Source organism: Mustela putorius, unplaced genomic scaffold (assembly GCF_011764305.1).
Source record: "Mustela putorius furo isolate JIRA1106 unplaced genomic scaffold, ASM1176430v1.1 tig00003858_pilon_pilon_pilon, whole genome shotgun sequence".
NCBI classification, from domain to species: Eukaryota; Metazoa; Chordata; class Mammalia; order Carnivora; family Mustelidae; genus Mustela; species Mustela putorius.
Window position 1 is genome coordinate 36,486,426 of NW_025422010.1, and position 144,179 is coordinate 36,630,604.

General features: G+C 38.4%; 1 long non-coding RNA gene across 2 annotated transcripts; it reads left to right on the plus strand.

Moving 5' to 3' along the window:
* Positions 1-46,191: 46,191 nt before the first annotated feature.
* LOC101679351 lies at positions 46,192-118,427 on the plus strand. Of its 2 annotated transcripts, none has more exons than XR_006602101.1 (3): positions 46,192-46,335; positions 102,620-102,709; positions 118,005-118,427. It is a non-coding gene; the product is annotated as an uncharacterized LOC101679351 (long non-coding RNA). The 2 variants fall into 2 exon arrangements; XR_006602102.1 differs by lacking the exon at positions 118,005-118,427 and adding an exon at positions 109,744-109,960.
* Positions 118,428-144,179: the final 25,752 nt, after the last annotated feature.

Sequence of the window (144,179 nt, forward strand, 5' to 3'; positions counted from 1 at the left end):
GTAAAAGAAAAACCTTTGCTTCATACAAGCGGGTCGACCTTACAAGGTCTTCACAGATGGAGGATTTGCTCCTAGGAAGCTGGGGACCATGCATAGCGTGTCCCTTGCAAACACACACACGCCCTGCAGCTCCCCTCTGCTCCTCCAGCAGGCATCAGCCCACCTGTCTTTATTTACAGTTTCGGAAATGGCACATGTCACCCACGACAGTGCCATCACTGCTGCCCTCCTAGAAAGGACCTAGGCTGAAGGGAGACAAGTATGTACATACTGCTTCTATAGTTAGAATTCTGTCTTCCTCACACTTCAATATACTCAAAACACACAGAGGTTTATCTTTGTCTCTGTAGAGCATACTATACTTTACAACTGTTTTTACATATAGCCCCTCATTTCATCTTTTAACTGTCTTGTCCTGTAGGTCAAACAGAATTTATTTTGCAATTTGTGAATGTGCCCGGAGAGTTCCAGGAGCTGGCCAAAGGCCACATAGCTGTAGAACAAGTCTTCGAATAGAAACCTGTTTCCAACACAATTGTTTGGTATTTTTACCATTTTAAAATGCTTAGCAACCATCTCCTCTTACATTTTATGCATATCCGAAGACGTTAACATTTTTTAAAAAAGACTTTCTTAAAAGAGAGCATGAATGTTTTACGGGTAAAGGACAGCACTGAACATCCTCCCTTGTGAGGAATGCCAAGAATGCACTTGGTCAGGGTTGGGGGAGGGGAAGAAAAAAAGGAAAGGTAGAACCCCAGCCTGGAGGGTTGCAACCCAATCTTAGATTTTCATCCTGGGTGTCTAGTTTAGAACCTGAGGCACAGGGAATGTTGACCATATTTTTGTTGTTCAAGTGAATGCATAAACATATGGATAAGTTTTCTAATCTAACAATTCGTTGTGGTAGGCAAATGCAATCCAAGCATGTGGGGTGCATACCCAAGAAAAATAAGGTGCTACTTAAAATAGGGCAGACACCCTTCTCTAAGAAAACAAAGGTCTCCAAGCAGCGATATCAATCTAACCAGCCTCTCTACCTCACACTGTCTCCCCAGCATCAGCAACCTGTCAAAATGCCATTTCTGTGGTCAGTGGTGACCACTCTGTTTTTGGGCAGGGGGGTTCCTTCATCCTCCTCTTCAGCCCCGTTGCTACCACTGGAGTTCATGAGACACGTGTTTGTGGGGGCGAGCCTTCCCCACACAGCTGGCTGGAGCTTGGGTACAGCTGGTCGCAGCGGTGAATATTGTGCTTTAGTGTCTGTTCGGCAGGAATGACGACATAGCATTTTTGCCTACTCTGGACCCTTTGGCAAGATGCTGTTCAGTCTACAGACGATGCTCTGCTGCATTTGCTGATCCTCCTCAGTGATCCTGAGCCCAGCAGAATTAGCAGGTGTGAGAGTGAGCCCAAATGCCCTGATGCCAGCTCAGTCCCCACCATTTACTAGACATTGCTCTGTGTGCAGCCAGTGAGCCTCTCAGGGTGAACGTAAGGAAATCTTTTTTTTTTTTCCCCTTAAATGTAAAACTGTTTCAATGCAAAATAAAAGCTACTATATGTTGAAGGCCTATGTATATGGCAATTTTAGTTTTTAAATCTACAATCCTTACAAAATCCTAAAATGAGGGGCTTCCATTTTAAAGATGAAGAAACAGAGGGTTCTTGTAAAGGGCTTTCCCAGTTCTGGAATGTGAGGCTCTAAGGATCATGGTTTTTCATTTACTGAAAATATGACTCAACTCAGAAACACCAGTATTTCTCCACAGAGTAGGCTGATTGAAGCCAAATTGTTCGGATTGGCATTCCAGACCCTCCTCAATGGTCAAAAGCTTCCATGCCTAACTTCTGAGCATTTTGTGACTAACTTTTTCCGAGCTATCTAATCTGTATTCCTGGCTCTGCCTACTCCAATTTCTTTATTGTGCCTTCCTCTTCCCAGCTAAATCCAAATATTTTCTAAGCCTCTGCCTACAACTTACCTTCTTCCTTAAACCTACGCAGAGTAACACCTAGTCTGGTCTCTTACAACAAAGGTGCCAAGAGAACTCAGCTTATTCCCACTAACATCCTGTTGTTTAAGTTGTTTCTCAGAATTGCCCTCTGTTTATGTGTTTCTTCACAGTTTCCAAACTAAACTCTAAACTCTGACGAGCCGGGGAGGTAACTTTTAAAAAAAGCTTCCTCTACACTTAGCAGAAAACTCCCAATTTTAGGCAGCCTTACTGAATAAATTATTATTATTATTATTTTAAAGACTTTATTTATTTACTTGACAGAGAGAGAGATCACAAGTAGGCAGAGAGACAGGTGGAGAGAGAGGGGGATGCAGGCTCCCCGCCGAGCAGAGAGCTGGATACGGGGCTGGATCCCAGGACTCTGAGATCATGACCTGAGCCCAAGGCAGAGACCTCAACCCACTGAGCCACCCAGGCACCCCCTGAATAAATTATTTATCTGAACATATCTTGATGGATTTTTCTCAGAAAGTTACCATCTTTAACTCTTCTTTGGTGACACATAATTGCTCCCTAAAGCTATTTAATAGTAATACTCTGTATAAAATTGTTTATGCCATTGCTTAACTCAGGCTCACAATCAACCCAGAAGACATCTACTATTATCTCTGTTTTGCAGATAAAAAGTCTAGTGGCTAAATGGAGTGGCCAGGGTTAAGCAGATTTAAGGAGAAAATCAGAACTGGAACAGAAGATTTCTGATGTCCAGTCTAGACTGTTCCTGACCCTCCATGACACCTTCCTGCCTTTCACTGTATTATACCTCGTGTGAAGCTCTAGTACTCGTCCTTTTACAATAGTGTTCTATAAAGATAGCCATCATTGTATGCATATCAGCATAATAAAAAAGTGATTTACAGTGACTTACCAGATGCTACAAAGGTCTTAGTGAGAAAGGCCTAGTGAATCTGAGATTTATACTTTTGAGAAGTGAAACTCTTCTTTTTTTTTTAATTATTTTATTCCCATTTTTTAAAAAATTTCTTTTCAACGTAACAGTATTCATTGTTTTTGCGTCACACCCAGTGCTCCATGCAATACGTGCCCTCCTTAATACCCACCACCTGGCTCCCCCAACCTGCCAGCCCCTGCCCCTTTAAACCCTCAGGTTGTTTTTCAGAGTCCATAGTCTCTCATGGTTCACCTCCCCTTCCAATTTCCCTCAACTCCCTTCTCCTCTTCATCTCCCCATGTCCTCCATGTTATTTGTTATGCTCCACAAATAAGTGAAACCATATGATAATTGACTCTCTCTGCTTGACTTATTTCACTCAGCATAATCTCTTCCAGTCCCGTCCATGTTGCTACAAAAGTTGGGTATTCGTCCTTTCTGATGGAGGCATAATACTCCATAGTGTATATGGACCACATCTTCCTTATCCATTCGTCTGTTAAAGGGCATCTTGGTTCTTTCCACAGTTTGGCGACCGTGGCCAGTGCTGTTATAAACATTGGGGTACAGATGGCCCTTCTTTGAGAAGTGAAACCCTTCTACTTTTTTGTATTGGACAGGGTTACAAGAAATGTTTTCTGACAAGCTTGGTAGGGCATGGTAACCCAGGAAAGCTCATATGTCATCTGCCAGTTATGACTTTGAGACCTGAAGCCATCCTTTTGTGTCCTGGTCCCTTTTCCCTTCCTTTATTAAGGTGCAGCTCACATGTGGGGCTGCACTATCATTCCTTCGAGCCCATCTCTTAGCTCACTGAGGTGCAAAGGCTCTTCGTACTCCGATGTAGTATATTCAGCGAACCACTAGGAAATTATAGGACTCAATAAAACCCACATGTCCCTGAAGTCAGCCGATGGTCTACAGTTTTCAGTTTGCCTCACCCATTATTTCTTACAGGTGTGCTCAGGGTTATGCAATTTGATCACCTTATACATTTAAAATTTTCTCACTGACCCTATCCTTATTAGATATGCCAGAGATACAATGTTTCCAAGTGCCATTTAGTATTAATGACATCTGAGAAGTAGTAAAAGGGGTGTGTGTGTGTGTGTGTGTTCAAAGGGTTTTTTTTGTTTTTTTGTGGGCTCTTTATGGAGGTGAGTCAGTAAAGTGGAATATACCACAATACCATTCCAGATCATTTTCTGAGTTAATCAGGTTAGGATTTCAGAAATTCAGTTTGAACCAAGTTTTTGTCAAATGCAACTAAGCAAATGATATGAATCAATAAAATACAACATAAAAGGTAAATATGTTAATTTGTTAAAAAAAATTTCCTTGGGTCACTGTCAACCAGTGGGAATAGAATGTGAGCCAAGTCACATACCCATTTACATTTTCGAAAACCACATTTTAAAAAGGAAGTAACTGTAATTTTAATAATATAGTTTATTTCCCTCCATGTATCTAAAATATTATTTCAGTGTATCTAATATAAAACTATTAGGATATTTTACATTCTTTTTCTCTTTACTGTCTTAAAAATAGAGTGTGCATTTCCACTTAAAAACACATCTTGGGGTGCCTGGGTGGCTCAGTGGGTTAAGCCTCTGCTTTTGGCTCAGGTCATGATCTCAGGGTCCTGGGATCAAGTCCCACATAGTGCTCTTTGCTCAGCAGGGAGCCTGCTTCCCCCCCTCTCTCTCTGCCTGTCTCCTCTCTGCCTACTTGTGATTTCTCTCTCTGTCAAAATAAATAAGTGAAATCTTTAAAAAAAAAAATCTCAATTTGGACTGGCTACCTCAGTGGTTTGCTAGAGCTAGCTTGCACTGGACTGCCAGAGCCAATTGTTAAACTTTCAGGATTTCATGACCTGGTTGATTCGCAGATTAAAATTGGGCACTGGGGGAATATTCATTCCACAGATAACATCAACCATTGCAGTTTGTTCTAAGTGTGGTGACAGAATGGCACTTCTCACAATAGACACCACTTGGAGAAACACCAGAAGAGAGAAAGGACAAAAACAGGGACTAAGAACCTATTAGTTTTGACACCCTATAGCATAACTGCCCTCTCTTCCATACATTTCCACATCGGCTTGCGGTTGGGGAAAGGCTTGCTTCTTCTGGACTTAAGAATGGGTCTAGTTAGGAATGCTGGTATTGATGAGGAGAGGACTTGGAAAAGGAATTAACGTAAAAACATGAGTTTTCTTTTTAGATAGGAATCCCAATTTTGTTTTATGATAAAAGAGAGTTTATATTAAGATATTAGTTTATATATTTAAGCCTCATTAAGGATTATTAAATGTTATCTATTAAAAAGCCCATAATTCCTTTGGTTTTTAAGATTACCTACTGTACTTCTAATACATTAAATTTAAGTAATTAAATCTAATTTTAGTGGAGCAGGATCATGGGGTAGGCATTCTAGGATGTTTTATTATAAAAGTCCCTGATATCTATAAGAAATATATACACTTCCATAAAAACCATAATAGCTTGCTTTTATTGGGTATGTAACTATATGCCAGGCATTTTAAATATTTATTTCAATTGATTTACACAGTGATCCTCAATGGTGGATATTATACAGATTTTAAAGAGTAGGAAACTGAAGCTCAGAAAAGTTAGTGGGTTCAGAGTCAGCCATCTGGTAAGTGGTGGACCTAAACAACAAACTAAGGTCTTGCATATTTCAAAAACTCTGGCTTTCCTCTGGGTCAGACTAACTTCTTTAGAACTTCAAGTTCACTCCATATTTTTTCTTAGTGGGGAGATGGGACTAAAGCCAGGCTGGAATTATCATGACCTAGAAAGCCTCTTTGGTTTAAATGGTGAGGAATGGTAGGGAACTGAGGCAAGTAACAAGCTCAGATATGTCTATCAGAATATAAGCTTTATTGTGTTCACTTGGCTAATGGTAGTACATGTGCCAGAGCTAATATACTATGTATACTAAATACATATAGGTAGTACGCTTGCATAGAAGAACAGCAACAAAAACCCCAGTTACACCAAAACCTTTATTCTCTAGGAGTAATAATGCAAGGTGACATTTTCTGAGCACTTGCCACAGACTAGGCCCTGTTCTAGGTGCTTCCTTGTATTTGCTCATGCATTCTTCACATGAATTGTATGAAGTACGTACAATTAATATTTTCACTTTACAGATAGGGAAAGCTGAGGCACATAAAAAATAAGACACTTTTCATGTTACGAATAAATAGCTGAAGGGAGATGTAAACCCAGGCAAGTCGGGTCTGGGAGATGTAAACCCAGGCAAGTCGGGTCTACAGTGCATACTCCAGCTACCACAGCATGTCTCTCTCATTGATTAGATGGCAGATGTGTCACAGACATTTCAAATTATAATAAATTATGAACATAATGCTCTAGAGTGACTTTAAAAAAAAGATCTATCTAATACCATGCATCAGTTCAGTATGAACTTGCCAAATTAGAAATAAAAAAGTCTAATAAAACCCTGAATTCAGGGATACAGAGAACAGATTGGTAGTTGCCTGAGGTGGAGGAGGGAGGTGCGTGTAGGGGTGAAGAGGGTGAAGAGGTAAAAATTTCCATTTATAAAACGAATAAGTCATGGGGATATAATGTACATAAGAAAAATAAATTACCGTGGAAGGAGAAATCACTTCTTACTCTCAAAATATGGAAGATGGTGGCGTTGGAATTTTAAACAAGCCTTTAAAGGAAAAGTGAGATTTGCACACACAAGGTACCTTGAAAGCATTTTCTAGCTAAAGAACATAGTATGAGCAAAGACTTGAGAAACACATTTAAGTCAATATATGGGACTAATAATTTTGAAAATTGCAAATGGTCAACAGCCGTGGGAAGGTAGTTACCAGTGAGAGCAGGCTTAAGTCTGTCTCCTGCGTAGTGGGGACTTCAGTTATCCACAGGGGATTCCTGTTCATGGAACCTCCATCACAGACACCATGAGAATATTAATACTTTCCCTGAGGCATTAAATTCCTAATTTAATCTTGCTAGAAGACCGCTAACTCTAACATATTGTAGGGGAAGATGAGTAACTGATCCAGCCAAGCATCATGGAGGGAAAGAAGAGGATACGGCTGTTGAAGGGTAGGACGTGTGGTGTCTTCTCCTGAGGACTATAGGAAAGGCTTCATAGGTTACATTGTGTTTGAGAACTGCATTCACGTTGTTGAGAGCATCATAAATTAGGTGAGGAAGAACAGTGGAAGGTCAGATTTGTAAGGCCAGTTGAGGTCGTGTTGTAGAGAATATCGCAGGCTTTTTTTCAGTAGGCAGCCTTGAGGAGTTCTGCGTTCCAGAGTGAAAATTTTCACTTTTTCACTTCAGGAAAATACATCTGACAGTTGCAAGTGGGGTAAAGTTTAGTAGAGGGTTCTGTGGGCTGGGCTTCACATTGGTGGTTATGGTATATGATTGAGGTAGACATGATGACGTCCAGAAATAGGATAGTGTCAATAGATGTGGAAGGAAGAGGCTGTGTGAAAGTGCTTTGGTGCTAAAAGAAAATGCTGAGTATAATGAGGAAAACCCCCAAGCTTGAGAGCAGGGAAATGGCAAGATCAAAATCAAATGACTTACCAATTCTCTTGTTCTCACTTATATCCATGGATAGGTGCTGAGATTCAGAGAAAACAGGAATGGTGAAAGTTTAGGAGTTTAGAGAGAGCTGATAGTACTTGTTAGATGACCTTTCTTTCGAGTGGGTGGAAAGAAATTTGATGATATGTGACATGGAGGTGGGGACAGAGAAAGGCATTCTCCCAGCATATACTGTGGGAATAAATTAAACTTTTCACTTCCTAAAAGGTGATATCACTCTACAGACTAGCAGAAATACTACAGAAAATAAGATTCATTTTTCCCCCCTCAGCCTAATGTAGATATCCAGGTATTTCTAAGTGTAAACCTCATATATAGATAAGTGAGGTATCAGTATTTCTCAAATTAGCTCTGGTGAGGACCTCTTTCATTAAAAAAAATTCCTCTCATCAGTGCTCTAAATTCCTATAGAAATAAAAAGAATTTAAAAACATATACAGGACATATTCAACTTGATAGAGGTACTCATTATCTCTACAGTAGCAATCATAATACAATATATAAATGTATCAAATTAACCTGGTATGCACCTTAAATGTACATAATGTTGTATGTCATATATTTTTCAATGAAGACTGGCATATCAATACAGACCCTTGTTTTAAAATTTTATTCAACAAATGTAAGATTACTGTATCAAACTGATAGAATAGTATCTTTTTTTTTTTTAAAGATTCTATTTATTTGGAGAGAGAGGGCATGAGCAGGGGGAGGGGCAGAAGGAGAGAGAATTTCCAGCAGACTCCCTCTGAGGGTGGAGTCCAATGCAGGGCTTGATCTCAGGACCCTGAGATCATGACCTGAGCAAAAATCAAGATTTGGTTGGGTAAGCCTGGTGGTGGTTATTATGGAGGGCAAGGATGTGGTACATAAACAATAAATTCTAGAATACTGAAAAGAAATAAAATAAAATGAAAAAAAAAAAAAAAGCAAAACAAGAAAAAAAAAATCAAGATTCGAACCCTCACTGATTGAGCCACCCAGGTGCTGTAGCTTGTCTCGTACCAGTAACAAACAGCTCATGCACCATCATTGTCTATACTGCTGTTGCATCAAGAAATTGATCTGGGTGATCATTTCTATGATATGATTTCAAAGATTTCAGGAAGTCTCAGAAATCCTCTTTTCTTTCTTGGAAATTCTCTAGGGTTTTTTTGCCCATTTCCTGCATATTTGGCATATGAGTGGGCTGTAGCTAAGATTTTTTTATTATCTGTATTTTTTGATAATTAAGTGAAAAAATCAGAGACTTTTGCAATGGCCTGTGCTACCTTTATATATACCTTCCTGAGAAGTGAACCAGTAGACCAAATGGAAAGCAAGTCAGTGCCACCACTCTGTATAAAAACACTACCTAAACCTGTGCTGCTTGTTCACCATCCTCTAAATTCTCTTTTGGTCTTTTCCTTCTTAGGCCAATTTCATTTAGCAAGGTCTTCCTCCTTCCCCACTTAATGGAATTGTATCCTTCGATTCCAAAATCCAGTCCTGGCTCCTTCAGTAATCTGTCCCTGACCATTGGAGCCCATACACTCCATCCTCCTCTGACATTTTTGGATTCATTGACTGTACTCTAATTTGGTATTATTTGTAACTTATTGCCGAGTGTCTTTTCTTGCTGGGATGTTTTTTTCTCTATTTTAAAATGTTTTATTATGTTACTTAAGTGTATTTGTCTCACTTTCTTTTTCCATAAATCCATATGGACAGAGAAACAGCATGAAGGATGAAACAAGAACCTTTATAACAACCCCTAGGTAAGAAAAAAACCACAGACAGTACCCAGGAAGCCCCCTGTGTGCTTCCCTAAGCGCCTCCTCCTACTTCTACTCCAGGGATAACTGTTACCCTGACCTTTGTGATGATTATTCTTTGCTTTTCTGGGATAGCTTTTTTACCTGGGAAAATATGTACAAATGAATTCATACACAAGCACACACACACACACACACACACACATATGCACTTAAGTATTATGTATATATTTACACATGCATATATATCCCTGATACTTTTATACACATGCATATATATACACATGCATATATATACACATGCATATATATCCCTGATACTTTTATACACACCTATATATATATATATATATATATACACACACCTATATATATATAGGTGTGTGTATGTATGTATATATAGTACAGTTTTGCCTGTTACAAAGTTAATAGAAATGAAATTATGCTATATTGTTTATTTCCTCAACATTATATTTACTATATTTACTCATGTTGATTTGAGTGGTTTCCATCATTCATTTTCAATACTTTATAGAATCTCTTTGCATGAATACTTTTACAGTTTGTTACCTGTTAGATTGTGGATGGATTTTTGATTATTCCTAAAAGTTTGTTTTTGTGAACAAGGATTCTGTAGACCCATGAGCAATTTCTCCAGATACACATGTCGTGTATACTGATAATGACCGAAGTATATACCCAGGGGCAGGATTGTGGGATTGCAAAGAAGTGGCATGTTCCCTTTACTAGCCAACATCAAACTTTGGCCACATTGGTTTTGCCAATATATACCTCTTCTAGCAGCGTGTGACAGTTGCCACTGATGCATGTGCAAGCCATCACTTGATTTTAGAGAAATTATTAGTGCCTGTCAGGATTTTTGCTTCATTTCTTTCTTGACGAACAATAAAGCTGATTACACTTCCTCACCTCTTTTAAGGTAGCCAAAATCAAATGACTTAGTTTGGCTTTGCTTTGGACAATAAGGTTCATTTCTGGGTGGAAGAATTTCCGTCCTTTTAGGTAATTTTCCACGTCCCTTCCCTGCTGTAGCAATTCCAGATGGCAGTGTTATAAAATGGTGAGACTTCTTTTAGCCTCATCCCCAAGTTATTATGTGCACAATCTCCTGTCAACCTCTTGTGTTGGCCTTACCTTGTGATTGAGAAATCATCTTTTATTGTTTGAAGCCAGAGGATTAAAAAAAAAAAAATTACTGCTTATCCTAGCCCATCCTAGTTTGATACTTACTTGTTGTCAGACTTTACAATTTTTGACAGCCTGGTGATTGTGTAATTGTATTCACTGAGGGTTTAATGTGCGTTTTCCCAAATATTGTGAGCTGATTTTTTTTTCATATGTTAATGTTTCTTTGGAGTTCTTCTTTTGTAAATTGTCTCAACAACTTTGCTTCTATTTATCCATTAGCTTGTTTACCTTTTCCTTATTGATTCATAAAATGTCTTTATATGTTACAGATACTGTCCTTTGTCAGTTAGATGCTTTTTTTTCTTTCCCCCTTAGTCTGTGGTGTCTGTTGAAATATAGAGAATCTTAACTTTGATTCTTATGACTTAATCAATTTTTGCCTTTATGGTCATTGCATTTTGTCTTGTGTAATGAACATCTAAACCCCACGATAATGAAGATATTCTCCTCCATTCTCTTCTAAAGTCTTTGGAGTTTTGTCTTTTAAGTTGAAATCTTCCTTTTCTAATTGAATGTTATGTATTGTGGGAAGAAAAGATCTAAATGTATTTTATTCCACGAGGTAACCAATTGTCCCAGCACCATTTATTATGTACTCTACACTTTCTCTATGTATCTGCATCACGCCCTCTGTCATATAGCCCATCAATGTCCATATTTTAATCATCCTGTTTATGGACACTGTGTATTGTTCCATTGATCTACTTGTCTGTCCATCAGTTCCACACTGCCTTATTTACTACTGCTTTATAATAAGTCTTGATGTGTAATGAGATGAGTCTTCCATCTTCGATCTATCTCTTCACAATGTTTTGGCTATTCTTTAACTTTGTCCTTGCAAACACAGAATCCGCCTGTGTAGTCCCAACAGTAAAATCTGTTGGCATTTAGATTGAGGTTACCTTGAACATATCTACCAGCTTGAGGAAGGACTGACATCTTTATCATACTTAGTTTCCTAATCCTGAATCCAAGAACATAGAATCTCCTTTCCCGGCCTTTTTTAGTATCTCTCAGTCATGTTTCATAATATTCTCCATATAGGATTTGCAAACTATTTTGTAGATCTGTATCTAGGTACTTCCTATTTTTGAAGCTATTATAAACATTGGCTTTGAGATTTTGGTTTTCATTTTTTTAGCTATTTGTTTTTGTTGTATAGCAGTTTAATTTATTGTCTCGTAGAATAATTTAGTGTACAGCAATCTTGTTAAACTTTCCTACCACTGCCAATATTTTATTTATGGTTTCTTTTGGATTTGGTATGATTTTTTTTCCTGTCCTTTCCAAATTTCATGCCTTTTAATTTTGTACCCCTGGGGATAAAAATATATGTTTATAAAAAATAAAAAATTAAAATTGGAAAAAAAAAAAAAAAAAAAAAAAAAAAAAATAAATGCATCACTATGCTAACAAAGTAGAGGTGGTAATAAAAGGCATATGGAACTTTCCTGAAAGGAAATATTTTAAACACAGAAACTTTAATTGTTATATTTGCTTCAAGATTATTTTTTATTTAGTTATTTTTTTTTTATTTTCTTAAAGCTGCCTATGTTGTGGGGGACAAAATTTCCTTCATTTTATAGTTAATCAGTATTTTTTTTCATCAAGAGTGTATTTTGAATTTTATTAAATGTTCTCCTAATCTTTAGTAATATGATCCTATGATTATATTTCTTTAATTGTATATGCAGTGATTCATATTAATTTCTGATGTTGAATCTTTAGTTATTATGATAATCCAATGGGGTCATAATTTTTATCTCTTTTATATGTTGTCTTCAGTTTAATAACATGACATTTTAAATAATTGTAGCTATGTTTGTGAGTCATATTGGACTCTAATTTTTAATTCACATACCTCCTTACCAGGTATCAAGAAAATTATAGATCAGTACTTCTTAACTGAGATTGATGTTTTCTTCCCAAGGACCATTTGGAAATATCTAGAGAAATTTTTGATTGTCACAATTGGTAGGGGGATGCTATTGATATCTGGTGGGTAAAAGTCAGGGTACTGCTAATTATTCTCAAATGCACAGGACAGCACACCACAACAAAGGATTATTTGGCTAAAAATGTTAATAGTGCTGAAGTTTAAAAATTCTTTGCCTTATAAGCTTGTATAATATCTCTAAAATTAGAATGATCTGTTCCTTAATGTATGGTAGAGCTTGTGGTTGAAGATATCTGGGCTCCAGGTTTTCTTTGTGGGAATACTTTTGACCTTAGGTTTCTTTAATGATCATAGAATTAGGTTTTCTAATTCTTTGGCAGGGGGCAATATCTAGTTTTAGTAAATAATGCTTTCTGATAATGTATTTCATCTAATATTTAAAATTTACTGACTATAAAGTTTTTCATAACATACAAACTTTTTTAAAATTTATTTTTATTTTTTAAGGATTTTATTTTTTATTTGAGAGAGAGCGAGAGCAAGAGAGGGAGAGAGAGAGAGATCACAGCAGGGGGGAGGTGTAGACGGAGAAGTAGACAACCCTCACCCCCTGCCTACTCTAGCAGGGAGCCTGATGTGGGACTAGATCCCAGGACCCTGGGATCATGTCCTGAGCTGAAGGCAGATGCTTAAGACTGAGCCATCCGGTGCCCATAACTTACAAACTTTTCAGTGTCTACAATATCTGTGAATCTCTCCTTTTTTTTAAATTTCCTGAATTCTTTTATGTTTTGTGTTCCCTTTGCCAGTTTCTCTGAGATTTTCCTGTTCTATGATTTTTTTTTTTTTTCAAAGAACCAGCTTTGGCTTTGTTGATTCTTTCTGTTGTGTACCTATTTTCCATTTTATTAATTTTGATATTTAACATTTATTATTTTCTTTCTACTGCTCTTCTCAGGTTTACTTTGCTGTTTTTTTTCTTAAGTACGTTGTTCATTAAATGTAGTTTTTTTCTATTTCTAGTACAAGCATTTAAGGCTATAAATAACCCTGAAATTTTGTTATAATTGCATACTCTTAGTATTTGTAAATGTTCCTTGTGCACTTGGAAATAATTCTATGGAATATTCTATATATAAGTAGGCTAAATGTGTTAATCATATTGTGGAAGTCTTCTGGTATCTTCTGGTATATTCTTAATTCTGTTTGTACTAGCTTAACTGAGGGATGTCTTATAATTTCTCAGTATGATAATGAATTGTCTTTTTCTTCTTGAAGATATGTCAATTTTATCCACATATTTTGAGGCTAGTTTCTTGATTAGTTTCTTATTAAGTTTAAAATTTCTTTATTTATTGGTGATTCTAGACTTTTATTTTTATGAATTAAAATTTGTAGGTAGTGAAGTTTTTTGAAAAAATCATAATTCGTCTAGTGTTAATATAACTATATTGCATTTATCTTGGTAGGGGAAAGCATCTCATCTTTTTACCATCATTGTCTGTATCATGTGTTTTATATGTATTACAAACCTCAAGTTTGGCAAATGCCCTTAAGATAAAAGGAGATTTCAGTAGTCTCTTTAATTCCTTGAGATCTTGGTTCTTTTCTATTCTTTTCTTTTCTTTCATTTATTGCCTAAGAATTCCTTCTCTCTTGTGGTATCTTGGAAGCATTTAAGAAACAGTATGCATTTACATTTAAATGTATAATTTAGGATTTTTGTTATTTTAGTAGCAGTTCCAATGCAAATCGCTTGCCCATTTTATTATCAGTATTTTGTCTTTTCTACTAAAACAGTTTTCTAAAGGAGTGAGTCTCATGTTTTTTAAATATTTATTTATACTGTCTCTTATAATATCTTATATGTCATTGACAGTATACTTCTTAAAATAAATGGACTATTTTTATTTCCTCTCCTTATAAAGAGTAAAATGTGCCTTCAGTAGGAAAATTTTATGACTTATGGATAACCTATTCTCATCTCTTTGATGCTTGAATGACCTCTATACCATTTGTCCCTTGTGGTCTTACAACTTCTTCTTCTGTTTGTGATTAACTTCAGTGATTGTCACTCTTTCCATCTCTGGAGGTCTAATTTTATTTTTGGTTAGTTCTGTTTGTTGAGAAACTCTACCTTATGTTGATTTGAAGAACCTTAGTAAGAAAGGTGTGATAGGCATACCTATCTGAACTTGAAAGCAATGCATGTGTAGGTGGTAAGGGAAGACGTGAGTGCTGAGGCCAGAGAAAGTCCATCCTGGTTGGGATGATTAACAAAGAAGCATGGAGTTTGTTTCTGAAAGATGGAAATACTTCAGGGACAAGAGAGCTGCAGGAAGGGAGAATCGATGAGAGAAAACAAGTAAGCATGGTTGTAGAAAAAGCATGGTAATGTGTTATTTGTGTTTGGAAAATTATAAGTAGTGTGAACAGTCTTGTGTGAGGTAAGTTGGAAGGGTTGTTTAACAAACCTCTTGGGGGATCTTGAAAGTTTCCATTTTATTTTGGTTCTTTTTATCGTAGAGAGGGCTGATTTAGGAATATTAATTACCTATTGGTGTATAAAATAGATTAGATCATCAAGAGTCTGAAAGTGGGAAAATAGCTTGGGAAACAGTTATAAAAATCCAAGCTGGATATGGTTAGGAACCCGTTCGAGGCATTTGTAAAGAGAACATAAATAAAGGAAAGGATTCAAGACAATGTGAATGGAGGACATGTCTTGAGTCCTGATCAGATGTGAAAAGGATAAAGAAAAAAGTAACAAAATTAAACTCTGAAATTTTTTGAATAAACTAGTTACATGTTTCAGAACTAGAGAGCAGAAACTTGGAAATACTTCCAGCATGGTGATGATGAATTAAATTTAGATACGCTGAGTTCATGACACATTGATGACAATTCCATTTTTTCTGTAATTGGACTTATGAAACTGGAATCCATGAAAGAGTTGAGATTAAAAGGAAATGCTTGAGAATCTTCTACCTGGGCATGACAGTAGATGAAGCCAGAAGAACAGTCAGACCATCCATGTGCAGTTATTTCACATTAAAAAAATGTGTATTTTGGTAGTATGTCCAATGGTGTCTGGAAATTCTGAAGAGCAGAAATTTCTTTATGGATTTCTTTGACTCTCCCCTGGTCAGTTGGAAGCCTTTGATGTGTGGAGTTGTGCTGCTCAGTATTTGGAAGCAAACGGTGTACTAAGGATTCCTAAGATCATTAGACTTTCAAGTGTGGGCTCAATGAGATCTGTTCAATATAGTCTTCTGCTGGCATAGTTGGTTTTCTGAGCACTTACTGCATCCAGGTGCACACTTTAGCACTTCTCTAGCAAGGCTCTGATTTCCTTTGGGGCTTTCTTGCCTTGAGACTCTGTGGAAAGAACTAAAAATTCGACAACGTCGGTTCCTTTTCCGTAAGGCCAAGACCAGAGCCAGACCAGGACACCCAGCTTCAGTGGTTCTCCCTGATTCACTAAACCCTTACGAGGAGGAAATGGCTTTCAAAGTCCAGCCCCATTCTACCTCTTTGAAGAAGGAGGGGAAAGCAGGAAGGCATCAAGGAGGAAAACAACCTTGAGACTTTCATTTTTTTTCCTCACCAGAGGATCATATCTTCCAGGAGAGTAACCTGATTGTGTGTTTTTCATGGCTTTGTTCTTGACAAATAGTAAGTTCCTGGGCTCCTGGAAGTGAAAATAATTGGCGATAGAATTGATACAATGAGAGTGAGTGAGTGTGTGAGAAAGAGGGAGAGGAAAAGAAGGGGCGAAACAGGCTGAGTATGTTTTGAGGTGAGAGCAGTGTTGAAGAGGTGTTTGTTCATGCTACCGATCAGTAGTTTACAGAATTGTCTGCCCATTCAAATAATTTGCATTGCTCTTAACTGATAAGCACATGGACCACTTTTCTAGAAGAGTCTAACTCAATAGGTCTGCATATGTTTAAAATATATACAGAATAAAAATATACACAGCTTCCCAAGGGATTCTGATGGACAGGGCTCTTTCTAAATTTTAGGTTGTCTTTGTAAAATTGGGAAGAAAATACTGTCCCCCCCCTTATCCCCAGCCAGGGCAGACCCAACTTATTGCCAAGTTGCAGGACTGAGTAAATACAGTGTTGACTGGATTTCATGCCCCACCCACTCCTCCTTGACTAAATACCTTTGTACATTACACACTATAAAGCCAAGGGTATCAACTATTCCACTTGGGGGGCGGGGAGTTAAGATGGCAGAGGAGCAGGGGGACACTAAGCTGACCTTGTCCCTTAAACATAGCTAGATAAATTGAACACCCAAGAAGTCAATCTGAGGACTTAGAAAACAAAACTCCATGTTTCTAAGTACAAAAATGATTACCTCATGGAAGATAGGAGCTGTGAAAAGTAGACCTGGATGGGGGATAAGACCTGTGGGTGCCGTGAGGGGACGGAGTCCTGCTTACTGAGATTACCACAAAGTATTATAAGCAATAGAAGGCAAAATCTGAAGTTTGAGAAGTCTTTGACTGGCCAGCTTAGCAGAGCTCCTGTGGGGAAGGAGGGTGGAGACCCAGGAGCGGTGTGCTCTGAGATCTCCGGGTCTCTCTTGGATAGTTGTCCTGCTTGGAGTGCATTCAGGACTGGCGGCATGGCAGAACTGGTAGTGCCTCCATTCTGCCCTGTTCCCAAGTCTGGGAATGGGGACCTGGCTGAGGGCAGTGAGCCTGGGTGCTGGCTTTCTTCTGCGCTTTCCCATAAACTGAGAATTGCTGCATGGTCATGCAACCACTTTCTGGGGAAACACCAGCAAATGTAAAAGTGCAGTGAGATCCTTTCTTAGAGGATTAGTGTGGGTCTATGCCATGTGAGTCCCTAAAATTCAGAGTTTTGAAACTCAGCCTGAGGTAAAACAGGAGTACTGTGCTGCCTGGTAGGCGGGCAGCTTGGGTATAATCTGGGTGAGGGCAGGGATCTGATAGAAAATGGGGACACAAGAGGGGTGATGGTTCACTCTTCTCTGAGGGCTTTCTGAATAGTGACTGCCGGAAGTCTCTACTCCAGGGAGGAAAAAGCAGGGCAAAGCCATTTTGCTCTGCCCATCAGTACTGACTGACCTCAGCTAAACAGTGCCATCAAGGGAAGACCAGAGCCACTTTCACAAAGCACCCCCTCCCCCAACCCCTTGCAGGTTCATCTCCACTAAGGCAAGTTGGTCCTGAGCATCAGTGGAACAGTCCACTGCCCCAGAAGACCAGCACAAGCCCTTCTCACACACCAAGTCTACTGATCATACCGTGCTGCAAAGCTTCTACTCCTGAAAGCCGTATTATACTGTATATTAACTAACTAGAATTTAAATAAAATTTTTAAGAAAAAAAAAGGTATATCAACACTGTTCATGGGATACTTAAGGCTGGATCTGGTTATGTAGGACCTCAGAATGTTGAGGTTTCAAATATAAAGACTTCCGTTGTCTTCCCAAATACCTTTCACAGCCTCTGGGACTGGATTCTCACTACTAGTAGAAAAATCCCTCTTCTGTGTCACTGTGCACCATTTCACCTAATCTGTCTTCATCTCTTCTCATGAACTATCTCATGCGGTACTCTGACTACTCAGCTGCTGGTCTGTAGCTCGTGGTCTCCTCGGTTGCCACCCGGGAATGCTCTCTCATCCTACACCATTTATCCTGAGATAAACTTCTCTCCAGAGATAAAGAGGAATTCATTGGCCTTATTTAAGTGGACTTACAAAGTCAACTTATCATATTTTGTTTCATTTGTAGGATATCATCAGTGGACTTACAACATTATATTGTCCCATTACCTTGTAAAGTACATGCAGGCTCAGCAGGAATTACATTCTAAGTAATTTACTAACACTGCCAGGATGAAACCAAAGGAGGAGGAGAGTGGGCACTTTTGCCAATTTCAGCAGTGATACGCTGCTCTGCCTAAAGGAGATAAAGGTGGCGTGTATACCAGTCAGGTAGTTGTGTTGGTAAGTCGTGGATTTTTTTAGGTAGTTTATAGAAAAAGAGTTCTCTTATATTTGAAAATAAATCGTAGTGCATACACTTGCTCGTAATCAAGACTGCCCTTTTCTGTGACAGAATATGGAGCATATGGAGACCTGTGTCATGTCATGAGACTTGAGTATTTCCAACCCCACCCATATTTTTCTCTGTTGAGCCTGGAATTCTGCCTTCTTTATTCATGAATCATAAACAATCCCTAGATCATTTTCTATGTGAGAAAACTCCGTTTCGGAAGAGTGAAGCTGCCAAAGGCCACATGGCTATTTGTTCACAAAGTTAAGGGCAGAACTTGTGAATTCTAGTTTTCTGTGCTTTTCTCATGTCGTGTTGCCTTTGGGTTAACATTGCTCTTGCCAATATTCTATTTCACCATCAGGAAGTTTTAGGAGAGACCACGCAGTAAGTTCTTAACACTTTACTATGAACGAGTTATACGCTGCGAGACAGAGGAAACCAGAATTAAATATTGTGGGATCCTAAGAAAAGGAGAGAAACAGAACATTGTAAAGGGAAAGGAATTTTGAGGAAAGAGGTTGAAAGAGAAGCCTTAGGGTGGCAGAGGGAATTTTGACCAGCTTCATTTTGGTTCTGCCTTGGGTCAGGATGATTTTGTGAAATAGAAGGTGGTGTTTCTTTAATGGTTTTATCCCAAGACCAGTGTGTTTTCACTGTGCATATATCTGTGAAGCTTTGTGTTACCAGTTCTTTGTATTCCTGTTCCTTTTATCATGAAGGACACAAACAATTGTGCTGTCATCTAAGTAGGCAGCACCATCTGCAAAAGTGCGCTGCTCCCATAAGTAGGGTGTTGGTGCTCTATTTAGAAGACTTTTAAATCAGAAGAGACGACCACCCTTCACAAAGAGAAATTCCTGATCTCCTTGGTCCCCTGCTACCTTTTCTAACATGCCACTGCAGTCCTCATATTGCTGAAGGAAGTCAGGCATGAAATGGTGTTCTATTTAGTTTAATGGTTAACAGACAGCTCCAACGGCTGCATTCAGCACATTAGCCCCGTGCTGAAAGACTTGATAATTTTTAATAAGGTGAAAAGCTATTTGCTGTCTAACACTGTATGGCAGAAGTATCCTTGACCCTCTTTTTCTCTTCATTGTCACAAAATGTATTGGAGAGTGGGGCTCCGTAATCGTGCTTTTCCAGCTTGCACTAACACAAAGTAAGCAGTTCTTCGCCTTATGGAGTTCAAAAAGAGAATTAAAAGGGCGGAATTTCCCAGAGATTTTGAGAAGATCGTAGTAGTCCTCTAGTCCAAGTCTTTTCATTTGTTAGTCAAAGAAATCAAGTGCAAGGAAGTTGAGGGACTCCAGTATCTTGGTTTTTTCTTTCCCTCCTTTCCCCTTATTTTTCTCCCTCCCTTCTTCCTTCCTTCCCTTCTTTTTCTTTTTCTTTTTTTTTTTTAAAGATTTTATTTATTTATTTGACAGAGAGAGATCACAAGTAGATGGAGAGGCAGGCAAGAGAGAGAGAGAGAGAAGCAGGCTCCCTGCTGAGCAGAGAGCCCGATGTGGGACTCGATCCCAGGACCCTGAGATCATGACCTGAGCCGAAGGCAGCGGCCCAACCTACTGAGCCACCCAGGCACCCTCCCTTATTTTTCCCTTCATTTTTTTCTTCTTTCTTTCTCCCCTCTTTCCTTCCCATGAATATTCTTAATGTCTGAAATTATTTTTGATATCTCTCTTGTTCAGTCCCAAACGTAGAACAAAAATAATTTTTATTCAGTATAAAAGACTACCTCTCCCACACCCACACATTGGGTATTTTCCTGATCAATGAATGTCCTTTTCCTGGAAAAAAGAAAGTGTCTCCTCTCACTTTATAATTATTACATTTCCTAGCCCCAATAATCCTAAACTTCTAAGTATTCTGTGCAACTTATGTCTTATTTTAGTACTCATTAATTTACTAGATGAAGGAATAGATTTATCTAAAAATCATATTAAAACTTCATCTTCCATCTATAGGGTTAGGGATTAAAGACTTCAAGGAGGATCATAGTAATTATTGATCATTTTCACTAAAACATTAAATATTTTGCAAACAAAGATAATTATACTTATTTTTCAGAGCTGTCTCATGTTATCATCCTGTGTGAGCCTTACAATTACCCTTTGTACTAATATAGAGAATATGTTATTATCTCAATTTTGTAAATGGGAAAATTTGATTTCTGAGATTTTATATGACTTGGTCAAGGTCACATGGTTCATTAGTATTAGAGCCATAACTAAAAACCGTATTTGCTAACACCCAGCTCTCTGTTGTTCTCACTGTACCAAACTACTTCCACTTATGACAGTCATTACTGCTTATAGATGTATCTCAATTGGGAGATATGCCAGGAAAACCAGACTGAGAAAAAACTGTAAGGACAGTCAGACTTGGGAAAGCATGGTGGAGGAGAGCAGGGGAAGGTAGAATTGCCACATTTCCCTGCAGGTCCATGAGGGGATAGGGGCAGGTGCCAAAGTGGGCTGGGAAGCTCCTGGTTCATAAAAAGTAGACTCCTCTTCATTAGAGAAATGCAGGCTGGATCGGTCCTGAAAGCTGATTTCCAGGTCTGAGGTAAGCACCAAGGACAGCTCCAAAATAAATTAAGCCCTGAGACAAAGGTCATAGAGCATAGGAAACACGAATGTGATAAGGAAGGGGGGGGAAGGAGCTGGAATATATCAAATTATATAGAAGGACTGAAAATTCTGCCTTCTGGCCTTAAATAAATAGTCTATCCAAACAAATTTCCTTAAAAAAAGAAAAAAGTTTGTAGAATTTATTCACTTCTTTTGTGTAACCTGAATGCATCATTGATGTGCTCTGAAGGAGATATTAAACTCAGTCTCATGATATTGCTGCGTTATCTGTTTTCAGCTTATTCTCGTTCTATGGCTCTGTGTCAGAACCTGGTATGGGAAGCACAATCCCCTAGCTTGGGACTTAAAACACAGTTGATTTTTCATTGGCATCTTAAAGGCTAACAACTTGTGGATATAAAATTTGCCCCAAGGATGATGACGTACCATTGCAGATCCTAATGACATTTTACTTCACTCGGAGGTCCCATTGAATATGATGGGTCTAAAGGATATGGTTTGAGTGTGTACTGTCTCAGGAGTTATTTCTAAGTTTATGTTACTAATTTTTGGTGAATATAAGAAGTAATTTATTTTTCCAAAATATCTTCGTTCCTTCAAAGTAATTATCACAGGAAGTCATATACAAATACAAACATTATTTAAATTTTTTGTACTCTTTTGTATGCTTGAACATATTTCCTATGATCTTTTATAGGATTTTGAAATAGAATAAATCCATGCTCTCCACCCCTCACCAACCCTCTCACCCCCCAAAAGTATACTGATCAGTTTCATGTACACCATGGGATTATGGTTATGGAAATGGAAAATAGAAATAATTTCCCCCAAAAATAATGGGGACTCCCTTGTTTCCTTTGCATCCCTTTTTGGTATAAGCCAGAGACAGTTTCTGGTCCAAGTTTTACCATTAATTAACTGTATAGCATTAGGAAAATATCTTAACCACTCCATTTCTTCATCTGAAATAATGGATTACATGACCTTTCACTTTGCTGTCAGCTGTAGCAGACTGTGTTTCTGTGCTCTACATGATGCTAAATCCAGCATCATGTTCACTTAGGGAAGGTGTAATCTATTTCTTTAAAATGTCCAGGCTCACACATTAGATCGAACACCGCCTATGCCCTGGGAACACTGACTATGATGGTTAGGTCATTTTATAATGTGAAGATGCAGATAATATCTTTTGAAGTTCTTTTATATTTTGAGTATGTATTTTTAGGTAAATTCTGAGAAAGAGGGACATTGGCAAACTTTGATTCCAGTGGGCAGAAAGAAGTCTGCAAATAAGTGACTAACTATATGTATTTATCTTCATTTGGGACCTCAGGAAAGAGCATTGCGGAGCCACAACCCTTGGTTGAAACAAGTGCTGAAGAAAGGAGGGCTAGAGGACAGAGTAAAACAGTATTAGAATGAGAGAGTAGTTGAGGAGTTACAAATATCCAGAAGAAATTTTCAAGCAAATGACACAGATACAAATTTGGCCATTCATGGATGGATTCAAATAAATATATTATGAAAAGGGAGAACAGTTTCTGTGATAATTCATTTTTTTGTCTTAAAACATAATTGAAAGTGGACAGGAGAAAATGGAATTTTTGCTTAGATATTTGCAGAAATCACTGTGCTCCATGAAAAATGAAAACCAGTCCAATTCACCTCCACATTCTATGGAATGTTTATGTCCTAAGACTTTGGTAAAATCGGAGTCGTGCAATTTCCCAAGTGTTAGTGGCCTCATGTCTTCCTGCGATCCAGGCCTGGACTATAGTACTGCTTCCCTCCCATGATGTATCTCTTCCCTGAACACTATTTATCGACTGAAGATTGAACTCACTGTCTTGATGCGACTGTCCAACAAAGCCACTCTATGAAATGTCTGTGAATATACAAAATATTTGTGGTAATGTAGAATGTTTATAGCAACAGAAATAATCTATAACTGAATCTTGGACATCCCTGTTGTGGGCCACCTCCCCATTTAGAATTCTTTTCTAGTCTCCTTAAGTGTAAATTCGACCCTCTTGTTCTTAGGCAACCTTTTCCTCTACTGAGTTCCCCTCACTCCAGGAAGCTCCACTGAGGATGTGCTCTACAGTTAAGAAGGCTTCAGATTGTACCCTTCATGAGACCTGCTGTCAGGTCTCCAAGTATCAACAACAGCCTAATGCTCTATTTGGAGAACTTTCATCAATAATAGTATTAGCTGAGTAAACAAAATAACATCCCAGACCCTTGAGTCTGAGAAATGATTCTCATCTTTACCTTCTGCAGCCTCTACAACTACACATTGTTATCAGACCATGAAGCTATTTCATTGCCCATTGTTTGAATATTTCCCCTCCAATCACTTACACTTTTTTTTAAGAGATGTCATTAAGCATGGAGACTTCAGTACTGAAATAAAACACTGAACATGAAGTGCCCCTGTGGTAAACATTATCTATCTGCAGAGGACATGGTAGTGATTTAAAAGCACAAGTTTCCGTCAAATCATAGGCCAAAGTGCTAAAAGTACTTTTGCATCCTTTGAAGGAAGACTATGTGTTAGGCATGCAAATGACAACAGAAATAAATATATGAAACTATCTGTACCATTATCACTAAATGTTGTTTGATACGTTTTAAATGGGCTTGTCACATTGTATCATTTCTTGACACACTGTCAGATTGCAAAATATTTTGAATCTCAAAATTGAAATTTGTAAATTTCTAGGAGTTGTCAGGCTGTGATGCTGATGAGAAATCTGAGGATTTGCATGCAAAAAATCCCCCCAAATACCAGCAACTCTTAAGACCATGCTTAAGTAGAAGGAAGAGGAGAAGAGCATGACCATGTGTTGTGGTTGGGAATCATCACCAGGAAAATGGAAATACTGAAGATGACCTTGAAGGGAAGGGACGACTATCTAGGAGAGTGAAAGGCTTAAGTGCTTTAACCCTGGTGAGGAATCATAGGTTTGAGACTAAGACAATAAGGAAAATAAGCAGGCAAGAAGCAGAGAGTGTGGATGGTGTTAAGAGGAGGGAAGAAGTGACAGGTAAAGGCTGGAGGGTGGTAGGATTCTGAATGAGAATACAAGTACCATGTAAGTGTTCATAGACTCCACTACTCAAAAATAATTTTGGATCTCTGTCTACCTTTATTACCCTTCTTCTCATCTCATCCCCCTAGATGTTGCCAATATGCCTTCTTTATCCTACTCATCTTTCTGAGCAGAGTTCCTTATGCCAGACTGAATCTTTGGACTTTGACGATGATTTCCAGAAGAGGGTGAGTTATGAGGGCAGAAGCTAGAGGGAAAGTAAGATTCAAGGGAAGGCTTGACTTATAATGAAGAACTAAAAAGAAGGAGGAGAAAATTCATCAAGCTGAATATAGAGGAAGATTTTTATCTAGTTTTGGCTGTTGTCTTCTTTAACATTTTATTTTTTTTCTCGGGAGGTTTAAAGGGAAAGTTTTGGAGCAACTATTGCAGAACGTGAGGAGGGTAAACATCAGAGTCCAGTGAATTTTAATAAGTGTTGCCCATGGATTATATATTTAAGCCATCGGGAGAGAAGCACAAATGTTGAGTCATTTTTTTATTAACCTATAATGTATTAAGTACCCCAGGAGTACAGGTCTGTGAATCATCAGGCTTACACATTTCACTCACTCAACAGAGCACATACCCTCCCCAATGACCATGACCCAGCCACCCTATCCCTAATTCCCTATCCCTAATTCCCCCCAGCTACCCTTAGTTTCTTTCATGATATTTAGAGTCTCTTATGGTTTGTCTCCCTCCCGATCTCATCTTGTTTCATTTTTTTCCTTCCTTACCCTCCACAACCCCTGCTTGCCTCTATGATATCAGAGAGATCACATGATATTTGTCTTTGTCTAATTGACTTATTTCACTCAGCATAATAACCTCTAGTTCCATCCATGTTATTTCAAAAGGCAAGATTTCATTTCTTTTAATACCTGCGTAGTATTCCATTATATATATGTACTACAACTTCTTTATCTATTCATCTATTGATGGACACCTAGGTTCTTTCCATAGTTTGGCTATTGTGGACATTGCTGCTATAAACATTTGGGTGCATGTGCCCCTTATGATCACTACATTTGTATCTTTAGGGTAAACACCCAGTAGTGTGATTGGTAGGTTGTGGGGTAGCTCTATTTTCAACTTTTGGGGACCCTCCATACTGTTTTCCAGAGGGGCTGCACCAGCTTGCATTCCCACCAACAGTATAGGAGGGTTCCCCTTTCTCTTCATCCTTGCCAACATTTCTTGTTTCCTGACTTGTTAATTTTAGCCATTCTGACTGGTGTGCAATGGTATCTCATTGTGGTTTTGATTTGTATTTCCCTGGTACCGAGTGATGTGGAGCCTTTTTTCATGTGTCTGTTGGCCATCTGGATGTTTTCTTTGCAGAAATGTCTGTTCATGTCTTCCTTCCATTTCTTGATTGGATTGTTTGTTCTTTGGGTATGAGTTTGTTAAGTTCTTTAGAGGTATTGGATACTAACCCTTTATCTGATATGTCATCTGCAAATATCTTCTTCCATACTGTCAGTTGTCTTTTGTTTTTTTCTGACCGTTTCCTTGGCTGTGCAAAAGCTTTTGATCTTGATGAAGTACCAATGGTTCATTTTTGCCCTTGCTTCCCTTGTCTTTGGTGATGTTTCTAGGAAGAAGTTGCTCTGGCTGAGGTCAAAGAGGTTGCTGCCTGTGTTCTCCCCAAGGATTTTGATGGATTCCTATCTCACACTAAGGTTTTTCATCCATTTTGAGTCTGTTTTTGTATGTGGTGTAAGGAAGTGGTCCAGTTCCATTCTTCTGTATGTAGCTGTCCAATTTTCCCAACACCATTTGTTGAAGAGACGGTCTTTTCTCCACTGGACATTCTTTCCTGCTTTGCTGAAGATTATTTGACCATAGAGTTGAGGGTCTATTTCTGGGATCTCTATTCTGTTCCACTGATCTATGTATCTCTTTTTGTGCCAGTACCATACTGTCTTAATGATGACAGCTTTGTAATAGAGCTTGAAGTCTGGAATTGTGATGCCACCAAACTTGGCTTTCTTTTTCAACATTCCTCTGGCTATTTGGGGTCTTTTATCATTCCATATACATTTTGGATTATTTGTTCCATTTTTTTGGAAAAAAAATTGATGTTATTTTGATAGGGATTGCGTTAAATGTGTAGATTGTGTTAAATGTGTAGATTGATTTACGTTGCATAGACATTTTCATGATATTTGTTCTTCCAATTCATGAGAACTGAATATTTTTCCATTTCTTTATGTCTTCCTCAATTTCTTTCATGAGCACTTTATAGTTTTCTGAGTATAGATTCTTTGCCTCTTTGGTTAGATTTATTCCTAGGTATCTTGTGGTTTTGGGTGCAGTTGTAAATGGGATTGACTCCTTAATTTCTCTTTCTTCTGTCTTGTTGGTATGTACAAATGCAATGGATTTCTGTGCAATTGAATTTATATCTTGACACTTCACTGAATTCCTGTTTGAGTTTTAGCAGTTTTGGAGTGGAGTCTTTTGGGTTTTCCCCATAAAGTATCAAATCATCTGCACTTCTTTGCTGATATGGAAGCCTTTTATTTCTTTTTGTTGTCTGATTGTTGAGAATTGGACTTCTAGTACCATGTTGAATAGCAGTGGTGATAGTGGACATCCCTGCCATGTTCCTGACCTTAGGGAAAAAGTTCTCAGTTATTCCCCATTGAGAATTATATTTGCTGTGGGTTTTTCATAGATGGCTTTGATGATATTGAGGTACATACCCTCTATCCCTACACTTTGAAGAGTTTTGATCAAGAAAAGGATGCTGTACATTGTCAAATGCTTTTTCAGCATCTATTGAGAGTATCATATAGCTCTTGTTCTTTTGTTTATTAATATATTGTATCACATTGATTAATGTGCAGATGTTGAAACAACCTTGCAGCCCAGGTGAATAATCCTGATGAATAATCCTTTTATTGGACTGTTGGATCCTATTGGCTAGTATTTTGGTAAGGATTTTTGCATCCTAGTATTTTGGTGAGGATTTTTGTATCCATGTTCATCAAGGACATTGGTATTTAATTTTTCTCTTTGGTGGGGGTCTTTGTCTGGTTTTGGGATCAAGGTCATGGCCTCATAAAATGAATTTGGAAGTTTTCCTTCCATTTCTGTTTTTTGGAACAGTTTCAGAAGAATAGGTATTAATTCCTCTTTGAATGTTTGGTAGAATTCCCTTGGGAAGCCTTCTGGCCCTGGGCTCTTCTTTGTTTGGAGATTTTTGATGACTGCTTCAATCTCCTTACAGTTCATGGGCCTGTTCAGGTTTTCTATTTCTTCCTGGCTCAGTTTTGGTAGTTTATATGTCTCTAGGAATGCATCCATTTCTTCCAAATTATCAAATTTGCTGGCATATAGTTGCTCATAATATGGTCTTATAATTGTTTGTATTTGGTGTTGTGATCTCTCCTCTTTCATTCATGATTTCATTAACTTGGGTCCTTTCTCTTTTCATTTTGATAAGACTGGCCAGGGGTTTACCAATCTTATTAATTGTTTCAAAGAACCAGCTCCTAATTTTGTTGATCCGTTCTACTATTCTTTTGGTTTCTATTTCATTGATTTCTGCTCTGATCTTTATTATTTCTCTTCTCCAGCTGGGTTTAGGCTTTCTTTACTATTCTTTCTGTAGCTCCTTTAGGTGTAGGGTTAGATTGTATACTTGAGACCTTTCTTGTTTCTTCAAAAGTCTTATATTGGTATATACTTGCCACTCAGGACCACTTTTGCTGTGTCTCAAAGATTTTGATCAGCTGTGTTTTCATTTTGATTTGTTTCCAGGAATTTTTCTTTTCTTTTTTTCTTTTTTTAAAAGATTTTATTTATTTATTTGACAGACAGAGATCACAAGTAGGCAGAGAGGCAGGCAGAGAGAGAGGAAGAAGCAGGCTCCCCGCAGAGCAGAGAGCCCGATGTGGGGCTCGATCCCAGGAACCTGGGATCATGACCTGAGACCAAGGCAAAGGCTTTAATCCACTGAACCACCCAGGCCCCCTCCAGGATTTTTTCTAATTCTTCTTTAATTTCCTGGTTGAACCATTCCTTCTTTAGTAGGATGATCATTAGCCTCCATGTATTTGAGTTCTTTCCAATTTTCCTCTTGTGGTTGAGTTCTAGTTTCAGAGCATTGTGGTATGAAAATATGCAGGGAATGATCTCAGTCTTTTGGTGAGAGTTGACCTGATTTGTGACCCAGGATGTGATCTATGCTTGAGAATGTTCCCTGTGGGCTAGAGAAGAATGTGTATTCTGTTGCTTTGGGATGGAATGTTTTGAATATATCTGTGATGTCCATCTGGTCCAATGTGTCATTTAAGGCCTTTATTTCCTTGTTGATCTTTCGCTTGGATGATCTGTCCATTTCAGTGAGAGGAATGTTAAAGTCCCATACTATTATTGTATTATTGTCGATGTGTTTCTTTGTTTTGTTTATTAATTGGTTTATATAATTGGCTGCTCCCATGTTAGGGGCATAGACATATAAAATTGTTAGATCTTCTTGTTGGACAGAATCTTTAAGTATGATATAGTGTCCTTCCTCATCTCTTATTATAGTCTTTGGCTTAAAATCTAATTTACCTGGGAGAGGTAGGGGCAAGATGGCAGAGAAGTGGGAGACCCTGTTTCATCCGGTTCCCTAAAATGAGCTAATAATCTACTAGAACACTCTGAGCACCCATGAAATCAGCCTGAGATGTAGCATTATACACTTCTGGAACTCTTCGGGGGCAGAAGACACCAGTAGAGAGGTAAAAGAGAGTGGGAGTGCTCGGACTGATATCAGAGGATAAACAGAAGGTGGAGGGAGCCTCTAGAACTGATCCACTGGAAAGTAATACCCCAATATGAAAGAACCCTATGATTGAGCATTAACTTGGAATCTGGTTAAAAGAACTCAAAAAGAGCAAAAGATCTTAAGGGGCAACTTCTGGAATCTGGTGGTCATGGGCATGGGCCTCAGTCCATGTATCCAGGATGGGCACTGTCGGCGACCACCTGTGCCAGAGAGAGTGCAGTAGAGCCTCCAGTTCTTGGTTCTGGAGCCCCCCGGGGTTGCCTGGCTTGCACTACCACTCTGGCTGGGTGCACTCTCATTCCCCACATGACGGAGTCTAATGTGAGTGCCAACCTGTGCTCTCTAGAGTTACAGCCTTTGGTGTTCTGTATGCACTGCCTGAGTAGGGTCTGAACCGCTCTTACCACCTGTGCCTGAGAGAGATCCATGGGGGCACGAGCTGGTGGTCTTTAGGACCAGCCAAGAGTTACCAGCCAAGAGTCTGGACACTTCCAGCATTGGCCTGAAGGAACTCAGGTGCATTCAGTGGTCAGGATCTCTCAGCGAGTGGTAACCTGCGCAACCATGAGGTCTGGGCCTCAAACAGCAGTCCTGGCAAAGGAAGCCACTGGAAGCAGTCTCCCTGGATCAATATCGCTAATAGTTTTATTGGCACCAGGGTGCAGAGACTAGCGGGCCCTTCAGGCAACCCCTGAGACGGTTGCTGGAAACATGCACTGCCTGTGGGCGGTTGCATGATTCAGTGGAGTTTGCAGAGGGGGAGTCTGTGTGCTCTGGACCATCTAGAGGGGAGAAGACTGAGGCTTCTGAGTTGGAGATCTGGATGTAGTTTGCTTTCCACTAAACCTCCAAAAAGCCCCCCCAAAATTCCAAAAAACCAAAAACCTCCAGAGAACAAAAGCCTGAAAACCTGATTTCTACAGAGCCCAGCCCCTTGATAGGGAACAGGAGGACTCAAACCAAGCAAGACTTACTGAAAAACAACATGGCAGGCCCCTCCCTGAGAAAGCCAGCCAAAAGAATGAGAAGACAACCACCACAGATCGGCATAAAACTGTAAAACCCCAATATCAGGGGAAAACAAGGTATTAAGCTTCCATGGTGACTTCTGATTGCTCCAAAGTGTTCCAGAGTGCACCTTGCCTGGACTGCTGTGGATATATTCAGCTATACATCCCCTTGACCACCTCTCACCAAAATGACTAGGAGGAGGAACCCCCAACAGAGGAAAAATTCAGAGACTGTGCCGTCTCCATCAGAGATATAGGATAAGGACATAAACAGTATGTCAGAAAGGGAATTCGGGGCAACAATTATCCAGGCAATGGCTAGGTTGGAGAAAACGTTATGGACAACATAGAATCTCTAAGGCCAGAAGTGAAAGCCACCCAGGAAGAAGTTAAAAATGCTATCAATAAGATCCAATCTAATCTAAATTCTCTAACAGCTTAGAAGCTGTGAAAACAGAATTAGGGAAATAAATGATGTCATGAAATGTTCCAACATCAGAATTATTGGGATCCCTGAGGGGGAGGAGAAAGAAAGACTAGAAGATATAGTTGAACAAATTCTCCATGAAAATCTTCCCAATCTGGGGAATTGAACCAGCATTCTTGTCTTAGAGGCAGAAAGATCAACCCCCCAAGAACAATAAATCTAGAAAGACCTCGAGACACTTGTGAAAATGATAAATCATAACTTTAGACAAGAGCTCTTAAGAGAAGCTAGTGGGAAGAGATTCCTTTTGTACAGAGGAAGATCCATCAGAATGACATCAGACCTGTCCACAGAAACCTGGCAAGCCGGAGAGGGTTGGCAAGACATATTCAGGGCACTAAATGAGAAGAACATGAAGCCAAGAATACTTTATCCAGCAAGGTTGACATTCAAAATGGATGGAGAGAGAGAGCTTCCAAGGCAGGCAAAGTCTAAAAGAGTGGGTGACCACTAAACCAGCACTACAAGAGGTTCTATAAAGTAAGAAAGAACCTAAGAGTGACATAGAATAGAAATTTATAGAGACAATCTATAGAAACAAGGACTTCACAGACAACATGATGTCAATAAAAACATCTCTTTCAATAATCACTCTCGGGGTGCCTGGGTGGCTCAGCAGTTTAAGCTGCTGCCTTCAGCTTGGGTCATGATCTCAGGGTCCTGGGATTGAGCCCCGCATTGGGCTCTCTGCTTAGTGGAGAGCCTGATTCTCTCCCTCTCTGCCTACTTGTGACCTCTCTATCTCTCTCTGTCAAATAAATAAATAAAATAATCACTCTCAATGTGAATGGCCTACACATTCCCATAAAATGGAACAGGGTTGCAGATTGGCTAAAACAACAGCACCAATTCATATGCTATCTACAAGAGATGCATTTGGACCCTAAAGATACATGCAGACCGAAAGTAAAAGGATGGAGAAGCATCTTTCATGCCAGTGGGTCTCCAAAAGAAAGCTGGTGTAGCGATTCTCATAGCAGATAAATTAGATTTTAAACTGAAGAGAGATAATCAGAGAAAGAAGGACACTACATCATTCTTAAAGGGTCTATCCACCAACAAGATCTAATAATTGTAAATACTTATGCTTCCAATACGGGAGCAGTCAACTACATAAGCCAAATGTTAATGAAGATAAGGAGTCATATTGATATGAATTCAAAAATAGTATGGGATCTTAACATGCCAATAGATCATCCAAGCAGAAAATTACTAAACAAGAACATTGAATGACACATTGGACCAGATAGATATATACAGAACATTCCACCCTAAAATAACAGAATACTCATTCTGCACATGGGACTTTCTCCAGAATAGACCACATGCTGGGTCACAAATTAGGTTTCAACCAATACCAAAAGATTGAGATTATCCTGCATATTCTCAGACCACAATGCTTTGAAACTGGAACTCAACCACAAGAAAAAGTTTGGAAGGAATTCAAACACATGGAAGCTAAAGACCAGCCTGCTTAAGAATGTTTGGATTAACCAGGAAATCAAAGAAGAACTTAAAAAATTCATAGAAATCAAAGGTAATGAAGACACTTTGGTCCAAAACCTATGGGATGCGGCAAAGGTAGTCCTAAGGGGAAAATACATAGCCAACCACGCCTCACTAAAAAAATATTGAAAAGTCCAGAATACACCAGCTCTCTTTATACCTTAACAAACGGAAGAATCAACAACAAATTAAGCCAACCCCACACACAAGAAGGGAAATAATCAAGATTAGAGCAGATATCAATGAAATAGAAACTAGAGATACAGAAGAACACATCAAATGTCTATGCTACCTAAAGCAATCTACACATTTAATACAATTACTATCAAAGTACCATCCATCTTTTTCAAAGAAATGGAACAAATAATTCTAAAATTTATATGGAACCAGAAAAGACCTCGAATAGCCAAAGGGATATTGAAAAAGAAAGCCAAAGTTGGTGGCATCACAATTCCGGACTTCAAGCTCTATTACAAAGCTGTCATCATTAAGACAGCATGGTACTGGCACAAAAACAGACACATAGATCAATGGAACAGAATAGAGAGCCCAGAAATAGACCCTCAACTCTATGGTCAACTAATCTTCGACAAAGCAGGAAAGAATGTCCAATGGAAAAAAGACAGCCTCTTCAATAAATGGTGCTGGGAAAATTGGACAGCCACATGCAGAAAAATGAAATTGGACCATTTCCTTACACCACACACGAAAATAGACTCAAAATGGATGAAGGACCTCAGTGTGAGAAAGGAATCCATCAAAATCCTTGAGGAGAACACAGGCAGCAACCTCTTCGACCTCTGCTGCAGCAACATCTTCCTAGGAACATCGCCAAAGGCAAGGGAAGCAAGGGCAAAAATGAACTATTGGGATTTCATCAAGATCAAAAGCTTTTGCACAGCAAAGGAAACAGTTAATAAAATCAAAAGACAACTGACAGAATGGGAGAAGATATTTGCAAACGACATATCAGATAAAGGACTAGTGTCCAAAATCTATAAAGAACTTAGCAAACTCAACACCCAAAGAACAAATAATCCAATCAAGAAATGGGCAGAGGACATGAACAGACATTTCTGCAAAAGAAGACATCCAGATGGCCAACAGACATATGAAAAAGTGCTCCATATCACTGGGCATCAGGGAAATACAAATCAAAACCACAATGAGGTATCACCTCACACCAGTCAGAATGGCTAAAATCAACAAGTCAGGAAATGACAGATGCTGGCGAGGATGCGGAGAAAGGGGAACCCTCCTACACTGTTGGTGGGAATGCAAGCTGGTGCAGCCACTCTGGAAAACAGCATGGAGGTTCCTCAAAATGTTGAAAATAGAACTGCCCTATGACCCAGCAATTGCACTACTGGGTATTTACCCTAAAGATACAAATGTAGTGATCCAAAGAGGCACGTGCACCCGAATGTTTATAGCAGCAATGTCCACAATAGCCAAACTATGGAAAGAACCTAGATGTCCATCAACAGATGAGTAGAACAAGAAGATGTGGTATATATACACAATGGAATACTATGCAGCCATCAAAAGAAATGAAATCTTGCCATTTGCGACAACATGGATGGAACTAGAGCGTATCATGCTTAGCGAAATAAGTCAAGCAGAGAAAGACAACTATCATATGATCTCCCTGATATGAGGAAGTGGTGATGCAACATGGGGGCTTAAGTGGGTAGGAGAAGAATCAATGAAACATGATGGAATTGGGAGGGAGACAAACCATAAGTGACCCTTAATCTCACAAAACAAACTGAGGGTTGCTTGGGGGAGGGAGGTTGGGAGAAGGGGGTGGGATTATGGACATTGGGGAGGGTATGTGCTTTGGTGAGTGCTATGAAGTGTGTAAACCTGGTGATTCACAGACCTGTACCCCTGGGGATAGAAATATATGTTTATAAAAAATTAAAAATTAAAAATTAAAAAAAGAAGAAGAACACATCAATGAAAATACAAGCTTTTTTTTTTTTTTTAAGGAATCAGTAAGATTGATAAACCACTGGCCAAACTAATCTGAAAGAAAGGAGAGAGGGTGCAAAGCAATAAAATTATGAATGATAAGGGAAAGATCATGACTAATACCAAGGAAATAAAAAGAATCATCAGAAATTATTATCAACAGTTATATGTCAATAAGTTAGGCAGCCTAGACAAAATGGATACATTCCTAGAAACTTGGAAACCTCTGAAACTGTACCAGGAAGAAACCGACAACCTGAATAGACCAATATCTAGTAACAAGATCAAAGGAGTGATCAAAAACCTCCCAAAAAATAAGAGCCCAGGACCTGATGGATTCCCTGGGGAATTCTACCAAACATTCAAATAAGAAATAATACCTAATCTCCTGAAGCTGTTTCATAAAATAGAAACAGAAGGAAACTTCCATACATTTTTTTTATGAAGACAGCATTACCCTCATCCCCAAACCAGGTAAAGACCCCACCAGAAAGGATAATTTCAGACCAATATCCCTGATGAATATGGATGCCAAGATTCTCAACAAGATCCTAGCTAATAGGATCCAACAAGACATTAAAAAGATTATCCACCACTACTAGGTGGGATTTATCCATGGGATGGAAGGGTGGTTCAGCACTTGCAAATCTTTCAACGTGGTAGAACAATTCAATAAGAGAAGAGAGAAGAACCACATGGTCCTCTAAAGTGAGGCAGAAAAAGCATTTGACAAGGTACAATATTTGTTCCTGATTAAAACCATTCAAAATATAGGAATAGAGGGAACATTCTTTAACTTCGTAAAATCTATCTATGAAAAATGCACAGCAAATATCATCCTCAATGGGGAATAGTTGACAGCCTTCCCTTTGAGATCAGGAACACAACAAGAATGTCCACTCTTGCCAGTGTTGCTCAACATAGTACTAGAAGTCCTAGCAACAGCAATCAGACAACAAAAATAAATAAAGGGTATTCAAATTGGCAATGGAGAAGTCAAACTCTCTTCCTTTGCATATTACATGATAATTTTATATGGAAAATCCAAAAGATTCCACCCCTCAACTACCAGAACTCAGACAGCAATTCAGTAATGTGGCAGGATACAAAATTATTGTACAGAAATCAGTTGCTTTTTTATACACTATCAATGCAAATATAGAAAAGGAAATTAGAGGTATGATCCCATTTACTATAACACCAAGAACCATAAGATACCTGGGAATAAACCTAACCAAAGAGGTGAAGGATCTGTACTCGAGGAACTACAGAACACTCATGAAAGAATTTGAAGAAGACATGAAAAGATGGAAGAGCATTCCATGCTCATGGATTGGAAGAATAAACATTGTTAAAATGTTTATACTGCCTAGAGCAATCTATACTTTCAGTACCATCCTGATCAAAATTCCACTGGTATTTTTCAAAGAGCTGGAACAGTCTTAAAATTTGTATGGAACCAGAAGAGACCCCAAATTGCTAAGGAAATTCTGAAAAAGAAAAACAAAACTGGGGGCATCACGTTGCCTAATTTCAAGCTTTACTACAAAGCTGTGATCACCAAGATAGCATGGTACTGGCACAAAAACAGACACATAGACCAGTGGAACAGAGTAGAAAGCCCAGATATGGACCCTCAACTCTATAGTCAAATAACTTTTGACAAAGCTGGAAAAAATATCCAGTGGAAAAAAGACAGTGTCTTCAATAAATGGTGCTGGTGCTGGGAAAATTGGACTGTTATGTATAGAAGAATGAAACTTGACCATTCTCTTACACCATACACAAAGATAAACTCAAAATGGATAGAAGACCTTAACATGAGGCAGGAATCTATCAAAATCCTAGAGGAGAACATAGGCAGTAACCTCTTTAACATGGGCTACAGCAACTTCTTTCAAGACATATCTCCAAAGGCAAAGGAAACAAAAGTGAAAATGAACTTTTGGGACTTCATCAAGATCAAAAGCTTCTGCACAGCAAAGGAAACAGTCAACAAAACAAAGAGACAACCCACAGAATGGGAGAAGATATTCGTAAACAATGCTACAGACAAAGGGGCTGATATCCAAGATCTATAAAGAACTCCTCAAACTCAACACACACACAAAACAGATAACCACATCCAAAAATGGGCAGAAAACATGAACAGACACTTCTCCAAAGAAGACATACAGATGGTTAACAGACATATGAAAAGATTGTCCTCATCATTAGCCAGCAGGGAGATTCAAGTCAAAACCACGTTGAGATACCACCATTACACCAGTTAGAATGGCCAAAATCAACAAGGCAGTAAACAATAAGTGTTGGAAAGGTGAAGAAAGGGGAACCCTCTTAAACTGTTGGTGGGAATGCAAGTTCATGCAGCCACTTTGGAAAACAGTGTGGAGATTCCTTAAGAAATTAAAAATAGAGCTTCCCTATGACCCTGCAACTTAACTATTATTTATCCCAAAGATACAGATGTAGTGAAAAGAAGGACAATCTTTACCCCAATGTTCATAGCAGCAAGGGCCACAGTCACCAAACTGTGGAAAGAACCATGATGCCCTTCAACAGACGAATGGATAAAGATATGGTCCATATATACAATGGAATACTGTGCCTCCATCAGAAAGGATGAATACCCAACTTTTGTATCAACATGGACGAGACTGGAAGAGATTATGCTGAGTAAAATAAGTCAAGCAGAGAGATTCAATTATCATATGGTTTCACTTACTTTTGGAGCATAAGGAATAACATGGAGGACATTGGGAGATGGAGAGAAGTGATTTGGGAGAAATCGGAGGGGGAGACAAACCACAAGAGACTATGGACTCTGAGAAACAAACTGAGGGTTTTGGAGGGGAGAGGGGTAGGAGGTTGGGTGAGCCTGGTGGTGGGTGTTAAGGAGGGCATGTATTGCATGGAGCATTGGGTATGGTACATAAACCATGAATTTTGGATCACTGAAAAAATATAAAATCAAAAAATATTTTTGGTGCATACTCATACAAAAAATCTAATTTATCTGATATAAGGATTGGCACCCCAGCTTTCTTTTGATGTACATTAGCATGATAAATTGTTTTCCACCCACTCACTTTAAATCTGGATGTATCTTTGGGTCTAAAATGAGTTTCCTGTAGACAGCATATCAGTGAGTTTTGTTTGTTTTATCCATTCTGATACCTTGTGTCTTTAGATTGGGGCATTTAGCCCATTTACATTCAAGGTAACTATTGAAAGATATGAATTTAGTGCCATTGTATTCCCTATAAGGTGACTATTACTGTAGATCATCTCTGTTCCTTTCTGGTCTGTTAATTTTATGCTCTCTCCTTTCTTAGAGGACTCCCTTCAATATTTCCTGGAGGGCTGGTTTAGTGTTTGCAAATTCTTTTAATTTTTGTTTGTCCTGGAAGCTTTTTATCTCTCCTGTTTTCAATGAGAGCCTAGCTGGATATATTCTTGGCTGCATATTTTTCTTGTTTAGTGCTGTGAATATATCATGTCCATCCTTTCTGGCCTACCAGGTCTCTGTGGATGGATCCACTGCCAATCTCATATTTCTATCATGTATGTTAAGACCTCTTGTCTGGGGTTGCTTTCAGGATTTCCTCTTTGTCACTGAGATTTGTTAAGTTTTACTATTAGATGATGAGGTGCGGGCCTATTTTTATTGATTTTGAGAGGGGTTCTCTGTGCCTCCTAGATTTTGATGCTTGTTCCCTTTGCCATATTAGGGAGATTCTCTACTATAATTTGCTCCAATATGCCTTCTGCCCCCCCTTCTTCTCCTGGGATACCAGTTATTCTAATACTGTTTTGCCTTATGTATCACTTTTCTCTTGAATTCTCTCCTCATGGTCCAGTAGTTGTTTGTCTCTATTTTGCTCAGCTTCTTTATTCTCTGTCATTTGGTCTTCTATATCACTAATTCTCCCTTTGCCTTATTTATTCTAGAAGTAAGAGCTTCCATTTTTTTATTTCAACTCATTAATAGCTTTTTTGATTTCAACTTGGTTAGATTTGGAGAAAGTGATTTTATTTCTCCAGAAAGGGATCCTCTAATATCTTCCATGATTTCTTTTGAGCCCAGCTAGCACCTTGATAATCATTCTGAACTCTATTTCTGACATATTACTAATGTCCATACTGCTTAGGTCCCTAGCTATTGGTACTGCTTCTTGTTCTTTTTTTTATTTTTTTTTTGTGGTGAGTTTTTCCATCTTGTCATTTTATCCAGATAAGAATAGATTAATGAGAGAACAAAATACAAAAAGGGTGGGAAAGACCCCAGAGAAATATATGCTAAGTATATCAGAAAGGACTTGAGGGGGAGAAGAAAGGGGGGGACTTAAAAAAAATACATATATATATATATATATACTAGACTGGTGAATAGAACAGAGCCACCCACTTGATTTTGGGTGTAGTCTTGTCTCTTAGAAGAAACTACCTCCCAAAATTTTAAAGAAAGAAAGATATGTATATATAGTATACACACACACACACGATGAAGGGATGAAATATGACTGTAAAGATTAAAATTTAAGAATATTCTAAAAAAGGAATTGATAAGAAAAGTTGGTTGAAAAAAGAAAAAAAAATAGAGGATAGAATGTGATCAGGCTGGAGACTAGAACAAAGCCATGCTCTAGATTTAGGGTATATTTAGATCTATTAGAAGGAATTGTATCCCAAAATTTTAAAGATTTAAGAAACCTATATATACAAAAAAATAAGATTAAATAGAATGACAGGATAAAATATGACTATAATAATGAAAACTTAAAAAGATTTTTTAAACAGTATTGTTAGGATAAAATAGTTTAAAATGTTAAAAGAGGAAAGAGGAAAAGTTAAAAATAGACTAACAAAAAATAAAGTTTAAAAAATTTAACTTTGAAAGAGTAAAGGATCATGGGAAAAAAACCACGAATTCTGTGTTGCTTTCACCTAGCTTTGGAGATTTGCAGTTCTCATTGATCAGTAAATTTGGTCTTGGCTGGATTTTCTTGCTGATCTTCTTGGAGAGGGGTGTTGCAATGATTCTCAAATGTCTTTGCCCAAGGCTGAACCCCTGGGACCTGATATTTCATTCTCCTTCTCCTCTGCCATCTAGCTTCCTCTCTATTTTTGAAATGACTTTATTTGCTGGATAGTGTTTCTTGGTCCAACAAGAGCGAGAACCACATAGGTCTTGGCTCCATCCAAATTATATTCTGAATGTTAGCTTTTGGTACATGGCACAGAGTGTGTTTAACTAGAAAGACTAAGAACGGAATGAACATTTCTGGAGAACTTCCTTAGTTGAACTATGAAATTACTAAAAAAAAAAGCAAAATAAAAAAACAATATGCTGGAGCTTTAGGCTACTATAATTTTACCTGTGAAAGCCATGAGCCTTGACTAAACCCAGAATTCACACGAGAACAGCTGGGCTGCTTGTCTTTTGTCACCTACAGTAGCTTGTATCCTTTAACACTGATGTTGATGCCTGTGGTCTTAATGTTGCCAGGAACATGGAGAGTAAGAAATGTGAGTGGATATGACTGGCCTCTTTCTCATGGAGCACAGACCAGACTTTCACTAGGGAAAGAGTGAACACAGTTAACTCAATTAAAAAGTTTAATATTGACTAGGAATAATGTTTGATATTCTAGCAGACACTCTTTAAATTTGTCTGCTTCTATTCTATGATTGTTAATTTCCTGTAAAGAAGTTATGAATGTCATAATTACAATCACCTTTATAGAGCTGCTTAATTATATACAATATCAAGTTAAAGATTTCATACCAGTTGTTCTAAAAAATTATTAGCCAGATAGGAGAAAGTCAAAATGGTAAGACTTAGGCTATTATAAATAATCAAAAATCATCATTTTGCTGCTGTATCTGGAATGTGAGAAGAATCTCCTAGGTGATCTACCAAAATTTAAGGGGAGGTTGCCCCAAAAGTGCACTGAATTCACATTGTGCCCATTGCTGTGTCATCTAATGGACATAGCGTTTGCCATGCCTTTTTTTTTTTCTTTTCTTTTCTACTTTTTCATTTTCATCACTTTGGGGACATTTCTATGGAATTTATAGCTAAAACACAATTTTATGTCACACTTCTTTAATGAGCCTCCCTTCCCCATTGCCTGTGGGATAACAATCTGAACCATTACTTTGGTTTGAAAACTCTGCAGAACATGGTTTCATTTTAAATACCATCTTTTATGGGTTCCATTAATAAGGTTGGTACAAGCCTAGCAAGAAAGCTGACCTAAAAACCAACTCAAAATTGTTTAATCTCTTATCATAAAGAGAAAATATAATTACATATCTCCGTTTTTAAGTTACCCTGTGATCGCTTCCTATCTATAACCCTCTAGCTTTATCTGTAAGCCCTGATTCACTTCCTATACTTTTGGAACTTCTCATGTTCTCTCTTGATTCTTGGCTATTATATATGGGGATTCCTCTGCCTGGAACATTTTGCCCTAAACATCCATGTTAGTCCTCTTGTTTCAGCTGCTCCTATCCATCTTTTAGATGCCAAACCAACTTCCCCTTTCCTATGGGAAACTTTTCTGGGATACTTGAACTTAAACAGGTGTCTATATACAGCATTGCTATATCATCTTGTCCTGTCCTTATCATACATAGACATGGCTTCACTTTAATGTAATTGTTCCTAATTATTTGCCTTTCCATAAAAAAGCTAGGATTATGTTCATCCCACTTACCCTTATATTCCAGGCTTATAGTTCCTGCATTATAGCATATGGATAAGCACGGTTTGAAAACTGAATCTGTGAAAAGCAGTAAGCAACAAAAATTGAAGTGATAAACGCAAATTACAGTCTCCAAATGACTTTTCAAACATAGCGTCTGAGTGGAAGTTATGGTCATCAACGAGGAGCTGAAACCAAGAGGCTGGGCCAGGAAGTCTTCTCCTTTTCCTCTTAAAGCAAAATAGTTCCTTATATTTACTCTGGGTTGCTCAGGTCACTATCATATTGTGAGTGCGGATTCCAGTTTCGTTTACTTGCTGATTCTGTTTTTCAAGTTTTTGATGTTTAGTTTCTTACATCTACCTGAATCTTACTTTCAAAACCTTTCCAATTGTAATTCTTACTGAACACCTCTTCTGACAGTTATCTTCTCTCACATCCTTAAATTACTGTCCCAGTACTGATTTTACTCTGACATTATTATTATTCCCAGTTTGGTCCTAAGCTCTTTCAGGGCAGTAACAGGGCTTTGTTCTCTTTGGGGCCCTCTCTTCCCACAGGTGCTGCTTAAATGCATATCTAGTACTGCATAAACAAGCTCCTGAACTGATCAGTTTTCCTGGGAGAAAGCATTTCATTTGGCAGGATCCATAGTTATTTTACAAAGAATATGTGGATTAAAAGCTAATCTTCTCTTTAAAAATAATTATAGATTTTCGTGGGTAAGAAGGTATGATGAATTCAAAACTATTTTGGCCTCTAATAAAATGGTTTGGTTTAGGGTCTAAGCTGTGTGAGTGTAGGAAAGTCAAGTGAGCACTCTGGACTTCAGTTCTCTCATTTACAAAATGGGAGGCTTGAATCAAAGATTTCAATCTGTCCTACAGCTAGAATAATTCTATGAATGTCTCTGCTGTGTAAAGAAAGAGCTTCACGCTGTTTAATAGCACATGTATGCTATTATCTACCAAAAATCTGTGTTTGTTCGTGAACTATTAAAAAAAATCTATTGATAGTAGAACACTTTTGTATAAATGTTACAATGTATTTATGATATTGGATATATTTATTACAGAATTCTTTTTAAATAATGGACTTGGGAAACACTGAGTGATGTAAAAAATTCCCTATCACTTACACAGAAACCTTCCATAGCACAATATAAAAAAAATCAATCACATGAACTCTAATATTATCATGTATCTTCAACTTGAATTGAATTTTACTTTGCTGCTTCAGTGAGTACTACAAAAACATGCTGTGCTTGGCTGACCCCTGGACACACAGTCACACCTATTTAATGTGAAGGAGTTCGTGAATGCCACTTTCCAAAGCTTTCAGGAAGACAAGTCACAGCTAAATGCATCCTTGAAGATTAATTACCACTCAGTTCTTTTCAGCTCTCAAATATACAATTGCATTAAACATAAATTTACCTTGAGGCTGCATAATGGACACCGGGTAGAGGACTTCCATTGTTATGTCTTTGGTTCGAATCTATCCCCAGTTTAAGATTGACTGAAAGTCATTATCCTTTGTCAACTGCTTGGTGACTTATGAAATGAGTTACTGGTCTTAGTTAAGTTCCTAGCATAGCCAAAACACACCTTCACAATTGATGATCATCGGGAGCTGCTGGAAATCTGGAAGAGGATCAGAGATTGAATCAGTTGTAGAAATTGAATTAGCATGTCTCCGGTCTTCCTTTTAAATATGCGTTGAAACCTAGAGTTCTGTCTTTTTCTAGAAGAGAGCAATTTAAGTCTACAGGGTTGCTGTTTGGACATCTTTCATTAGCATAATATGATGGAGACAATCATGTTAACTCTTTCTTCTAGTTAGGGCAGCACGATTATCCCCAATTTCTTCTTTGCATGAAGAGATATCCGAGGGCTTAGTCATCTCCAGGAAAGGTTTGTTTGTTTTTTTGTCTTAAGTCTCACAGTACAGAAAAAGCACTGAGATTCCATAGCCTTTGTCATCATTGTCTATGGGGACAAGAACATGTTGGTGTCAGATTGTTATTTCTGTCTGAAAATAACATGGTTTAGTAGAAAGCATCTTTGTCACGTGAAGGTTGTTGCTGCCTGAGTTCTTGTTCTCGGTCTGCATCTGTTTGTAAAATATTAAATACAGGGATGCCTGGGTGGCTCAGTGGGTTAAGCCTCTGCGTTCGGCTCAGGTCATGATCCCAGGGTCCTGGGATCGAGCCCTGCATCGGGCTCTCTGCTTGGCGGGGAGCCTGCTTCCTCCTCTCTCTCTCTGCCTGTCTCTGCCTACTTGTGATCTCTGTCTGTCAAATAAATAAATAAAATCTTAAAATATGTATATATATTAAATACAATTTGAAGCCTCAGTGTCCCTATATGTAAGATAAAAGACCTTAAACTGGATTTCTCAAACTCTCTTCTGACTTTATTGGATTCTAAGACATTTCCTGAAAGGTTTTGTGATAATCCTAGGACTGTGGGAACCTGAGGCTTTTCTCCTAGAAAGGGATTAGTATTTTAATAGGTGACCCTTAGATGAGGAAGTAGCTTCATCTGGAAGTCGGTAACTAAGAAACATAGAAAAAGTCACATTTAATGACCAGTAGGAATTATTGATGGCGACTGTAGAGAACAGGTAAATGAAATTTGAGTTCAAATGGGAAAGAGAAGCGTGTATAGTATCCCAGGCGGGTAAGAATGTAAATTGGAAGGACTAGAAGAATCAGTCAGAGAAGTAGGAGGCCAAGTGTACCATGATAGCTGAGTCTAAAAAGGTCAGAGACTAACAATTGGTGTCTGAGAGTTCAAGGAATCCTCTATGATAAGAACTCGCCTCTTCCCTTTTCTTCTTTCCTTCTCCTCCCTCTCCTCCGCCCTCCTCACTTGGGCTTTCTTCTTAGGTGACTTCCTCAATCACAGTTTGGAAGTTATCTTTATTTAGATAACTCCCAGATTAATTTCTTTAGCCCAGTTCCTCTCTGACTTCTAGACTCAGATGAGAAACTAATTATACATCTCTCCTTTACTTTCTCATAGACAATTAAATTTTAACATGTTCAGATAGAATTCTAACTCCCTCCCTAGCTTCTCCATTAGTCTCCCATCTCAGTAAATAACATCATCATAAACTATTTTTTTTTTAAAGATTTATTTATTTTACAGACAGAGATCAGTAGGCAGAGAGAGAGAGAGGGGGAAGCAGGCTCCCTGCTGAGCAGAAAGCCTGATGCGGGGCTCCATCTCAGGAACCTGGATCATGACCTGAGCTGAGGGCAGAGGCTTTAATCCACTGAGCCAGCCAGGTGCCCCCATAAACTAAATTTTTAAAAATTTATGAGTCATCATTGATTCTTATCTTTCCTTCACTCTTCATTTTATAGTCTGTCTAGCCTAGCTGATAGAATTGGATTTTCCTTCTAATCGTCATGTCTACTGCCACCATTCTAGTCTCGACATTTGCCATTTTCTTACCCAGTTTGCAAGGGTAACATCTTTTCTCCCTGATTCTTTTGTTTGTTTGTTTGTTTTTGTTTTTGTTTTTTTGAAAGACAGAGATCACAAGTAGGCAGAGAGGCAGACAGAGAGAGAGAGAGGAGGAAGCAGGCTTCCTGCCGAGCAGAGCGCCTGGTGTGGGGCTCGATCCCAGGACCCTGGGATCATCACCCGAGCTGAAGGCAGAGGTTTTAACCCACTGAGCCACCCAGGCGCCCCTTTTCTCCCTGATTCTTTTTTTTTTTTTTTAAGATTTTATTTATTTATCTGAAGGACAGAGATCACAAGTAGGCAGAGAGGCAGGCAGAGAGAGAGAGAGAGAGAGGGAAGCAGGCTTCCTGCGGAGCAGGGAGCCCGATGCGGGGCTCGATCCCAGGACCCTGAGATCATGACCCGAGCCAAAGGCAGCAGCCCAAACCACTGAGCCACCCAGGTGCCCCTTTCTCCCTGATTCTAATCAGACCTCTCTCCCATCCTGAATTCTTTTTCCACGTAATGGTTTGGGTGATCTTTTTTAAAAATAAAAGTTGTCAAACAACACTTTTATTCCTAAAACCTCTTGTATCTTTCCATTTTCATGGATAGACAGATGTCTGCGTGTGTGTGTGTGTGTGTGTGAGAGAGAGAGAGAGAGAGAGAGAGAGAGAGATTGACCAGAGTTATCTAGGTAGGCTCAGTGTAATCAGAAGTGTCCTCATAGTACAGAAGCAGGAAGTCAGAATCAGAGGATGAGATGTGATGATGGAAGCAGAAGCTGGAATGGTGTGATCTGTAGAGGGGAACCACAGACCAAGGCATACAGGTGGCTTCTGGATACTGGAAAAAAGCAGGAAAACGGATTTTCCCCTGGGGCCTCCAAAAGGAATACTGCTCAGCTGACACCTTGATGTTAGCCCGTGAGACCCAGTGAGACCCACTGATGTTAACCAGTGAGACCCATCTGAAATGGGTCTAAAACTATAGTTCTAGAGCTCTAGAACTATAACTTGCATTGTCTCTTGTAATATGTGCCAGTAATAGGAAATTGATATAGTCGATTTTGTCATTTTTCAACTATGCTTTGCCTGTATGTCTTCTGTTTTTGGAACATAACATGTGGTGGTGTTCTTCAGGATTTTTGCACAAGCTCTTTGCTGGGCCTTGTGTGCTTTTACCCATAATCATAGGGCTAGTTTTTCTTGTGGTAGAGGTGGTGGTGGTGGTTTTAATATTGATTTGAATGACATCTCCTTAGGAAGGTCTTACTCAACCTCCTCTTTCATCACCCTGAATTTGGTTTGTTTTGTTTTCCAGACATGTTGTCTTGGTCCGGGCAGAGTTTTATTTACCTGTGTACCACTTGGATTTTTGTTGTTGCTGTTGTTCTTTTTCTTTCTTTTGGCCTATTAATGTAGAACCTGAGCTCCATGACAGAAAAACTGTAGCTATCATGGTTAGCACCATGTCTTGAGAGTAGTTTCAGGCGGATAGTCAGTTCTACGTAAATAGTCAATGCCTCTCTGACAGATTGAATAAATGATTTAGGGGAATGCGACATATTAGGGGGAGAATGTGGCTCTAGGGAAGGAAAGTTGGCGGATGCTAGCCAAAGATCCTCAGCCATTACAAGGTTCTAGGCTTGACTTTGGTAACAGTGGAGATGAGGCCTTATCAAAGACAACAGGGGAAACTGTGGAGTGATATGAGTGGTCAAGGAGGAGCCGAAACTGGTCAACTGGACACATTTAAGAGAGGCAGGTCAGTGAAGGTGCTTTACGGAACTTGAAATGCTGACAGAAGTTGGGCCTGGTGTCAGGTGAGGCTTCGAGGCAACACAGGAACCCAGCAGGCAGATGAAGGTGTAACTCCCCAAATCAGGCAAAAAAGACGATCAATGGTAAAGGGGACAGGGATTGCTACTCTCTTGTCCAACTGAGAATCCCCCCAAATTGGTTTAATGCTAGGCACTTAAGAGATACTTAATAAAAACAGACAAGATATCTATGAGTGTTGAATGAACAAGTGATTTCATCTATATATGTAAAAGTAATTACTGTGATGCCTGACATTTTAGACAACTTGACTTCCTCTCCCCTCTTCTCTCCCTTTATAAATTGTAGCAAATGATGGAGTTATCCTGCCTTCAGACTGATCAGATATGGCTGTGGGCTGAGGCTGGGATCTTGGGAGACTGACAGACCCTCTTGGTGGAAGCTGGGAAAGAAAAGTGTGATGGGAAAGTGAGGCAAGGCCAGCCGCACGGAGTGTCCCAGTGAGTAGAATCCCTAAAGAGAATATTAATGTTGTCAGTGCTCAAGTGACATTTATTCAGGACTTTCTCAGTAAAGTAAGTTAGATTAAGTGTTACATAATTAACCCTAAGAAATTAACTTTAATCAAGTATTCCGTTCTGTAATTTCCTTGTCCTCTGATCTCTCTATTCCTTTCTAATCCTTTTGGCACTCAATCCTATTTTATACTATATTGATATCTGTTGAATCAATTTCCCTCACTATCTAAATGACATTTGCTCTAAAGGAGAAATAGCAGGTCTTAATGTCCTTAGTATATGAGTTTTCTGGGGCTGTCCTAACAAAATAGTATAAACTGGGTAGCTTAAAACAATAGATATTTATTTTCTCACAGTTCTGGAGGCTAGAAGTCTAAACTCAAGTTGTTGGCAAGGCAGTCCTTCCTCTGAAGAGTCTGGGAAAGAATCTTTCCTTCCTCTTCATAGCTTCTGGTGTTTGCCGGCAGTCCTTGACATTCCTTAGCTTACAGGTCCATTTCTCTGGTCTCCATTTCTATCTGCACATGGCCTTCTCCCCCATGTTTCTCCTGTTTCTAAATTTCCCTCTCGTAAGACCATGTACTCTAATCCAACTTGACTTCATCTTAGCATCACTGTATCTGCAAAGGTCCTGTTTCTACCTAAGGTCACATTGGTAGGTTCTGGCTATATGCGATTTTTGCTGGGGAGGGGGCACTAATGACCCTACTACAGGTGGTTGAGACTCAGAATACTATTGTGGGACAAGTCCAGACTGAAGACCTTGTTGAGAGAGGTCTAGGGAATTTTTCACAGTCTGTAATGTTGTTTCACAGATGCTTTTTCACAAGGGGTTGTGCCTTAGTCATTTTTATATTCTCCATTATTACAAGTGAGCTTACACACAGTGGGTATTTACTGAATAGTAAGAATACAAATTTGAAAAAAGTGAATGCTAATGCCCACCTCCATAATCCTCTAACACCACCAATAGAACTTTGTTTTGACTCAGCTGTTGGGTGGGAAGTGTCTGAATGCAGAAGCCTTGGTCTCCTGGGATTGCCGGACTTTGTTTCTGATGTCTAACACCTGGTCAGTATATCCTTGATTTTTTGTTGTTGTTGTTTGATACTTGAATTTTGAGAAAAATTAAGACTAGGGTGTGAGGGATTATCTCTGTTCATCAATGTTACTGAACATTGAAAGACCAATCTTTAAATGAACTGTTTTAAGAATATCTGGGGGCACCTGGGTGGCTCAGTGGGTTAAAGCCTCTGCCTTCGGCTCAGGTCATGGTCTCAGGGTCCTGGGATCGAGCCCCGCATTGGGCTCTCTGCTCTGCAGGGAGCCTGCTTCCTCCTCTCTTTCTCTGCCTGCCTCTCTGCATACTTGTGATCTCTCTCTCTCTGTCAAATAAATAAAATCTTAAAAAAAAAGATTATTAAGAATATCTGTAGAAGACCTTTACCACTGGGGCTAATATTATATGTTAATAAAAAATAAAAAAAATTATAGATTTTATTTATTTATTTGATAGAGATCACAAGTAGGCAGAGAGACAGGCAGAGAGAGAGGAGGAAGCTGGCTCCCCGCTGAGTGGAGAGCCCGACACAGAGCTTGATCCCAGGACCCTGGGATCATGACCTGAGCCAAAGGCAGAGGCGCCTTGAAAAAAATTAAAAATTAAAAATTAAAAAAAACAGAGTATCTGTAGAGACAATCTACTTAAAACAAGAAGTAGTGAATACAAATAACTGTTCTTTAGTTGATAACAAGCTGTTTGGCCAGGGGTATCTGGGTGGCTCAGGGGGTTAAGCCTTTGCCTTCGGCTCAGGTCATGATCCCAGGGTGCTGGGATGGAGCCCTGCATCAAGCTCTCTGCTCAGCAGGGAGCCTGCTTCCTCCTCTCTCTCTGCCTGCCTCTCTGCCTACTTGTGATTTCTGTCTGTCAAATAAATAAATAAATAGATCTTAAAAAAAAAACAAATACATAAAATCTTTTAAAAATAAATAAATAAATAAATAAATAAATCAAACAAGCTGTTTGGCCAAATTTAACTACACCACTTTAAAATAATGATTAGATAGCAAAATAAATTAAATTAAATCCAAACCTTACAACAAATGATTAGATAGCAAAATAAATTAAATTAAATCCAAACCTTACAACAAAGGGAGAGACACGGCTAATAACATGGAATATTTGCATAGCTCCTTCTAATGATCTCATCTAATTACTACAAGATAGGTAAAACATGGATAATTTTCTTCCCTTGTCCAAGAAGGAAACTAAGGCTCAGAGTTTAAATAGGGAATTCATGGAGGTGTTAGCACTTCAGATCATCCTATCCTAGTCACCTTCACTGTCCTGAACACAACCCTATTCTCCATCACCAGAAGAAAATGGTTATGTGATAAGGTTATTTTGGCAATATCTGCTCAGTCTAAAAAAGTCATGTACACATCACATTGGTCAAATTATGGATATTGTTTATGTTCAGTTAGTTTAAATGCTATTTTTTAAAATTTCTTATGTTATCACATCATAAATAAAAGCATAAACTTAAAGAGGAGAAGCCTGTGTGCTTGGATGGGAATGTCAGATCCATAAACTGGTAACTTGAGTTTAAGTCCGGTGTGACAGGGGGTGAACTGCTGCCCTCCTAGGAAGATCAAGTGAACTGAACCGATGTGGGTCTCTATGTGTGTTGACCCTGTGGTATTCCAATGTCTGGCTGTGAATGAGGGGAAAGATCTGGTGGGAGGAACTTGAAAATACATTGGCCATTCTGGTTGCATTGCCAGTCAGACTTTGCCCAGCACATGAACGACTTTGGGCCTATTGATATTTGCTGTGACACGTAAATGTTCAGCACAGTATTGATTCTGAATGTCAAGCCCTCTGCTTAGGTGCTGTTTCGGTGTGATGAGCAGATTATCACAGAATACTAATTGAACCCTTTAAATTCTCTCTCTCTCTCCTGTATGCGCAACACCAACAAACAGCAGTTTAAGAGTAACGAGAGCCCATTCCCAACCTTAATGGAAGCAAATGATCTTTTATGTGTTGAATAGTATCTGGTTAGCCTTGAGTGAAGTTTTTAAAAGGTGAATGGCTTTCTACCAAAATACATACTGTAACTGCTGTAAAATAAGGTTACATGGTTCAAAATTGTACATTTGATAGTTAATTAACCAGATTAGGAATAAGGATGAAATAGAATGCTATCTGAGAGGGAAAAATACTGATTATTTACTCATGCATTAAAGGAAAGAAAAAAAAGTGAAATGTAATTTTGTTAGTGCGGTTGGAGAAAACCAAGGTTTTGAAGAAAATTTCAAAGTTCTTCTAAAGTATCTATATGAAATTTGGTAATATTTCATAAACATTATTTCAAATACTTTAAAGGCTACTTATTGTTAAATAGAAAAGACATGTAAGTTGATGAGTGTTAGTCTACATTGTTGTGGAATTATTAATATTCTGTAATTGATTATTTGGCATCTTGGAGGCATGGGCCAAACTAATAACCAAAGTTTTTTCATAGCTGTGCCATCCCTGTGCTTTGATAGGTACACAAAAATCTTATTTAATACCCTCACAACAAACCTTAACATCTGTATTTTTCTTCCTGCCTCATAAGAGATGTCCCTGCCCCACACTTTCCCTCCACTTTAGTAATAATGGCTCCCCCCAAGCTTTCCCCTCACTCCTTCTGTCTCCTGGTGAGCTGGTGCTTCTCCATATGGCTCTGTATGGTGTGGTATACTTCCTCCTCTTGGGCATTGTAAGTAATAAACTCTGTTTTCAAAGGCATTGACCTTTCAATGTCATCACTGAATCATACCTACAAATTAAATTCCAGGCACATTTAAAACATTTTCAGAGTTCAGTTTTAAATGATCCAACTGTAAGTTTGGGCACATATTTTGAAGTGTGTTTGTGTGTGTATGTATGTGTGTAGATAGATAAATAGATTAAATCATTTTATCAGATACATGTAGAAGCTTACTTTAAAATTAGCAAGAAAGTCTTAGGGCACCTACGTGGCTCAATTTGTTGAACGTCCAACTCTTGGTTTTGGCTCAGGTCATAATTTCATGGGTTGTAGGATCGAGCCCTACATCAGGCTCTGTGCTCTGTGGGGAGTCTGAGATTCTCTCCTTCTGCCTGGCTCCCCTTAAATAAATAAATCTCTAAAGAAATAAGATCGGCAAGAAAATTTTAACTCACACCTGCTTGAGAAAGGCAGGGTCTTATATCAACAAATCAGAAATATCTGATCAAAATTAGACCAGTGTGTTTTGTGATTTAATAAGTTAGCTGTGAAGTTCTAGCATGCTACAGATCATATGAGATGTCTTCCTTCACCCCACTCTGTTCTGATTCTGACATGATAATCAGAATCAGAATGGCCTACAAATGAGAAGTGAATTCCTCATTTAGCATTCAGCACTAGGCTTCCTTGTCTTTCAGGTAGATTGCCCCATGTTTTTTCCTAAACATGGGAAAACAAGCTATAGGCTTATTGGGAAACAGAACACGCTGGTTTACTATTGTGCAAAGACAATGATACCCACTTAGAAATACTCTACAACCAAAAAATCACACCATCAGTATTATCATCTGTGTGTTTGAGATCTGTGGCCACAAACTATGGTTTGCAGTTTCCAGTTCCTCAATGCTGAGGCAACACTGTTCAGAATCTTCAGTGGATTTGATACTGAAAAGAACAACGCAGACATGCTATGGTGGAAAAAAAATGCCTTTTTGCTATGACCAGTGGAAACCATCTAGAATAGTGATGTGGATTCGTCTCACTATGGGAGCACCAAATTTACCCCTCAAAATAATGACTCCTGAAACCTTGAGCCAGTGTTGGTTAAGAGTGTCCTTTCATGTTTCCTCATGAAGATGAGGATTAACTGTGGCTTCCCAAGCATTTAAGGGATAATCTTGCTTTTAATTTCAAAAGGTATGTTACACGTGATAAAGCTAGATAGTCTGGCCTATTATTTGAAATGTTATCTCCTTTGGTGCATACATGCAGTTAATATACTTATGCTATTGGGGCACTTTCATAGGTTATGCTATCAGGAAAAAAAAAAAAGAGTTTTAAAGGCTGCTGTGGGGACCGCTAAGTGTAATTCAGTACAACAAGTGTGATCCTGTCCAGTGTGTGGGTCCGTTCTCTATTGCAGGAGCCCGGGCTGCCTGCCCTCTGGTTCTGGGTAAGGGGAGGTCAGGGGCCTCCAGTCTAGTATCACAAAGAAGGTGACAATGGAATGATGTGTTTCCTTCAGTCCTAAAGACAGAGGGATGCTTTTAAATGAATGTTGCAATTAACTACTTATTTGAATTTGATTTTGCTGCTTTTCTAAGAAACAATTTTTAAAAAATGGGTAGTTCCAGCTGTTAAGAAAATATGTCACTTGGATGTCATGAATACTGAGAGTCCTGATTCAGAGATAATAGAACTCTTTCCTCTCAGCTGTTTGAACTCTCTCAGGGGTGGACACAATTCCAGGTCCCTGAATTCAGTTTGCAAGAAATATGGCTTCTAGTTATTTTCTTCCCTTTTTTAAAATATTTTTTTTGTTATGTTATTTTAGTCACCATACAATACATCATTAGTTTTTGATGTGGTGAAGGAATCTGCTTCACCAGGCACAGTTCCCCCAAAGAAGTCACCCTTCTGTTCTCAAATCCACCTTTATCAATCATCAAATCAAATAGCTCTTGAGGCCAAAAAGCAAATTAATGAAACCATTAATTGAGAGGCCCAGGAAGTCTTTAAAATGACCTCAGTCTGGGACACTTAGGATAATCTTCTGAATGAGTAAGGGTTTTTTGGAAAATGAAACATAAGGAGAAAGTCTTCCCAATGGATCCTGCCTTCCATCCAATGACAAATCTCTTCACATGCCAACTACAAATACACCCCACATCCTTCCAGGTCAAGGGGTACCAGAACCTGAGATCAGAGGAATGGATATAGGATAAAAATAGCACTGATATTAGAAATGCAGCCTGCACATTCTCTGGGACAAAACCACCCTACTCTTATTCAGGAATGCATCTTTGGAGTTACATTTACTTCCCACATAACTTTCCACTAGTTTTCTCCTGTGGCTTCCTCCTCCCATTTGATACCAGCTTTCCCTCTCCCTTTGCTATCCCCATGACCTTAGACTGTATCAATTCCTTATTGGATCAAGGATCTGGAAATTGAAGCTCCTTGAAGAGAGAGGTTTGGGTCTAAAATCCAAATGTAAGTTCTTGTTGCTTTTCTTTTGTAGCCTGTGGCAGTCCCTGGACAGGTCCTCTTTTGTTAAATAAATGAAGTTCGCCACTACTCAGGCTGGTACGATTGGGGTGTCAGGATGAGCCAGAGGGGACTTGTGATTTTATACAGCATTTTTGACACATCTTTGCAAGGTACACTTCTTTTAGTGCATATAAATCCAGTCCAATTTCTTGGTCTCTTTCATGAAAGGCCACATTTCCTGAAGTCCAGCTGGGGATATGAGTGTCCCCCTATAGCAGCTGGGCTCTAATTGCTGCCCATAAACAAACATCATCGGGAATAGAGCCATTTTATAACGCTGGATGCTATTCGTTTCTAAGATTGCCATGGTCATTTATTACTAATGACAGGAATCTGTAGCTGGCTGGAGTTGGCGATCGTGTTTCTATGCTAGCAGCATTTCAAACTGGCAGTGTGCTTTTGGGAAAGCAAATAGCCTAAACTTATGGCTTTTATGCCTTGATCTAATTTCCACGTCCTGCAAGAAGACTTCCCATGTCACAGTAGGATCCACTTGTTGTTCATGTAATAAATTCATATAGAGTTGTGCTTTATTGTCAGATGTTGCTATTAAGATTCTTGTATGTTTCTGTCGTGCATCTTTAAGAGATAAATGAGGTCCTTTCAGGAAGCAACCATTTCATATTTGAATTATTCAAATCTGTAAGCACAGAAATTTGGCATTATGGAGTATCTAGAACTGCATAAGGGATCTTCCAGCCCAAATGTGTCAGTGGACAGTGAAAGGAAAACAGGGTACAGTTAGAGCCCACGATGGAAAAAATCATCTACTTAGTTTGTCGGACCCCCACATATCTCCTTTCCAGAAATCAAGGACAGCTGGCCCCTGTTCAGCCCTGCCATACAAAGTGATATTACTCCTGCTTCAGATTAGGAAAAAATACATCAGGAAGGGCACCTGGGTGGCTCAGTCAGTGAAGCATCTGCTTTTGGCTCAGGTCTTGATCAGGTCCTGCTCAGCAGAGAGTCTGTTTCTCTCTTTCCCTCTACCCATCCCTCCTGCTCATGCTCTCTCACACTCTCACACATGTACTCCCTCTCTCTCAAATAAATAAATACAATCTTTTTTAAAAAAAAAAAGGAAAAATGTAAGGAAATTTATGGCACAAAATTCGTTAACACTTCAGCTTTAATGTGGACCAATTCTAATCTTATGTCTAGAGTTTTGGTATTTACAGTCTAGTATTTTATGCTTCTTGGGCTAAGCCTTCTAATATATATGCTGGGTGTCATAACCAGTTACCAATTTATTTCCTTTGCAGCTTTAGATAATATTTTCAGTGTTCCATGTACCATTTTAAGTATTTTATGTGTATTTTTTTTTTGATCCTTCTAACTGCTCCGTGAGGTTAACACTATAACCCCATTTTACAGTTGAGAAAATGAAGGGAGAAAAAAGTTACATTTTTCCTAAGGTCACACAGCCAATTAATAGCTGAGCCGGTATTCAAAGTCAGAAGCCAGGCTCTAGAGCCTATGCTCATAAACACTCTGTCACTCTGACTTGATTTAAAGAAACGGTATTTGTTGTCTTAATGGGCATAATTGGACACTAGGTAGGTCCTGTTAGTGGAATGAGGGTACAAATGACTAAATGTCCAGGGAATGCAGAGGGGCTAGAAATTGGGTTCAGTCGCCAATAGCTAATGATATGATCAGGGATCCTTATGTAATGAAGCCTCCATAAAAATCCCCAACAGATGGGCTTCAAAGAGCTTCTGGGTTGGTGAACAGGTAGAGATTCAAAAAGAGTGGCTTGCCTAGAAAGGGCATGTAAGCTTTGCTTCCTTTCCCACATGCATCTCTTCCATCTGTCTGTTCCTGAGTTGTATCCTTTTGTAATAAACCAGTAATCTAGTAAGTAAAACATTTCTATGAGTTCTTTGGGCCACTGTACCAAATTAATTCAACCCAAGGTGGGAGTCCTGGGAATCTCTGATTGATAGCCTGTTAGGATTACAGGGAATAAGCTGGATTTGCAGTTGGTGTGTTAAGTGAGAACAGTCTTCTAGGAGTGGGCCCTTAACCTGTGGCATCTGATGCTATCTCCAGGTAAGTAAATCATGTCAGAGCTGAGTTAAATTGTAGAGCACCCACTGGTATAAGGGATTCACTTGATGGTGTGGGGGAAGAAATCTACATGTTGAAATTGGGAACAGAACCATTAGGGACACAATAAAGTCCAGTCAAGGAGACCGTGTGGAAGCAGATGGATACAGAGGGACCAGCAGAGGACTCTGCAGGGAAGAAGTAGAGCCCATACATGCTGCTGGTTTCCAGAGCTAAGTCCAGTCCTTTTTGGCCATCAGGAAGGGAAGACGAAAAGCAAAGTAGGAAGGGGAAAATACCAGAACAAGAAGAAAGCCAGACCTGGGATCTTTCCATACCTGCTTTGTCTCTATCTAGAATACTTTCCCTCTGGCTCTTTTCCATCCTCCAGAGAGACTTGTCTGACCCCCACCCCTCCAAAATCTGTAATAGTTATCTCTGTTCCTGTTTGTCTTTCTTATGACACCTGGTCCTTTTCCCTTGTGAAACCTATCACAGCATGTACATACTCATTTACGCTCATTTATTTTTTTATTGCCTGTCTTCCCAACTCAGATATAAACTTGATGAAGTTAACATCCATTTCTGTTTTGTTCACAATTGACTACTCAGGACCTGTTCATAAATATGCATTAAATGAATAAATGAATAAACAGGGCTCAGGCCCAGGGGTAGAAGGGATTAGCCCATTTCATATAATGAATCTGGAGCTGAGAAGGAGACATTGGAGAAAAGAACAGATTACTTATGTTGAATTACCACTTTACCGTTATTAGCAGTGATTAACTCCCCAAGTCCTCCACTGCTAGATATTATAGATATATAATGAACACAGAAGACAGAGATGTTTGCAAAGTCCCTTTCAAAATGTCATCTGTGGGAGAAGCTTTGTCCCCTAATGTAAGCAATTTGGAAATCCAGTTTACTAACATGCTGTTATACAGAAAGCTCACCAGAAATGGAAATATATTTACCTAGTGTTCTCGGGGAAACGTCTTTGAAAGTACAGAATTAAAACGTTCATGGGCTAAGTTGTTCCACGTATGTATATGTGACACGAAGTTTAAGAATATCCTATCTCCTTGTCAAACTCACATACTGGCTTCTCCCTCTCTTCCCTTCTCCACCCTGCCCCTGCCCTCCCCTCCCCTCCCCAGTGGCCTCAATCTTTTTCATTAAAGAAAAGAATCACTCTTTCAGAGTTCTGCTGAGGATGTGTGATTACAGATGATGCCAGGGAGCACTCCAGGAGCCTCTAATGGGGAAGACACAAGACAAAGCAATAGATGGTCATTTTTTTCCCAAGAGATCGGCCCCCTGCCATGAGGAAGCTCTTCAGGCTGCCTCTCCTTTTGTGTTTTTAGTTGATTTTTAATAAAGAATATTAAGACTGTATGCCGCTGCCCCTTCAAATCCCCAAACAGAGACTTGCATTGGAGAGGCTAGAGGGAGGGAATGATGGCCCCGTGGAAAGTGTGGAGCTAAGAAAACAGTATTCAGTGAACTTCTCATCTCTGTTCCCCTCTAGCACAGTGAAAACAAGGTGCTTCTTATTAAAGCTTTGCCTGTTATATGGGGTCTTGTTAGAGGTCTTGGGCTGCAATGGGCAGGCCTGTGCTGGTCCCATCTATCTGTTACTGATGCCTGCTTGTGCCTTCTTCCTTCTCAGAAAGCTTCTCCTTTGCAAATCCCAAACCCCAGCCACTTTTCATCAGACAAGGGCCAGAGATAGAAACAAAGTCTGTGTCAAAAAGCATAATCATAGGAGCCCTTATACTCCTCTCTCTCTCTCTTTTTTTTAAATCTAAGAAAGTAATGAGTTCTATCCTTTGAATAGATTGCACATCTACTTTGAGTTTTAATAAGGCGTCTGTGTGATAACTTCTGATTTTACTGTTTATGCTTCAGTATGGTTCTAGACTTTGTGGAACCACGCCTAGAAGATCATATAGATGATGAGTGACCATGATAACCGACCTCCCTGATGGTTCTGGAATGATGTTTCTGTCTCCCACCTCCCTCCCTCTTCTCCCCTTTAACAGAATGGTCTGGCCCAGGAATGAATGGCCGAAATTTGTAGGATGCTCTCCTAGGGAAAGGGCACTCCTCTCAAGCCCCTGCCCAACCCTCTTCCTGTAGACCTCTCACTCGGTCAAGGCTACTTGCAGTTTCACTGGCCAGCCCTTTGCTATTTTGTTTGTCCAAGCGATCCACTAAAAGCTGCCCTCAGATGCTCTTGCATTAGTCCGAATGAATTCCTGATGCTTTGCAGAAAGCAGGTGTGACAATGCACAGGAAGGATAGGGTCTGTGGACGCTGACCGCCACAGGAAGGACAGCAGCCCAAGAAAACATCCGAGCTGAGAGCGACAGAGATCCAAGAGGCTGTCAGGGCCAACAGGGGTGTTAGCTTAATCCCCTGCTGCCAAAGACACACTCTTCCTTCATTCTAAAATGCAAACTGGGAAATTAACCAGCGCAGTCATTTGTTCAGGGCTGCCGGTGGAAAAATACACACAGATATTCTTGCATGGCCCATGCCAGCTAGCATGGGGCCGAAGCAGGAAGGAGACCGTGCAGGACACAGCAGGAGATCCGTTAGAGGATGATAGATAGTGTGACATTTAGAATTTGTTTTTAAATAGATTTACAATGCCCCATGTATTTTTTTTTCCCCTCAATTCCACGGTTGTTTTTTGGTTTTTGTATTTTTTGTATTCTTACACATTCTCTTCTAGGCTTCATCTCTATGTTAGGTGAGTTCATAAAAATCTCTCTCTCTTTCTGCATAGATAAATAGATATAGATGTGTGTATGTGTGCACGTGTGCACACACACTCCCATGATGAAGTTTGGGCACAAGCGTCAGAAGAATGATCAGATAAGAGGTTTTGAATTAGTTCAGTCTCCCTGCAGCACCCTCGGCTGCCTTCTCTTGCCTACCCAGTGCCTGTCACCCCCCGACCCTGGCCCCATTTTTTAGTGCCAGCTCTTCTTCATGGGAGCAGAGCCTGGACGACTGTACCCATCAGAAGGGAAAGTAAGTTTATTCTTCAGCCAAGAGTTGGTGCAAAGGCCTGCTATAAAGTGATACTGGGAAAATGGGTCTCAAGCTACCAATCAGTTAAAAAAAATATTTAGTAGGTGGGGAAGAAAATATTATCTGTTTATGGAAATGCAGAACAAGAACTCATGAGTGACCTGGTCTTGGGGAAGTCACTTCTGCTGTGGGTAGGGTAGGCTCCTGTGCTCTCATGAGGAAGAAAAAGATAAATTTAATGTCTCTTTTCTGTATGAGCTTGTGAGTTTTCATTGCGGAATAAAATTCATTGATGTGGGTTCTACCAACATTGCAAAACCTGGCCCCCATTCCTCTTTCATCTTCCTGTATGCCTGTTGTGGGATAAATTCTCTGAAGTTCTCTAGCTTTTATCAGTAGAAGTCACTCCAATGATGAAATTCTGCCAAAAGAAAAAAAAAAGTTAACTCAAATACCTCTCATTAAGGTATTTTATTATATTGGTATAAGGTATTATAAGGTATTTTATTATATTTATATTATATATAAAATACATTATATATATATATATATATATATATATATAAAATATTCTTAAAAATGACTCTGAGGAAAGATTTTTAAGACAGTGATAAATAGGGGTTCCTGAGTGGCTCAGTGGGTTAAAGCCTCTGCCTTCGGCTCAGGTCATGATCCCAGGGTTCTGGGATCGAGCCCTGCATCAGGCTCTCTGCTTGGTGGGGATCCTGCTTCCCTTCCTCTCTCTCTCTCTCTGTGCCTCTTTGCCTACTTGGGATCTCTGTCTATCAAATAAATTTTTAAAAAGTCTTAAAAAAAAAAAAGACAGTGATAAATAGTGGAATACTTATTTCTGAACACAGCCCATTTCTCGTTAAATCACCCCTGCTCTACTTCCTGCTAACTCCAGTCCTGCTTCAGTGACTCCCCTAAGTTCAGCTCATGCATCCATGTAGCCTGGGCTTCATTTCCTCATTTGTTCATCCACATACTTTCATTGATTTTTCCTGCCCATGTGCTTGGTACCCAGGAGGGAGAATGCCATTCCTGTTTTTAAGGAAACCCCAGGTTTCCAGCAGCTTCCCTGGATGTGAAGGGGAGAGTCACCTGGGTTCTGTGCTCCTCCCAGTTATCAGGGAGAAATGCCTGGAGGGTGGGGACAAGATTCCCCTAAGAAAAAGGGAAAAAGAAGGGGATTCTAGAGTCAACAGAACATCTTTACCTAGGGCAAGATTGATGACTCACCCTGCCTTCTAACTTGGGAAGACTTTGGTGAAAGGTCCAGCTGGGACATTGTCCTTGGCCTGGTGCATGATAGAGCCTGACCAAGTACTGGCTTGTGTGGCGCTGTCTCATTGAGGGAAATTCATGAGGTGAAGGTGGGGCTTAAATAGTCAGATTAATGCTGGACCAAAAGGAGGGCATCCTGAGTGGGTCGGAGGCATCAAAGGTAGGATTAAATGTTACACAGATATGGGATGAGCAGTATGATGAACGATCTTTTGCATCTTGGGAATGGAGAACTCAAGCCTCTCCTGAAATTTAACCATATAAATGGTTAAAGAGCAGAGGGTGGGAGCTGGAGGCTGACTGTCCCATACCACAATTTGGGCTCTCCATGGAAGGAATGTTCCGTTGGTCAATAGTATTCAGAAAGCTGGGGCACCTGGATGGCTCAGTGGGTTGAAGCCTCTGGTCATGATCCCAGGGTCCTGGAATCGAGCCCCGCATCGGGCTCTCTGCTTGGCGGGGAGCCTGCTTCCTCCTCTTGCTCTCTCTCTCTGCCTGCCTCTCTGCCTACTTGTGATCTCTGTCTGTCAAATAAATAAATAAAATCTTTTAAAAAAAAATAGTATTCAGAAAGCTGCCTTTTGTCCATGTGTGTGTGTGTTTGTGTGTGTATACTCACCGAATTTTAAATGTGAATCATTTACTTTTTTAAATCCTTGTGGTACCAGCAGAACATGTCTGCTGGGTAGATTTTTTTTTTTTTTTAAGATTATTTTAGAGCATGAATGCACCTGGTGCACAAGTGAGGGGAGGGACAGAGGGAGAGAATCCTCAAGCAGCCTCCCTGCTGAATGAGTAGGAATTACATAGGTGGTGAGGGGACGAAGAGTGTTCTGGGCAGAGGACCACAGGGGCTCCATCCCACAGCCTATGAGATCATGACCTGAGCTGAACCGAGTCAGATGCTTAACCAGCTGAGCCACCCATGTGCCCCTAGATGGGCACATCTTTTGTAAATACTACCAAATTTGCCTCTGTGACTCTTCCTGAAGGTATTAAGATTGGTTTGATGAGCTTCTTGACACTCTTTTCAAGAGATATTTCAAGAATATAGAAGCAGGGGTGAGGGGTGAGCAACTGCAAGCAAAGAGACAAATTAGAATGATAGCACTTGGTATCTATTTATACCATAATAGAAGGGCAGAAAGAGAAACCCTGAGAATAATAGCTGGTCTTAAACATAGATCTCCCTGGTGTTACATGTGTTCTTTCCATAATTCAGTGATTAGCTTTGAGGTAGAAAATAGAGATAATACGAAGACTATTTTGGACATGTTTAAGGCTCTTTCTCCCTTTACTTTTCAAAAAAATCCCAACTAATTTTATGGTGTCAGTGACTCTTATTTATGCATTTCAGAACAGTGACCTCTTGGGAAAAATAACATTTATTTGGGTGAAGTTGTAAAATGCACAATTTGTATCCGAAAACGAAAACTTGATGGCAAGTTGCTTTTTTTTGTTTGTTTGTTTGTTTTTAATCAAACATTTCTGGAGGAAAAAAAGAGAACATTTCTCATTTTTATAGCTAGAAATAGGGGATTGCATAACAAGGATAGAGCTTTTCAATGGTGAAAAATGATGCCCGGAATGACTGGAAGAGATAAATTCTGCACACACACTCACAAAATGTTACAACATTCATGCCGTGTGTATCTATTCTTCTGAGATGGCCTTAAGCTACAAGAAAATATATGCTTTCCCACAGAGGGATAGGATCCAGACTGCTTGAGTTAAATATCAGGTCCTGCTTTCTACAAGGTCCCATAGTTATGAGTATTCACCATAATGCCATGAAATCACATCATAAATCTATGTAACCACTTCCTTTTACATTCATTATTTGGGAGCAGAGGCAGTGCTCAGAATGCGAAGCAGCATCTACCTAGCTGTTAGGAAGGAAAGGCTTGTAATGCTCTTTTTTAAAAAAAAAAAACAAACAAACTTATTTTGGCATATTGCACAATAATGAGAATGTATTAAGCCAATTATAACAGCCATAATTTGAAGATGTTTCTTACCTGACAGAAAGTTACTTGATTATCTATAAATTCACATGTTATAATTATTTCAATGATAGCTGTATTCATTTTGTCAGTCAAAATTAAAATGTGAAATACTGTAGTGGGTTGCATAATAAAGTGTAGCATACAATTGATACCCTTAGGACCAGCTCCTCAGCAAAATCATATGTGAATAAAATTCTTCTTGACCACTTAGGTTCTCATTCAAACACCTTTTTGTGTGTGTCCCTGGGACAGTCTCTTTAATGCATCCCAACCTTTCTGAGATCCTCTTCAGGAGATAAGCCTGCCTCAAGACCCCCTATCCATCCACTCTATTCAAACTGCTGTCCAAATAGGCTTTCAAATTATTATTTGTAATTCAGGGATGAGTACATCACTCTCGTTTTAAGGTTTATTTCTAACTATAATGAAAAGCTTTGGTTTATGGAAATGGAATCTTAAATAAAAAAAGAAGAGAATATATTTAGGGTAGAAAATAATTCTTTCAAAGTCCTCTAAAGCCACTCAAAGAATGTAGCTAGCTATCCTATTATATTACTGTCATGGCATCCATATTTGTCCTCAAGTGGCATACAGCATAGAGATAGGATTAACACGTGGTAAATATTGCCAAACCAATTAATATATAGCTGTTGACTCTGCTGTGCTGTAGGATCCAGAAAAGGGGTGGGGTGGGAGGGGCCGTCAAGGAGTGCTGGAGAAAGAGCCCACATCATTTTGAAGGAAATTAGGAAAGAAACTTTGAATATAGAATTGGCTTTTGGACAGTTTTATTCCCACTCATTCTACACCCTTATGAATACAGTCGTATAGGCTCCCTCAGTTTTCTCTGAAATACCAGTATTATTTTTAAATTGAGAAGCAGTTAGAATCAGATCTAAAAAGCCATGGCCATCTCTCACTCAGGCCATTGTAAATGAATTTCATTAATTCATGACTGAATCCTTGTACACTTCACTAGGCTAGTTCCAATCCATTTAAGAATGTTCTTCCAGAGGGAAGAAAAGGGAAAAAAACCCCACTATATATATATACATGTATATATACACACATACACACATATATATAGTGTTTTTTCCCTTTTCTTTATATATACATGTATACACACACACACACACACACACATATATATATATATATATAATTTCTAGACACTAAAATAGGCATCTGCAAGATATCAGAGTTAACTCTGTTATGTTAAATGATTTCACATGTCTTATATAATGTTGTATTAGTGCTGGGTTGAAAAACTAAATCCTCCTAGTTGAAAAGTGTGCCTACCATGTCAGGTCATCAATAGAGGTAGGACAGACACTAGAATGTCTTTTAAGAACTCTTATATAGAAGACTGAATTGGCTTGTCCTAGGCGTAGAGTAGGGTGATTATCCCAACATTTTGACTCTGTTGTGTTCTCAAGAATGCTGAGTCTCTGCTGTGCATTACTGGTGGAAACACAGTCACGTGAGACTATGTCTCTAACTCTTCAACCCTACCTTATCTATTTCTGTTCTTCCTTGTTGAAGGAAACTCCCAGGTTTCTCATGTTAACATATAAAACAAGCTATTATTCTTTATCTGATTCCTAAATAAACAGTATTTAAAGTGACACTAATTGAAACTATGGGATTTAAAATATATTTACTAACAAGACAAAAGTCTTATTAAAACTTAGATTTGTGAAAATTCAACCCAAAAAAGTAGATGAGGAAAAAAGAACAAATACGAAAGTAACTCAACATGAGAGAACAATGTCTCTTTAATAGTACCTATATCTGTACTGTAAAAATTAATTATATTAGAGTTGACATGATTTTCTTTGAAAATAAAAATTTAAACTTAAAGGTAAAAAAACAGCTCTTTAGGAAATTAATCATTGAACTCCACGAACTCAATTTATGAGCACTAATAGAGTGAATCACAATCTACCCTCAAATCCAATTTGAGATGGATTGTAGATTTAAATACGAAGGTAAAACAATAAGCTTTAGGGGAAAACATGAGAAAAATATCATCGTGACCTTGTAGTAAACAAAATTTCTTAATACAAACAGTTCTAATTACAGAAATATAAAAATCATGTTCATCTAAACATATCATTAAGAGTGAAAACAGGGGCACCTGGGTGGCTCAGTCAGTTAAGCTTCTGCCTTTAGCTCAGTTCATGATCCTGGAGTCCTGGGACTGAACCCTACATCAAGCTCAGTGAGGAGTATGCTTTCCCCTTTCCCTCTGTCCCTCCCCTTGCTTGTGCTCTCGTTCTCTCTCAAATAAGTAAATAAAATCTTAAAAAAAAGAAAAAGGTGAAAAGGCAGGCTAGTAGGAGGGGAAAAGGATCGTCACAAAGCATGTGCTCAGTAAAGGATTCATAGCCAGAATGTAGAAAGAATTTCTAGCGATCAATTTTAAAAATCAACCTAGCATAAAAAAGGACAAAATAATTGAATAGGCACCTAATAAAAGAGACTACCTAAACGGCCAATAAAAACACAAAAATTAATCATAGGGAAATGCAATTTAAAGCCATGATGCAATGCATCAAAACTCAACACAATAAAATGAATTAGAGTACCAAACTGCTGGTAAAAATATGGAGCAACTAAATTTCTCATGCACTGCTAGTAGGTATGTAAATTGGTACACTATTTTGGAGAATCGTTTTAGAATATCTGCTAAAGCTTAGCATACGCATACCTTATGACCCAGCTGGTATACCTGTATATTCAAATGAAATGGGTGCTCGTATCCATCAAAAGTTATGTAAGAGAATTAACCACAGCAGCTCTGTTGATAATCCTCTCAGAAAAACTACCCAAGTAAGAGTATAATGGTTGAATGGATATATACATTGTCATATATTCACTAATGGAATATTGTACAGCAACTAAAATGAATGAACACTAAATACATGCAGCAGTGTGTATGAATCTCACATATTGAGTGAGAAAAAGAGACAAAATGATTCACTAGAATTAGAAGTTGGGATAGTGGTTTTCCTTAGTCTGGGCGAGAGATGCCTAATGATCAGAAGCGGACGTGAGCAGGGTGATACCTCTCACAGTCTGATTATGTTCTGTTTCTGGATATGGGTGTTAGCTCTATGAGCATGTTCACTTACTTGAAAATTATGGGATTTTGGTTGGTGTACTTTTCTTGAAAATTGAGTGTGATTTGAGTATTTTTCTTGTATATGAATCTTGAAAGTGGGACATGGGGACCCACAAAACTTACTGAGATCAGTTTGTTCTCGGTGTCCTTCCACTCTACTCCCAGTACCTGTCCTAGGAGAAAGTAAGAGTAAAAACCCATGATCACTAAGAAAGGGACATTCTATAATACCTTTTTCCCATCCCCAATTGGGTAGGTGCCTGGAATCTGCTATGGGAAGTCCACTGGGTTGTATGTGTTCTTCCAGTGAAGGAGGAAAAAGATATTGAGAAGCTTTTGTGAGTCATTTCCTGACATCTACCCAAGAGAAGGGTTACTACAGTATCCTCTGTCCTGGAGAATATCCTGCAGCAAGATCTCTTTTATTGTCATGGCAAGAGGAATGGGGTGAGAGAGGACTCCAGAAAGAGAGTTGCTCCACTCCCTATAACTAGAACTCATTGCACTATTACAGGTCAGGAAAAGGATAAGAGGAAGAAGTCTGTGAAGAGAACTCTGTGGCAAATTTGGAATAGTTAACATGTGATGAAAAGAGATCTAATATCCTTGGGTAGGGACCTCAGCTCCAAAACCAAAGGGGAAAGCTATAACAAAGCACTCTTAACTGTCTACCCAAGTCATCTTCCATTGGACATGAACTCAAACTGCGTATTCTAAAAATATATATTTATAAATCTGAAAATAAGGATTTATAAATTATCTGAAGCGTGTACATGAGTACTCTAATTCTTAAATTGTGGTTATCCCATTTGTTTATAGAATTACTTGGCTTACAAGATTTGCTTTTTAGGGTGTTTGGCACAGGGAAGACTGCTTACCATCTTGAGAATTCAGGGTTTTGGCTACATAGGAATCTTACCATAATACATGAAACTTTTGGGGGAAAAATTGTTAGAAAAAGAGAGTTCTTGATAGTTGTCCTTAGAACATTAATCGTGATTTTTTAAAATTACCCGAATGCAGAAACAACATTGAAACAATGTTCATTTCCATTTTTCTGGCCACATGTCATTCTCCCCTAACCCCCTTCTACTCTCTTGTTATCTCACCAGTCTAAGACAGTGCTAATACCTATTAAATGGAGAATTGATATAATTATTCAGGTAATTGAGGTTCAAAAAAATAGCACATGAAACTGTTGACTGATTTGATTATTTCTTACAATATTGATTTTATTGGCCTGAATAACCTTAATAAGTGCCTACTTGGCCTTGAAATTCACATACAAAGATAGCTTGCAGTGATTATCAAAAAAAAGATGAAAATTTGAAGCTTTTTGAAGAATTCAATATTTTTTTTTTGTCCTATAGCATGAGAGCTGCTGTTTATTTCTGTAGCCATGACAGTCAGTGTGTTTCAGACAGCATGGATTGGAAAATGCAGGAGCAGGATGACAATTGTTCTTGAAGCTCGATCAACGTTGTATCATAAGAGACATTTGTGAAAACTAATGATAACATCAGGTGTGCATCAACATTTATATTTCCTAATAAATTGGAAAGTTAATACATTCTCCTTCTGAAAATGCTGGATATGTGTGTTTAGATAACTTTTATTAGCTAATGATTTAGAATCCACTGAAAGTCAGCATCTTCTAAGTCAGTAGTTTACATATTTAATTAAAACACCATTAACTTCATTTACTATGCAAAGCAATGATCACGGGATTTGGGGATTAGAGAACTTTTGTTAGGAAGCTAGAATGTGCTGATATCATGGGCTTCCATCCTAGATTTTGTGAATCATATATATGGAAACGGTCATTCTACATGTTCAAAAGGTTTGAGGCAAAGAAAGGGGCTCTGAGTTTGGGGGAAGTGATTTTTTTTTTTTTTTCAAATTTCCCCACTTACATGTTGCAGTTAATTTCATCCTCCTAAGGGGGGAAAAATAGAAACTCAAAACACAATTCTCCTTCCTGTATTGGGAGATGATGAACTCTCCAGGAGTTTTACATGGGAACCCCATGTGTCAGAAAGCACCTTATAATACAGGTACAGACTAGCAGTGTAAATCCCTGTGCTTTGCAGGGTTTTATACTTAAGAAATGGGTCTGTAATTGTTTGTTTCTTGTCATTAATACTTTAAACTATTGTCAATGTATTCAGGTGCATGTGTTTTAAATTCCTTATTGCTGGTCCATGAGTTAGGCAGGGTAGCTTATGAACTCATTTTATTTATTTTTTTTTTAAGATTTTATTTATTTATTTGACAGAGAGAGATTACAAGTAGGCAGAGAGGCAGGCAGAGAGAGAGAGATAGAGGAGGAAGCAGGCTCCCTGCTGAGCAGAGAGCCCGATGCGGGACTCGATCCCAGGACCCTGAGATCATGACCTGAGCCGAAAGCAGTGGCTTAACCCACTGAGCCACCCAGGCGCCCCTATGAACTCATTTTAAGTGAGAATACTGAGTTCTAAGGAAACTGAAGTTCCAAAACTCTGGCCACAGTCACACAGAACATACATTGCAGTTGTTGGCTGGATAGTGTCTTGAGTCTACACTTGTCTTTGCAAAATGGCCAAATCTGACTCACTTCATGCGGTCCTATGTGGCATTATAGGAAGGGAAGCATAAAATTGAGACTGGGAGCTATAAGGGCTCTCTGACTTTGTACTCACCGTTTCAGAGTCAAGGAGAGAACTATTAGAACATCCCATATACTTTCTTTCTCAGTCATGGTTATGGATGTTGATGGGAAGTCTTTTTGTTGCGATGGTAGTTGTGTTTAAGTCCCATTTCTTTGAGGCCTATTAAATATGCAGGAATATGTATTTTAGGTATAGAAAGATGATAATGCCATTTTCATGTGTCATGTTATTTTTATCATTTTGACTTTTGGCCTGGATGGATTAGAAATTCAATAATCCAGATTAAGAATAACTAATCAGCCAAAATATATTTATTTGGTGACTATGAGCTTAGTTCTATGTTATATACTGAGTAAAATACAGAAATATATGAAACATGGCTCCAGTTATGGTACTGGCATTATTCTATGAGGTGAGACATTCAGCTATAAAACCAAGGACTAATGAAATTCTAAAATACTTTACTGACAGCAAGAATGAAGAGGGAAATCAGTATGGTAGGAACCGCTATCATGTAGAGGCTGCATACAGGAGCCCTGGAGCTGCGCTGTCCAGTTTCAAACCCTTGGTCCACCGCTCACTAACTCTGTGGCTCCCCTCGTGGCCTTCACTTACCTCAGTTTCCTTATCTGTGAAATAGAGCTAATGATGTCAGCTCTTAGAGCAGCTGTGCTGATTAAATCCATTGAAAAGTGTAATAGTCTCAGCACATGCTCAGTACTTGTTGTTGGCCTTTTTTTTTTTTTTTTTTTTTTTTTTTTTTTGCACTGGGACAATCGCAGAGATTTTATGTAGAAGACAGAACTTCTGAATGGAGGAGAGAATGGATTCTGGATCAGGTTAGGAATGTGAATAAATAGCTGCATTGGGAAGGTAAGTGGCTGGTTCATGGATTAATGGGAAAACCATTTCACCTGCAGCAGAGAAGGTAGGTAGAGGGGAAATCGTGCTGAACAGGCAGGGACGGGTGGACAAACTGAGGAAGAGATAATTTCACAAAGAGCTGGCCTGGCCTGGGATGTCGAGCTTCTAATCAAACCACCTGAAAGCTGCAGCAGGAACCTTGCTCTGGCCACTGCCTCTCAGTCTGGAGTGGAATGTACCCCGAATCCAATGACATTCACTTACAAAGATAAGGCTGGTTACATGCCTCTTAAAGAATTGTAGACACAGTAGGATAGTTATTTGAAAGAAATAAAATCTAGTAAAATTTGTAAAATCTAGGAATAAGTATCTTCATTTATAACTTTCCTGGACAACTTAACGAATGAGTGAATGGATGAAACTGTGAACCCCAGGGATGCACTCTCCACATAGAATGTTTTACCAGCACGTAGGGCATCTCAGTATCAGCTGTTAAAGAAGGACTATTATATTTTAGAAGCAGGCAAGTCTATATGTAATATTCTGTTCTTTCTTTCTCTGCATTGGGATAGTGCCTTTTCTTAGGAATGTCCATTGTGCCAGACTTGTATATAATTTGCCATTATTTCTCCTCCCTCAGTCAGCCTTCTCCCAAATTAAATGTTGCTGACTTTTATCTAATCCTCTGGTCCTTCCAGGGGACATGAGCTAATCATATATGCAACAAACTAGATCAGAAATGTATTTATCTGCATTATTATAATGTTATTGATCATACTTGATCAGTTTTACAGGGCAGGCTAGGAAGTGGTATATATCTCTGGTTGTGACAACAACAGTTTACACCAGAATATAAATCTAAACATGGCTTCCTTCATCAAGCAATTTGTGCTGGGGAAAAAAAAAAAAATCAGTACTTCTGGTTCCAGCTTTGACATATAAAAATCTTGGAATTCATCATACCCATCTTTAAAACAAGAAAAAATTTTGAACAGTCTGAAAATGAACAACTTCTCATGGGCTTGCCAAAGAACTGAGGTTGCAGGAAAAGTGAACAAAAAAGTATAACTGAGCGCTAACATATGAAAGAAAAATAACCTAAAATCCTCAATTAAAACCACAGGAGGCAGAAAGAGAATAAATGCAGCAAGTAGAAAATAGATATTAAAAGTATATGAATACATTAATTGCAAAACGTTTTTACCACTTAAAAGACAGAGATAAGAAAATAAGACCCAAACTTATAACAGCAACAAGAAATGCACTTTGTTATATTTCTCTTTAACGGGAGAAAAAAAGGCACATTAAGTGTGCATGGAGGCCCAGGAATGAAATTGAGACCTAAAGAGCTGCCAAGGTGGGCAGCTTCTGTACATGTTAGACACGTATAAATCTGTGAGGAATTCACAGGACAATTACCCCTTATGTTCGGGAGCTTCAATTAGTATGGCATTCTGAACAGGATTTGGGCTGGGGTAGTAAATTAGTAAAAGTAACATGCTTTGTTTATATAGACTTTCTGGCCCTGACTTCCTTAAGGAATTCCTCTGGTGATAAGGATGTCTGCCTACCTCCTGGTGCAGAGGAAGTGGGGGCATATTTCACACGGAAGATTTATTTCCCGCTCTTTGGAGACAAGGGAGGGTCAGAGTGGTTCTTCTTGCTCTGCCATTTATGAAGTTATTTTATTATTTTTGTTTTTTTAAATTATTTACATTTTAGGTAGTTAACATACAGTGCAGTATTGGTTTCAGAAATAGAATTCAGGGCGCCTGGGTGGCTCAGTGGGTTAAGCTGCTGCCTTCGGCTCAGGTCATGATCTCAGAGTCCTGGGATCGAGTCCCGCATCGGGCTCTCTGCTCGGCAGAGAGTCTGCTTCCCTCTCTCTCTATCTGCCTGCCTCTCCATCTACTTGTGATTTCTCTCTGTCAAATAAATAAATAAAATCTTTAAAAAAAAAAAAAAAGAAATAGAATTCAGTGATTTATCACTTACACGTAGTACCCAGGGCTCGTCATAACAAGTGCTCTCCTTCATCCCCACACCCATCTAGCCCATCCCCAATGTATCCCCCCTCCATTAACCCTCAGTTTGTTCTCTGTCCTTGAGAGTCTCTTAGGGTTTGTTTCTCTCCTCCACTGTTTTTTCTTTTCTTTTATTTAAAATTAATTAATCAGAGAAAAACAATTATCCTATGATCTCACATAATCAGAGAAAGACCATTACCATATGATCTCAGAATTTAAGAAACAAGGCAGAGGATCGTAAGGGAAGAGGGGAAAAAAAATGGAACAAGACGAAATCGGAGAGGGAGACAAGCCATCAGAGATTCTCAATCTCGGGAAACAAACTGAGGGTCGCTGGAGGGTAGGAGGGTGGGGGATTGGGGTGTCTGGGTGATGGGTATTGAGGAGGGTATGTGCTATGGCGAGCACTAGGTTTTGTGTAAGACTGATGAATCACAAATCTTTACTTCTGAAACCAATAATACATTATATGTTTATTTAAAAATAAAATCAATTAATTTAGCATATAGTGCATTACTGGTTTCAGTGGTCGTTTAGTGATTCATCAGTTGCATACAACACCCAGTGCTCTTTCCATTAAGTGGTTCCTAAATGCCCATCCCCCACCCACCTCCTTCATCAACCCTCAGTTTTTTTCCTCTATCATTAAAAGTCTCTTATGGTTTGTTTCCTTCTCTCCTATTTTTTTTTCTTTCCTCCCTTTCATATATGTTCATCTGTTTTCTGTCTTAAATTCCACATTTGAGTGAGATGGATCATATGGTATTTGTCTTTCTCTGATTGATTTATTTCATTTAACATAATATAACTCTCATTTAACATAATATTCTCTAGCTCTATCCATGTCCTCGCAAATGGCAAGAGTTCATTCTTTTTGATGGATGGGTAATATTCCATTGTGTATAAATACCACATCTTCTTTACCCTTTCATCAGTTGATGGGCACTGGGGCTCTTTCCATAGTTTGGCTATTGTTGATAATGCTGCTGTAAACATCCGGGGTGCATGTACCCCTTTAAATCTGTATTTTTGTATCCTTTGAGTAAATACCTAGTAGTGTAATTGCTGGATCATAGGGTGGTTGTTTCCTTTTAAACATCTTTAAATCAAAATAATAAATATGCCATAGCTGAACATTTTGGGGACAGCCTCCCCTGGCTCCCTAGAATTTCATCCTCTGAAATTCCCTGAAAATTCAAATACAAACAGCTTGAGCTGGCAGTTCTACTCAATACCAGCTGTTAGTCCCAACAATGGGTAGGTTAGGGAAACTCAGGTGGCAATGTGGGTGCATTCCCAAAGTTAGGCCTCTGTTTCAAGTAATTAAGTATTCAATAAGAGGCATTTCTACGGAAAGAAAAGAAAAATCATGATTTCTGAGTGGAGTTTGTAAATACAAAGACTCCGGTTAAAAGTGAAGGGATAGAAAAAGCTATATAATGCTACTACTAATCTCAATAAAGCTAGAATAACTGTATTCATTTCAAACTGAGGAAGCTTTTGAAATAGGCAAGTTATTAGGGTAAAAAGAGGCATTACATAATATTGAAGGGGTCAATTTTCCAAGAAGACATAATGTTCCTAAATGTGTATGTACTTAACAACAGTGTGTCAGGGCGCCTGTGTGGCTCAGTTTGTTAAGTGTCTGCCTCCAGCACAGGTCATGATCCTAGGCTCCTGGGATCAAGCCCTGTGACAGGCTCTCTGCTCAGTGGGGAGCCTTCTCCCTCTCCTTCTCCATGCTGGTTTGCTCTCTCTTTCTCTGTCAAATAAATAAATAAAATCTTTAAAAAAAAAATTGGAGTGTCAAAATACGTGAGGCAAAAACTGGTAGACTTGAAAGGAGACAGAGACAAAGTTGCTATTATGACTAGAGATTTCATCAGGCCTCTTTAAGTAATAAAGTAATAAATAAGATTTAAAATAAAGAAATATTAGATTATAAGTCAAAGTATTAAATATTTGTGAGTCCACTGTGTCATGAGTAAATAATGAATACGTGAATCTGGGAGAAGAGACAAATCTCCCTTGCAACGAATTCAGAAGAATTGAAGAAGATGCTCCCCGCTCAAGGTGGTAGAGCCCAGCTCCCCACTTCTTAAATTAAATACTTTTATTTATTTATTTATTTTTAAGATTTTTATTTATTTATTTGACAGACCACAAGTAGGCAGAGAGGCAGGCAGAGAGAGAGGAGGAAGCAGGCTCCCCACTGAGCAGAGAGCCCGATGCGGGGCTCGATCCCAGGACCCTGGGATAATGACTTGAGCCGAAGGCAGAGGCTTTAACCCACTGAGCCACCCAGGCGCCCCTTAAATTAAATTCTTAAATGTGGGCTGGGCATGGTGACTTCCTCCTGAAGAGCAGGGTATGGAAGAGGTTGGGCAAGTAGTCACACAGTCAGGAGCCTCACAGCTGCTCTCTCAGCCAAGTGATCGTGAAAAGCAACAGTGACATCATGTTGATAGCATATATTCTTGATGAATACGAGGAAAATGATACTTTCTCCCCAGAATATGTAACCACAGTGTAATCATGAGGAAAACCTAAAAGATCAACATAGAGGGACTTCTACGAAGTAGATGGCCAGTACTCCTCAAAACTGTCAATGTCAACAAAAATAAGGAAAGTCTAAGAAACTGTCATAGCCATTAGAAGTTTAGGAGATAGGGCGATTTAACACATACAGTGTGGTATCCTGGATAGGATCCTGGAACAACAACAACAAAAGGATATTAGAGGAAAACTAAGAGAAAAAAGGAGGAAAAACTAAAGAAAAAACAAAACCTGAATAAAACATAGACTTCAGATGATAACAGTGTGTCAGTATTGGTTCACCAGAAAAGGGCCATGCTGATATAAGATGTCAGTAATCAGAGAAACTGGGTATAAAGTACAAGGTCTTTCTGTATGATCTCAATTTTTGCTTCACTTTTAAAAAATATATATCTATTTTGGGGAGAGAGAGAGTGAAGGGAGGGGAAGCAGGACAGGGAGAGAGAGAATCTCCAGCAGACTCCCCACTCAGCAGGGAACCCAATGCAGGACTCCACCTCACAACTCTATAATCATGACCTGAGCTGAAATCAAGAATCTGACGCCTAACCTACTGGGCCACTAAAGAGGTCCTATATTCTCAATTTTTCTGTAACCTAAAACCATTTTGAAAGGAAAGTGCAAAAAGAAAACGTCAGCCAAATAGGTGTGCCTGGGGTCATGGGCGATTCACATCCTGCTGGAAGGATTTTTCTATCTCACCACTGTCCAGTAACAAGCAGTTTGAGACCAGGCTTTTTTGCTGTCCCCACACGTAGGGCGGCACTTGTGTCCAGTACTTCTGCTCGTATTCCGTTGACAGAAACTGATCACATGACCTCACCTAGAGGCCAGGGAGGCTGTGGCGTGGTTGGTTCTTCTGCATGTCCCAGGAGGGGAATGTAATGGGCTACTGAACTCGGAGCTGTCTGTGCCACATGCCCTTAATGGATTCTTCTGGGAACTGCTGAGAAAAGACTGCAGTGGGGGTCAGGGAGGAGACCGGAAGCCTGTTCCATAATCTCCCCTCATTGCTGGACAGACTCCTGACTCACATCTGTGACGACGCTTTCCTTCCTGTTGTAGGTTTCCCTGACCTCCCTGGCTGTATCATCTGTTCTACCTTCTCTTTGCACCAGATGTCACAACTGTAGCTGTGCGTGTCTGCGTGTGACTGGATCATGTGGGTCTCCTCCCTTAGCCTCTAAGCGGGATAGGGGCAGAGACTGGATTGGTTTCTGCTGATTTCTTTACCCCAATGTCTGATGGAGGGTGGATGCTTGCTAAGTATTTATTAAATGAATGGATACAAATTATTTAAAATGGTGTTTCAGTTTGCTAGCCTGCTGTACAAAGTGTGAAAGGCTGAGTTCATTAAACAACAGAAATCTATTTTCTCATGGTTTTGGAGGCTAGAGGCCCAAGCTTAAGGTGTCCGCAGGTTTCTTCATAGTTCCCTCCCTTTGACTGGCAGATGGCCGTGTTCTCCCTGTGTCTTCACATGGTCTTTCCTCTGCTCGTGTGTGTGCGCGCGCGCATGCGTATGTGTGTGTGTGTGTTCTAATCTCCTCTCTTGTAAGGATTCCAGTCATTCTGGGTTAGGGCCCACCCAACAGTGTCATTTTAACTTAATTATCTCTTTAAGGGCCCCTATTTCCAAATATTCTGAGGTGCTAAGGGGTTAAGACTTCATCCTATGAGTTTGGGGAGTACATCCCATAACAAGTGTGTTTTTAGTGTTTGGACCTGAAAGCAAGTCTAAGAATCAGTGACCTGTTCAGGTTCCTCCTGGATTTAAGGGTTAAGCTTCTATCCTCATCTCCTCATTTCTCATTCTGTTCCTGGTATATCCTCTACCAATCAATTCTCTATCTGTCCCTTTGACCCAAGGAGGTAGCATGGGATCTGACTCTCTTTAAGGTTTGGATCATTTCTTTTCCTTTATTTATTTATTTGTTTGTTTGTTTTTACCTTTGCTTTAAAGGGTGGCTCTATCATGCATCTGTACTGTTCAGAGGGCTTTTTCTTGATACCACTTGATAATATATATATGTGTGTGTGTATAAAATACATATATAAAAATACATATATATAATATATATGTAAAATGCATATATATAAAACATATTTTTTTCTGTATTTTACTCATGAGCAATAAAGCATGTTCTTGGTACAGCTTATTGAGATAGTTATAAAAGGAAACACTGTCTTCAGAGTCATAATAAGCGCCTTTTCACAAAACTTATTATATATATATATAAGTGTATGTGTGTATATGTGTATATATATATATAAGTGTATGTGTGGGTGTGTATATATATATATTCTAAATATATATATATATATATTCTGTGTGTGTGTGTATATATATATACACACACACACATATATAAAGCTTTTAGAATATTCTAAAAGCTTTCTTGTTATTTAGAAAGCCTTTCCAGAAATCCCGTAGCTGGTTACAGAAGGAAACTTACCGGAACATCACACTGGCTCACACTGAATACTGATAACCCTTCGCATCATTTTCCGCTTGAGCTGGGAATCTCAGGATGGCTGGCGGTCCTGCACCCACATCCTCCCTTCTTAGGATCAGTATGGGTGCTTCAGATAAGGTGGGGAGGAGCTTTTAGATGTCGGATTGCTCAGAGAGTCTGCAGAGCCAGGCCCTGCTGGGGTTTGGCCATGGCTAATGAGACTATAATGAAACATTGGGATTTCTGTAACTCCAGAATGGCTCCCTAAACTCCTACCCTTGAAACTGTTTCCTTTCTCACTGTTTTGGGTTGGTTTATGCACCCCTCCTGTGCTACTGTAAGCCTTAAAGACTCAAGAGAGGGGGAGGGGCTCCATGGAGTCCAGCTCACTGGTGGGCATTTTGCTGCTGTTGGGAATTCCACTTATGTGAAGAACTAAGATGTGTGAAACCCCGTGTGCCTCTCATTATCATGATAATGAAAGGTAGAGTGGGAGTGATGTTTCCTTTTAACTTTTGTTTTAGAAGAACATATTAAACATATGTATCTCTCAGTATTTATCTCTATAAGTGAGGACTCTGGATGCTCTCTACCAGAAACCCCCTACTTAACATTTTCTTTCCCCTCTGGGCACAGTTCTCATGCAGAATTGAGAGTCTGTGTGTATCTGTAGGATACATGTACATATGAGTGTAAATGTTGAGGAATACAAAGAAATATTCCTCTCTCTCTCTCCTTTTTTTTTTTTTTTTTGGTCTAGAAAACATTAGTATCAATTTATGGGGCAGGGCTTTTTTGTTTGTTCATTTGTTTCTTTTTTGAGTTATTTTTAACAAGTAGATAGTTGAAATTATTGTATTCAGACTGCTAACTTCCCCAACCAACCCTCTTGGGGTGGGGGTAAAAAAAAAACCCTCAAACAGGAATGCTCCCCATTTTAATTACTTGTTTTCCCCTCTTGAGGTGTATTATTTTAAAGGTCATCAATTTTGTTATTATTATCTTTTAAAGATTTTATTTATTTATTTGACAGAGAGAGGGAGAGAAAGAGCACAGCAGGAGACGGAGAGGGAGAAGCAGGCTTTCCACCGAGCAGGGAGCCTGATGCAGGGCTTGGTCGCAGGTCACTGGGATCAGGACCTGAGCCAAAGGCAGCTGCTTAACTGACTGAGCCACGAGGCACCCTGAGGTTCATTAATTTTAAAGTAGGACTGTTTCCTTAAAGCATTGTGCTAGGATGGAAAATGGTGCTTTAATATCATTTTAGGGAAAGCTCTTGGATCCCAACACTGACTGTCTCTGAGCTAAGTTCTGTGAAATAAATGATCCTATAACAAAGCAAAGGGCCAGACGACATTCAATATTAAACTTCTCCAGGGCACTGGCATCATAAGGGATTAGCAGAAGTCCCCTTTATGATAGACTGCAAATGAAAGAAATGGAATATGATTCACTGATAAACAAAAATAACAGAGTGATCAGGACAATGAGAAGGCACAGTTCAGGTACACAGGAGCATGAGGCCAGAAAGTTGGAAGTGCTAATAGCTTTACTCCTGCATATTCCATCAGTGGATAACCTTTGTACTTACAGTCTCAGTGACACTTTGAAGGTCTTTGCATTCATTAAATTTTTATATACTGCTTTTCTTTTTGCTCATTTGGTTTTCAACACCCTAAGAAAGGAACAAGTTTTATTGATACATTGCCCAATAAAATCCAAATCTGTTACAACACCATGCATATATTCTATTAGCATTCTTGTTTTAAAAATCAATTCATCCACAGACATTCATTCCCAGCACAGAACATATGATACTAAAGGGAAAGTTCCCTTTCTGTAAGAGAAAGAAGTGTTGGAAAGTGACTGAATTTCAGAATAGAGAATTCACTATGATCAATTTCTGTTCCAGAATCACCAGGTAAAAAGCCAGAGTTGGTCCTTAAGACATAGAAACATAAACTCATATGTGCAGATAGTTGTAACAGTTTAATTCCGAGGAAAGGATCCCTGTGGTCCAGATAAAACCCATTCTGCCTCTGTAAACAGATAGTAGCAGTGCCCTTGTCAGAGTCCTCTTACATTCAGGCAAAACAGTTAACAACTCCAGGGAGAAGGAAGACTCCAAATGGATCATTCCTCAAAATGAAGGGCAGCCCCCTCACTTTCTCATGAGACATCTCTTCCCTCGTGTTGGGATTGCACACTTGCTGTTCTCGATGGCACATGGGTTTTGCTTCCACTTTGCCAAATCCCTCTCCTGGGTTTTTGCAAGAGTACTTAATCTACCTAACAGCATTTTGATTAAACAAGAAGATCATCTGATCTTATCTGGGGACACAAAAGTGGCATGAACAAAGGCTCTGTTTATGTCGCTTTTTCTAAATGATTTTCTAATTTGTAAAAGGGTCCCGGATAGAATTGTCTCTGCGAAAGGGCTGTCTACTGTAGCCGTCTGTTTGTCCAGGTTAAAGCCATGCAAGTCTTTTTCTGCAGTCTCCTTGCAGTGGTCTTCTGAATTCACTGAAACATGATATTCAGGTTCAGGCAAAACATGGCCATACATGGTTAAATGAGTTGGGTTTAAAGCAGGAAAAAAAAAAAAGATTAAAAATAAATTCAGATTTAGTAGGTCCTTTGTAAGAGGAAAAATCAAGAAGAGGCTTTTTTTTCCCTTCCCCTCTAGCAGTTATTATAACCCTGAACATAGGAGCCAGAAAGCTGCTGGAAAGGATTATGGCTTTTGTCTTTTAAATGTATTAGTTGCAAACTGGATTAGCTCTCCTTATCAGTTTTTGATTGAAAAATGCCCTTGTAATGACACAGCCCGCCATAATAGAGTGCCATGTTATACCTATCAGTGGTAGGTTAGAAATAAATCTTTGAAGAGTGAATGAGGACAGTAGCTGTATTTCCCAAACGGAATGTAAAGAATCAAACTGAAAAAATACTAATTGATTTTCAAATTTATCTGCAAAATAGCTCTGTAAGATTAATGTATATTAGTAATATATTCAATAAATCATCCTCATTGAAAATAAGATTTATGAAACTAGAACAGTTTGAAAAAAAATCTAGACATGTGGTAGCTTTACAGTTGACCTAATGAATAATTATTATCCTGACTCTCATTTTTAATAACCTTTCTTGGGGTTAACACTAAGTACAATATGGCTTCAGCTCATTCAGGCCTCCCTGTGTCTTCCTGGGCTTGGCCATGTGACTTGCTTTAGCCAGTGGGATAAAAGCAGACGTGGCACGGGTTTGACAAATACTTTTCCAATGGATTTTCCCTCTTGCTTTTTCATGGAACATGTTATCAAGGGAAGGAGCCCATCCTGTCAGTTGGAGGACGGGTGACTATGTGGTGGGGAAGGTTAGGTGCCCAACCACTGTTGGCCAGCCCTAAACTGCCCCAGCGGCTGATGGTAGACATGGGAGAGAGCCCATGCAAGAAAAGCAAAACACAAGTTATTCTCTCCTGTCACTCCACCAGTTAATGTTTGTTTCCACTAAAGTCTTCATCCTAAGGGCATTGAGACCAGAGAGCCATGAAGTGTGCTAAACCAAACAGGAAGGGGGTGATTTTTTTTTTTTTTGGAAGGGGGTAATTTTGATAAAGCAGAAGTGTGGACATCAGTCCTTCAGCTGTCTGCCATGCACAGAATCCTCATCGTAGTAGGTACAGATGGTGATGCCACTTTTTGGTCATCTAGTGGAAGTTCTAGACAGTTTCTGAGCTTTGGAGGGTTTAGTCCCTGTAGAACATTTCATCTGGGACTGGGAGGAGGGTTCAGTGTGATGGAAAGAATGATTCTCTGATGTAGGCAAAATGACGGAAAACTGAGTTTTTTAAAGAAAGTTGTATTAGAACACAGCCATATTCGCCTTTTTAAAAAATGTACTGTCTTGGGGCACCTGGGTGGCTCAGTCAGTTAAGTGTCTGCCTTTGGCTCAGGTCATGATCCCGGGGCTCTGAGATCAAGCTCCACATCCAACTCCTTCCTCAGCAGGAAGTCTGCTTCTCTCTCTCCCTCTGCCCTTCTCCCTGCTTGTGCTTGCTTGTGCTCGCTCTCTCTCTCTCTCTCTCTCTCTCTCAAATAAATAAATAGTCTTTAAAAAAAATAAAATGTACTATCTTCAGCTATGGGGCCCAGGTATTAGGCCCATGGAATAAAAAATATTTACTGTTTGGCCCTTTATATCTTTAAAGAAAGTTTGTTAACCCTTAATTTAAGTTATCAGAATACTCGTGTTTTCTCTGTGGTATTAAAAAAGTTCCTTTTGAATGGGAAAATGGGAAGCAGTTCATGCTCATTTTTTATTTTCCTTGAAATATAATAGGTCCTTGAAATAGGCAATAGGTTCAACAACATTGCTTACCACTAATGTAGCTAATTATTTGCTTCTTATTGGTTATCTTACAGGTGAAAAACAAAAATAATCCTTAGTGTTGAGAAATTTCATAGTACTGTTGTGAAACATTTGCTAGTGGAATATGTCTTGAATAATCAGGAAATTTAAAGAGTTAATGAATGACTGTTTTTCTTAAAATGTAAGGAAACTGTATTCTCTATGATTTATGTTTAACCAAACAGAAGTCTAAGTTTGGATAATTTTCTCATAATATTAAAAAAAAGGTGTTATAAAGCTATAGCATGTGAAGTCTGTCAAATGCACACGTAAGCCTGATTTTAATAAGAGTAGTTTTAAATTATTTACTGGAATTTTTATTGGATTGTAAGATAAGCAATGAAAATTTAGCACATCCTAGACAGTGCATTGAATGTTTAAAAAAAGTTAACATAAGATGGAAAAATACTCTCAATCTTTTACTCATGTAAATCTGCTTTTCTTCTAGTTATCCAACTAGTTCAGGCCACCAGATTGATCTGGCAAATGAATTTTTCACATGTTTATTGTCTTGAAGGCAAAGGCAAAGACCTTGGCTCCTTAACAAGGAGTTTTAAACTCCGGTTAGAAGGAGCCTTCTGCTTCTAGACTAGTATCTCACTGAGCAGTTCTTCCCCTGAGAGATGGTCATCCACAGGTTCAAGAAGCACAATGAACTCTAATAAGGATGAATACAAAGTAAAATTAGTGTAAATAGTGCATATTGATTTCACCAAATACTGCAATATAAAGATATGAAGAGGCAAGTATATCCTGGGATCATAGTATAAGATCTAAATTTTCATCTTCCATAGTAGAAACTCAGTACCCGGTGTCTAGAGCTGATAAGGGAACATACAGAACTATGAACACATTATTTAGAAAAACCGAGATGGCAGGCACCTGGGTGTCTTAGTCGGTAAGTATCCAACTGTTGATTTCAGCTCAGGTCGTGATGTTGGGGCTGGAGGATTGAGCCCCAGGCTCATAGGGAGTCTGCTTGAGATTCTCTCCCTCTCGCCCTGCCTCTAACCGCACTCACTCACTTGCTCTCTCACTCTCTCTCAAATAAATAAAATCTTAAAAAAAAAAGAAAGAAAGAAAGAGAGAAAACAAAAACCTGAGTAACATGCAAGAGGAAATAAAAGAGTAGAAAGTGACTGCTCCAGTCTGAGACCTGGAGGAAGTTTTCAGGTCGCAGACTGGAGCAGTGACTGGACAGCATAGACTTTCAGGCCACATTTGAAATTTTAACCTATGTATATGCATTATTTTGGTTGAAATTACAGAAAACATCTCTACATAAACAAACAAACAGAGTTCACCAGACGATAGAGGAACACAAGAAAAGAATGGAGAGTAACTAGGATGAATGAACAACAAAGATTCCAATCCCAGAGGAGGTGAGATGATTCAGGGAAAAGAAGAGAATTGAGAATTAAATTCTAATTTGCATCCTTAGGGAGGTTGTTGCATCCAAGAAAAAGAATAGGCTGCTATGAAAAACTAGCAATCAAACAATAAGTAATGTTTCCTGAAAATCAGAGTATATTTAACCACTGAAATAAAAAAAGTTAATGAACAGGCGGTTTGTCAGTAGGAAGGAAAAACTAGGAATATCTGCAATTTATAGCAAAACTGTAGAAATAGAAAATAGTTAAAAAACGTGAAGAAAAATGCAGAATAGACTCAGGATAGCTACATCTCTCTGAATTCATTTCCAGAAATAGAGAATATAGATAGCAGAGGAAGTAAGTAATCAAAGAAATATAAAATGAAATTTCCCCAAGGCAAAGACAGAGTTCAAACTTAAAGATCTATCTGTAACTGAGGAGGATGGATGATTAAAGATCATACCTAGACACATTCTGTGAAATTTAACTTCTTCAAGGAAAAGAGGAAATCTTAAAACTATCAGAAATAGATACAAAATAAGTATATGAGATTTATTTATGAGAGTTCTAAATAAATATGACATCGACTTCTCATTAGCAATTTTGACTACCTCAAAGAAGGGTCAACCTTTTTTTTGAATGTCACTAAGTCATAGGCACTAAGCTATACTTTATATGTATATATGTAGATGCTTTATATGTATTAACTCATCTCACCAATCTTAATATGATTCTCATTTTATGAGTGGGAAAGGTAAGGTACAGAAAAGCAAAGTAATTTTACTTAAGTGGCTGAGGGGCTGAATCAGAGCCCACCATTAATTACCTCTGCTACCTGCCTCGAAGGCTCATCTGCTCCCACACTAAAATGATGAAGAAATTCCGAAGGGGCAAATTATATTTACCACAGCTGCTAATCAACTACACATACATACACACAGGTATTTTTCAAATATGCATGGTACTAGATACTGCACTATTTATATTATACTCAACTTGAAAATATTACTGTAGGACATAGGGTGATAAACCAACAATGACAAGAACACAGAAGGTACAACAATCACAAGGAGTTGGAACAATCAGAGTAAAAAAGTGTGAACAAAGAGATCACAGGAAACTCCTTTGGTCCTAGCTGCCTGAGGCATTCTCCCTTAAGCAACACTGAGGTGAGGACACAAGATTATTTTTCTGTCCTTGTGGATCTGTTTCACTACTTGTTTCTCTAGAAAATAATACTTATATAATACTAATATTGTTATTACTTTCATTGGGTGGGAAATTTTAGGATCAACTTAAAGAAAACAGAGAAGATGATTTTAATTTGGGTACCGGCTTTGTATGATAAATATTAACGGACTTTTTTTAAACCAGGAGGTCAGGAAGAGAGCATAAAAATGGAAGGATGTGTTTTTGCTTACCATCTCTCACACTGAGGATTTCACATATACACTGAGGTTGATGTGGCAAGACTGAGCGTTTTAGTTTACCATGTAAAGTTACAATACTGAACAATAGAAGAACAAAAATTATACCGTAAAAGAAAACAAATTGTTAATGTGCTGTTTTTCAAAATTATTCACAGTTTTAATAGATATCATCAGAAAAACTTAAAAACAACCAGCACCTTAAAAAACAAAGCTCTCCAAACTACAGATAATAGTTACTTCAATCAAATAAAGGCACAGTTTATCTGTGGCCCTTTGGTCTCCTGTATCAGTTACTATGTAACTGCTAAAAATTCACATTGCTGAGTCACACCCTGAGACGCTGAACCAGAGTTCCTGGGGAATTTCTTAGGGAAGAAAAATACATTTTTCTGTGCATGTTGAAGGTGGTCTGTACAGTGGCAATAGTCAGTGCCCCCATCCCCCTGGGCTAGTGTTAACTTTCTCCATTGTTCAGTGATAATCATTGCATTTGGGAGCATTTTTATTAAGAATGGTTGAGTGGGGTGCCTGGTTGGCTCAGTGGGTTAACCTGCTGCCTTCAGCTCAGGTCATGATCTCGGGGTGCTGGGATCAAGTCCCGCATAGGGCTCTCTGCTCAGCAAGGAGTCCACTTCCCTTCTTCTCACTCTGCCTGCCTCTCTGCCTGCTTGTGATCTCTGTCTCTGTCAAATAAATAAATAAATAATCTAAAAAAAAAAAAAAGAAGAATGGTGTGTGTGTGTGTGTGTGCGCGCGTGTGTGTTTATTGTGTAAATGAATGAATGAATGTGAATGAATGGTTTACACCTAGGCTGAGTGTTGTGGGGACACAGGATAACAGCTTGGAAACACGGCAGAAGACAGCCTGAGAATGTTAGCTTTCCCAGAACTTGCAGAAGTCCTAAGGAGTCTCTGTGTCCACACAGTGTGTATCAGGGTTTCTGGCCAGTCTCAAGGATTGGGAACACTGGAAGAGCAACTAGGTCTCATAATTAAATTGTGACCTCCTAGCCGCCTCCTGTTTGGTTTGTGTGGTGCCAGCTGAGCTGTATCTGTCAGCAGATACTGTGAACGGCCACTTGCTCTGCAGGAAGAGTCTCAAGGGCATAGAGGGGCCTCACGTTTACAGCCCTGGAGATAAATGCTCCGCTGTTCCTCCCCTCCATCCTGGTCCCATGCAGGCTTGGCTACTGCTCTAGTCTGACCGTTCCTCCGCCCAGCTCCTCAGCCAGCCCTCTCAGCGGAAGACAGAGCACCTCTTCTGGGAATGGGTTTTTGGTTAAGTCCAGAAATCTTTTTGGATTGAAAGATTCTTTCTTTCAATCTTCTTCTTCTTTCTGAAGATTGAAAAGAGTATAGTGCAAGGATCAAGAAAGATGACGAACCCTTTCATTTAGGCCGTCAGTGGGATTGTGGGATTGCTGAAGTTCTTAAAAATCACTTCAGTAGGGACGCCTGGGTGGCTTAGTAGGTGAAGCCACTGCTTTCGGCTCAGGCCATGATCTCAGGGTCCTGGGATCAAGTCCTCAATCGGGCTCCTTTCTCCGCAGGGAGCCTGCTTCTCTGTCCGCCTCTGCCTGCCACTCTGCCTGCTTGTGTGCTCGCTCTCTCTTTCTGACAAATAAATAAATAAAATCTTTAAAAAAAAATCACTTCAGTATACAGCTGCTATAGGTGCTTGGGCCTTATTTCAAATGAACATTTGAAAGACTTATTTCTTTGTGGGATGTAAATAACCAGAATGTTATGTGGCAATCTGTGCACATAATTTTGTAGAGGGAATTGATTTTAGAGATTAGGTTGTTTCCGTGTCCCTTAATTTATTTTTTTTAAGATTTTATTTATTTATTTGACAGAGAGAGATCACAAGTAGGCAGAGAGGCAGGCAGAGAGAGAGGAGGAAGCAGGCTGCCCGCTGAGCAGAGAGCCCGATGCGGGGCTGGATTCCAGGACCCTGAGATCATAACCTGAGCCGAAGGCAGCGGCTTACCCCACTGAGCCACCCAGGCGCCCCTGTGTCCCTTAATTTTAAGAAAAAACTGAGTTCCAAAGACTTTCTTAAAGTTTGATTATAGCAAAGGTGGGATGAAAATTTTTTTAGTTATGTTTTTTCTATTAAATTCAACATGTGATAAGTCAGTACATGCCTGTACTTAAAACAATTAGAACAAAGAAGTCAAGAGAATACAAACATTTTCTTGATGTAAATACCCTGAAATTAAACTTATAACAACTTTTTTTTTTTTAAGACTTTATTTATTTGACAGACAGAGATCACAAGTAGGCAGAGAGGCAGGCAGAGAGAGGGGGGAAGCAGGCTTCCCGCTGAGCAGAGAGACTGATGCGGGGCTGGATCCCAGGACCCTGAGACCATGACTTGAGCCAGAGGCAGAGGCTTAACACACTGAGCCACCCAGGTGCCACATAGCAACTCTTATTAAAAAAAAAAAAAAAAAAAAAATATTTGAAGTAATTGTAGGTAATTCTAGCAGGGTCTCATTTTCCTACATTTTAAAATACTGATTTAGTAGATTGTTTCCATTCCTGTTTTGCTTGAGCTCTAACTACCTCATTTTAAAGTTGATTTTATTTTCTTAGCCAGTGCCTTAAAAGACTTCCTAATTTTCTCTTTCCCCAACCGTGGCAGTTGCTTCCAAGCTGGTTTGCTTGCTCACTCGGTGCTGAGCACCACCGTCATCTTCTAAGACATTGCTCTGGTCACGTCGTTGCCCTGTTCAAAGCCCCTGGGAATTTTATTTTGCTAAAAGATAAGCTCGAAAGCCACATTAAAATTAATTCAAGCCTTTCACAATCTCAGTTTATCACTCCAGAATCTTTGTTTTTTGGGGATTGTGTGTGTGCGCGTGCGTGCGTGCGTGTGTGTGTGTGTGTGTGTGTTTTACATCTTTATCCTCCATTCTCCATGAAACTCCTTTCCTGGTATTCCATACGTTCAGTGCTCCAGACACAAAGAATGACGCATGATCCCTGAATATATCAGGTGTTATTCTGTCTATAAGACCCTTCTTTTCTTTCTCCAAATGTAGAAATCATTTCCAACCATGAAGACCTGGGTCATATGTGACCTTTCTTTTCTTTTCTTTCTTTCTTTTTTTTTTTTTTTTTGGTATCCCTTTCTTTGAAAGTGATTTGCCTTGCTTTAGCTTGCAATGCTTGCTTTCATTTTTTTTTCTGAAATAAAACTTACGATAATCTGATACACAGTTTATGTGGTATATATTTGTGAATTGAAATGGCTTTCTTAAAAAAAAAAAATCTCAGATTCTTCAGAGTTGACAAAGGCATACTTGTATTCCTCCAAAGAACTGATATACTTGTGTTAAAAGAGTATTCATACTTTTAGTATTCTAAGATTTGGGGACTGGGACTTAAAACCTGACTTTAGTACTTACCAGCTTTGTGATACTGGGCAAGGGCTTTATGGTCTCTTTGCCTCGGGTTTTCATCTGAAAAATGAGGTATTGATAGTATTTATCTCATCTGGTTACTATACAGATTAAATGTGTTAAAAAATATAATTCACTTAAAATAAGACCTGGCACTAATAAGTGCTCAAAAATTAAAAGCTGTTCTTGTTATAATGAAAGCAGAGTCAGCAGAACATTTGGCCACAGCTTTTCTTCAGATTAGAAACTTTAACTTGTTGATTTCAAATAAGTTACTTCCTTTTTAAGAAATATTTTTATTGATGAGCTGAATTTTGTTTTATCTTCTTAAAGGTAGTATTCATATTACTCTAAAATCTACATCTGAAAACTCCCATTTCCAGGAATAGCTGTATAGATCTTACTCTATTTTCTATTGTTTTTTTTATAGGTTATACATGTGGTTATGTGGCGACTATTGTTTGTTTGTTTGGGAGATTTCCATTTAAAGTAGCATTTGAGGGGCGCCTGGGTGGCTCAGTCATTAAGCATCTGCCTTTGGCTCAGGTCATGATCCCTGAGTCCTGGGATTGAGCCCGGTGGCAGGCTCCCTGCTCAGTGGGAAGCCTGCTTCTTCTCCTTCCCTTACTCCCCCTGCTTGTGTTCCCTCTCACTGTCAAATGAATAAATGAATCTTTAAAAAGAAAATAAATAAAGTAGGATTTGAAAAAAAAAATACTTAGGAATAAATTTGAACAAGGAGATGAAAGTCTTGTGAATTGAACACCATAACAACTTGATAAAAGCAATTAAAGACCTAAATAAATGGAAAGACATCCAGTATTTATGGACTGAAAGACTTAATATTGTTAAGATGACAAGACTGTCAAGAAGATCCATATATTCAATGCAATCCCTATCAAATTTCTAATAGCCTTTTTTTTGCAGAAATGAAAATGCTGATCCTCAAATTTGTATGTAACTGCCAGGCGGAGTCCTGTGATGATATATTTTACATATCAACTTGGCTGAGTCAGTGGATGCCTAGATAGCTGATAAAACATTTCTGGGTGTGTCTCTGAGAGCATTTCTGGAAGAAATTTAGAATTTGAATCTGTAGACTGAGTAAAGGAAATCTTTCCTCCTCAAATGTGGGTGGGCCTCATCTGATCCCGAAAGGACCTGAGTAGAACAAAAAAGGTAAGGAATGGTGAATTCTTGCTCTCTCTCTTCTGGAGCTCCTGTTTCTCAGGCCTTTGGCCGTATACTGGGAGTTATACTGCCAGCTTTGCTGGTTCTCAGGCTTTCAGACTTGGACTGAATTATACGAGTGGTTCCCAATTTGTAGCAGCATGTTGGGGGTACTTCTCAAGTGAGGCAATTCCTCTAATAAACCTCTTTTATCCATCTATCTATACCTGTCTATCTCCTATTAGTTTTGTTTCTCTCTAGAACCCTCATTCAGTCTTCAAAACAACATGGTAAAAAAAAAAAATAACAAAGCTAAAAGACTAATTTTTCCCAATATTAAAACATACTATAGAGTGACAATAATGAAGATAATATAGTACTGACATTAGGATAGACTTCTAGATTGATGGAGTAGAACTCGGATATGTACATCTGTACATATACATACCCTTGCGTGTATAGCAAATTGATTTTTCTTATTTAAAGATTTTATTAATTTATTTGACAGATAAAGATCACAAGTAGGCAGAGAGGCACACAGAGAGAGAGGGAGAGAGAGAGGAGGAAGCAGGCTCCCTGCCGAGCAGAGAGCGTGATGCAAGGCCTAATCCCAGGAACCTGGGATCATGACCCAAGCCGAGGCAGAGGCTTTAACCCACTGAGCCACCCAGGCGCCCCTAGCTAATGCATTTTTGACAAGGGTTCCAAGAGCTTTCATTGGTGAAAGAATGCAGTTGGATTCATACATCACACCAAATACAAAGTTAACTGAAAATGGATCAACAATGTAAATGTAAATGCTAAAACCATAAACTCTTAAAAGAAAATATGGAGGTAAATCATTATAGCTGTAAATTTGACATTGTATTCTTAAATATACCAAAAGTATGAATAACAAGAGAAATACACTGAAATTCACAGAAATTCAAAACTTCTTTTTATCAAAGCACATTATCAAGAAAGCAAAAAGATCATCTATAGAATAGGGGAAAATATTTGCAAGTCACCTATCTGACAAGGATCTACTATTCAAAAGATATCGAGAACTCTTAAAACTCACAACTGAAGGATAGAGACCCGCCCTAATTCAAGAATGGGTTAAAGGGAAGTGCCCGGGTGGCTTAGTGGGTTAAGCCTCTGCCTTTGGCTCAGGTCATGATCTCAGGATCCTGGAATGGAGCAGAGAGCCTGCTTCCTACTCTCTCTCTGCCTACTTGTGATCGCTCTCTCGCTGTCAAATAACTAAATAAAAATCTTAAAAAAAAATGGGCTAAAGACTGGAAAGGCATTTTTCCAAAGAAGATATACAAGTGACCAAGCATATTAAAAGAGGCTCCATATTCTTAGTCAATAGAGGAATTCAAATCAAAACCACAATGAAATATCATTTCACATCCATGTGAAATATCATTCACATCAGGATGCTCTGATAAAAAAGATGGAATAGAAAAGTTTTGGCAATCAAAAAGTTGGCAGATAACAAATGTTGGCAATGATGACGAGAAACTGGATCCTTATACCTTGCTGGTAGGAATATAAGATGTTTCAGCCACTGTGGAAAACAATTTAACAGTTCATCAAAAAGTTAAACGTAGAATTACCATGTGACCTAGTGATTGCTCTTCTAATCATGTAGCCCAAATAATGAAAAACTGGTGCTTAGATAACATATACACATTTATAGTCTCACTCTTCATAATAGCCAAAATAAGTTCTTAATTTATTTATTTTGCTGACTTTAGTTTTTCACCTCCCTTTAAATTATACCATGTCCATCCTCTTTTTTTTTTTTTTTTTTAATCCCGATGGAACTCTGTTCAATTCCTGAAGACAAAGATCACCTTTCTCCTTTAAGCTTTTGCCTGTTTCTAACCTCCTTACTTCATTCTTTATCTTGGGAGCTTCCGTTGATTCTTTAAGACCTTGGTCATTCTAAGTAGAATGTAGACCTCTGTAATCCTGCTCCTGTTAGTGCATTGGACGGATCTCTGTGACAACATTTGTAATTTTGTTGTATACAAATGTATTTACACCTTTATTGTACCTTCTGCAACATGAAGCTGTAGGTCAGTGGGCAAGACAGCAAGTGGTATTGAGAACATTATTTTTATCATCTTTGCTTTTCTATTAGCTAACAGTTCCTGTCATACATTCAAAAACTGCTAAATCAGAAAGTGAGAGAAGAAACATGGAACTGTTTAACTTTGATTTAATCCATGTATTTGCCATTTCTTTAGTTTTTCAGTGGTAAAAATGAGGCTGATAGGAAGAGTGAATGATGAGAATTTTTTCCCAAGGTGATAAGGTGAAAATTGCATATGTGAGAAAGCCTTTCAGAGAAAGGGATTTGCAAAGATAAAGTGTATCATCATCATCATTGGTCCATCCGACAAATAACTTATTTTTTGCTCTGTCTTAGGCAGAGCACACAGAGCATATCGCAACCTGGAGAACGTATTCACTTTTTTTCTTAGCATCTATGCCTATTCTTTACTCAGACAAAACAGACTTTTTGGAGGACTTTCAGAGATGCTTCAGTCTCTCCCTTAATAAACCTTCTCCTAAAATGTGGACTTTCAAGGCTAAAGACCTCAAAGCCAAAAGGACCATGGCAAAACCTCTGGTTTGTAGCCAGATGACCAAGCCCCTGCATCCCTACATTTGGATGGATGATTTCCCAGGGGGCCTTGGACAGATTGGACCCAGCACTAACATAAAGTTGGCTTGCAGGAATAAGCTCCTGGAAACTTCAATTAGTGTTTGGGGTATGAACATTAAACAATACTGAGGCTGGAAACAATACATCACTCGGCAGGTCCCAGGAAATAAGCAGAAGGCTGGTAGCAGGCCAGGGAAAGGGGCCAAAATACTTGTCAAGGACAATTCCTCATGGAGAAATGACAGCAGGTTTGAGGACAGCAGGTATGACCTGAAAAGTAATGATATTAATTACATTTTGAAAATGAGGAGAAGACAGAATGTGGTTTTTATTTGCCTATCTAATAACAGACTACTTTTTTTTGGGACCAGCTTTCTTGATAGTCTGAATGAAATGCATGTAATGGAAAATTAATTTTTAAAGCAATGCTAACATATATGAAGCATTACTACACATCAGCATTTTTACAAGTTTTTAAAAAATAGTTATTGACTTATTTAGTCTCCACAGCTAACCTTTGGAATAGGTAGAGTTATTATCTCCATTTTTACAAATGGACATGGGAAAGGATGGGGAACCTGCTCTGGGTCACACAGCTAATACAAATGGAAATGAACTAGAAATCAAACTGAGTTAACTGGTGCCAGAGTCCACTCTCCTGAGCATGACACTGTACTGGCTCTCTATTTTGTCTTAATAATTAAGAGCAGGTTAGATTCACCCAAGGATAGACAGATAACCAGTGGAGCGTAAAACAGAACTTGGAGACAGAATCCGGCATATATAGAATCTTGCTCTATGACAAGGGTGGAAAACATATCAGTCGGAGAAAAGGATGGCCCACTGAACAACTGATGCTGAGGCAATTGGTTTTCAATTAGGGAAAATATAAATTTGGGTGCTTACTTTTCTCAATATACAATAATCCAATCTAAGATGATTGTAAAGTAAGTATAAAATGTAAAACTTTAAAACTACAAAAAGGTATTTATTGCTGTTTGGGGATGAGAACAAATTTTTGAAAGCATAAACTACATAGGATTTTTAAAAATAAATTTAACATTTCAGTTTATCAGGTTACATATTTTGAAGTGAAAATATAAGCTATCTGAAGAAAATATTTGCCATATATAAAGTCAACAAAAGATTTGCATCTAGACTAGGTTAAAAAAACTCCTATGAATTAAGAAAGTAAATAATAATTCAAAGATATGAAATGACGTTTCATAGAAAAAGAAAAATTAATGACCAATAGATATGAAACAATTTTCAAGCTAACTATAAATCAGAGAAATTGAGACTAAAACTATAAAATCCTTCATTTCACATTAATCATTTTGGCAAAAGTTAAAATTTCTGATAATGTCAAGATTTGGCAAGAATGTGAGACTGTAGGGAAGCTTACACACTGCTAGTGGGAGTAGAAGGTTGTATTTGTAACCACTCTGCAAAGCTCTATGTTGTTACTTGATGAACTTGAAGGTCTCTAAGTCCTACAATCCAGCAATTCTACCCTTAGATCTATAGTCTGAAGAAAATCTTAGACACATGTACCAGGGGGCATGTAAGAATGATTTTATATAGAACGACTACACAATACTATGTAGTATTTATATATAAGACAGCCCAAATAAAAAATATGAAATTCATAAACAGTTATAGAGTGACAGAATGGACAATCTAGCAGTAGGAAGGAATGAGCCATAGCTCTACACATGAACATGTATAAACTATACAGACTTCATGATGTTGCGTGTATGCTGAGTGAGAAGTAAAAGCAAGTCACACAAGACTGTAACTACTATGATTCCAATTTTTTAAAGTTTTAAGACAAGAAAAACTATAAAAATGTGATTTTGGATTATAATAATCTATTTTAAAACTATAAAGCAGAACACAAGATTCCTACACACAAAGGTCAGGAGCATGGCTTCTTTTTTGAAGGGGATGGGAAGGAGAGCACATTCGAACATGAAGGGGGCCTGCAATACTAGGGGCTTCCAGATTTCCTTGATGATGGGTGTACATATTTATTACAATTCAATTAATTTAATATTCACCAAACATACTTGCACTTAGGCATATGTATTGAATGCATACAATACAAAGCCTTCATGATGTTCTTATTTTCCAGTTTGGGAGACGGTCACAGGGACAGATGAGCAGATATTGTCAGAGTGTCCATTGTTCAGAGCTCTGAAACTCTTGTTCCCAAAATTTATGATAAAATTTCTTCTCAGTTCTATGGAGGGAGAACTGCAGATGGGCAATATTGAAACGGTGAGACCTAGACACACACTGTAGTGATAATCTAGGCAAGAGACAACAGTGGCCTGGACCAGTATGGCAGAAGTGGAGTTGTTAAGAAGTGGACATTGGGATATGTATTGGAGGTACTCAGTAGATTTGCTGAATGACCATGGCACTGGGAAGAAGAGGAAGAGACTTAAGAACTGTACTTAGATTTCAGTGGTTGAATGCACAGCAGTGCCATCTAACAAGACAAGAAAGGCTAGGTGACCAGCAGGTAAGAGCAGAAGTTGGATGTGGGAGTCCCATTTTTACCACATTAAGTTTGAGAAGCAAGTTAGATATCCCATCAGATATGTCACAGGGTAGGTAGATACATGAACCTGGGATCCTGTGACAGTTCAGGAGTGAAGATAATGTTGAAGAAACGAGTCACGTGGGTGTAAAGTTTTTTCGTGTAAGTCCCAGTTTTCTCATTAGCTAATTTTCAGGGATGTTTTTAGAATTCAATAAGGTAAAATGTGAAAAGTGTTCCAGAAATTACATATTGTAATGTAAAGATAGTATTACTTAGTAGGGAAAGAAAAATCGTCTAGGAATTAGAAAGTAGGCATTTTAGATCTAGCTCTTCCACTGGCTAATGCTAACTACCATAGGTAAGTACCATATATTACTGATTTGAGTTTCTTTAGCTTTAAAATGATGGAATTAGAATCAGTAACTTCATTGGTCTCTTTTTTGTCTAATGATTGAAAATAGAAACATTTCTTTGTTTAGATGCTAGTTATTCCTCCTCACTGGAAAGAATTGGATTATAATTTTTTAGATGCAAGTTAGTTAAACACATAAACATTGTAATCATTTTATCTGAAAAACATTAAGTGCCTAAATGGAACATTACAAAAACATCTTAACCTTGAACTAGAAGAGTACTTGAGAACCAGAGTGATATTTATCATGTTAGCTTAAAGTCTACTAGAATGTCTTCTGTCAATTGTTGTTCTCTATATTGTAAACACAAGGCCAAGGAGAGAATTTCATGGCTACTGGGAGACTTGTCTCAGACTTACCTCATTCCTCTTCAAATCTAGACCGTTGTTAAACTTAACATTCATTGCTTCCTTGACTCAGAGAGTAGCATCTCATCATTAAATTTATAGTCTATTTCTCTATCTGCCCCTCCCTGCTTTCCCCTCTTTCCTGTCCATTGACCTCTCAAATTCTCTGCCTCAACTCTGTCCTTTGTCTCTTAGGTCATGATTTTTAAAAAATTTTATTTATTTATTTGACAGAGAGAGAATGTATATAAGCAGGGGTAGCGGCAGGAAGAGGGAAAGGGAGAAGCAGGGTCCCCGATAAGCAGAGAGCCCGACATGGGACTTGATCCCAGGACTCTGAGATCATGACCTGACCCCAGGCAGACACTTAACTGACTGAGCCACCCAGGTTCCCCTGGTGTCAGGATTCTTTTGTGCAAATACTTTTTCTTGGTATAGGTGAATTTATTGGAATGTCCCTGAGCTACCATTATGTGACATTCTCTCTCTCTATCTCTATTTCCCCCCATTCCCAACCAGTTACCTTATGTCTCAAGTCTCCTTCTACAGCTATTGTGCGTAGGCTGCCTTCTCACACAGTGCATGTCTAATATTGTGCTGCTCTGCTGATACGTGAAGAATATGGACACAGTTAAATTATTATTTATTTCTAAGAAAGCCAGCCCTATTATTAATATAATCTATATAATAACGTGATTACCATCATCATCTTGGTAGAGGTAATAGCATCAAAGGGTTTAATTAGAGCTATTAAGTTTGCTGTGGTAATGACATGATAAGTGAGTAAAAATCACAAATACCAAGCCATTATTATCACATCTTCTTCAATGTCAAATGAGCCTTTATGAAACCAACACTGCCATGTCCTCCATTGATTAGCATCACCTCTAAAGATGATAATTTATTTGGAATTGATCACCCATTAATTTAACATTTTTAAATGTCAAGATTTAAAGCTGAATATTAAAACAGGAGAACAAAAGCTATATTCATTTATATTTGCCTCTTAGATAAGATTTAGGGATCACAGAAACTCTCATATTCCAAATTAGTTGACCAAAAGAAGCTCAACAGGTCCTTTTGTTTTTGTACTAGAGAAAAGAGAATTAGCTTTTAAAATTATAGTTGACGCTTGAACAACATAGGTTTGCATGGGTCCACTTATACATGGAATTTTTTAGTATAAATGTAGTATAGTACTATAAATGTATTTTATATTTTTCTTAACATTTTCTTTTTCTGGCTTGCTTTGCTCTAAGAATACAATATATTATATAACCTCCGAAATATGTGTTAATTGAATGTTGATGTTACTTGTAAGGCCTTGGTCAGCAGGTGTTAAATTTGGGGGGGAGTCAAAAGTTGTCCACAGATTTTCGACTGAGTGGGGAGTTGGTACTCTTAACCTTCATGTTGAAGGGCCATCCATATTTGTATTGTTTTTAGATACTTTAGGCTTAATTTTCACTATAACTCTGTGATTATTTATATTGTATAAATGTGGAGACCAAAGTCCAGAAATATTAAATAGCTCCACAAAGAAACTAAATAAAAGAAGCAAGGTATAGGTATATTCATCCAACCTCAAAGCCTATTTTCCTTCTATATTCTACTGCCCTCCAAGGAGGAACATTTCCTAACACTTTACTAGTAATATTAACTTGGGAAACTTCAACTTCCTTAAGGTGTAGTTTCCTCATCCATAAATTGGATAAAAGAAGAGTAACCATCATGTGGGATTTTCATGAAGATTAACTCTAAAGCCCTTAGTATAATTTCTTGGTATATAGAAGCTTCAGTCTATGCTAAATGATAATGATAAATAAAATGAGGATTGTAATTGCTATATATTAAGCTATTCAGAAAAGTTCTGGAGGAAGTTAATGATGTTTTTAAAGGAGCAAGTTATTGGAAGTGTGCTCAGGAAGAGAAGATCAGCAAAGTGCTTCTAAGATTTCAAGCCTGACTGATGGAGAGGATTAGGTTCTCATTACATAGAAGGGAAATGGTAAGAGGAGTGATTTTTTTATTTTGGCAGTCAGAGAAGATTGGCTTTGTTGTCGAGATGTGGAGTTGTATTGTGTGTCTATTAGCATGTCAGGATGGGATGTCTGACATGGAGTTGTGTATGTGGGGATGGTTATCAGGAGACTAGTGAGGGCTGAAGAACTATGTCTGTGAGGTTTCTTCATGCCCCTTGGGTTGAAGCTAGTGGAATCAGTGAAATAGATCAGAAGGAGAACTTCACGTGTAAAAAGGAAAGTAATGGAAACAGAAAATTCATGGTAGGCACATTCAAGATAGAGAAAGATAGAAAAAAAGAAATAGAAAACAAGTTTATAACCCAAAAGGCACAGACCAAGCATTCAACGTAAGGCCTTCAACAGGTTGGTTACAAAGGAAATTGAGCTTTGGGGGGAAAATACTTGACTTCCTAATAGCATCTTAGCTTAAGAATAAAAACAACTCTGCTCATCCAAAAGATGTAAAGACATTTTGGCCTCCCCTACTTCCTGCTCATAGCGCAGAGACCAGTGATATATAAAATGAAGAAAACTTTACTGTTTTCTGTATATTCTGGGTTTGTTTGTTTGTTTGTTTAATGGGATTAGAGTAATACTGGCCCATTCCTTTTATACTGGCCTTTCAAATAACATTAGGGCAGAAGGTGCTAGGCTGGAGGCTGAAGAAGGTGGTATAGCTTTTCATCTAGAGCTAGTTCCCTTGAATGATGTTAGATTGTAACTTCATCTACCTGAACTCACATCTTGAAGTTAGAGAACTTATTTTTTATTGAGTAGCACTCACATATTGTTAAGCAAATCAATGACTCAACAAATGAAATGAAAATATGACACAGCGTGATCCCTGGTAAAATGCTAGACTTAGAATTATGGTTTATAAGGTGTTTTAATCATTTAGAGATTCAGGTCAGCAGTGGGGAGAGAAAAAAAATATTATGTTAAACTAATAAAGCTCACTAGATAAATGGGTACAAGCTAATGGGATTTGGGGAGAAGCTTTGCTGATACAGCCATCTTCTGGCTGTGCATCCAGGAAGTAGGCTCCTCTGTCTCCCAAATAAATGGTGAAGGAAGGCAAGAATATCTATATACAAACACTCTTTCTATTGACATGTAATGAGGATTAAGTAGATTTGCCTTATTTATAACTAAGTGGCATGCAGACAAAAAGTGCCCTGTAGGACATGGGAAAGGAAATAAATATCATCAATGAAGATTTGTGAGAAAAAAACATCTGGAAATGTTTTGCTGAAACTTGAGAAAATTACTTGGCTATATCCCAAAGGGCAGAGTTTTAATGGTCTATGTCTGTGAAAGAACAAGTTCACAAGGAAAGAAAAAGCTAAAACGGAAGATGATGCTAAAAGGTATATCCATGGACATAGAACTCCCTGAGAAAAAGAATGCCATTGAAAACTGTAAGGGTAATATTTAGAAATTACACATGGTAAGAATTCAGGTTACAGAAAGTTGAATCAGTAGAATGCGGTATAAAATCAAGACACACCTAAATGGAAGGGAACACCACTGCTATGTGAAAACAGAGAAAATATATTTTTAAATGGTAATACTTCTAACAGATTTATGGCTCTTCTATAAAATGAAACAAGAAAATGCTAAAAAGCAAATGGGAAGGAAACAATAATCTAGGTTGTAAAGAAAAGCATTTCCAAATTGAAGAAATCATGGGTATTTAGATTGAAAGACTCCGTGTGCCCCAAAGAGATAGATTTAATAGACCAAAGGTTAGTAAAGAACATGAGAAAAATCTCACACAAGTATCAGTTTGAAAAGAACAATTTAATATCATGATCAAACATTATGTGGGCACCAGCATTTGTCTTAGTAATACCAAATGTTAGAAAAAAATGAAACGTAACATGAGTATAGAGTTTTCAGCAAAAATATTGAGGACTGGGACGCCTGGGTGGCTCAGTTAGTTAAGCAGCTGCCTTCGACTCAGGTCATGATCCCGGCGTCCTGGGATCGAGTCCCACATCAGGCTCCTTGCTCAGCAGGGAGCCTGCTTCTCCCTCTGCCTCTGTCTGCCATTCTGTCTGCCTGTGCTCGCTCTCTCCCTCTCTCTCTCTGATAAATAAATAAAATCTTTAAAAAAAAAATATTGAGGACTAAGAATTCTTCAGTAGAAGAAGCCAAAAGGAATTTCTCAGGTAGCAAGAAGTTCAGAAAATATGCCTTTCACATATTTTTTTTTTTTCTTATGTGTGGCCCTGCCCCCTCCAAACTTTCTGTTGTCTACTCTATAGATGGGTAAATGAGAGCATACTGGAGATCTTGTACCCCATTTGAATATGACCATCATCCCTTCTACCCACATTCCACTGTCAAGTACTCTGTCATATAGTCTTCATTCAAGAGAAGTTTGTTACTGCAGTATTCCTATGGGTTTAGATCAGATGGGTTTAGTGAGTATCTAGCTACTAATGTTATGTTTTCTAACCTTTTCCCTTGGAGTTTTAAGGTCAATAAACTCATGGGCTGTCTCCTAAGTTGTAGTAACTGGTGGTACTAGCAAATATTTTGCCAATTATAACTACCTCCAGCAGACCAGTTGATATGTCACCTGTTGATATGTAACTTCTAAGTCAATACTCTGTGTTTTAGGATTTTTTTTTTTTTTTTTCAGTGACATCTCACTTTTGGTAATAATTTCTGGATTAGTTGAGGCTATTCTGAAGCAATACCCACACCATTCACCAACAAAATCTCATGGTTTAACTCAATGGCAGGATGCTTTTAGTTCACTTCTTGGTCTGTTATAGGGGGTGAGGAGAATCTCCTAGCTGACAATCTTCCAAGCAAAGCTGCAAGGACCTTGGCTTCTTTTCTAGAGTGCCTCTATTACTTCATGCAGGAAATGAGGAAAACTGAGAATATGGAAAAATCACAAAAGATAGTTTATGACCAGTTTTCTTTTGGCTGCTATACCGACAGTAGACTATAAGAGGCAAGGTAGGGAAGGAGACTAGGTAAGAGACTATTGCAATAATCCAGGTGGGTAAAAGGTGATGCTTAGGGAGTCAAATTTGGAGAGAGAAGAGACAGGATAGTAGAGAAAAAATTAAGAGACAGCCACTAAAATTTGGTAAATAACTGGGTAAGGAGTCAAAGATTTACTCCAAGTTTTCTGGCATGAGTAACAAGAAGGACAGAATGTCCATCAGTGAGATAGAGAAGACACTGACTGAAGCAGATGTGTAGGAAAAAATCAAAAGATGAATTTTGAACATATTATGTTTAAGATGTTTAATAGATATCCCTTTGAGGTTATCAATAGCCAGCTGGATAGGCGAGTCTGAAGCTGAGGAGAATCCATGGCTTTAAATATCGTTTATAAAAGAGGAATGTGAGAGAATAAAGAGTAATATTGAGATTAGCAACTGGATAGAAGTAGTAAAAATCCCACATACTCCTACTGGGTGGGAGGAAAGGTATCTGAAGATACCCTGAACTTTTAGTAATAAGAAAAAACATAAGAACAAGAATATTTTCAGAAAAAAACAGAGATAAATTTTAGAAGAATTAAAGCTTACTTTGTATGTTATAAATTCTAGAGAAGAAGAAAAGCAAAGGAAATATAATTTATAATATTAAAACATGAAATGAAGCAAAGAGCAAAAACATTAAAATACTTTAAAAAGGAAATAAAAATCAAGATGAACAATCATATTGAATGTGTAAATTATCAATTATCACTTAATTGAAGCAGATTAAAATATGAAGACTCAGGAGCTTTTTTTAAACTTTATTCTGCTTATAAAAAATTCATTAAGAATAAAGTAACATACAGCAGTTAAAAATAGAAATGAAATGACAACTACTCAAGCAAAAAAATGTTGACAATGTTAATTTCAATAATATTCTGGAACTCAAGAAAAATTGGCAAAAGAGAATTATTTTATAAGAAAAGAAGATTATTTTATAAAGATAAAGGGTAGAATCCACAATGAAGATAGAAAAACCAACAATTCATTTATCAAATATGAATACAGCAACTCATATAAAACGAACATTTCAGAAATCAACACAGAATTATTCTATGAGATTTTAATCTACCTCTGTCAGTGTATACTGAACCAAATGGAGAAATAACAAAGCTTTGGAGTATATCAGTGATATGTACTCCAAATAAAATGAGCAGATCTGTATCAAACTATTCTCCTTGTGTTTAAGAAAGTATTATATACCAGGCCGAGAAAAGAGAAAGTCGCTAATATTCACTAAGCCCCAGCTATATGCCAGCAACTCTGTTGGACCCTTCATGTTCATTAATTCTTTAAAATTTTTAACCTTCATATAACTATGTGAGGTTGGTGTTACTATTCCCATTGTACACAAAAAGACTGCAAGAACACTAGTCCAAATTATGTAGCTAGTAAGTGGCAGAATCAGGTTTGACTCCAGATCTGCTTGGTCTAAGGTCTGAGCTTATTGCATAAAATCCCTGTGGCATTAACTTCACTCTTCTGCTTGTGCATGAGAGAGGTGAATACTTAGGGGCTTTGGAGATAAAAACCACCCCCCATCCCCACTTTCACCCCAGTGTGTCCTGACCAGCAGTTTCCCAGTCATCTGTGGGGGTACAGAAGGGCTCTGCACAGATAATGCTCATCCATCTATCTATCTATCTATCTATCTATCTTTCTTTCTTTCTTTCTCTCTCTCTCTCTCTTTCTTTCTTTCTTTTTTAAATTTAATTTTATTTTTCCAAGAGTCATTGTTTATGCACCACATCCAGTGCTCCATGCAACCCGTGCCCTCCTTAATACCCACCACCAGGCTCACCCAGTCCCCCACCTCCCTCCCCTCAGTGTGTTTCTCTGAGTCCACAGTCTCTCATGGTTCATCTCCCCCTCCGATTTCCCCCAATTCACTTTTCCTTTCCTTCTCCTAATGTCCTCCATGTTATTTCTTAGGCTCCACAAGTATCTTACACCATACACAAAGATAGACTCGAAATGGATAAGAGACCTCAAAGTGAGGCAGGAATCTATCAGAATCCTAGAGGATAACGTAGGCAGCAACCACTTCGACATCAGCCACAGCAACTTCTTTCAAGACATGTCTCCAAAGGCAAAGGAAACAAAAGTGAAAATGAACTTTTGGGACTTCATCAAGATAAAAAGCTTCTGCACAGCAAAGGAAACAGTCAGCAAAATAAAGAGGCAACCCACGGAGTGGGAGAAGATATTTGTAAATGACAGGACAGACAAAGGGCTGATATCCAAGATCTATAAAGAATTCCTCAAAGTCAACACTCAAAAAACAGATAATCACGTCAAAAGAATGGGCAGAAGACATGAACAAACACTTCTCCAAAGAAGATCTACAAATGACTAACAGACACATGAAAAAATATTCTCATCATTAGCCATCAGGGAGATTCAAAGCAAAACCACATTGAGATACCACCTTACACCATTTAGAATGGCCAAAATTAACAAGACAGTGAACTCCTCATGTTTCTTGTTAGTGGGAAAGCCTCATCATCCAGTTACTCAGTTCAATGTTCCTTGCCTAATCCTCATGTATTTATTTGGTTGTCTCCAGTCCGTTTTCTCATTTCTCACGAGGCAGGTCAGGCAGTCTGGTGTGTAGACTCTCCTCTAACTGGCCCCAAGAAGAGATGACTGAATTCACCTCCATCGCCGAGACAACATACAACCTTTGTTCTTTAATTACTCCTACTTGCTTTCACCACATACGGTGATTCATTTGCTTAAAACCACGGCAATAGTTGCTGCCATAACAAATGCCTTCCTGAGAGTAGATTAATGTTCCCTTTTGTTTCCAGCTTATCTCCAGCCTGTCTTCAGTAATATACTCAACCCAAACAAGCATATTTTTCACTCAACAGCCTGCCTTTTATGAGTCCCACTGACAGTTTCTTAATAAATAATGCATTTCTAAATGTTCCTAAGCTTTTCTCCTTATTAATAATTCCAGTAGCTTTCCCTTGGCTGGAAGGTTTTATTTGGTCACTGGCTAGATTTTATTCTTGCCTGTTTCTCTACATTTTGCTCTCAGACTACTCCCTGGACAAAGAGGAGGTTACAACCGTTCCCCATTCATAGTAGATGTTCGATAATTATGAGTTAGTACATACTAAACATTCAGATCTCTAGCATAGACTTTCTTGGGTTTTGTTTGTTTGTTTTCATAGCTCTGGGAACAAAAGAAAATCTTTTGTCATGGGAACAAAAGAAAATCAGTACATTCCATTGAGAGAAGCATCAGTTCTGGTTCTCAGGAGGCAAATTGGCATCACGTTTGCAAAATGCATTCTCAGGTCAAATTACCACGTTTAGACATGAGAACTTTATGTTTGATGTTTGCACAAAACTATATTTTGTCGATAATGATGAGAAATTGTAAGTAATGCCAGAACATATGCTTTTGTCACCAAAAGAACATTGGCTTGATTAACTCAGAAAAACAGCAGCAAATTCAAGGGAAACAAACAGATCCACACAATTACTTTTCCACAATGTGTTCCTCTGTTCTTTTGATAACACTAATCTGGAAAGTCTTCTCTGTTTTACTACAGGAAGCATTTTTCTAGATACCCCATTGTCATGGCTCCCTGTTCTGAAATCACTTGACTGTATACTACTCATTGTATGAATTCAGTGTGTGTTCTCTTGTCGGATTCTCTTACCTTCATTGTTAGGATTTCTTCCAAGTATACATACTGTAAACTCTGGGAGTATAAGGCTTTGGCTTTGTCACATAGCATTTACCATGTCATTTAGTAGAAGAAGGACACTCAATATATATGTCCTGGTTAACTGATTTGTTTACATCTATTTATGTTATATCTTTTGTATGTTTTGCATCTTTTTTTATGTACTTGTCAAGAATTTTCTGCTTTGATGGAAATTCCACAAGCCAGCAATTATGTTTCAGGTTCTTTTGTATCTTTTCTGACAGCCAGATTGTTCTATATATAGTAGGTGTTCATAAATGATGCTGTACAATTAAAAAAAAAAAGAGGGGAAGTTCCACCATGATAAGGAAGTTGTTGAAGTAAATTCTTTTTTATTAAACAGATACTCACTGACTATGATACAACATATAATTTGTATTATGAGATTCCTTATACTGTTATAAAACCAGGCTAGCATCTAAATTGACTGCATGTGCTCAGCTTATAAAAGGGAAAAGAGTGTTGCAAAAATAATAATAATAACTAAACTCATTTGAATTCTAGGAAGACTTGAAAAAGAAATTCTAAAAATTCTATTTCTGATAATTTATGATACATATAAACTTGCAAAAGCATTTCACCTTTGGAAGGCAGATGCTACCATTTCCCCAACTAACTGTATCTTCCTCTCAGTGCATACTGGTCAGCTTCTACCTGCTGGCAAAGGGATTTCTTGAACACTTTTTGAGAAACCCCAGCCTTGCATCCTTTTGGTGGAATAATTCTGAGGTGTGAGTGCTCTGCTAGCACCTAAATTTACCCTGTTGGCTGAACCTCCAGCCTCCTGTAGTGGTAGTTGGCTTGAAAATTTACCATTTACTGCTTCTCTTGCCTTTAGTATGCTTCCCTTTCTTATTTCAATTCCCCACTCCCATACCAGCATTTCCTTCATTGTCTGAGTAAGATACTAACATTTGATTTTTTTTGAATCTATGTCTATTTTGGGGGAAATTCAGATTAGGACACATACACTACTTATTTCAACAGAAATTCCTCCTTGACAAATACAGAGTTCATGAGGAGATCTTAATTTGTTTGTTTATTTTGTTTTTTACTTCCTCTTAAGAAATAGGAATAAGCGTTCTCATGAAGAGGGTCTGCTGAGCAAGCCCTACTGTGTTCTCCTTGAGATGTACATCTTACTTGCTAGACTGCTAAAGTCAAATAAAGACTTTGGCAATGAGCTCAGACTTGGAAAGAAGCAGTCACCTTTATAGTCCAGGGAGAATTTCAGTTTTTACATTTATCTTTGGGAAACTAAGGGGATGGGAGCAAAATGAGGCACGGATAATGCGGGCATAATGTCACTGACACAAAACTGTAAACCTAAGTAAGCTGTCTGAAACCCAGATCTCTTCTAACCCTCCAAATTGCCTTCATTTCCATTTCAGGGCTGATCCTGGCACAGTTTCTGCAAAACGTTGGCCCATGAGATTGGAGTTGGGATGTGAGGCACTGGCTCAGTGAAATAAAGAGATGGCGTGAGTACCGTGGAGCTGATTTTCTCTCAGATCTAGATCTAGATGATAGAGATCCCAGAGCTTGGTTTACCAGTTGCTGGTTTATAATTAGAGTATTGAATACGCTGTACGTTCACTAAGAGTGTGAAGTTAGCATGATACATGTTACGTAAGATATAAATCTCAGAGATTGTTACATCTTTTATTTTGGCATCCAGTGATCTTAAGTATGATATTCTGTGTATGTTCTATATACAATTATTATTTATATGTCTACTATATATTTAATAATTATATATACACTTTTATTTGTATATTTATGTCATATGCATTTTCTATATGACATTGTGTGGCACACACCTATATGTGTATACATACTCCCATGAGCCTTCTTAAAGTCTGCTACTCTCTTCCCCAACCTTCTCTCCTAATTCTTAGCCCTCAAATGAGCACTTTCTCTACCACACCTTCCTGAACACATATACCACTTCAGCCTCTGCAGCTTTGTTCCTGATGTGCCTTTTACCCCAGGCTCTGCTTTTCAGTCTGTTAAAAATTACCCACCCTGCAATGCCTGAGGTCAAATGATATCAGATTTCTGAACCCAACAAAAGCTTCCTCTCTCACTTCCAGTTCTTCCTCTACATTAAATATCAAAACCACTCCCTGGTAACTCTTATGAAGAAATTAGCTGCACATGGGTACTGTCAAGTCCTTCCCAACTTGATCATAAACAACATGAGAGTTTTACTTATTTTTATCCTCCTGATATCTAACATTTCCTGGGTTACTTAGTTTCTCAACATTTTATTCAAACAAAATATCCTCTATATTAAATCATCAGCTGGACCCTTGGTAATACTCACCGTTTTTCCTTTTTCTGAACAGTCTCCTGAGCACTGGTTTTGCAATATTTTCTATCTCTACCAACTTTCTAAGTGTGTGTCTTCTTCTGTGGTTTTAGAGGATGAGGTGCTCCTTTTCCTGCTCAATAGTGACCTTTCTCTTTGTGCCTTTTGTGTCATGATTGATTCTCCCATTTCTTCAACCTCTCTGTATTGACTTCCTGCTCAAACCTTGCACAACCTCTAATCTCTCATTCCATTCCCATCACATTCATTTCCTGCCTCCCTTCCTGTTCTCACATGACTGGGATCTATTGTTAATCCTATTTCTGGACATGTTCTCAGAGGTTCTCTTCAAGGACACTAGTTGTCACATATAGGAGATATTTATATTCTTATATTACTGAATCTCTCTCTACATTGCTTTTTCTCATCATTGTTAACCTCAGTTTTCTTTTTTTCTTTTATTTCATACCACTATTGTGTAATTGTTGTGTCTCCTTTTCTGATGATATTTTGTTCTTCAGTGTGTGGCCCTTCTCCTCATGTACTCACTCCTTGCTTGATCTCCTGTCTCTGTATCATATCAATTAATATTCATTTGTTGCATCCCATTCAGCATCTCTACTACAGAACTCTACTTTAAGATTCATTTTCACATATTTGATTGCATACTAGGTTCATTCAGCAAGCATCTCAAACCTGAGTCCAAAATTTACTTGCTCTTCATTCTTTACCTAATTTTCCTTTTAATCAATCACCACATGCCCCAGTTCTCTTCCCAAATCTCTCTAGTCCACCCCATTTTTTTTTTCTATCCCTATTACATAGTTCACCTGCTATATAATTCTATTTCTCATGTGGACTGTTGTAGGAGCCTTTCAAATTGGCTACTGATGTATAGGGCTGGTTCCTCAAACCCAGTCCTCACTCTGTCACTAAAACAATCTTTCTAAAGCATAAATCCCACCATATTGTTCTGCTGAAAATCATTCAGTTGATCTCTTCTATAATAAAGTATAGCTTACTTAATGCAGCGTGTAATGTTGCTCATGGTCTGTTGCCAGCCCATTTCTATAGACTTATTTTTCTCTAATACTTGTCCTGAACTTTCATCTTAGCAAGATAGAACTCCCTAGTTAGTTGGTTACCTTTACTCTGTGCCTCTGCCTCTTTTTCTGCTTCATTGTGAAGAACATCACCTCTCTTACGCCAGTTGAGTATACTTATTCTTCAAGACTTAATGCCAGGTGTATAAATAGACCATACCATTGGAAGGACTTGTTACCTACAGGAATTTAGTATATAATCAGGGTTACAAATGAAATCCATATATAAAAGATGGATTATGTAATAAGTAGTATTGAGACAGAAGAGTTGCCATTAAAATAAAATGGTTTCCTATGTCTTATATCAAAATGAAATCTTGTATTAATTATTTGATTATCAAAGCAATGGCATTATAAAATGAATAAAAGTAAAAAGTATAAAGAGAATAAAAGTAGAAATGGTAGATAAAATTTCTTTAGTAATATTAAGAATGGAGGAGGCCTTTCCCATCACAATATCCAACCAGCAATCCATTTAGAAACAAAACCAACCAATAAGCAAAACTTTGACGTATCTGATGACATAAAGAGAATAATGCTTGTACGGCAGCACATACAGAAACACACACGACCCCTCCATATGTTCCAAAACAAAGACAAAATACAAATATCAAATTCACAGTATTTTGCGACTTACATGACGCATCAGTGGCTATTTACTCAAAATTTTCTGAGTTCTGTGAATTAACCTGACAGAATGAGGAACAAGGGCGGTGAAGAGACAGTTCATAGAAAATGCTAATAATTCTTAAGTAAAGATATTTGCCTTCATTAGTAATAAGAGAAATGTACTTAAAATATTCTGTAGCACCATTTTTTCACTTTTCTGAAAGGCAAAAATAAAAAGTTTAATAAGATATGGAAGATTGTAAGTTAGTAGGAAATCTTGGTGTTTTTGCTTGGTAATTTAGAAATATATTTCAAGAATTAAAAAATGCAAAACCCCTTTGACCCAGCAGTTTTCTTCCCCCCTAAGGATTTATTTTAAAGATGCACTTCACTTACTCAAATGTGTGAAGTGGCTGATAAACACAGAACGTTCACTGTAGCATGGTAGCACTTGAGCAAAGGGTTGGACAGTAACCTAAATGCCCGTCCATAGGGGCTACTTGAATACATTAAAGCACATTCATACAAAGGAATTTTATGTAGCCTTTATGAAATGGTATACTTTATATTCTAACATGAGAAAAAGTTCTGAGATACATTATTAACAGAAAAAAGATAGAGAACAGTAAGTGGGTCTGAGCTGTTCAGTATGGTAGTCACTTGAAATGTAGATGTGTAGCTGAGGAAATAAATTTGTTTTTTTATTTTAATTAAAATTTAAATCTGATACTTCGTTAATTGAAAGAAAAATTTAAGTATGTTGGGCATAATTTGGTTATGGGAATTTACTTTTTGACCTGTTAATCTTATAAAGTAAATGCAAAGCAAGTATCTCAGATGAAAATTCACTCTCCGGGATTTACTTTAAGTATAAAATACATACTAGGTTTTGAAGACTTGGTACGAAAACAGAAAAAAACTCAGTAATTTAAAAAAATATATTACACATTGAAATAGTTTTGAGTATGCAGGGTTAAATAAAATATTAAAATTAACTTCACTTGTTTCTTTTTACCTTTTTACCATGGCATCTATAAAATTTAGGATTATATATGTGTCTGAAATTATACTTTTTGGACAATGCTGCTATCCATAATGCTTTCATTCATAGTATAAAAATATTATATATATACTTGACATTTTATTTTTTTACATTTTTTATTATCATATAATATATTATTAGCCCCAGAGATATAGGTTTGTGGATCGCCAGGTTTACACACTTCACAGCACTCACCACAGCACATAAAATATTATATATTTTTAAATGCATTGAATATTTCTGGAAGGACATGCAGAAAATCTGGGAGGGAAACTGGGAGGGTCTAAATAAAAAAATAAGAGTGAATCTTAACCTTTCCTCTCTTCTCATTTGTACATTTTGATTTTGTTTTCCATGGACTAAGAATTTACTTACAATGAAAATAAACATAAATTTTAAAACATAAGGATCAGTGCTTGTGAAGGCTTCTAAGGCTCTTTCCCCATGTACCCTTCCCCAGACAATGTGAGGTACCCTTATTCCTTCTATAATTCTCACTTATCACTAACATATACTTACTGAATTGTTTTATAATTGTCCATTCACACCTTTATGTGACACATACTCTGAGCTCTGTCATTACCTAATTTAACACTAGATATAATTCTTAATAAGAAATAATTTCTTAACAAAGAAAATATTTCTTATTTCTCATCACTGCTAACCTTAACTCTGATATTCTATGCTGTGAAACTAAAGGAGAAAGAAGGCAGAATTTTAAAAATGAGAGGAAAATATAAATTAGAAGGGAAGGAAAAATGAGTGATGCAGATATGAGGGGATTTCCTTTTCTCATCCTACTTATATTGTGGTCAAGTCACACCACTGTGTTGTCCCATTATTGACCTTACTTAATATAAAAAAGTGAGGTAGTGGGTACGCTGATCCACTTTGCTCTCCTGGGCACGAGGAGACCATGGGGGATCTGTAAGAAAAACTAGAGAAGGACCAATACACTCACCTCCCAGGCAGCTACTTCACTTGTTCCCTTGCCTAGGACTTCTACACATTGATCTTAGCTCTGCCACTTGTAACCAGGAAGAACAGTGCAATTTCCCTTTCAGAGGGTGACCTGTTGGACCCTGAGAAAATTACTTTAGTTGAACCTGAGAGTTTGATGGGCTTACTGAAAATTTTATCCTCCCTTTACTGCCTACCAAGAAACAAAAGGTCTTGTATTTAACTTCTTCTAGGTAATTGACCAGAAAAGAAGAATTTAGTTTTTTCTGGAAGCATTTATGTTAGATAAAATTGAAACATCTTATTAAAATACATTGACCTTTGGTTGCTAGAGGCTGGAGTGCTAAAAATATTATTAATAAAATGAATCACATTCCACAACAGGACTGGGGCAGCTGAAATATTGAGAGAAATGCCAACTGTTTAAATGCAGAGAATTTGTGGGCTTTTTTCCCTCCTCTCAAAAGGTTTTATTGTTCTCTGGAAACAAACTGGCCCCAAGCCCAGAGCCCGCTAACTATCTTTTCAAACTGCCACCATGCTAGAAATTTATCATTCTTTTTTGTTCAGGCAAGGAACTACATAATGCTAGGAGTTATGGGTGAAAAATGCTCTTCAGGAAGGATTGTATTCTTGTAGTAGATTAGGAATAAAGATAGGAAGAGGTCGGGTTGGGTCTCTATTTTGCCATTGCATGTCATGGCTCTTCACATTCTTGCAACACAACCTAGCATGTATGATATTCATATCTCCTTCTCTATCTCCATCAAACTTAGAAATGGGTGTCAGGAACTCTACTGAGGTCATGGGGCACATGGGTGGCTCAGCTGGTTAAGTGACTGCCTTCGGCTCAGGTGATGATCCTGGAGTTCTGGGATCAAGTCCTGCATTAGGCTCCTTGCTTGGCAGGGAGTCTGCTTCTCCCTCTGACCTTACCCCTTCTGATGTTCACTCTCTCTCTAACAAATAAAATCTTGAAAAAAAAAAAAAAAAGAAATATACTGAGGTCAGAAATCACCTTTTGTTCAATAGATTGATTCATATGACATTAAAATGCTGATGATTTTCTTAGACTCAGAAAAACTAGAGTGTTGGCTGGGATTAGAGAAGTGGTGGGCCTGTAGCAGATGTTTTCTTCATTGCATCCCTGTTGAGGGGCTCTTCAGCTGCTCTTGAACAACCTCCCAGAGACAGCAGATGAGTCTTTAGAGAGATCCAGCTCTTAAAACCTTTTCCCTTTAACACGGTTTTGTGCTACCCCCCTGCGGTTCTTACTCTTAGTCTTTGCTGTATTCTTTTTAGCCAAGTGGAACAACTTGAAGCTGTCTTCCTCATGGTGGTCTTTTGCATACTATAGAAGTTGCTTTATTTCTCCTTCCGTTCTTTCTTCTGGAAAATGCACTTTAATACTAGTATCAAGTTCTAGGGTGGTAACTACCACTATTCGTAATAATAGTAGCTGTCGCTAAATGAGATGAAGCATACAAAGCGTCTAATACAGTGGCTGGCTCAGGTTTGCATTTGGTAAATATTGCCATTTGTCCTGTCATTTGTAGACAATACTGTGGTCTAATTGAGTCTTCTATTTCGTATGAATATTTTTAATACCCTTATCTCTGGATGGATTCCATGAAGCGTAAGAATTCCCTTTAACACAACAGCTAGAACTGAACATGCCATCTTGGTTGGGGACTGAATGACAATACTGTGTGGACTGTTTCTGGGAGTGCCCTCCTGGGTGTTATGATTTTAGCAAACTGCTTCCACCAACTTTATATTTTCCAAAAGCCACTAAACTTTACGAAGTTCCTTGGCCTTGAAACTCCTAAACCTTTTTCATATGACCTTCACATGATCCGGTTTCTAATTTGTACTTCTGGTTTGTCTTATAATTTTAAAAGTTTTAGTATTTATTCCTAATGAAGTTTATATTGTTTGGTTTCCTTTTGACCTGTTATAAACAGATTAAGAATTTCAAATAACTATTTATCTTTAATAGTATCTCAAAAAAGCCAGATAGTCATGCTACTTATTTCAAGCATGCATTTTAAGTGATTTTGATTAAAAAAAAAAAGTCTAAAGGGTTTGGATTGCTCTTAAACAGTACCATCAATGACTGCCCAATCATTCCTGTGTTAAAATCAGGATCGGTTCAACTATCCGGACATCTAATGCTTCCTTATTGGCAATATTCACATGAAAGCAATTTAAAATGTAACAAATACACCTAAATTTTGCAGCTTTGGCCAATCAGTACTGGAAACCTGTGAAGAAGTAGGAATCTAAAACAAATAACTGATGTGTTTTAGGAGGGGCCCAGCATTAGAAATTAGGATCACCCAGATGTTGGTACCAATTTTATTTTCTACCATGGGGAAGTTTGCTTTTATCTTTACATCAGCTTTTAACAAATGAATGTCTATTGGCACTCTAGTCTCAAGGCTGTCAATTCAGCACTTAAAATGGTTCGCCTTTTTCTTTTTCTTTAAGAAAAATATCACTGGGAACAAAGGAAGCAATCAATTTCACATCAGTGAATGAGCTAAGGTTTCACCTTCTAGTTGGATTATTCCTGCACATCATTTCTGAAAAGGTAATTGGAAAATTGGGCACTTAGGTGGTTAAAGACTTGTTCAACCAAAAAGTAATATTTAATACTCTGTCAGCGAGGCAAAGCATTTGCTAGGAATTCAGAGAAAATCTGTCATTGACCATAGGGATTTAGAAGAAATGGCTTCTGAAGGACTGGTAGAGAAGATAAGTCAGGTCTAGGTCATGGATCTTCTTACTGGGGATGTGGTATCTTCTATAACGAAATTTCATCAATTTCTGTAACAGAAGTGAAAGCATTGTGGTTTTAAGGGTAAAATTGCCTTTTCATTCTGATCCCTCCCTATTATAAGCAATGAAACAGTATAGAGATATTACACTTATTTCTACACTTGCACGGTTCCTCCTCTTGTATGGGTGAACTTCGTAATATTTTATTTCAACAAAGTACTCATTGTTTAAAAATCCCTTAAAAAACTAATGAAATTACATTAACTTGCATTAACTTAATATTTTTATTGTCTAATGTGTCCCCATTCCTGGTATAAATGTAATAAGATGAAAGAAGTATAATATGATGTTGATAGAGTTTCAAGATAGAAAATTTTTGTCATTGAGGTATTGTGTCGGTTGTTTTGGCCCAATAAACAGTGGCACCCAGAAATTTGGTAGATTCAGCAATTCTTGACATTCCACTGCTAAAATTTACTCCCCTCATTAGCATTAGTGAAATGCGTAGATTTTATTGAGCAGATGGTAGGAGAAATAGAAGAACCATTTGGCTAGCATGCCCCTCAGCATAGTCCATAACTAAAACCTTTTGACATATCTCTCCTTGCCAGTTGTCCACTTACCCAAGTCATCTTTAGTCACCTCTTTCCTTTTTCCCCTTAAAATAATCACCGATAGATTTCACCCCACTATCAATAATGGGTAGATCATGTGGACGGAGAATCAATAAGGAACCAGCAGCTTTGAACAACACTATGCTACAAATGAACCTAATAGACCTATTTAGAGCGTTCTATATGACAACAGCAAAATATACATTCTCAAATGCATATGGAACATCTTCTGGGATAGACAATATGTTAGTCCACAAAACAAGCCTTGACAAATCCAAGAAGGTTGAAATCATACCAAGTAATCTTCTTTGACCACAATGATATGATGCTAGAAATGAATAATGAAGAAAACTGGAAAACTCACAAATACATGGAAATTAAGCAATGATTTCCTGAACAGCTATTGAACCAAGAAGAAATTAAAGATAAAAAAAGTATCTTGAAAAAAAAGTATCTTGAAAAAAAAAATGGAAATGCAGTATACCAAAACATGGGATGCAGCAAAAGCAATTTTAAGAGGGAAGTTTGCAACAGTGAATGTCTACATTAAGAAACAAGAAAGATGTAGTGTGCAGCACTACATCAAAAACTAATAATGTATTATATGTTAGCTAACTTAACATTTAAAAAAAAAATCTATCATAACCCCCCCCCCCAAAAAACAAAAGAAAGAGGAAAGAAGAAGGATCTCAAGAAACCTAACTAGGCCTTAAGGAACTAGAAAAAGAAAAAAAAAAAAAAAACTGAACCCAAACCTAACAGATTAGCACTAATAAAGATTAGAATAGAACTAAATGAAGTACCAAAAAAATATACTACTATTTGGAAGTCTGACCATAGTTGTCAATGAATAGGAAGAGAAAGTTTATCACAAAGAAGTGGAGTTTATTTCATCCAGGGGAAGAAAAATCTTTCTTGTCAGTGGAAGTGGTGCCATGAGAGAGCAGAAGTGATGTGTAAGAGCCCAGAGGCAAATGTGATGGGTTATGAGGAGTAGAAAAATGCTAGTAATTTGGGATGATTAAGGAACATCATGTCTGATTTTTAACTTTTCAGGCACAACTAGTGGAGGGTACATACTTCCAAGAAGGTTGATATTTAGTCATTTAGTTCATACAAGGCTATCTGTGACTGATTATAGTTAAAGCACTTATCAAGTTGGGAAGGAAGGAATGGCCATGGATTTTGGCAACAGCCAATATCATGCCCAAAAGCCCAGATGGAACCAGCTATGTCTCACTCATCTCAGTCCAGGGTACTATGAGTGACCCATGTGGCACAACAGTGAACACAGCAAGGACCTGAGGTAGGAGCAATAGGGATCATATAATAATTCTCCAACCTCTGAGCTGTAAATATTTCCCCTTACCAAGGATGACCTTACTTTTAGAAGGGGGAGAAGGATAAAAACTCTATGTGTAGGAGAGAAATCCCCAAAGACCAAATAATTACCAAATAAAAACAAGCTATTAGATGAAAGAGATAGATGAAATTCAACACAGAAATTAAATTAAAAAATCACATATTTGGCAATCTGAGTAATGCTTTGTAAGTTTTGATCCCATTTAAATGTTAAGATTAAAATGAATTGTGAAAAGGAAATGTTATATGAGCTGGAAGAAAACATATGCTTTGGCAAGGGGAGTAGAAAGATAGCTAAAATATAACGGGGATTGTAAGCTTGAGTTGTCTGTCAACTGGAACTGCAAATTGAAGACATCAGATAAGGTAGGAAGTTTGAGAAGAACCCATCAGAAGTCAATACAAAGAAAACAGTGAAGCAAGGTATTGGGAGGCCAATGAACGATGCAGTTAAAATCTCTTGAAGTTTTGAGTTTTTTTCTGTTTGTTTCTCCAGACTTGGATTGACATCCAGCAGGTAAAGAAGGTGGTCTTCAAAAGCAAGACCATGCTTGCTAGAAAAGGATGCCCTCACATGAAGATGCCTGACTACTCTTTGTCTTTTCTCAGCTTTCCAGATGTGGGTTCATCTCTAAAAGTAATGTTCCTTAATCAAAGTAGAACCTTCATGTTTCACAGATTCCTCAGTGAGAACAGTTGTAAAGTCATCAAGACTGACAAATTTCCTTTAGGCTCAATAGCTTGCAAAAGATTGAAAGGGTCCCTTTACTTACAGTTTTGCATCACTATGTGAAATTATAAGTAATTTACATGTTAGAGAAAGGTCACCAAAGTTGGGCTTGGTCAAAAATACTAAACTGGACAAAAAATGGAAAAGTACATTCTTGGAATCAAACTGAAGGTTGGATTTTGTCTGCTGGCCGTGGTCATATAGTCACAAAAGATTGAAATTAAGAAACAGGATTTACTGTGTAAGTTCTTATTGTATTTGTTTTTTTGTTTGTTTTTTGTTTTACTTATTTTTCATTTTATCATAGTAATTTCTCTGGATTCTAGGAGAACTGGTCTCTTTGAACTGAAATTCTTCATGTTAAACTTTTTTTCCCCCCTTAAGCTTGCATGGATTTAGATTGCTGTTCATGGATAATTTGGTCTTCAAATGTGACCTGTTTAGCTGGAAGAACTATAAACTGAATGGCTGCCTAACCACAATGGCCACTGTTATTTCACTGATTTCCGCATCTAGTCTTTGGTATCAACATCTCTTCAAAATCATTCAAGAGGGGTTATTCCCCAAGGGTTCCATGTCATAAAGTTTGAAAATCGTGTGGGTCTCTATACTTGCCTTCCTTTTGGGCACTAATTACTCTATTTTGTCTGCTCCTGAATTCATTTAAAAAGGCCTTATTCCTCACTACGAACAAAGGACCAGTTTATTTTAGCCATGTCATGGTTGGTTTAGTTCAGTGCTTGTTTGGAACAGTTAATCAATCAATCACTGAGTGACTCAACAAATATTTATTAAACAGCCCCATGTGCAGCAGTCTGAAGCAAAACACTGTATCTGCCCTCAAGGATGGAGGGTCCAAGACTTGACATGTTCTTGGAAGAGGAGACCCTGAAATACTGACTCTTGAAATACATGCAGAATTTGGGTGGGCAGAATGGGCCATAACAGACATGGTCACTGACACGGATAAAAAGTGAATGGAGCCTAACCAAAGTTGAGACCCACAGAAAGTCAGACATCCAAAGCATCCTCTGTTTAATTTTGTGAGGGTTATATATGATTTTGTGCTATATACCAGATTAACTTTCCTGGTTTGTAGACTTGTATTATTTTCATGTTGCTACTTAAAAAATTAGCATAAACTTGGTGATTTAAATGAGCACCATTTATTATCTTACAATTTTGGAGATCAGAAGTCCAAAATTAGCTATTTTGAGCTAAAATCAATACGTCAACAGTTGTGTTCCCTCTGGAGGCTCTAGGGGAGAATAGATTTCTTTACCTTTTCCAGGTTCTAAAGCTGCAATCCTGGTTTAACTTAGTACATGGCCCCTTTTTCCATCTATGGAGCAAGTAGCGTAGCATTTTGCATCAGTGGTTATGTTTCCTTCTTGATCAGTGTCAAATCTCTCTCTTCCTTGTAAGGAAAATTGTGATTGCATTTATGGCTTGGATAACCCAAAACAATCTCATCTGAAGATCCTTCATTTACTGTTATCTGCAAAGTCACTTTTGTTGTATAAAGTAACATGTGTAGGTTCAAGGGATTAGGGTATTTTGGGGGGATGTCTTTGGGAACCAGCATGCAGCCTATCACAGACTTCTACTGAAATGACTTCATACTCTAGGAGAAAATATCAACAAAGGAAATTATCAGTCCCTCTTTTGAAAGGATGGGCAGGGATGAAGAAAATATATATTCAGAACTGGAACTGGAGATGTGACTAATTCAGAATGGATTACTGAGTATGTGTTTGGCCTCATGTTTGTCCTACAGACACTGTTGCTTTTGAGGTTCTACTAGGAATAGGCATAGATTCAGACTCATGTGAGTAGATTAACTGAAGGGCTGAGACCTTGCCCCTGACTTGTCAGCAGAAGCCACCTATTTTGAAGCCAGGAAGGACTCCTGCCCGTATCACACTGCCATCGTCAGGGCCTAGCATCTTGCTCATCTGGCGGAACACCTTCTTGTCTATGCATCCAGCAGTTGGGATAATCTTAACAACATCAAGGAGATTTCTATTCAAATGGACATTCGCTCTGCCTCCTGGCCACATAGGCTGATATGTTACTCCAAGCCAACTCTTTTGTCATGCTGCCAGCCAAATTCACCCTTGAAGCACAGCACAGCTCAGTATTTCATACTGATACGTGATCCTTCTCACCTCTTATATAAGGATATATACTGTGTATATATCCATGTGCATTTTTACATTTTTACTCATTCAAAGCCCAGGGCCTGTCTTGTCTCTTCACCCATGGCATAGTAGCCCAGGACTCCTAAACCCCCACTTACTGGCTCTGTGATTTCATGATGTTCACTGTTCTCCCATTCCCAGGACTCTCAAAAGTGTAAGTTCTTCAAATACAAACTTTTCTTACATCTTATTTATATATCTTCTTAGCCACTGATGTCATCTTAAAAATGCCAACCTGAGTATCACTCACCATTAATTGCTCTTCAAATGAGCACCATGGTGGGGAGAAATGTGAACTGAAGCCTGTAGGTTTTCTTAATAGGACTTAAGTATTATTTATGTTCTGATAATATTTTTATTTGAGGCCTTTGATAAATCACTTCTCAACTTTGAGTTTCATACTTATTATACAGGGTGATAGGAGCATTATTAGTTTTTTTAACCACAGGAATTATCAGTCAATTTAGTTATAGGCATCATATGAAAACACTTTCAAGTTTGACTAAAATAACTTTTGAGTATTTATCAATAAATAAAATTTTTGAGGTGAGAAGGATCACAGTGGCTAGATTCCTTACCTTTGATTTCTTCACTTAGCTAAATAATGCTTTATGCTTTCTGAGTTGGTTAATTGAATATATTCTCTTCTGTTTTCTTTTATACTTAAATATATTATTAACGTTTTGCAATTTTTATTTTCAAGGCCAAGTTACTTTGTTGTTTACCTTTGTAAATTGCCAGTTTTTAGAGTATTGAGGTCATAAGTATCTGTTTTTGTTTGGCTTTGGAAAGGTCAAGTTTCTTTGTTCTCTTTATTTCAGTCATTTTGGATGAGAATGTTCCAAATATAGACTGCATTAGCTTTTGTTATTTAGAAAAGATGAACCAAATTATTTTTCTCAGGTAATTGGTTCTATACACAGAGAACCCCAAATAATTTACAAATATTCAAATCAATAAAATTATTGTTATTGGGTATATTTTTTTTAAAAAAACTGTCTTTCTACAAGTTAGAAAACAAAAATTTGTGAAAAAAGATTACATTTGGGGAGGTGAAAATAGCAACAAAAATTTTTATAAAGGACACTGGCAGTGCCCTGTTTCCATGGTCATTGTTGGAAAGGTCTGAGTCCCCCTTTGTCCCCCAATGTGATGCACCAATGAAATGACAGGCAGGCCTGGGCAGGCAATGCAAACCTACCTAACCGAATGCAACACATATCTTTTCATACCTCAACCTCAGTGATCTCATCTGAAGTCTGGTAGAAACAGTAAATTGTTCATTTTCATTACTGACTTGGATTCCATTTCTTAAACTTCTGATAGTTTTTCCATTCTCCGACTGATGGACAACTGGGCTGTTCTGTTTTTGTGTCTCTCAGATTAATATTTAGAATTGAGATTATGGGATCCCTGAGAAATATATCATATCCAGAATTTGAAGCTGCTCATCCCCTCTTTTATGCAGAATTATAGCATGGGCTGAACGATAGGTCTTTGGGGCTACAGCTCCTTGACTGAAGTCATGAGATCATGGATCACATATCCTAAGATGTTGCCCAGAGAGGTAATTAATTAATTAATTAATTAGGGGCAATGCTCCAGTCCATCTGTGTATCTGCATAGCTAGAAATTCCTCTTTACCTTTCCTAAAGATTGTAAAATTCAATCTGTATTTGTAGTGAGCTTTGAAAAATTGCCTTGCCAGGGAAGAGCTAAGTTGTATTATTATGCAGGAGACATATTTGGACTGGTGTATAAATTGTGATAATCCCAGAGTCTTTGAAAGTACCGAGGGAAATGGATAGATCTATTTTTTAATCGGTTTAGACAGCTGTCTACACAGCTGCATCCTGGCTATTCGTCTTCACCCAGTCACATGGCCCAGGACATCTGTCTGGGCTACTTCCCACCCTGAGAAAACTAATGAGGTCGTTGGACACACATCTGAGCCAGATCTGGAGAGGCTCAATGAACACTGGGATTACTGTTGGTCTGTTTCTTGTTTTTTGTTTTTTTGTTTTATGATTACATTGTAGGCACATGTTTTGTGAAATATCTCATCATTTTTAGAATGGCAATTTCAGACACTATGACACAGGACACCTCTTTTGTTTGGAGGGAAACAGCATTTGTTTCTCAGTTAATCTCAAGTGCTGGCTACTGCTACTTTAACAAAGAGAGCAGTTGGTTCTTCCCATTCTGGAAAGGGCCTCCCCTGAGAATTGGTATGCATCTGCTGAGGAAGAGACAGGAAATGCTTCCTTAAATTTGCAACCCCAGAAAGGGGATATGTCCATCACCACCCTTGCACCAAAATTCTGATACTTGGAAATTGATAAACGTTTGCTTTCTTTGTTCCCCTTCCCTCAAAATTGTTCTCTCTCAACCCTATTTACCTCTACTACTGGCCTTTGTTCCTCAGTTCTACCTGTCCAAAGCCTGCTCAGTTTTCATGCCCAGTCATCTCCAGCGGTAAGAGAACATACTCACTGCTCGAGTATGTTCTCATTCCCTTTCTGTTTCTACTGAGATTCATTTTCACCTCTATTGGTCTTTGTGTTCTCTTGTCCACCTTCCTTACTAGTGAAGCCAACTGAGGTAATGCCTTATTTATCTTTGTGTTTGATTTATTTCATTGCCAGTGGTTAACAATGTCCCAAATACTTTTTTTCTGGGTGATTTATGGGATAATCCACTGAAATCATGAAGTATGTCCTTTGTATGAAAATCCTGAAAATGTATATCCTGTAATTGTTGGAATATTCTTAGACTAACACATTAAATATTGCTATCTGCAGAAATCACGATATCCCTGTTGTAAAATAATGGCAAGTGAATGTAATGTGCCCCATTACACCAGACATGAATTGAAGAATCAGGGCAGGAGAGGGGCTGAACTGGTGAAATCCCAAAGAATACAAGTGCAGAATAATATAGTAATGGAAACAAGTTGTGAGCAAAGTAATGTCTCAGAAATGAGATGTTTTTGAAGGGCTTCCTTCAGGTTTCTCTATTCATCTTTGGGTTATTCCTTCTGTTGGGTATTTTGATTTTGTACAGGTTCCTTGGAATGGAGATGGTCTAGAAAATGAGGTACGAATATGCACTTCATGATTATAAAAATAACTGTCATCTGGAGCAGAGTGACATTTCCCTGGGACCGAACTACAGGATGAACTTGACGCTGGCTAAAGAAAGTACGGTAAGAAAAGGAAGGCTTTACTCTTTGTTGCATTCAAAAGAGGTTGAAGGCCAGTTTCCTGCGTGGATGGGAAGATGGTTAACATCTTCCATCTGCTGAAGGTAAGATTACCCCACCCCCAGCCTTCAAGAAGACATAGGGATGAAATATTAATGTGAAGACAGGCAGAGGGCTAAGGAAGGAAAAGGACAAAAGGAAGCCTTTGGCAGATAGAACTATGCACAGAGGACTCCAGGAAAATTCTCTGTGGACACCCACTTTATCTTTTTCCTTATCCTATCCCTAAGTCTTTAGAAAATTTTGCCAAATTTTCAGCCTGGTGTTTGCTGTTGTGGGTGGAATGAAGGGAGGAGCCACACTTGGAATGAGGTGGAAAAAGAAAGCCAAAGCCATGTAGAGCCAGGGGTGTGGGTGTGGACTGACAAGGAAGGCAGATGAGAGACCAGAGACAGGTGACCACCATGGATGGTAGGTTGCCTGGTCAAATTCCTTATTAGAAACTGGAGATAGAGCTGCCTGCCTGAATCAGTATCAGGGATCAAAAGATTGTTAACTAGATGTGAAAGGAGGGATGATTTCCTGAAGGCTGGAAAACTTAGTTTTGTTTTATCTTTATAACTGGAGGAAATAGACAAAACTTTGGGAATAGCAGCCATCCACTCTTCTTTTAAATGGCCAGGCCATGAACTAGAAAACCTGAGACCATCCAGGGAGGAACACATATAATAATGTGACTGGCCAACCTGAAGAGCACAGGTGTCCTGTCAGTGTGGATCACCATGAGACTGACCCTGAAGTAGGCTGGAGAGTGGAGAGAAATGGAAGCATAGGTGCAATTTCCTTTCTGATCAGTGTAGAAGAACCCTGATATACAGCCCCTCAATGAAGAGGTCTTTGCCCTTTGTACCGCTAAAACGCAACATGTGAGAGGAGGAAGGCCTTGAAATACTTAGGCAATATGTAATAAGATCATTTTCTTCTTGAAAAGAAAATTTCTTCTTTCTTTCTGCCCTGTTTTGATGATCATATATATATATATATATATATATAATGGTTTGACTAAAGCAGTTGGATTTGCTCATTGGGTGGGAAAAATCTCTGAGAACAGACTTTCTCCTAGCTCCGACTATGGCAGTGATAGCTCATGTGTGACCTTTGGCGGGGTACTGTGGGACTTCCAGCACAGGCCCTGGCTGTGTCTGAGAGGCACAGATGCTCTCCACTGAAAATGTTCAGATGGGCCAAAGTGAGAGGCTGTTGGCTCTGCAATGTTAGTGGGATGAAGGTGGAAAATTAAACGTAATTGCATTCCATGTCATCCAAACTAAATGACATTTTAAAACTCTGCATATGGATTTTGTTTCCCTTTTTTATTGTTATGGTTTTTAGAGGCATCTGTGAGCACTTGTGGATATTCAAAGTAGGATGCCATAGTGCCCTTTAGTAAAGGGTTTATCTTATGATAGAGTACTGAGTTCGAAGTCAGACTACTAGTGTTTACATCTTGGTCTTGAGTGCCATTTCTGCTTAATAAACACGTTGGCAAATTTGTCATAATTCTGAACCTCAGATTCCACGTATGTAAAATAAGGTAGAAATATATTTTTTCAGAACAAACCCTGCTACTCACCTTCCTTTTGCTCAAAACACTTTAAAATTTTAAGGCATCTTCCTGCCTACAGGACAAGGTCTGACATCTAACATGGAATCCTGGGAACTGATCTCTGTCCACTCTAATGGTACTTCTCTCTCTTCCTTCACACCTACCCCTCACAAAACTCCCTTCCATTCAGCCATCTTCACTCCTTATGTCTGCCACCATCATGCCACCTTGTTTCCTGCCTCCTTGCTTTCTTTTCCAATATTCTCTGTGACGAAAACAAGTTTTCACTTCCCTTAGCCTTGGCCAAATGGGTAACGCTAGGTCCTTTTTGGGGCGGCACATCTTATCTCTTCCATTTAAACTCTCATTTTGTTTGTCTGTTTAGTTTCCAATTAAAAACAACTTCTTCTGAGTTCTTCTTGACTCAGAATTTTTTGTGTTCCCAACATGTAACATAGGACTTAGCACACAAAAAATGCTTAATGCCTTTGTTGAATGGCTGGGTCAGTGAATGCTGAGTGAGAAATCCAAGGACCACATTATTAATGACGCTGGAATAACCCATACTGTTCACCCATTAGAACACCATCGTATGCCCCAGTTTTGAAACTCACTGTAGCATCCCCATCAAGAGTAGCGAGTTGAGACAATTGGGAGCTCACCTTTTTAGAAAACCCCCATTCAGTCATCAACATTGTCGTTGAAACCACTTCTTTTCCAAGCTAGTTTCTTTAACACCTCCTCCTACAACCTTAGCATATCAGTCGTAACGTCAAGGTACATGGAAATGTTTTCTTCTACATGAGCTATAAACACAACGAAAGTATTCTTTACTCCCAAGATGAGAGTGAACAATTCAGGTCTGATGTAAGCACACCAATAGTGGGTGGGGCTGAATGCTGCCTGCTTCTTCCACCCAACCCATCCCCTGCCCTATTATATAAGAGGTATCCATGTCTTTCTCATTTCAAACATGTTTATTGTCTGGCTAACCCTTAGAAGGCTTTGGAGATTTTCTTCCTGGTTTAGAGCTTAAAGTTTTGAATATGATTCTTCCAGGAAAGGAACAGGGTTGTGTAAGAATAGGTGAAAGATGGAAGGATAAAAACAAAAGTAGGAATGGTGAGTAAATGTTCTCGTTATCATTTAAAGATCTTCAAATACATTTTAATTGAAATTTAAATATCTCTTTCATGAAATTCCATGGTGCATTTCTGCAGAGCTCAAGAGCCTAGGTATCAAAGCTTAAAATCCAGTTATCTGCACAATTTCACCAAATTGAACGCTCCAGCGCTCAAAAGTAGAACATAGATAGTGTAAAGGCCTTTGTCAGTTGACAAGTCCATTTTCTAGGATTTGTAGCAAATCCTTGTTAAAAGTAAGGCAGCAATTTTCACAGAGCCAAAAAAAAAAAAAAAAAAAAAAAAAAAAAAAACGGCGTGTGGGGGGGTAGGAGTCAGATCCATTCCAAAATAGTTATTTAAGATATTTGCTTCATGAACTAAAAAAGCAATTTTTGATGGATGTATATGACCCTCTCAATGAGCCCTTTGTGCATTATGTGGACACAGCCTTAGAGAAAGCTGCATGTGTGAGTTTAGGGGAAAATTATTCCTGTAGCAAAGATTCATCATATCATGGTCACATTGTTGAGATTCTTGACAAAAAGTCTAGCTAAAGCAGGAAAGCAAATGATGCATGAAACATGGGTGGGCTCTCCAGAGGTTGGAAGCGTTTAGAAGTATGACCTGTGTGACCCACATCATATTGAACATCTGCTGGGGCAATGCATACCTCTTACTATTATTTCTGATACCTAGACATGAAAAATAAAAATCCGTCTCTCAAAATCCACAGAACAGTCATGCGAATAAAGCAGGATGCTTCCATCACCAAAGTTCACTTTTCTGTTGAGTATGTTCATTGAATATCTTGGCTGTATTTTAAATTGTATTCCCTCTTACAAAATTATGGAATGACATGGCTTCTGTTCAGATGAGTTTGCTTTCATTTGGTGAGAATAGATGTTTTTGTTTTTTTCTTTTCCTTCCTTTCTTTTTTTAAAAATGTAAGCTTCCCTGAAGGCGCACAGCGGTTCATTTTGGTCAACCCCATTTGCCTGTCATTCTGTATCCTTGAAACAAATGGTGCTGAGGATTCAGGCAACAGATTTCCAGGTGTAGCCAGATCGTACAGCATAACTCTCAGAGGTCTCATATAGGCTGTGTGCATACCTCATTTCAAGTTGCTTATTTTGGAAATGGGGAGCTAAACCAACCACTGCTCATTTCATTGATGCGCATTCATACGATGCTTATAGAGAAGAAACATTTTTTTAAAATGTATTTTAATTTGAAAGAGTGATACCTGGACTTGACTAAATACTAAAGTCTAAGTCACAAACCTGTTTTGTTGATGTCTTACCGCAAAGAAGTGAGGTGTCCTTGGTCTGTAGTAATCATTTGGGGTGGAAGTAATTGAGAGGAGAAAAGGGTATTCAGTCATTCTCCAAAGCTGGGTGCTCCCTACACAGTGAAAATCACATAAAGGACTGATGTAAATCTTCACTTCACGGGTCAAAAAAGACTTATGAAATAGGTTTGATGGAAGAAACTCTGTGCTGAGTTCCATGTCATTGTGCTCATCTCACCTACCATGTGATGCTGGAGCTCTTACCCTGGGAGTAACCTCTGTGGTCCATTTTCTTAAGATTCCTGACTCTTGTGTTCCCAGTGCTACCATTGAATTAATCTGATTGCCCAAAGCAGCTCTGTGAGTTGAGTTGCACTTCTGTGTGCAGTGGAAGACCTACCAGGTTTGGAATCAGGATTCCGGTGCCATCCCTTGGCAGTTCTGTAATTTGAGATGTGTTCAGTTTTCTTGAGAGTGGGGTTATCGTAATATTCAAATGAGCGGATACCTGTAAAATCATAGCCTATGAAACTGTTAATATCACTATTTTGGATTGCTATGTGCTCTAGTAGGAAGTGAGTGAAGTTGAATAGCATGTTGTAGGAGGGAAGCATTTTCAGTGACTTCTGCAAAGTGAGATATGCTTTTTCAGGTAATATTCAACCTAAGACTTGTTCTTTCGCTGCCAAAAGTCAAAGTTACTTATGACAACGATTGTGAATATATGGTCTACAGCCCAGTATTATCCAGAATGGATAGGTCAGCAATCGTGACAACTGATGTCATAAGAAAAACTATCTCCATTATTAGGGGTCACTTGTTACAAAAGGACATTTAAAACTTTATAGCTCCATAAAAATGTACCGTGGTGTTAGAATAAACATGAATTGTTTCTTGACTCTGACCTTTGAGCCAATGATATTAATTTGACCCCTCACCTTTCCCAAGACAAATGTGTCCTTTCATTAAGCAGAAATTTATTATGAACATTGAAGTATTGAACTTTTAATTGAGTTTTTCCTGATTGTTTTTTATTTCACAAACTTGTCTTTGCATTTCCTGTGTTGCCTTGACTTTTCTTGGAGAGGAGGTTTGTACCTGCATCAGCATGGGTGGAACAGTGTGCAAAGTCGCCCTCCCTCGGGGTGGTCCGTCCCTTGGACTTTGGGGATGCCACTGTCTGCCTGCCTGTGTGAAGCGAAAGTGGGGGGACAGCCCATCCATCATCTTATCTGAAATAAGTCTAAGGATGTTAAGGGTTTGAGCTCAGTACTGTAGGAATTAGACTGAGCTGCAACAGACAATAAAAGGCCAGTTATGCCGATGTGGAGCTAGAGAGAGAGTGGCCATTTCACGGTCAGGTTACCCCAGTTGTCTTAACCACTAAATCGTTGTTGCCAGCTTGCAGAGATAAGATGAATTGCTCAGGGGCTGACTTGCCCATAGTCAAAGCAGTCAGCTATAGAGACATAGGCAGTGTAAAATGGAGGTCAGCTACGCACACTGCGCTGGCAAGCATTGAAGGGTTTTGCGGCTCCAGGTCATTTATATGAAATGAGCCGCATGGTGAAAGGAAGAAGGAAACAGCTTCTTCGTCAGGAATGCTGAAATTGGGAATTCATAAGGATTCTGAAAGGAATCTCGGAGAGTAGCTAAGCTAACCTCTTTCTGTTATCTTTAAAGACATTAAAGGAAAGAGAGATGAATGCATTAGCCAGCTTCCCTATAGTTGAGGAGAGAGCCTAGGGTTTCAACTTCCTGTTCAGTCCTCTTCCCATAACTAAGGGAAGGGTACTCTGTGCTCCCTTCCAATAGTTCCTTTTCCCACAGTTGGAACTGAGGTAGCCTTATAGTCTACTCTACTCAAGGCTGGTATGATTTTTGATAAATGGATGCATAAAAGGATGAGGGCAGTATCAGCCTCCCTAGGAGGTAACATTAATGTCCATGAGACCTGGGGACCTGTGAATTGCTCACATTATAACATGTTCAGTATGAAACTATTTGAAATTGCATGGGAAGAGGGTCTTCCTTTTGATGGCAGAATGCTCAGTCTTTAGTTCAGAGTTTAGACTCAAGCTTCATTATACATGTCGTACTATAATTATACACGCAAAGTTATTCTAAAATAGCTGTACTTGTGTTTAGCCCTGAAGAAAACAAGGTTTCAGATGTATTATGGGTATTGTTCTGTTTCTATTTTTGTTTAGTGCCACCCAACTGATAAACGCTGATGGTACTTCTGAACAGTGGACAGCATGATTTCCATGAGGTAGAATTAGGAAATAGGTGGTTCTGCTGTTTTGCAAGGACTGATCAGACTGGAGGGACATCCTCTACTGTGAAAGATAAACTGTAGCCCATGACCTTGCAATACACTTGAGGCGGGTGGGGGGAAAGCTTTTGTCTTTGTACATTTATTCCCATTATATTCAGTCCTCAAATAAAAAACAAAAACAAAATGAAACAAACCCGAAGTCCTGACAAAATAAATAATGTATTTTATTGACATATGCCTTTTTATTTGATTCTTATGCAATATGAAAACTTTTCCCAGTTTTTTGAGTTGCTTGGCAAACATTAAAGCACACATTATAACATGTTCAGTATGAAACTATTTGAAATTGCATTTATTTCTCTTTATTTCTTTTTTTTGCCAAATCAGTGGGTGAAACAGATGTGCTTTTAACTTCTAAAAGGTGTGGCTTCTACTTCTTTATTATCTATTCCTTAACAAAGTTAGGTGCTCTGTTATATTTATATTCTTTACATTGTCCAGTGTTTTAATCAAAAATTCATAAAGGAATGAAGAAAGTTGATGAATACCTGTAAAAGAAAGGTTCATGGTTTTTCCTGATAGCTAGCTCTGTAAACTTGGGGATTTTAAGAAGGAAAAAAAAAAAAAAACCCAGGAATGACTTTTATAGCCTTGCTGCCGTAACGGCATTTATCGTAAGTGTCAGAACACTATCCGTGATAATGTCTTACTGAATAAGCGGGTAGCTCACCTGATCTCCATCTCCCCAGCACCTAATAGATATTGTGGGCACACAGATAAATCTCATTTTATGTTATGCTCAGTCACAAAAAAGAATTAGATTGTGTTGTTCTATCAGGCAAGAGGATATATATCTGTTGTAATCATCCGTAAAAATTACTTTAAGTTGAGTCACTAGGAGATTGTTGGATACATGCAAAATCGGGATGGTGTGTTTTGGCCCGTTTCATGTTGACTTGGAAAAAGAAAAAGAAAAAAACTTATACCTCTGAGTGATTTGCCACCAGACCTTTAGAAATGAGACAAATTTGTGGATTTTCTTCCTGAGAAACATATTGCAAAGGAGAAGTATTGATTTTATTTCATTCAGGCAAAATTGGTTATTTATTTTTACTTATGACCATTATAAAACAGGGCTGAGCTGCCTTGTTATGATCAAATAAGAATGATCTATAATGTTTTCCTGGGTATTGAATAGGATCCAAACTGTATTGGGGTCATTGGTGTTAGACAATTTCCCGGTGTTGAGAAGCAGGGGAAGGATGAACGCAGCCTGTGGACAGTGTATCTGAGTCAGAGCAATAAACTTCGGCTGTGTGTACACTTTTATTAGGAGCATGAAGGAATCAGAAGCCTCATTTCAGAAATGATAATAACATGGGCTTAGATGGCCATAATAATCTTGTAATTATTTTTCAGTCAATTGGCCTATTTGATGATTCCTGGAATGAAATGCTCGTCCAACTTGACATTTATTGGATGCACATACACATGCACACAACCTAAATAGAGCAGTTTATTAGTGCCAAATGCCTTTGACTTTCAATATCCCAAAGGACAGTGCATCTAAAACTAGGTAAAGTGCAAATATATACATAGTCATCAAACACATAGAATATTTTATTTTATTACTCCTTAATATAAAGGATGAGGAAACTGAGGGCTATTTCTTTATTACCTCTATTATTTCTTTATATCTCCCAAGTCCCAGATCAGTACTTATGCCACTACCCAGTGCTGGTTTGCTCATGGCTACACTGTAGACATTCTGGGAAATGACACAGAGGAGTCTTTGTCCATCGTGCTTCAGTCTGGTTTGGTTTTACTCCATTTTGTTCTCCCACTTCAGACCTCAGCCTCAGTTTCCCCTCTTCAGAAAGAACCTCATTGATGATCTATATCATCCGTCTTTCCATTATGTTTTCATTACATCCTGCCTAGTTTCCTATTCGTATTTTGGAAAAATTCTAATTGTTTTGTTTATGCAAAACCTGTCAGCAGGTTTGTTCCGCTGTTCCTACCCCTGTGAAAGGTCCCTGAGCAGGATCCTCATCTGCGCCATTCACCACTCTATTGTCAGAATGTAGACAGTGCCGGGGGCCATGTAGGTGCTCAATTCATGTTTGATCATTGAATAAAAGAAGGAAGAATGAGAGAGAAGTAAAGAGGGAAAAAATTGATAGTGTTTAAAGTCCGTAGGGGAAGGAATCAAGAATATTATTTGGTATAATTTTAAAAATATTCAAAAATATACTCTGTAGAGATTTTAAAAACAAGAAAAAAAGTGTGTGTGTGTGTGTGTGTGTGTGTGTGTGTGTGTTCACATATACGTGTATGTCAGACAGGGAGTAGTAAATGGAGACAGAAGTAGGAGAAATTGAGAATACTTGGAAGACATGAGAAAGGTTTGAGAAACAAGATCTGGAGTAGGCTGAATGAATCCCCCCCACCCCAAAGATGTCCACATCCTGATCCTGGGAGCTTGTCAATATATTACTTTCCATGGCAAAAGGGACTTAGCAAGTACGATCAAGTTAAGGTTATTGAGGTGGGAATGTTAGCCTGGATTATCCAGGTGGCTCCAGGACATTAACAAGGGTCTTTATCACGGGAAGGCAGAAGAGAATCAGAGAAGATGTAATGAGGGAAGCAGAGGTGAGAGAGAGAGAAAGAGATGGTAAGAGTCAAAATTGTTCCACTGCTGGTTTTGAAGATGGAGGAGGAGGCCATGGATCAAGTAAGGCAGGTGGCTTGGAGAGGCTAGAATAGGCAAATAAATTGATTCTCCATTAGAGCTTCTAGAAGTGATCAGGCTGTGCCAACCCTTTTTAAATATTTGGACTTCCAGAACTTTAAGATAATAAATTTATGTTATTTTAAGCCACTAAATTTGTCGTAGTTTGCTCCTCACCTATAGGAGATTACTATGAGATCCTATTAAAGATATATCTTAAAGATTAGTTCCTTTTCTCTTTTATAAACTTTATTTTTTGAATGAAAATAACACATAAAATAACATAAAATGTGGAAAATGCAAAAAAAACAATATGCAAGAGAATAACCTTTAACCCCATCACCCAGAGAAAGAAATCTTAATATTGTGTTTCATTCTCAGAGGTGGACTTTGGATCAATGAAGTCAGGGAAGGAGGATATTAGAACTGGCGCTAAAAGCTCTTTGCCATACTGAAAGGAACATTTAGTTAATTGTGAAGTTAGAAGTCATATTTAATTAGGCATTATTTCCTTAGTCCGAAGTACAATAGAATTTAGTGTGATAAAGACAAAGTATCAGGGGAAGAATATATCTACTGCCTTCCCCTTTATCTGGGTCAGTTTTTCTTATGAAGGCCTGTGCATGGCAGAGATGACATTGCCCATTTTGTTTCACTGTTGTGTCTTGTTCAAGGGGCATGATGGGTGTCAGCCCATGGTTGTAGGGTGAATTGGCCTGGCTCGGCACCCAGCTCTTAGGTGTTCCTAACAAGCCATGTGAGGCACAAGTCCTTTCTTTTCCCTGGATCTCAGCTTGCCCGTAAGGTGTATATCAAGTTATCCTCCAGGCCCTTCAGGCTCTAACTTCCTAGGGCCCAATTCAAAGCACTCCAGGGATGCCTGGTGGCTCAGTAGGTTAAGCGGCAGCCTACAGCTCAGGTCATGATCCCAGGGTCCTGGGATCGAGTCCCACATCAGGCTCCTTGCTCGGCAGGGAGCCTGCATCTCTCTCCACCTTTGCCTGCTTCTCTGCCTGCTTGTGTGCTCTCTCTCTCTCTCTCTCTCTGACAAATAAATAAATAAATAAATAAATAAATAAAAATCTCTAAATAAATAAATAAATAAATAAATAAAGCACTCAAAGAAGATCTTGTGTTATTTCAATTTCCATTTCTGTAAACCTCATTTTGTTTCTAAGGGGCTCTAGTTGATTTGGGCAAACTCACCTGTTTGCCCAAATCACACAGTAGATGGATTTCTTTCCTGAAGGAGTTAAAGAAAGAAATCACAGCTTCTGGGAGAAATTGTGGGAGAGATTGTGAATAAAGGTTTACCTCAATGGGGGGCCTGGGTGGCTCAGTGGGTTAAAGCCTCTGCCTTCAGCTCAGGTCAATGATCCCAGGGTCCTGGGATTGAGCTCCGCATCGGGCTCTCTGCTCAGTGGGGAGCCTGCTCCCCACCTTCTCTGCCTGCCTCTCTGCCTACTTGTGATCTCTGTCTGGCGAATAAATAAATAAAAATCTTAAAAAAGAAATTTATCTGAACCTACAACATTTTCTTTGGATGATGCTCTGGGTACATTTTCAGATAACCCTTTAGATTCTCAGGATTTTGTTCAGAGAGAGGCAAACAAGTGTCAGAGGAAGCACTGAATTTGGTAATAGTGTTTCTTCTACTTACTGTGGCCATTTTAAACTTACTAGTCTGGGAGCAGCAAAAGGAGCTTTAAAAAATGTGTATCATAGTGCCTTCACCTGCATTCTTCGAAATGGGACCACTTAATGCAGATGGCTCTAAGTTTGTATCTGATGTCCAGAGTCTGAGATGATAGAGTTGAAAAACCAAACAGACTTGTGTGTACATATGCAAACTGGTTTTAGCAGGGGTACTAGTGGTGGCATTAAATTAAGCAGTTATTTAGAATGGAATTATAAATATCCAAATCTGGCCAGAAATATTCAAATTCAGTCATGGGTCTTGCTAATTCAACTCCTCCTCTGAATTCTGTTTAAGTGTAGCCGATGACCTTAAAATTAGTGCTAACAATAGGAAAACCCCTTTACCCTTCGCAGACTTCCCTCTTGAGTCTTTCTTGAGGGAAGAACTGCTCCCCTGATGTGGTAGAGAGCGGAGGAGTGTTTTGAAGAGCCATTCAGTTCATTATTTGCAATAATAATGGAAACATTGGGTTGAATAATTTACAGGTCTGAATGAGTCCTTCATAACCAACGTCTAAAAAGCAATTCTTCACATTTGAAACAATCCCGGCTTTAAGAAAGTTGTTCCTTGACTGGGTAAATCAAGCTAAGCAAAAAGAAATTGTAGGGATGATAAAGCTATTTGGAAAAATGTTTAGAAATATGAAGAACACTTCTTAAAACACAGACCTTTATTACACAAAGAGAGAGAAATGTCAAGGGCATTGCTATTTGGGTAGCAAATTCTTCATTTTAAGTACAAGAACTAAATTGTATTGCTCTTGGTAGAGAAGGGTTTAAGAACCCAAGCTGTGGATCAGCACATCCAGGATGACTCCTGATTCTGACTCTGTTGTGTGTAAAAGTTCAGGAAGATGACTTATCTTCACTTACTTCCCTTACTTAAAATGGAGCTATTAGTAGCATGTGAAGGTCTGTTCCTAGAGTTTGGAGGGAGGTGAAGTGAGATAACACACATGGTTCTTAGAAAATAGCAAAGGTCTAGTAATTATTAGTTCTTCATAGCAGTGGTCGTATTTGTAAAATATGTCCTGAGCAATTCTTACAGGGAAGCAACAAGCTAGAATTTGAGGACAGACTGCCATTGAGCAGCTCACAGTTTAATGGAGTAACAGACATACAATGAAGAAGCATTATAATATAAGGACCGAAGAAACATAGGTGAGGCATTATGAGCTTATGGAAAAGATATGAAATAATGGTCGACTGCAAATTCAGGAAATGCTAGGTAGAGGAGTTGGTATTTGGGCCCTGGTTTGCATAACAAATTGGAATTTTCCAGGAAGAAAATTATTATAAGTGAGAAGGATTGGCTTTTTAATCCTAACAGAAGCTGAGTTTGTGCTTCAAAGTAATTTTGTGACCAGTTAATGGTGCATGATTCCATTTGTTGAGTTCTTAGTATTTACGGGGTGTGAAGAGGAATACAAAGGCATAAATCTGGAAAGGAGACAAGAGCCAGATTTTGCAAGACGTCATTTACAAGTCTAAGGGCTTTTGATTTCATCTTTTAGGCAGCAAGTCACTATCAAAGCTTGACAAACTGGAGAGTGACATAATGACATAATATTTTCTTGTGTTTTAGAGAGACCACTGTGATAGCATTGTTAGGGATGAATTTTAGATGAGGGAGATGGTAAGTAAAGGGAATGCATAGGAGACCATTTCAAGTCCCAGTGAGATACAGAGAGAGCTTTATTTTCTGAGAGTGAAAGTGGTGATGGAGAGAAAATTGTAAATGTAAGGAGAAGGAGTTTACATTCTCAGAAAGATGTGGAATATGAGAGACATGGAGTTGTTAAGGATCTCCTAATCGATGGTTATAAGTTGGGTTGACTGTTTTAATCACCGATGCTACTAGTCAAGATAGAGGGATGCAGTTGGGGTTTAGAAGGGAAGTGGGACGAGAGATTGTGTTCTGTTTTGGAAGTGAGTGTGAAGTGGTTAGCTTATGTAAGAGAGAAAGATCAGATGCCATGTGTGATTATCGTTGAGTTACTGAGGGGAGACGGCTTTTTTTAGGGGGGTTCATATCTGTAGGAGTTAAATACATGGAAGTAGTCAATGTAGGTAACCAGCTATAGACTTGAAAAGAGGATTCAAGGAACAAGGATTATCTTTATTTAAAGTGAAGACTTAGGGCACCTACGTAGCTCCGTCATTAAGCATCTTGCCTTTGGTTCAGGTCATGATCCCAGGATCCTGGGATAGAGCCCCACTTGGGGTTCCCTGCTCAGTGCAGAGCTTGCCTCTCCCACTCCCTGTTCTTTTGTTTCCTCTCTTGCTGTCTCTCTTTCTATGTCAAATAAGTAAATAAAATCTTAAAAATTTAAAAATAAATAAGTAAATGTAAAGACTTAAGATATTCCACTTGCATTTAACCAAATGAAAAAGTAAATGGGGGTAGAAAGCAAACAATTGGTGTCTTTGTAAAAGGGTTTAGTTTCTTGTGCTGTATATGTACCTTTTCTCCAAGTTTGAGATTTTATCAAAATGAGCATGTTACCGGAACAAACAAAACTTTGCCATAACTGTCAACAGAAACCACCAAATAATTACTTACAAATGATTTTAAATCTGAAGTCCTGTGTAGGATGAAGCAGTCTGACCAGGTGGATGAAACCCTTTTCTTTAGTTTTATTTATTAATCATTTTTATTAGTGTGGCCGACATAAGATTGTAGCTTCAGTGTTCAGTTCGCTGATAAAGATTAATGACAGTGGACTTAGTAATCTGATACAGTGACGTTTCCTAGTCATTTAGAGTGAGAGATTAAGTTAATTTTTTTTCAGTTCGGTCAGTGAATATCAACTAGATTTCTTCATGAAGTTGTAGGTAAGAATGGGGCCATGAGGTTACCCAAACTGAGGAAGTGCCTTTATGGGAATTCATGTCTATGGGTTTTGGCACTGTTAGATGAATGTTCATATTAACAGGAGTCAGCCCATTTACAGTCTCTGACTTGGGGCTCTTACTTGGTAAATGCCACAAACAATGACATAGCCCATTTTTTTTTTCTGTAACATTTTTCCATTTCCTTTAGCTTGAGAAAATCTATTGGAGCCCAAGGGCTTTGAGGAACTCCATATTCTTATCTGTTTTCTTTGGGAGGGTATGTACAGAGACATGTTATTTTGGTTCTCTAGACGTGGTCATAATGTACCAGCCAGAAGGGATTTTTTTTTATGGGTTTTGCCATATGAGATGAAGGGGATTTTGTTATTAGAATATCAGTTCCAACAGAGATAACTCTTAAAATTGGCCATTGAACAGTGTCCTCTGCCATCTGGCCTTCAAACACAAATAAATATTTGAAAAAACTCCACAAGATTAATTTTTAATGAGCCAAAACATCAGAAAAAAAAGAATTTCATTTAAACTTAGAGCTTTCAAAGAACAGTATAACAATAAAAATTAGATGTGAAAAAAATTTCATAGTTTACCTTGGGTGTTACCTACATAATAACCTTGTCTTTTGATATGCTATGTGATGTAGTTATTTTGGGTACAGTTTTTAATTACATTCCTTGGCTGCAAACCCCAGTGGCACTTTCTTCAACTGCATGATCTTGTGTGAATCATGCAACCATGCTTAGCCTCAGTTTCCCCAAATGAAGGCAGTAACAATACCTACACCATCAGCTTATTGTATTAAATGACATAAAGCATGTGAAATATTTAGCATGGTGTTCAGTCTATTCTAAGTAATCAATATACATTACCTATGAGTATCTTGAGATGAAAGCTTTAACAATTTATCCTTTCTGACTAAACATATCTTTTATTTTAGTGGCACACTGAATCAAAATAGTCACATTGATTGATGCTCTGAATTTAGCTTTTGTTTTTTATTCTCTGGCCAATTTAAGTGAACTCACAATGTCATTTTGTTCAATAATAGTCAGGTTTTGAAATCTACCTATATATTTCTTATTTTAGCTATTGTAGAGGATACAATATTTATGTTTCTCCATCAGGATTACTCTTGTGGCTAGAACTGAGCACCTGGATGATTTATAATGAACTTGATGCCTCTCTCAATTACTTCCCTTCTACTTAATTCCATAACTAGATCACACTCTGTTTTCATATGTGAGGCCTATGCGGATGATAAAGATGCTATCCTCATGAGTCAGCCTGGTGGGGGAAACACGTGATCCTAGTATAGTGATACGTGTAGCGCAATAAAAGTTCCTAAATGGTAGGGTGCTAGCAGAGGGTAATGGAATAAAATGATTAATTATTTCTAGTAGGTCTAAGAGAGCTGGATTGGAAATGGAGTTTGAGCTGAGCTCTGAAGAATGAGTAGGCACTCTGGAGTTTCAAACAGAAGAGCCCATGTAAATATATGAAGGAATGAAATAGAAGGCATGGGCAGAACAAGAGCAAGTCATAGTTTGGTTGCAGAAGAAAAATATTAAGTGGGTGGGGAAGAGGAAATGGAAATTGTTGGGACAGACAGAATAATTGGATGTATCTTGATTGTTTCCACCCCCAACACATTTCTTCATGGGAAGTCTAGTTCTCCCTTCTCATTGGGCTCATAGTAAATTACTCTTTCCCCCATCTGTCCCTTTCATGTTCCATGTGAAATGATGATGTGTGTATTCTATCATGGGTGATTTCCTTGCATGGAGGGATGAGGGAATGGACATCTCCAAACAACAGAACATTCTTTTCCTAATGTCTCCTTGCTGATCTCTGGTGGGGCGTCCATTCATTATTTCATTACCCTGGAGCTACAGTGACACCTCCTATAGAATTCTGAGGGTTTCCTTACTCCTCCAATAATGTCAAGTCAATTCTTGATTTTTCTGGAAAGACTGTTTATTCTGAAGGGATTGCTTAGAAGCTCCAAGCAGCTGCTTGATCTGACTTTTGGGGAAATTGTCCAAAGTTTCCTATCCTGTCCTCTGAGAAGCCTGTGAAACAGGTCCTACTGTCATACTCTTTGTTGATTTTAGCTTTTTGGTTTTTTACCCTGATTTTCCAAGTCAGGTTAAGTTTTATTGCAATAACTGAGGTAAAGTTCTAAAGTTATCTAGAGGAACCTGCTAAGAGAGATGGTTTCTTGGCAGTACACACACTCACTGTTGTAGACTATTTGGCCAAAGCACAGAGTTTATTTTTATATGTCATTTCTCCACTTACAGAGGGTTAGAGAAGCATCTATAAAAATATCAGAAACAGTTCTGGGTTTCCCATCTTTCCCCAAATTGGACAGTAAAACAGGTATAGATTTGGGGGCTCTCTCTTGACTAACAGTATCTCAGGTAGGGGACATGGAATCTGCCTTTTAAGACAGCACCTACTTCTCTGTGATTCTTCAGCTTGCTAAAATTTTAAAACATCTGATATGAAGTAAAAAAAAATCAGAAGCTACTGAAGAGTTTTGAAAGTTGAATTTTGGGAAGATTAACGTGTTAGCATGTACAAGATGGATTATATCAGGGAGATTTGGGGGGCTGTGACACATTTAGAAAGTTATTGTACTTCTAAGGCAGGTGTAAGGGCAGGAGGACAGAAATTAATCTTGGTGTTTGGGTGGGTGCATGACTCTAAATCATGGTAATGAATCAAGGAGACTGCTGTATGAATGTTTATTTTGAAAGGTATCCTCTAGCATACCAAACCCTGCCCCATCATTAAGAAATTGTGAAGGGGTGAGCATGTGCTACAACTTAAAAGGGCCACATGTTCTCCCTAAGTGTTGACAGGAAAGTTAGAATTGAATATGACCATTTAACTTCTCAAAGAAAGATACACACTGAATTAATAAGATCGAGAAAGCCTCATCTTGCCATAGCTGTGAATGCGACCAGATGGCCAGTCACACACGCCTCTGAGAAACACTGAAATGCTTTTGCTTGCTTGCTTGCTTTTTTTTTTTAAATCTATCTTATGATTATTCCAAGATGTAAGCTATTATGGGAAAAATCCACAGAGATAGTCCAACAGTAAAACCAGCAGGGAATTCACCAGAAACAGAAATAAAGATTAGAGTCCCTTTGGAGACTGGTATAAATAAGTTATACTGCTCCACCCTCATCATCCAGGTAAATGTTAATTTCAGAATAGGTTTTCTGGAAGTAACTAATGAAGGGCCAATGCCTTTCCTTCTACATATGAGAAAACAATAATCCACAGAGGTCAGTGGGCTTTTTTTTAAGTTTGCAAACTAGTTAATGACAGAGCCACAACCAAAGCATTCTCTCCTGAAGACTCTTGCTTTCTTTCATCTGCATCACCAAGTGTTCCTGTTGTCCTCACAATTGGTACATGCCACATTGACATAAATATGTGCTTTTGTACCTTATTGATTTTTTAACAACACCTTTTTACTCTAATATAGCACAGGTATGGAAAAATAATGTACAAGTTGTAAGCATTCTGATAAATGAATTCACAAAATGAACCAGGTTAAAAAAAAATACAGTTAAAAAAAATTATCAGTAATTCAAAGTTCTTCCCATCTTTCCCATTCATCATGCTCTACTATGTTCTCCCAATGGTAGCTTTTTAAAAATTTTAACAGATTAATTTTACTTATTTTTATATCTTAGATAAAGGAATCATACAACATGTATTTTTTTCTTTTGGCTTTTTTTTCCCCCAACATTATACTCATAAGATTTGTTCCTGAAATATGTAACTGTAGTTCATCATTTTTATTGCTGTTTAGTATTTTCATTGTATGGATATTTATGCTGAATAAATTCATACGATGTATTTATTCATTCTACTGTTGGCGATTACTTAGCTTGTTTCTAGTTTTGGCCTATTAGAAATAGTGTTGTTTTGAAATGTTTTTATAGATGACTTTTACAAATATATATGCTCCTCTATTGGTTATATACCTAGGAGTATAATTACTAGATCATAATATATGAATACATTTAACTTTAGTAGATTCTGCCTGTTTATAGGCAAATACTTTTGTATATGAATGTTTGATTTATATTCAAGTTAGCACAGCAGAGTTGTGGGGGGAAGGATAGTCTGAGTAAATATCACTAGAACATTTAGATATACTTTTTTTTAAATGAACCTTAATCTCTACCTCATACTGTATGCAAAAATTGTGCCAAGTGGATTTTAGTTTTAAATATTTAAGTTTAAAGAATAGAGCTTTAAGAAGGTAGAGAATATTGTTATGTGCTGTCATGATTTGGAGCAGAGGGAAAAAAAAAACTTTTTTAGTCTATAGAAAGCATGTTTCATAAAGAAAAAAGATTAAGTATAACCACGCTAACATTAACAACTTCTCTTAAGAGAATTAGAAGGTAAGCCACCAAATTGAAGATGTTGACAAAACATTTAACTGTTGAAAGGTGTGAATCCAGAATACATAAAATCTACAAACCAGTAAGGAAGAGAGAGCATAATAAAAATTGGGCCAGATCTAGAATGGATACTTCACAAAAGAAGATATCCCAATAACCAATAAAAATACAAAACTAATATTAAAACCCATATTAGATGCTTCTATACATGGCAGCAAATTTGTTAAAAAAAAAAAATTCACTAGAGATGAAGAAGAGTACTGGGTTCTCTAACACACTGCAGATGGAAGTGTTAATTGGCCCAACCACTTATAAAACATGTTTGATATTATTCACTACAGTTACAGACACTCATCTGAGTCTACACCCAATAATAGTATGTACCCCATGGGACAGGTGTAAGAATGCTTACACAACGTTATCCATAATAGCCTCAATATTAAAAACGGCATGCATCTTTTGTCAATAATAGTACAGATTGATAATCTTGGGAGCCAAATGATGGAGTATTATTTAGTAGGGGTGAGAAGACTTTTTTTCAAGGAAGAGTGAGGGAGTAACATTGATAAAGAAGAAGTGTTACAGAGAGGGAGGAGGGCTCTGGGGTATCATCAGCACTGTTTCTTTACCTGGGCAGTGTTTGTCCAGTTTGTTTAGTGATGCTTCATTGAGCTGTACAATTTGGGGGCACTTTTAAAATAATATGTTATATTTCACAGCGCAAGTGGTTTGAAACAATAAATTCATCAAAAATTTGATTAAAAGCCCTTATGAGAAATAGAAGGGAGATAGTGTACAGTCGGTGACGGCGGGGGGGCACAAACTACAGCTCTAAAATCAGAATACTTTGAGAAACGTGATTTGGAGTTAAGTTCACCTGATATTTTCATAACACCTTCACAATACCACTGTGGTGGTCTTGAAGATATATTAAGAGATAAAGAGAATTAGGGCTTTATAGGTAGGAGCGCTCTGTAGGACAACATTCTTTAGTGATACCACAGCTTGATTTGGACAAGAGTTTGGGAGGGAATGGTTTCTGTCTGAAGGGAGATTAAAAATATCCTGGTTTCTCTAATGTAGTCATATTCAAAATCATAACCCCTCTCTCCATTTCTTAAAGTGGCAGCTGAAGTTAGCAAATTTAAGAAAATACCTGATTAAATCCATATCATGGAGTATTCCTTTTTTCACTCTCAGGAGATCTGGATCTCTTCCTTGCTATCTTCAGGACAGATTCATCCAAAGATGGCTCTGACTGGGAACAAGAAGGCCGGTAGGCATCTAAGACTGAGGCATAAGAGGCTGAAACAGCAGAGACTTTTCTTGTGGTAAACTTGCTGAACCTTCGTTGCTCTCTGATACCCTCCCCCTTCTCTCACATGTCTCTGGACACATTCTTTTAACTAATTTAATAGGACTTTTTACCAGCCATCTTTCTCTAAAACTCTCCTGCTGTTGACTGTTTCATGGACAATTGACTCCTTGACTTGCCTTCTTCTCTTTGTTGGCTCATGCTTATTGGATTGGACCATGGCCTCTGGTCTGCTCTTTTCATGTGGGCTCAGCTTCCTGTATCTGATTCTTCACTTGATCATTTAAATGTCTGTCTCCCCAGACTTAGCATCACCTTTGTAGATGAGCATTTACATGCCTGGGGCAAATGCGAAGTTTGGAGATATTAGTTTTGTAAAAAGCCAGCAGACATAGGGAAGAGGCAAGGAGGGAGAGGAACAGCCAGAAAGGTGCGTGAATAAATCATGAAAAGAGTGAAGAACAACTTGCTTAGGAACATGATGGAGTTGAGAGTACTGAAGAAGGGTAGCGCCAGGAGATGAAGAGAGGGTGTGCACTGACTGGAGGACCACGTGTTAGATCAGAGAAGAGACGATAGTTTGTAGGAGGATAAGACCAAGAACCAATGTTTAAGGACAAATAAGCAGGTCTAGTATAAAGCCCAGCTTCAGTTTCTGTTAATGGAAAGGAATGTACTTTTGTTCTGAAACTAGGAGTTGGACTTGGAACCCAGAAAGAAATGGCAGCAAATCCTCAAATACCAGAGCCAGGCACCATCTCATACTGTGTATTAAACTGGCTCTAGCATGTTCAGTAATGATGTTACAATGAATAATAGGGATTGAAAAATAGTAATTTGATCAAAATTGTCTACCAGCTAGATGCTTTGAGAAGTTCTGGAGATACAATGAAAAGACAGGTTACAGACTGTTGCTAGGATTTGGACTATTGATAGCAACCCAAAACAAAGTATCAACTTAAAATCACTGTGTTCCTATTAACATCCCTGGGTCTTTTGGAGAGTAGTCTTTATCCACTTTCTGTATCATCATCTGTATGAGTCAACATTCCTGCTTTTGTCCCTTTCTCTTTTCCTTTAACAAGGACAAAGCTCTCTTCTTGGGTACTGGGGAAGTACACACAAATTTTTGGAGTATTTCCTCCAACTCTTTGAAGAATATCGGTGGAATTTTGATTGGAATGGCATTAAAAGTATAGATTGCTCTAGGCAGTATAGACATTTTAACAATGTTTATTCTTCCGATCCAAGAGCATGGAATGGTCTTCCATCTTTTGTGTCTTCTTCAATTTCTTTCATGAGTGTGCTGTAGTTCCTCGAGTACAAATCCTTTACCTCTTTGGTTAGTTTTATTCCCAGGTATCTTATTATTCTTTATGCTATAGTAAATGGAATCAATTCTCTAATTTCCCTTTCTGTATTTTCATTGTTAGTGTATAAGAAAGCCACTGATTTCTGTACATTGACTTTGTATCCTGCCACGTTACTGAATTGCTGTATGAGTTCTAGTAGTTTGGGGACACAGCCACCGCAAGCAGGGAGATTGCCATTAAATCTAGTGGTCACACAGAAAAATAAATAAATAATTGACCTATGAATTATGGAAGTCAGTCCTATACAGGACAAGTGCAGCTTGCTAAGAGAATGTATAACTGGGAAACTAAACTGGACTGGGGATTCAAGGAAATGTCTACGAGGTAGTGATATTTATGCTGAATTCGGCCTAACATAGAACTCTTAACACAGAGAGAACAACATCCTTTTCCTGTCTCTCTTACAATCTCTGCTCATCCCGTCCCCAGTCTGGATCATATCCCTTGATTCCTCGTGACAGTAGCCTGGTAACTTCCTTGGAGTGGTTGACGTCCCCTAAGGCTCTGAACAGATTGGAAAGCTGCATGTTAAAGTCTTTTTATATGGATTTTCTGAGATCCCATCATTAATTTTAGACCCTCAAATGCAGCACATCACATTGAGGTAGAAAGTTTTACTCCAAACAAATCAAAGATAGCTGACAGTGCACAATGGTGGCTTTGAGGTACAGGGTTTTGGGCACCATCAGTTTCCATTGCCAGTTTGTGGTCTAAATTCTTTTTTTCCCCCTTTAACAGTGGCAGCTAATGTAACCAGCAGTGAATGCTGAATATTCCTTCTTGGTTTATACACTTACCATTTTTTGTCTGCAGCACTGTGGTGATTATCCATCAGGATGGAAGAAACAGCATGTGCCAAAAAAGCACAACATACTCCAAGAGTGCCAAGGAGTCTCATCTTGGCTGGCATGGTATGCTGTCTCACTGCAGGGGGTTGGGGGAGTGAGGCCGTCTGGTGTTGTGGGTGGGAGACGAGGCTTCTGACACAGGGACCAGGGTTAAAAGTGCTTGCCTCACTTTCTTCATTTGTAAAATATATTATACCATCTCAAGATCGTTTTGAGAATTTAATGGGTTGTTGTCACTTTGTACTAATTAAGATTGTTCCTGCTGCAAATGATTGAGATAAAATTTAAATTCACTTAAACAACAAAAGGATTTTTTTTTCCCTTTGTTAGCAGTGACGGATAAAGGTGAGGTTGATTGTTGGGTAAAGTAAATTTCAGGCAATCAAGTTGCTAGAAGAGCTGCCTCTTCATCTTGTTCATCTTGCTCCCCTGAGGTTCAGCTTCGTTTTTTGTTTCCTTCCTACTGTGCAGACTAGTTATTCTCTTTGTTGGGAGACACAACACAGGTTCTGCTGGATTTCATCTTGTCTTTCAGTGTCTGTGGTTAGGAGTGGGTTTATATGTCCCTACTTCAGCAATATACAGATATCCCAAAGGATTTTATTTCTCTAACCTTGGACCACAAGTCCACACTTGTAGCTCTGGGATGGGGGATTTTAGACTGGTATCCCTAGCAGAACCACATAGTTGGGGTAGAGGAAGAACAGTGGTCCCCAGGAGGAGCAGGAAGGTATAGGTATAGGAGAAGAAAGCAGACAGATTAGGGAGTGATGTAAGATGCCACTGAAAGGTGAATGTTAAATAGATGTCAAGTTTGGCAAGATGGCAGAAATAAATCATAACAAAATGGGGCTGATGAATGACATCATTAGAAGAGGGAAGAAGCAAAAGGAGAAATCCCAGCCAGTGTAGCCATTCCTGACTCTTATATCATAATTCTGAATTTGCCCAAAAAGGAAGGCTGAGAGAACACATTTGTAGCAGACAGAATGATGGTCCTCAAATATATTCTCACAACATGTGAATGTGGTTCTTTCATTGCAAAAGAGACTTTGCACCTGTGCTTAAGTTAAGGCTCATGAGATAGGAAGAGGATCCTGGACGGTATATGTGAGCCCAGAGTTCTCACAAGGGTCTGCATTAGTGGACGAGGAAGGCAAGGAGTGAATGAGCGAATCAGAGGTAATAGGAAATGTAGAGAAAAGAATGTGGCACTGTTGCTGGCTGAAGGGGCTATAAGCCAAGGAATGTAGGCAGCTTCTAAATCTAGAAAAGGCAAGGAAATGATTTCTTCCAGCATCTCCCAAGGAGTGCAGTTACATCCATGACACCTTAATTTTAGCTCTGTGATCTCCATTTTGGAGTCTGATCTTCAGAACTAAAGCATGATAATTTTGTTTATTTAAGCCACAAAGTTGGTGGCAATTTGTTAGAGCAGCCACAGGAAATGAGTACAGCATCCATACATTCTTCTGCTAGCTCTCCTCTCCTGATCTCTCTCCCTGTCACCATACCCAGTTTCCTAGGTCTTCATCCTAACTGGCCTGACATTCGCTGGCTCATATTTCCCTGGAAAGCAGGACCACAGTTTTGAAACATAACCCATCACTAAGTGCTCAGGAGAATAAACAACTTCCTCTTGCTATTTCACTTTTTACACCCACTAGTGATGGGCTTCTCCTTTTGGTAAACACATCGAGGCAGAGCCCAGGCTAAGATAAGCAGTGGATGTCTTCCTCTTCTCAGTTCATGTGGCTCAAATAGGTACTGACTATGAGTTTTCATGCAAGTCTCACTGGGGAGATTTCAGATGCTAATTATTTGACCATTTTTTAGTCAACTTGAGAAGCTATGACCCTCCTAGTAGGAATTGTGAGGAGGAGTGGATGGTTCAATGAAGGCAGAAGAATGAGAGAATCACCATGGGAAGAGCTGCAGAGCACGTCTGCGAACCTGGGGCTCCTTCCCACATTCGTCCATCTCTAGCAGTTTGCTGTCAGAGCAGTCATTAGATCTCTTTAGGCCCGTGTTCACTGACTTGCCCAAAACTGGTGTATTGAAAATGCAAAGCTCATGCACTCAATCAGAGCACAAATTCCTTTTCTTCTCTCACTGTCCCAGTTACTTTGTTTGGGAGGGAGGAAGGCACTCTTCCTCCATAATCTAGGAGGAAAACTCATGCAGACCCATAATTGAATTCAGTGTCTTAATTCAATGTCCTATAGTCGACTGGAGTCACGAAACAGATTTATCCCTGTACTCAGAACGCACAACTCATGGAACAGTCAAAGGTATTCACAGTTCCAACTCCTTTACTGGCTCTCCTGGCGGAGATTGCTGCAGAGGGAGAAAGAGATCTGGGCAATTTCTTCTTTCTTCCCTTGATCCCCTTCTTCCCTTCCTCCCCAGTATTGCAATTTGTGAGCCCTCCAGGGTTGAATCTTAGTGAACGAAGAATGGTAAAGGGAGCAGAAAAAGTTCTTACGTGGCCCGTATGGTCTCATGGTGGTTTTCATGCTCTCTGACTCTGGCTACTTACTGTTCACTGCCCATGTGGCTTCTCAGTAAGGTTTCTAGATAAAGTAAACAGTGCCCAGCCAAAACTGATAAACAGCAGATTTTGTGCAATGTGTGAAATAGATCTATATTAAAATATTCTTTGGTGTTTTTCTGAAATTCTAATGTACCTGGTACCTCATATTTTTATGGGCTAAATCTGACAACTGTGTATCCTTAGGGACTCCCCGATTATTACTGGGAACATTTAGTTACAGTTGCCTTGATGTGGGTGATCTTTCTATTGAGACAAATACACCTTATATATCTTGCTGGGGTGTCTGTTTGCCTCTGTGGATGCCTTATTAGATGGGATCTAAGACAACTCACACAGCAGATCTCTCATGCTTGGCCTACATTTGGTCAGTTAGAAACATTCATGCAGCCTTTATTCTGTTAACTCTTGGAGTGCACACCATCAATTTTACTGCCTCACCTTTGTTCCTGCTATCTAAGCTGCCATCCAGCTGTCTCTTGCCTTTAGCTTTTCCACCCCATGGTCAGACAGCAGTCTCCTTGCTTCATCAGCAGCAGCTGATACATCACACACTCAAAGAGGTCACCCTGCTGTCTATTTGCTCAGTGGTAGGGGCAGATGCTTCCTATGGTTATCCCTAGAGGCAGGGATTCACACAAAGAAACACCTCTTTCCAAAGAAGTGTTTTCCACATTCCCTCATTCAATCTCCAGTGACCAAATTCTGTCATTCCCTTATCCCTTGTAATTGGGTTTCTACATTTTCCTTTGGAAACTTGCACTGTGGTCTGATAGCTCACTTTGGTGCATCTTGTCAGTTTTACCTTCTAACAAAATTTCTCACTTAGTATCCTGTCTGTGTCAAAGAAGAGGTTGGGGTAGATGATCTCCAGAGTCTTAGGCTAGTTCTCTACATTTCTTTGGGGCTCAAGTTTCTTTTCTCCCACCCAAGTCATTTTTATCCCCTGAGTTCTTAGACATCTTACTTTTGCTATACAGATTGTTTCTGATCAGAATTTTCAGTGTAAATGTTCTTATCAGGACATTAGACTTCTTACTTGAGTGACTACAAGAGCAACAAGGAAAAAAAATATTCTTAAACAAGTATATATGTATCAGCAGTGGATGTATCTTTCTAAAGAAGCCATTTTGTAAAAAATAGAAGCTTCCTTTAGATTTTTCAAGGTTCCTCATTGCCTATAGGATAAGGTATGAAGTTCTTGGTAGGACATTCTTGAATTCCATAATCTGGTCCTTATGAACCCTCTCATTTTTTCCCCTTTACCCCTCTTCAACATACATCCTCTTCTTGGCCATTGTAAACCATTTAAAGTTTCTCAAATGAATTAGGCTATTTTTATCTTCCATGCTTTTGCTTACTCTCTCCCCTTGTCTTAAATGCCTTTCCTGACTGTGCCCAAATGATCAAAGATAGGAAGTCCAGAAATGACCTGTTATAAACAGATTTCATTGATGTTTTATCATTTCTCTCTTCCAGAGAACTGGAGCACCCTCCTTTGTATCTTTATTGTATCTTGCACTTCTGAAATGATTTTGCAGATGAATGGCTCATTAGTACTTACTCCTATTTGATAATAAGTCTGTCTCTATCAAACTCAAAGTTCTTTGAGGCAGGGTCTGTGTAAGTTTTCTCTACAACCCCAGAGCTCATTTAGTATCATGCATGTGGCATGTATTTCCTATATGTTGTTCAGAGAATAAATTAATGATGTGTGGGATCCCCTTCCATATGGTTACTCGGGATAGAACACCATGATTCTGCTAATGTTGCCTCTGCCCAAACTCTTTAGGGAAATCCCATTTTGAAACTTGGAGCCATTTCAGAGCCATATATGAAGGCAGTCTTGGTCTTCTATAAATTTCTGTGATTTGAAATAAAAGAAAATATAACAGAATAAAATAAAAAAAAATTAAGCCCACCTAGAATGTAAAGATT